Consider the following 144,179-nt stretch of genomic DNA (forward strand, 5'->3'; position numbering starts at 1 on the left):
AACTGAAGGTTGGGGGGGGGGGGGTGGGAGAGGGGAAAGTGAGTGATGGGCATTGAGGAGGCACCTTTGGGATGAGCACTGGGTGTATGTGTGGAAGCCAATTTGACAATAAATTATATATATATATATATATATATATATATATGTATAAAGAAATTTCTGCTTTTTAAGTCACCCAGTCTGTAATATTTTGCTGTGGCTGCTGAGTATATTAAGACACTGCATGATCCAGTAATTGTTTTCTACATGTTTACCCAATTGAGTTGAAAAGTTGTGACCATACAAAAACCTGCACATTGATATTTTATAGCACCTTTATTCAGAACTGCTAAAAATGGAAAACTCAATAGATGAATGGATAAATTGTGGTACACCCAAAGAAATATTATTTAGCAATAAAAAGAATGAACTATCAAGCCTCCCACACACACACAAAAAGACATGTAAGAAAACTTAAAACTTTTATTGCTGAATAAAAGCAAATCTGCAAAGACTATATATTTTATGATTCTAAGTATATGATATTCTAGAAAATACAAAACTATGGAGATCAATGGTTGCCAAGGGTTCAGTGGAAGAAAAGAAGGGATCAATGGGAGGAACACAAGAGATTTTTAGGGCAATCAAACTACTCTGTATGATATTACAATAGTGGATACCTTAAACAATAGTGGATACATTAAACATGGGTCAAAATGCATAGAACTGTAACTACAAAGAGTTGACCTTAATGTAAACTATGTACTTCAGTTAATAATAATGTATCAATATTGATTCATTAATTGTAACATCTATGTACCACATAGATGCAAGATGTTAATAGCAGAAATTGTACAGGTGGGGAAAGAATATAGGAACACTTTGTACTGTCTGCTTAATTTTCCTGTATTTTTAAAACTTTCATAAGCAATAACATCTATTACTTTAAAAATCATATGACTTGGAACGGAAGAAGTAAAAGTTTTTATTTGGAAAACAAGATGATTATATATAGAAAATCCTAAGAGTTCTAAAGTAAAACTACTAGAAATAATGAGTTTAACAAAGTTGCAAAATATACAGTCAACACGCAAATATCATATATATTCTACATGTAGCAGTAAACAATTACAAATAATATTTAACAAATACTATGGCACCAGTAAACGTGAAACATGTAAGGATAAATTTAACAAAGTGTGTATAACACTTGTATACTGGAAATTAGAAAATACTGGTCAGAAAAATTTTTAAAGACCTAAGAAAATGGAAATCTGGTAAAGCTCACACCTATGGGTCTAAATAAAGTATTTCTAACAGTTGCAGTTTGAGCTTCCAAGCCTTCTCCTAGGAAATAAGAAGGATTGGGCATTATGCTTTCCTCTGATAAATGTCAGGATTACATGAAATGTACTAGAATTTAAATTTTAATTCATTAATTTAACAATGCAGATCTACAAATAGGAAAAAAAAACAGAAAAGAATGTATGAAAAGGCATTTTAAAAGACTGCTGTTAAATCCTTTTTGTTCTCCCAGTTTTATTGAGATACACTTGACATACAAAAGGACTAATGTTCAATCTTTCCTACAAGGCATAAAATTTTAAAAATAATCTATTGTCAATGTGGAAGGGAACCACTAAAAAAAAAAAAAAAAAAACAAGAAACAAAAAACTGAACAAACTTAAAAAAAGTGGGGAAAAAATACCTAGGAATAAAGTTAACCAAGGAGGTGAAGGACTTGTACTCTGAAAACTATGAAACGTTGATGAAAGAAATTAAAGACAACACAAATAGAAAGGTATTCCATGCTCATGGATTAGAAGAATGAATACTGTTAAAATGTCCATATACCCAAAGCAATCTACAGATATAATGCAATCCCTGTCAAAAAACCAACAGCATTTTTCACAGAACTAGAACAAATAATACTAAAACTGTGTGGACACACAATCTCAAATAGCCAGAGCAACCTTGAGAAACAACAAAGCTGAGGGCATCATAATTCCAGATTTCAAGTTATACTACAAAGCTGCAGTAATGAAAAGTAGACACATAGATCAATAGAACAAAATAGCCCAGAAAAAAACCCCACACTTATATGGTAAATTAATCTATGACAAAAGAGGTAAGAAAACACAGTGGGGAAAAGACAGTCTGTTTAACAAATAGTGTTGGGAAAACTGGTCAGCTATATGCAAAAGAATGAAACTGGAACTCTATATTACATGATGCACAAAAATAAACTCAAAATAAATTAAAGACCTAAATGTGAGACCTAAAACCATATAACTCCCAGAAGAAAACATAGGCAGTAATTTCTTTGACATCAGCCATCACACAATTTTTCTAGGTATGTCTCTTCAGGCAACAGGAAGTAAAGCAAAATTAGACTACTGAGACACAAAAGAAACAGCTTTTGCACAGCAAAGGAAACCATTAACAAAATGATAAGGCAACCTAATGAATGGGAGAATATATTTGCAAATTATATGTCTGATAAGGAGTTAATATCCAAAGTATATAAAGAAACCATACAACCTAACACCAAAAAACAAAAACAAACAAAAACAAGAATAACCTGATTAAAAATGGGCAGAGCACCTGAATACACATTTTTCCAAAAAAGACATACAGATGGCCAATAAGCACATGAAAAGATACTCAACATCACAAATCAACAGGAAAATGCAAATCAAAACCACATGAGATATCATTTTACACCTGTTAGAATGGCTAGAATCAAAAAGACAAGAAATAACAAGTGTTGCATAGATGTGGAAAAAAAGAAATCCTTGTACACTGCTAGTGAATAATATAAGTCGGTCCAGCCACTGTAGAAAACATTATGGAGGTTCCTCAAAAGATTAAAAATTACAAATAGAATGATCCAGTAATTCCACTACTGAATTTTTACCCAAAGAAACTTAAAACACTAATTGAAAAAGATATATGCAACCCTATGTTTATTGCACCATTATTACAATAGCCAAGATTTGGAAGCAACCCAAGTGTCCATCCATAGATGAATGGATAAAGATGATGTGGTACATATATACAATGAAATATTATTCAGCCATATAAAAGGATAAGATGTTGTCATTTGCAACAACATGAATGGACCTAAAGGGTACAATGCTAAGTGAAATAAGTCAGACATACAAACACGAATACCATATGATTTCATTCACAGATGAAAATTTAAGAAACGAAACAACAACAAAAACAGACTCTTAGACACAGAGAACAAATTAGTGATTGCCAGAAGGGAGGTGGGTGGATGGGTGAGATAGATCAAGGGGATTAAGAGTACACTGATTGTGATGAGCGAGAGTAATGTACAGAATTGCTGATTCATTATATTGTACACTTGAAACAAATGTAACACTGTGTATTAATTATGTATCAATTTTTTAAAAAGTAGGAAAAAAGTGAAAGAAAATTACTAAAGAAAGTAAACTGCTCCATTAGGAAATATTCACCTGATGCAAAATAAAGTAGTGAAAAAGAGACAGAGGAACGAAAACCACATTAGACACATAGGAAACAAAGTAAAATGGCAGACATAAATCCAACTGTACCAATACATTGAATGCAAATGAATGAAACATTCTAATCAAAAGGCTGAGATCTTTAGACAAGACTAAAAAAAATAAGATCCAACTATGTGCTGTTTATAGGAGACACACAACAATGGTATATCATGTAAGCAACAACCAGTGGAAAGCTGAATTGCTGTACTAATACAAGACAAAATAAACTAAAAATTTTTCAAAAGAGGGACATTTGGAATGATAAAAGTGTCAACCCAAACGGAAAATGTTTATAAACATTAATGCACCAAATAACAGAAATGAAAGGAGAAACAAACAACTCAATAACAATTGAAGTCTTTAAGACCCCACTTTCAATTAGACATCTAAGACAGTCTGAAGCATGATATGACTAAAACAGAACCTTCATTTTTCCCCCACTTAAAATTTGCTCTTCCTTCAGTCTCTATCTCTGTAAGCAGCAACTGCCATCCAATTGCTCGAGCCACAAACTGTTAACTCACTGTCCCTTGCACCCCACATCCAATGAATCAATGAATTCTATAGCTTGTCCTTTCAAATTGTATCCAGAATCCAGCCACTTTTTCCATTTCCACCCTGGTTGAAACACCATCATCACTCACCAGGAATACTGAATTACACTCCTAACTGGATTCCACCTTTTGTTCTCTGGTGCCCTGCTGTGTACCCTCATACAGCAGCCAAGTGAACGTCCTACAATTAATTAAATCAGATTGTTCCTCAACCCTGAACTTACTCTGTAAATCTGAAATGAAATCTAAATTCTACTACCTTTTTTTTTCAGCTTTTTCCCTACTTACTGCACTCTCTTTGCACTGAACCCCTTGTTTATAATGTAATTCTTAAAAATAACGTGTGTATGTATAAAAAGTGAGAAAGAATAGGACCTACTATAAAATGTGAATAATAATTATATATGGGTAAATTATAGCCAAATATAGTTTTTTATTGCAAAGAAGTATTTCTAATTTATGTTTTGATGAGTAACTTATGTAGTAAAATATATAAAAAGCTGCGTATAAAACCTCTTAGACCCAATGTGGTGATAGTATTTAACTATATACAAAATCTGGAAATAAACCATGCATGTCACTAATTTAAAAAAAATAGAACAAGAAAAATTTTAAAAATCAAAAATCGAAAAAAATTTTACATGTAGAAATGGTAGTATTTACCAATATATATGATCCAGGCACTTTCGTGCATTATTTCAATTAATTCTCATAATAACACTTTGTGATGAGAACTGTTATCCTCATGTTACTGATGTGTAAAATGAGGCTCAGAAAGGTTAAATAAGTTGCTGGAAGTGGCAGAGTGGTGAAGCCCATTGCCTTGAATGGTCGTGTTCTAAATACTATGGTAAATTCGGCTTCATCATAGGCATATACAATAGTGCAAAACTAAAATGACATAGACATCCAGTAACAGTGAAAAAAAAGGACATCATGTAAAAATGCTTACTGAAACTAGAATTATGTAGAATATATGGGTATGTTACATGAAAAAGCCAACTATCACATTCTACTCAGGAGTACAAAAAATTTAATATTTCATATGGAAATAGGTCAAAATAAGCCAATACATTAATGTTGGTCCAGTTTGGGCAATAGAACTTGGGCGGTTTTGTTTTCTTTTGCTATTTGTATTTTCCAGATTTTCGTGAATGCGTCAGAACTGCTTTTAAAACAACAACAACAAAAAGAAAACCCTAAATTAAATGGAACAAAAAGTTTTGTTTGTAAAAGAAAAACTCAGCCTCCAGTGTCTTCCCAGCTATAGATTTCAAGTCTGGATCTAAACTAGGTAAAACTTATTTAAAAGGTGATCTACAGTCTTATAATTGACATCTGGGGACTTTCCATGGACCAGTTTTCTTCAAAGGATCTTATGATACTCTATTTTCTTTGTAGCCTACGTTAAAATGGGCCTATTAAGAGCTTATCGGGATTGATGCCCGTGTAGCTTAGATGGTCCAAACCTAATTATCTCTTTCCACAGAAAGAACGTAATTCAAAAGCATTTCCAAACTACCTCTGGAGTGTGTATCTTGCACGAAAGTAGTAATACTTAAAAGGAAGGAAAGGTGGTTAAAAAAAAAAAAAAGTCAAAACCGCAGGCTTGTTCTCAAAACCTTGTCTCGGGGCCAGTAAACTTTTTTGGTAGTAGGGCGCCAAGCGTTGTGGGTTTTACGCTCTCTGTTGGCAAAACAAAGTCGACCTCTGCTTTTTTGAATTCGGTCTTCACGGGGGTCAACAAGGTGTCTCAGGGACGCGGGAACCCGCGACGCCAGGTCCCCGGGGCCCCCAGGCCGCGGCTTCTAGGTAGGACCTACTCAGTACCAGTCGGACCGGCCGGGCGACTCCGGGAAACCGCCTTGTCGGTAAAATCGGCAAGAGCGGCGCGCCTGACAGGGACCAAAGAGCGCAGGCTCAAGGCCGGAAGGAGGAGACACAGTAGCTGGGCGGGTCGGCCAGGCGCGGCGCGAAGGTACCGACTAGAAATAATCAGCTCTTATCCTGCATCCGCCGCTACAGGGCGGGCTCTGCCTGGTAAGGCGGGCCGCGGCCGCCTCAGGCACGCCCACCCCTTGCCCCTGACGCACGCACCCATGCACGCACGCACCCATGCACGCACGCACGCGCTACCCTGGGCGCGCGGGCGGAGCGCCCACAGACAGGGAAGCGCGTGCTCGCGGAGGCGCCGTCGCGTCAGGGACTTCCGGCGGGCGGGTTCTGCGGCTCTGCTGTCCCTTCCGCGCCTGCTAGGTGTAGGAATGCCTGCGGCTCTAAGATGCAGAGGTTCTCGAATTCTGGGAGGAAAAGCAGCAAGAGTGAAAAGTTGGGTTTAAGTTTCTCTTACTAAACGTTTGCGGAATTATTAAACTAATAACTGATGTTTGCTTTAATTTTAACTCTGCCTTCCCTAAATCCTATTCTTCCAAAACTGCAACACAACTTTGGGGGAATCCTTGACAAATCCCTCCTAGTGCGGTCTGAACTGGTAGTAACCGTGCAAGCGAATTGGTGAGAAAATCTTAATGGAAATTTGCCAGTATCATTTTGTGAAGAGTTCCTTCTTTTTCTATGCTTTAAAAAATAAAACAAAAAAAACGTGAAGGGTTTGTCCAAGTCTAAACTTGAGCCAGTCATAATGTGGCTTCAAACCTGAATAATTTAGCGTCTGTTCTGCCCATTTTTACCCACAACTCATATAGCATGGCTAGCACAGGTAACGCATATTAAATTGTCAAATTACTATGTTTTACATTAGAAACTAATGTAACATTGCATGTCAACTATAATTCAATTAAGAAATTTTTTAGAATCATAAAGCAGAGGGGACCAGGGAGATAATAATATGATTGAGGAAATTGGAATTGACCTGTGAGCTCTCTGCTACTCAGCAACAAGGAAGAGACTACAGCCTCTGGACCCAGAGAAAATAAGGTGTATCTGGATGGTAATACAGTGTTCTTTCCATTACCTTTATTTTTTTATTTTTTAAAGGGACCTCCCCCTTATTTTTTTCGCCATTACCTTTAACTCAAAACACATTTGAATATCAAAGAGCTGTGTTGGTGGGTACTCAATAAATAGATGCTAAACAAATGACATTTCTGTGGGAAGCAGCAGAGTAAGAGGGAAAGAGCACAGACTTGCATGTTAGATTTCATTTCATACCCTGGCTTGGCACTTAGGAACTGAGTCATCATAAGCAAGTTCCCTTACCTCCAAGTGCCAGTGTGCTAGGCTTCTTTTGCCTTAAAGTATATTCTACTTTATATCCACGATGAGATCTTACAGGTTTGCACTTATTTCCAAGAAGAAATCTAATAGGTTTACACATACATACACTATGTTCATCTCTTTTAACTTAAAATTTTATTTTTAATTTTTTTTTGTTATTTTAATACATTTGAGCCAATCTGGCTACAAGGACACGTGGCCTTGCCTTCACGTGGAGTGGGACAGAGAATAAACCATAAATATAAGGCTGAATTCATACTATTTGAAAAGGTATACAGGGATTTGAATCTAGAGTCAGGAAGCAATTAGAGCTCTGAAATCCCATAGATAGATAAATATATGGTTTAAGATAGAAACCATCCTTAACATATTTCTGGAACCTTTTTCCTCTGAAAAAAAGTCTTCCAAGTTATTAAACCTGAATCTCATTGTTAAGAACAAGAAAAATCCTTCACAAAGAAAACGATGTAATTAAGGACCACATAAAGAAATGCTACAATGGAGTTGGGGAGGAAAGGGAATCCACAAAAATCAGTAATTACCCAAGGATTAGTGTTCCATATTAAAAGAGTCCACAAAGGTAAAACGCTGAACATTTTAAACAGGTTAAGGAGTCAACCAACGAAAGACTCATTTTGTACGAATGTTTGTAAATCTTCCCCTCCGAAAACCAAGATATATAACAAGCCAGGTGTATGAGCTCCAATTTCTATGGTTAAACCAAACTCAGTAAGAATGAAAGTGATGGTCACCTGATTTCAGGTATCATGGTATAAAGATATTTTTGAGAGAACGTAAAAACCTACATGGTGTTAAAAGCTCTCCAAGAGCCAGTACATATTTTCTCATAAAACATTTCATTTAATCCCATTACTGTAGAATTCATTATTACAGAAAAACAAAATCTCATTAAGTGATTTGAACCAAAAATGTTACTGAACCAGCAAACCTAAAGGCTCCTGAATCGTTACTCTTGAACAGTAAAAGCTGAAAGAAATTCAAACGTTTCAAATAAATCTAACAATTAATAATTCCATATTAAAAGACATTTACATTCTAAAACAGCCCTAACTTCCCAGTATTCTCAAAATGTCTTTCACCAACTCTCCTTCAATGCCACTTGAGATTGGGTTATCTAACCAGTAACGAGGTATTATGCCTCCAACGCAGCCCCGCAGCCAAATCATATTGTTTGCCCTAGTTGGAGAATTAACTCAACTTGTGGGCCCCACCGTGAAACCAGTTCTCGGAACCGCATACAAAATACCGATATCCCACTCACTCTGGTCCCTTCTCTAGCAAGTTCCCAGAGCCAAACGTTCGGTGCTAATACTAACTACCGGGCAAGCCCCAGTCACTGGTCACTAAACCCTTGGCAGGTGCCGCCTATACTGCCACACGCCCAACCCCCGTCCCGGAACTTGCGTCATGGCGCTCGTGCGCTCTGTCCCCGGATGCACTTTTATATCCGGATTCTTAGAGCGGACTCAGAGCTCCACGGTTCCCTACGCGGTTAGCACATGCGCGACGCCTCTGCTCCCTCTTCCACCACTTCCACTAGCTTCCACCGTCCGGGAAGCCGCCGCCACCGCCGCCGAGGAGTCAGGAAGTTCAAGATGGCCGCCGCCGAGACTCTGTCGCTGCGGGAACAGCCCGAGTGAGTAGTCTCTGTGAGCTGTGCGGAAGGCCGGAACCCAGGAGACTGCCGAGTGGGAAACGGCGGAGACCTGCACGGGCTGGCGGGAAAGTTCAGGCCTAACGGCGAGAGCCAAACTTTGCCTTTCCCCGCGCGATACGTTGTTGGGCGGGAGGCTTGGGGGGCGGGCGGGCGGCCGGCCTTCGAGCTTCGCTTTCCCGGAGGCCACGGCTGTTGGGTCGGAGGCGGCCGCGGCCTGCCGCGCGTCGTTGCCCTGGGAGGCGTACGCGCGAGCGGCCTCTACAGGTCCCGTGCGCGAGGTGGCTGCCGCGACCGTGCGGTCGCGCCTTCGTATTCCTCCCGCAGGGACCGAGCGGAGCTCCTTGGCTGCAGCACTGAGCGGCATCGGTGTTGGCACCCGAGGAGCAGTGGCGGCAGGGAGGCAAGCGATAATACTTTTCTTCTGCATGCAGTAACCTGCCGTTGTCCTGCTGCTGGTGTCAGTTTTAGGACCTGAAAGTAGGGAGGAGGGGATGCTAGGACCACCTCTTTGAATATCCCAGACCTATATAATAGCGGGGTGCTTCGTTTCCTCACCCCGGTGCTCTTAATCCAGCATCACTCGATATATTTTTCCCCCTCTGCCTAGTGGCAGCTTATTTGCCAACTTGCAAACTTGAGGCAAAGTAAGACCAAGTCCTTGGTTTTGAGGCCTGACGTTTTTGGCCTGAGTTTATGGGGCTTCTTGGGTGTATGAGTGGAAGAAATAGTAGCTCCTTCCAAACCCAAGTGCTTTATGTCTGTAATTAAGGTAATGTAAGAATCGATGCGGCCGAGTGAAAATATAACTTGTATGTGCTGCAAAGTCTGATCTTTGCTTAAAAGCAGCATTTTGTTCCCCTCTTCGTGTTTGGAAAACTCAAACAAGAACCTAAAAGAAAATGGATTTTAAAAGAGTGTTCATATAGCGACCGTTTTGTGCATCAGCATTAGCTTGCCTTTTTTTTTTTTTTTTTTTTTTTTTTTTTTTTTTAACCCATCTTAGGAGAAAGGTAGATCTAGTCTCCCAGCAACTAGAGACTGAGAGGAGAAATTTTTACTACCAGGCAGCCCAACACGTCATTGCTGTGCATCCAGTTTTGGACTCCTCAGTCATTTGCTTTACTCAGAATTACACTGAGTTTTTCATTAAGGGCTTTTGAAAGCTTTATTATCTTTACAATTTTGACTTAGAGCAATTGGGTTGTAAGTTTTACCTAGACTTTGCCTCTTTGTTTCTCATTGAGTTCACAGGGTGGCACAGTTACAGTATTTATGTCATAGTAAAAATGTTATACAGCTGTTTTTTCTAGCAATCTCTTTAACGTTCTTTAGTATTATGTCCATTTGTTTGATTTGAGGGACCATTCAGATTCATTTTGACGAGTGCTTGAGCCATATTTTCTATGCATATTCAAATACTCGTCTTAATATTTATTTAGGCCCCTGCAATATGAATGCCACTGAAATAAACCTTGATTCCACATCCCCTTCGCACAGAACTCTTGGTATAACTGGAGTATTTGTTCTGTAAGTGTCCCACTTATTTTAAAATGTTTGACAAAGAAAATAAATTTAGTATGAAAGCAAGCACTGTGTGTGCTGCTCATAGTGAATGCTGGGATGTAATATCTACACAGTTCTTTAGAGGACACTGAGTAGTTTACAGTTGTATGGACTCTATTCAAAGTGGAACGTTTGAGAAGAAATAAATATGAAAAACAGCTTTTAAGTTCCCTGGAGGCTTTTTAATGACTTTTACGTTTGTCCATCTCTTTAGCTCTGCCTCTTTGGTGGTTTTAAACATTTAAGTTTTTATCTGCATTCACTTATTTGCACTTACCAAGTACTAGGTGCTATTCAAAGCACTGAACGGCTATCTTATCGTTATAATGACCCTTTGGAAGTGGACACAGTTTCCTATATTTTATAGATGATGAAACTAAAGCACAGAGAAATTAAGTGTACTTAGCCAGGGTCACACTAAGTGATAGACCCAAGATTTAAACCCAGGAAGTCTGATTCTAGAGACCTGCCCCTAACTGTTGTACTATCTGGTCACCCACTATACATTGTGGTTCCTTTTTAAAATATCCTTTAGGGTTTGAAATCATTTTTATTTACTTCCATTGTCCCCAAAAGGTCCATTTTTTTTATGTGACAGTTCTAATTCTTTGAAGCTTAATTTTTCACACCCGATTTGGAAAAGGAGGGGCGGAGGAGTTCATTTTAAGACTACTTGGTCTTTTGAATCATTCTTATTTTTTATGTCTATGTGAATACTGTGTTAAAGTAGTTTAACTTATCAGAGAAGCAGGCTTAAATTACTTTCTTTGTAAAGAAGTAATGGCATTCACTTTACTCTCCATTCTCTGTTTCCAAAACATTAATTGAATGCCTCCCAAATAAGATGTCATTAGGAGCATTCTTATGAAAAAATTTGAAAGAAGAAATTAAAATAACACTGGTGGTTTGTAATTAGTCTTTATTTTAAACTTTATTTTAAAGTTGTTTCATTGCTGTTTTCTTTGTGTCAGATGTCTAGAGACCCTTGTTTGAAGGATGAAACTTGTACATTGCATTTAACAAAATAAATGAATAAATACTGTTAAACACCCTATAGTCTTCACTTCAAATTCAGCTTTGTTTCCAAATAATGTAATTAGAAGGATGTTTCTCAGTTCTCAATGAGTATGGCAAATAATTGTAGATCGTGTTGGTTTAAACATACACCTGCTAAATGTGTAGTGTTAAGTTGCAAAATGTAAATTTACATTTGTGGGAGTTATATGCCTGTATTTATTATAAATATAAACTATGCAAAAAGACTATGAGATTTATCAAGGTACCTTTCCCTAAAGTTTTAGAAAAAAGTTGTTGATAATGAACCTAAATTAGCTGCCTTAGCACAAGCTTGTTATATGCAATATGCCTTTGCTTCATTGAGTTCAGGTTTTCCTAATGTACCTAATCAGACTTCAATTGGTATATTCTATGGAATTTGCATTGAGAGAGCCAACTGAGGAGGGCGTAAATGTCTGCTAACCCTAATGTAGGAGAACTCTAGAATTAAGGTTGAATTGACTTAGTAGGCCCTAAGGTGCTTGTAGCATTTTTATCAGTAAGGTAGTCATTATTTCTTGAGGTTAACAGTCACTAAGATACATTAGAAACAAGGATCACTCATGGGAGTAACTCTTAAGTGACATTGGGCATCACAGTGTAGCTTCTGATTCTCAGAAGCTTTAGGAGCTAGGTTTTCTTTTGAGGGAAATTACTTCCTTTGTGGGTAAACTCTTAAGAATTTTGATTTGAAACTCCTTGGAGACTTGTAACTTGTAGAAGAAAGCATTAGAAAAGTGTTCAAAGGGTATATTTTTCCTGGGTAGGGAGCTGATTAAATTTTAAATTATTTTGAGTTATTGCATTCGCCAGATAGGTGTGTGCACTGTGTGAGGCACTGGAGATCTGACTGAGCAAAACCAAATTGTTTCCTGTTAAGAGGTAAGAGTATAGTATAGCAATTATAAACCCAACTGTAATCTCATGAATACAGTTTTTATGTGTTATTCTATACAAATTATTTCATTGACACAACAAATTACTTACTGAATACCTGCTTACTGTAGGTTAGACAATTTACTAGGTCTTAGTGCAGTGAACTACACAGATTAAAAATCTGCTCTCATAAGACTTGTGTTACGATAGGCAAAGACAAAAACTTGGTTGCAGTTACTTTAGAGAAAAAAATAGGAAGGGAATATGTGTGTGGTATAGTGAGGGTTGTGATTTAAATGAATTGGTGAGGAAAACTTGACTGAGAAAGTACTTTGAGCAAAGGCCTGAGTTAGGCAAAGGAACCAGCAATGTGTGCATCTGGGGAAAGCATTCCAGGTGGAGAAACAGCAAGTACAAGTACCAGGGCCCTGAGGTAGGGGTGTACCTGTTGTTCAAGGTGAGCAGTGTGGCTGAATGACTGAAGCATGGTGAGTGTGGGACAAAAGTAGGATCAAAGTGTTGGGAAGGTTGGGCAGATAGTGTAGGGCTTTGTAAACAATTTTGGTTTTTACTCTGAATAAAATATGAAGCAATAATCAAGTTTCACACAGAGTAGGGATAGGATCTGACATTTTAAAATCCATCTTCAGTCAATTGGAAGAGCTCTTGACTCTCTTGGAATGTAATACTAGCCTTCTCACTAGCTTGATGTATGTGTGACTGAAGGCAAGACCATTGAACTTCCTTGAAACTTAAAATCTCTGTCGTGGAGACTGAGACAGTATTTCTTCAGTGCTTTGTGTGGTAGCCTTTTACATACAAACTCAGCATTCTTAGCATCAGCTCTGACAGCTCTACAGTGTCCTAGTGAGTAAGTAGATTTATCCAGTCTCTAAAGAATAATAATCTCTTACTTTGGGGGCCCTAGGTTTGTTCTAGGCACTATTATGAGCCTTGATAACATCTGTTAATCCATGCAATCCTCAGCTTACTTTGAGGTAGGGAATATTTTCTCCGTTTTGTAGATGAGGTGCCTGCAGACCAGAGAGAACTTAAAATTTGCCTAATGCACAACTAGTAAGCATTCGGACCAGGATTTGAACTCAGTCTGGCTTTGGAGACTGGCTTCCTAAGACACATTAGAGGATCTTTAGATAGTTTTGAGTTTTAGCTTGTTGACTAGAATTTTGTACTTTGGGCACTGAGATTTTATATACCTAAAAATCATTCGCAACCTTTAAACAGGTTCTCCATACCTGTCTCCATACCATGAATTAGCCTAATTCAGTTTTCCTCATATTTGCCCCCTAGAAGCCAAGTTTCCGGAAAAAAGACCTATGCTCCCACTTCCTAGGTTGTGCGATGGGAGATTTCAGGGGAAGGGATGTGGTTACCTGTATGAGGGTATAGTCTGTATAACAAACAAAGTTGAAATTCTTTGTATCTTCTACTTAAGTTCGTGATTTCCCCCTACCCATAATAGAACCATGTTGTTTTTAACATAAAGATGTTACACTTTCTTTTTCCAAGTCTTTGAGAAAATTTGATCCAGAGAACGCTGCTATATTTATTCTTTTTTCTCATACCCCATTAGAGAGAAGTCAGACCAAACTAAAACCTCTCAACTGGAAGGTACAGCTTTTTCTGCAGCTCTCTTCAGCACTTTCTCCTTTCTCACATTCCACAGTACCAAAATGAAGATTGGCAATCTGACAAAAATTTAAAGTTCTTGCCATGCGGTAGTTATATGTTCTTCATGTTCTCCACATCCCTTCATTGTTGTCAACTAGTAACTTTCCAAGCCTACTCTGGTGTGTGCCCTCCCTCCTCTAGCCTTTTCAAGTTTACTGAAGACTGAGACCTAGCTGGAGGACCAGACTTGCCTCCCAACTCCTCTGTAATAGCAGTGTCCTTACAGACCACCTATCCAGTAACCTAATCTTGCAGTTCCTGGGCCTCTGACCCCAATTAGCCTCTAACTATCTCAGCCACTCATTCCCAGAATCTTGTGCAGTATCTCTTTATCTCCTGGAATTGGTCCATGGAGATCTTAACCACTAGACCAGTTACTTCATGAGTTTTGATGCCCTGGCAACACTGATCTGCTTCTGGTTTGCTATTTATAACTGTGCCTTTTGTCACCTTTTTTTCTATCAAAAATACTCTTTTCCCTTGTTGTTAATTTATTATTATTTAGGACTATGTTACTCAACTTTTATTTTATAATCCATGTACCTTCTCAGTAAACATTCCTTCTCCTTTCAAAGTCCTTGCTTAACACAGCTTGGGTTTTTCTTTGATCTCCTTGACCATTTTCAAAGTGGTTTTAGGTGATCCCTCGGTGTTCCCATAATGCCCTTATTTATGTTTTTATCATTGCCTTCTTGCAGTGTTTCATGTGACTTTCTTTTCCATTGGACTGTTATTTCCTTGAGAGTGGGAGATATGGTCTTGTACATCTTTGTTTTCCTGCTACCTTTTCTAATGCCTACATTGTGTAGTGATTTTTAAAAAAATTGAATTCCTTCGTTTTTTGGCATGATAATTTTTCTGAAAGTACAGCAGGACATAATTTGAAGGATTTGGACAAAATAATCCGTATCTTCCTACAAAAATAGTGTTTTGTTCTGAATCCAGATGACTTAGTGTTTTGATGTTTGTCTCATATTCTGGGGCGTGATGTTTTACTATGGAGTGATTTTAAAGGGGAAAGGTAATTAATGCCATTGTAGCCTGTGTTTAACCTGGGATTAACAATAGCAGGGATTTAGCAAAATAATTTAGCATCATAAACTAAGCATAGCCCAGGCATTTAAACACAAAAGCTACCCCCTTGATGTATTTAAATGTTTTTTTGCATGGTACCTATCAATATGAGCATATTTTGGGAAACTAATCTTTCATTTGAAATTTAAAGAGATTAAATAGCCCAGTGAACTGATATTGGTTGAACCATAGGCTATTGCTGATATTGGACTGTTGTTCACCTGCAGAAGACCCTTTGATGTCTTTCAGTCTAATACCACATGGTTGCTCATTGGGTACCACAGACTGAAAGTATAGTTCTCAATTTAAAGTGGAGAAAGAAATTAGTCTCCCAATGTATGTCAGTGTTTTATGGAAAAAAAAATTGGGAGGGGGATGCCTTTGGTGTTAAATCTGTGTGAAAAATTCTGGTTTAAAAACAAGTTACTGAGTGTTTAAATCAATATTAACGTTTTACTGTACCTGTTTTGGATTTTCTTTTTCTATTCAGTGTAATTATTTATCTTCCGTCATTGTGTATTTCTTCTATGTATTTTAGTGCAACCATTAGAAATAAAGCTAAACCACTATTTAAGTCAGTTTTGCCATGTATTTTGAAATGTCTGAAGCTGTTCTGAAAATATTTCAGTGACTAACTTCATGTATTACATTGAGATGTATTTAACATTATTTTGTTGTGATAAAATCTTGATAAGTGATAGGATTTTGAAATGTGTTTGATACATTTATAGGATAGAAGATGCTGATAATTCCGAGAAGAGTGTAAATGAAGAAAATGGGGAAGTATCAGAAGACCAATCTCAAAATAAGCACAGTCGTCACAAAAAAAAGAAGCATAAACACAGAAGTAAACATAAGAAACATAAACATTCCTCAGAAGAAGATAAGGATAAAAAACATAAACATAAGCATAAACATAAGAAACACAAAAGAAAAGAGGTCATTGATGCCTCTGACAAAGAAGGTATGTCTCCAGCAAAAAGAACTAAACTTGATGATTTAGCTTTGCTGGAAGACTTGGAAAAACAGAGAGCCTTGATTAAAGCTGAACTTGATAATGAGTTAATGGAAGGAAAGGTCCAATCTGGGATGGGGCTCATATTGCAAGGTTATGAGTCTGGCTCTGAAGAAGAGGGGGAGATTCATGAAAAGGCAAGAAATGGAAATAGGTCTAGTACCAGATCTTCAAGTACAAAGGGGAAACTCGAACTTATGGACAATAAAAATAGTACAAAAAAGCGAAGTAAAAGCAGATCCAAAGAACGGACTAGACATAGGTCTGATAAAAAGAAAAGTAAGGGAGGTGTTGAAATAGTTAAAGAAAAGACAACTAGGAGCAAATCAAAGGAGAGGAAAAAGTCCAAAAGTCCATCCAAAAGAAGTAAGTCTCAAGATCAAGCAAGGAAATCAAAATCCCCTACCCTTAGAAGGCGATCTCAAGAGAAAATTGGAAAGGCCAGATCTCCTACTGATGACAAGGTTAAAACCGAAGATAAAAGTAGGTCAAAAGATAGGAAAAAATCCCCAATTATAAATGAAAGTAGAAGTCGTGATCGAGGCAAAAAATCCAGATCCCCAGTTGATTTAAGAGGTAAATCCAAAGACAGAAGATCACGATCCAAAGAGAGAAAATCAAAACGATCTGAAACAGATAAAGAAAAGAAGCCAATTAAATCTCCCTCTAAAGATGCTTCTTCTGGGAAAGAAAACAGGTCACCCAGTAGAAGACCTGGTCGAAGTCCTAAAAGAAGAAGTTTGTCTCCAAAACAGCGTGATAAATCAAGGAGAAGTAGATCTCCACTAGTAAATGATAGGAGGTCTAAGCAGAGCAAATCACCTTCTCGAACTCTGTCTCCTGGTAGAAGAGCCAAGAGCCGATCCTTGGAAAGAAAACGAAGAGAACCAGAAAGGAGACGACTTTCTTCTCCAAGGTAACTTTTGTTTTCAAAATATTAATGCTTTCTGCCAATACATCAGATTTTAAAAAGGAGAAACTAGAATTTGTGAACAATAAAAAAAGTGGTGGTGTTAATATACTTTTAACATAGATCCTGCCCACTGACTATATTAACATTTGTACTTTTGTCAGCAAATATCTTGACTATGGGATTTAAAAATATCGAACTGTTGAATTGAATTATATATTAAAAATATTGAATTGAAATACTGAACTACTGAATTGAGTTATATATTAAAAATATTGAATTGAAATGTTGACAGGTTTTTTTCAAGTTCTTAATTTAGTACCTAATTTGCAGAATCACTCCTTTAAATCCAAATAATTTGGCTGATAAATCTATGTGTACCCATTTATGGGAATTTCTAGAGCAAGGATTATGACTTTATTGGACAGTATAGGCTTAAGATTTTAACTTTAAAAAAAGAGGTATCAATTTAAGGCTTGTGATGTATCCATTCTCTTGAGTTGGCATAATTTTGAGTTCTGACAATATAAATTGGAACTACCAAATTTTTTGGCCCCCAAAATTAAATTCAAAGTGGACATTTTTTTTGTTACTAATTCATATAATCTCAATGTTTAAATAATAGTACCTTTTAATTTCAAGAATAGTGTAAGAAATGATTTTATTTTCTTAATAATGAAAGTAATTCATTTTTGCGTAATACTCTTGGCCCATCATATTTTTTCTCATAAATACTCATGATTCTCTCTCCTTATAAAGTGGAGTAACTCTTATACTCCATTTGTAAATGAGAAAAAAGATTGCAAGATTATCTAACTTACCTAGGATCATAGACCTAATAGGTAATTTAGGCACATGAAAGATTTTGGAAGAGGGGGTGGGGGTTGTTTAGTCTAAACTACTTCAGAAACATTTTTAGTATCTTTATATTTAATAAGCAGGTGAAATTATCAGCAGAGTTTAGCTTAAAAGAATGTTGGCTTATACAATGTGAAGATATAAATTCCTAGCCATTTACTCTGTGTGAGTATACATACAAGCTGACCTTGAAGTGTAAATGGTTCTCTGAAAAATTTTAAGAATGCTGTTTTCAAAATGCTGTATATTAGGAAATACTCTTGATTTTTCTAAATGACATTGTAATTAAATGGCCCCCTTCTTTCTTTAGCTTTCTAAATTGAGATGGTTGTTAGTGTTGCTGATTATGTCTTCTAAAGTGTTTCCAAATGATTCTTGTCTCTTTCAATTTTCTTTCCATTTGAAAAGGAAATTCTGAGCAGTTTATTAAGGACTAGAGTTGAATATTGAAACAAAATTTTGTTTTAATTACAGAAAAGATACTAACTCAAAGAGAAATTCAGATAAGGCAGAAGCCTGTAAATTCTCTCCCTTTCCATCCCTTCTGCAGTACCAGTCACAAGAATGTCCTTCTAGCCCTTTTTTTTTAATGCACATCAAATTCTATGAATGTTCTTTCTTACAAAAATGGAGTCTTCCTATTCATGTGAACAGTGATTTTTTTCATGAAACATTTTTGTGACAATAAAGATCTTTTAAGTGTTTATATTACAGCACCATATTTCACAGTATAGATATATCATAATGCAGTTGACCCTGGAACAACACAGAGGTTAGGGGGGCCAGTCCCCCACATAGTCAGAAATGTGCATATAACACTTGACTCTCCCAAAATTTATTACTAGTAGCCTACTGCTAACTGGAAGCCTTATCAATAAAACTTAGTCAATCGGCATATTTTGTATGTTGTATGTATTGTATATTGTATTCTTTAAGTTAGAGGTAAAATCATAAGGATGAGTAAATATATTTACAGTACTGTAAAAAATCTACGTGTAAGTGGACCTGTGCAGTTCAAACCCATGTTCAAGGGTCATCTCTAATCATCCCCCTTTTTCAGATGAAAATTTTAGTTGGTGTCAGTTTTTCATGATTGTATGCTACTATGTCCGTTGTTTACATGTGAAGGTTCTTTGTAGAATAGATTCATAGAAATGGAATTGCAAAGTCTAAGGTAATGTACATTTACATTTTAGAAAGTTTCTGCCAAATGTCTTTCTGGGAAAGTTACACCAATATGTATTTCCATGACTAGATAGGCTGTCCTTTTGTCTAAATCCTTACTTATATTCCCTCTGTTTAAAGGTTAACATTGATTGTAAGATGCTATTATATGTAATATATTAAAAAGAAGACTCTATATTGGGAAAATGTCAAAATTTAGAAACAGTCTTCAAACTAAGGAAGTGGAATACTATTACTCACTTAGGCAAGTTTTATTTGAGTTGTGTATCTGGAATTCGAATCAGTGACTTTAATAATGTGAATAGCCATCATAATTCTTCAGATTGTGAGATGACAGGAAGTATACCATTTTTACTGTGTGCCTACCACAACAACACCAAAATGTCATTGTGATTTTCTGAATTTAAGTTTTGTTAAAAAACCTGTTAATATTTGTTTACTATCTTCATGTTTAGTGCACCCTTTCTTAAGATGTTCTTTATGTGCAAAACAAATTCATTAATTTGATGTGTTTTTCTATAACTTGGATTTGGTCCCCTTTAAGAACACGACCTCGAGATGATATCCTCAGTAGACGTGAAAGATCAAAAGATGCCAGCCCCATCAATAGGTGGTCCCCAACCCGAAGAAGAGCAAGTAGATCTCCCATTAGAAGGCGGTCTCGTTCCCCACTCAGACGGAGTAGGTCACCCAGGAGAAGAAGCAGGTCTCCTCGGAGAAGGTAAAATAATGTTACATATGTTGTCCTTTTGATTCATTAAACTGTATGCTTCTGAAGCCTCATATTAGCTCGGTTGGTAGGTTTTCTTAGAGACTGTTTTTCTCTGAAAAATTGTAGCTGTGATCCCATATAGTTTCCTTTTTCCCAACATGTGATATTTCACATACACTGATTTTTCTTTAATATAGCTTTTTTTCAAATTTAAGTAAATCAGTGTTCATTAAAAACTCATTCTTTTAAAAGGGAAAAAATTTTTTCCCCTACTTAAGATAAATACTACATGAGCTGTGCTTACTGCTTTTTTGTTTTGTTTTGTTTTTTTGAACAGGATAGATCATAAGGTAATAAAAAAGTAGCCGAGTTTCTGGTCATATAATTTCATTTCTCTGTTTTTCTATTAATTTGTATTTGGTCCCCTTAGAACGTGACTTCAAGATGATAACCTCAGTAGATGTGAAAGACAATCTCGGCAAACACTTGTTTAATTCACTGTAGTAGAAACCATTTTATGTGATGCACATGTAGTGAGTTGGTTAAACAAAATGTTGGTTTATAAAGCACAAATCATTTTTAAAATATATGCATTAAATATTCTAACTCAAACATAAATAGACTTCCATTTGCCAATTTTTAATGTTTTTAAAAGATAGCATACCAAAGGCTTATATTGCAACCAGTGGATAGATCTTTACATTATCTGAGTATTTTTGTATACTAGATTCCTTGAAGTGCTTTGTCCAAGGTTGTGTATGTTAAAATTTTTAGAAGTTATTACCATATTATCTATTGATTTCTTATTCTGGACAATTACTGTTTTTTAATCCCCCCCCCCACACACACACACACACACACACTTTTCTACCTAATTGTACCATATTTCCCCGTGCTTCCAGTTATAATCATTATGATCACGTGCATATTGCTCATTGCTGAGCAGACGGGAGAAGGGGCAAGAAAAGACCTTCCTTCTAATGCTTCTAGCCTTTGAGCTCCAAACTGACGAATAGGCCTGCTTAAACAGTTATTGTAGGAATTGTTTTCCCTTTTCTGTTGTCTTGGCAGTCTCTCTTATTTTGTGATTCTCTTTCCTGTATCCAGCATCTTCATATTTTATTTCCTTGCTTTGTTAATGCCTTTACAATAGTTTCCTGCGAAAAGTACATGAAAAGGACATTTTGGGGGACCTTTGTCTCTTTAAAAAAAGAAAAGGCTTTTGTCTTCACTGCTGATTTGTTAAGGAATAGAATTCCAAGTTGAAATCATTTTTTCCCTTAAGAATTTTGAAATTGTTATTCCACTGACTTCTAGTTTCCAGTAGTTTTCTGGTCATTAAATAGGCCCTTTATTTAAATTTACTTACTTAAGTTTACTTTTTGAGAGAACGTGCAAGGGCAAAGAAAGGTTCTACGCTGTATGGAACCTGACTGGGGGCTCTGACCAAACAGATCATGACTTGAGCTGAAGTCTGACGCTTAACCCACCACTGAGCCACCCAGGTGCTCCCTAAATAGGCTTTAAAGCAGGAAGATTATGGCTACCTATTCTGGGAAATTTTCTTTGTTTGCTTTTTTGCCCATTGTTTTCTTCATCCCTGCATTGGATCTTCTCTATTGTTCCACTCATTCCCCCTCTATGCACACTCATCTTTTATGTTTGTCCTTTTGTTCTGCTTTTAGTGTAAATTTTCTTGTTCTGCCTTCTTACCTTTCTATATTTTTTCCTGTGCTCATATATATTTATTTTTATTTCCAAGATTTGTTGGCTGTTTAATTTTTTTCTGCCATTTGTTTTATAGAAATAGCATCTCCTACATCAAAGATTATAATGAGTTTGCTTTGTGGAGTTCTTAATGATTTTCTTTTCTTACTTATACTTTCTTTCTTCCCAAAATCCTTTTGCTGCTCATTTACCTTTATCATTTGAGGACTTTATTCAAACAGCTGGATCCTATTCTCATTTAAAACTTAGCCACTGAGAAAGCTGAATGGAAGCTTTCTTCCATTCTGAGAATGTAGAATTTGTGGCTTCATTGTGATCTCTTTAGCATATCCTTGACTATAGTTCTTTTGGGTTAGCAGTTTTCCAGAATCCTCTCATCTGCTGGAGAATGTAGACATGGCTGCCAGTAGAGTTCTGATTCTTCATAATGTAGACTTCCCCTAATCCTTTCATTTTCAGTACTGTGCCTCCCCGCTACCTTGGGTCAGTTTTCATAACAACCAACACCTCTATAAATTTAAGTATTTTGCCAGAATGTGAAGGGGAATGGTTGGCATTTTCTGCTGAGTCAGGAAGGAGGCAGAATATACAGAAGCCAGCTATTCCTAAAGGCTTTCAACCAGTTTTTATTTAGCTTTTACCTAAAGGATATGGTGTCTCCAATGCTTGAGGCTTTCTGGAGTTTTGTGGCATGGATTTACTTGTTTCTTATATATCTTGTCTGTTCCTGTTAGACTTATGTTTAGATTTGATCTGTTACTACTCTTTTTGTCCAGTGTGCACATCAAGATTTTGTTGACATCTCTGTTGTCCTAATAGCTCTTCACATTCTTTAGTTGTTCCCTTCATGTCATTTTTAGTAAGATTTCTTAAGAAATATGACATAAGCCTGGTAGTCAGATGTGACATTAACAGGCAGTTTGCCAATTCTCTGTAGACTTAGCAGCCTTTTCTGTTTGGAATTCTACAGCATCTTTCTAACATAAACTTTACCTTTAATGCTTGAACCGGTTTTTGTTTAACATGAGGCAAGACCTTCAGGCACTTATAAAGCTGTCTGAGGGCCCTATTAATTAGACTTAGAATTTTTGTCATGTTTGTATTTTCTGTGCCTTATTAACGGTGATATTTTTTTAATCTCATTTATTGAAACATATTTACATAAAGTAAATAAATTCACCCTTGTTGGTGTAAAGTTATGTGAGTTTTGACAAACACATAGTCACATAATCACCATAATCAAGAATATTTTCATCGCCCCCAAAGTTCTTTTTGTGTCCTTTTGCAGTCCAATAAGAACAGTAACTGTGTTTTAGTTGTTTTCAATTAAGCTGATTACCCCAATCTTTCTGGTGTGTTATTTCACTTTAAATTTTTAATTAACCCCTTTTTAAAAGATTTTATTTTTAGAACAGTTTTAGGTTCACAGCAAAATTGAGCTTTTGAAAAGTACAGAAAGTTCCTGTATACTCCTGCCCAACACACCCACAGCTTTCCCACCTTTAATTGACCTTTAAAGTGCGCGCGCGCGCGTGTGTGTGTGTGTGTGTGTGTGTGTGTGTTTATTTATTTATTTATTTTCCCCCTAACCCAACCAAATAGGGACAGAGGTCGAAGGAGCAGGTCACGCTTGAGAAGGCGGTCTCGATCACGGGGTGGTCGTAGACGTAGGAGCAGAAGCAAAGTAAAAGAAGATAAATTTAAAGGAAGTCTTTCTGAAGGAATGAAAGTTGAACAAGAATCTTCATCTGATGATAAGTAAGAATGGAATTTCCCATAATTTCCTTTTTTCAATTTAGACAAGTACTATTTGACCTGGAAATCTTTACTTTTCCACCTGGATATAGCAAGCGAATCCATTCTTTAGGTCCTGGATTGAAAAGTTAATCTTTTGTGCATATTTTATAAGTTATGTGGCAGAGGTCATGGTTTTCTGAATTTAGAGGCTTCAGTTTTTGCTGGAATGAACATTGGGCTATCAATTTATCATGAGCCTTCCCTTCATTTTTATTAGAGACAACAGATATATTAGATAGTTCTACCAATCTTGATTACCAGTTTTGCAGTGGTGTGGGTGTGCGGGTGTATACTAATATTTAAACTTTTCACTTTGTGTAAAATGATACCTACTTTGCAGTTGAGGCTATTTGGTGGTAGATATGCCTGTTACTATGTGGAAAATGCAAAAACATTTCATTGTCTAACAGAATTTTTTTTTAATGCGAATTTAGTTGTGTAGATGGAACATCTCAAAAAATGAGACTAATCTAGAGCAATAGTTCTTAGCTGGGGGTAATCTGCTTCTCCGGGGACATTTTGGCAATATCTAAAGGTATTTTGATTGTCATCTTGTGGCTAGAGACCAGAGATACTGTTCAGTATCTGCCAGTGCATAGGACAATGCCCTCTTCCATAATGAAGAATTGTTAAAATGTCAGTAGTGCTGAGGTCAAGAAAGAGCTTAGGTGATATGAAAGTTAAATGAAGGTTAAGTGAACATCCTGATAACCTTGAGAATGCATTTTGCTTACTTGTCTGCAGTGAACATTCAGCAGATCATAGAAACACCTATACTAGGAGGGATTGCAAAGATTGTGGAGTTTTTTGGGAGGAAATTGGGAACAGTCAGGGCAGTGTCTGGGGGTAGAGCCACATTCCCCTTCAGACTGTATGTGGATATTTACATGTGCATTTTTGATAGGGAAAAGATCCATAGCTTTCCAAGGATCTGCAGCTTTCTGTGACCCAGAAAAGGTATTAGTTTGCTTATGTGTCTCACCCTCTTGTTCTATAAAGGTTAAAACAGGCTAGGTAAATGAAATGACTTTAGTAATACCAAGGTCATGGAAGAGCCAGGAGTGACTTTTTTGAACTTAGGGATCTTTCATTTGTTCCCTAGTTTGGTGCCATGAAACAAGTGAGGAGAAAAATGAGACACAGAAGGTTAAATTACTTGCTAGGTTTCCAAACCAGGCAACTAAGAGAGTTTAGAAACAGAATAGAGTAGGATGGGTTAAGACTTTGGTGCAATTAGCTAATCACTTATGTTTTCCAGCTCTTTTAATTTATATAGCAGTTACTATTTGTGAGTCTCTAAGGATTTTTGAAGTTAGTTATGTGTATATATGTGTACATTTTTTTTTTAAGCCTTGAAGACTTTGATGTAGAGGAAGAAGATGAAGAAGCCCTAATAGAACAGAGAAGAATACAGAGGCAGGCAATTGTTCAGGTGTGTGATATTAGTGAAATTTTGAGCACCCCTTCTGAAATAATTACTCTTTTAGTAAAAACAGTTTTTATTTATAAAGAAGTGATGGTAACAGCAATTGAGTAAATCTTTAAGAAGTGTATGTGTAAAATTATCTTTGTGAGATTTGAAAAGATAATTTCTTAATAAAATTGAAATGGTTGCCTTGTTTTGTTATAGAGAGGATTCTGACAAAAACGTTTTATAAGACATAAAATTTGAAATTTGCTTTTTTTAAAAAAAAATTTAAAGTTTACATACTTGTTTTGAGAGAGAGAGCATGGGGGGGGGGGGGCGGGGGACAGAGAGAGAATCACAACATAGGGCTCAAACTCAAAAACTGAGATCATGACCTGAGCCAAAATCAAGAGTCAGACGCTTAACCACCTGAGCCACCCAGGCGCCCTTCTTTTTTGTTTGTTTTTAAGAAAACCCTCATAAGTGAGTATAGAATAAATTGGAAGAATTTCTCTATGTGGGGGCGGAGAACTATTTTAAGGTCTAAAAAAAATGGTAAATTTCTAATGCAAATGTGATTGTTTACATGGAACATTTCAAAAATAAGTTTGAGTTGTTTAGAGCTAGGTGATTAAGACAGTGGGGTGGGGAAAGGGTGTTATACATAGGTCTTTATATGCTCATTTAATGATTTGGTTACCTGCCTTGGAAGATTGTCAGTTATGCCTCGGCCATCCTGACTTAAAACCATGGCTACTAGATGCTTTGTGGATGGCAGTCCCTGTAAAGTGTAAAGTTTTCCCCTAATGGAAGGTGAGCAATGAAGTTGAGAATGCATTCTGGAAGAAGTAAAAAATGTTGAGGTGCTATAAGGACATCAGACAAAAGCAAAGGAAAGTCATACCAGCTCACTTACACATACGTAGCAAATCATAAACCATGTACTGTTATGTCAGAGCAAAGGAAAGAACTTGAATCCTCAGAAGATGTAGGTTAAAACTGGAATTCCAGAGAACCTTTTCTGGGGCACTGATGAAATTGTTGTTATTAAACTGATATCCCTAAAGACTTGGTTGAATCTTTTTTTGTTCTTGCCCAGGTCCACAATCCCTTATCTCCAGCCCTTGGGGCCAGATGTGCTTCAGAACTCAGAACTATTTGAATTTTAGAAAGGTAATATGGTGCATCTATGTATATTATTTAGCCCCATCAGTGGGCTCTAGGAGCAGCACCCCGTTATCAAACACAGTAGTATTTCTGCAGTGAGGCATATTCTGTTCACACTGGGGGAGATAAAAATAAGACTACAAATAGCATCACATCTGTTCATGTCAGGTTTTGTCACCTAATGAATGTGCACCGAACATAGAAAATCTCTTTCAGAGTTGTGTGGATTTTGGAATTATATGTAAGGGATTGTGGATCTGATTCAGTGAAGGCATCAATACTCTTTAAAAATTTTTTAACATTATTTAACACTCTTTTCAGTGCAATACCTCTTTAGCAAATATGCATCAGATTTTATGAAAATAATATGTTGTATTGTTGTTACAGAAATATAAATATCTTGCTGAAGATAGCAATATGTCTGTGCCATCTGAACCCAGCAGCCCCCAGAGCAGTACCTGTACGCGGTCACCTTCTCCAGATGACATTCTAGAAAGGGTAGCTGCTGATGTTAAAGAGTATGAACGGGAAAATGTTGATACATTTGAGGCTTCAGTAAAAGCCAAGCATAATCTAATGACAGTTGAACAGAATAATGGTAAGTTAGATTTTTGTTTTGATCATGCTTTTTTCTCAATTTTTAGCTCTGTAAATAATGAAAGAGATTGTTTTGGAATGGGGAAAAGTGAAAGGAATTAGAAATGTTGCCCCTGTTAACCCCTGTTAAATCTTATGGTAATATAGTATTAAATGCGTCCCAGTGAATGTTCTTTATAAATATTTTTTATTAGTTCACATAACCTAAAACAGTATACGGAATCCCACATTGTTACCTTCTGTTTGGGGCGCCTGGCTGGCTTAGTCAGTAGAGCATGCAACCCTTGATCTCGAGGTCATGTGTTCAAGCCCCATGTTGGGCACAGAGCTTACTTAAGATAAATACATACATACATACATATATTTAAAAAATGTCATTAGCTTCTGTTTTGCTTGCTAGAGTATTCTAAAGCAGATCCCAGCCATGATTTCATTTTGTCTATAAATACTTCATTTTGTATCTCTGCTAGATAAGAACTTTTTTTTTTTTTTTAACGTTTATTTATTTTTGAGACAGAGACAGAGCATGAACAGGGGAGGGGCAGAGAGAGAGGGAGACACAGAATCCGAAACAGGCTCCAGGCTCTGAGCTGTCAGCACAGAGCCCGACGTGTGGGGCTCGATCTCACGGACCGTGAGATCATGACCCGAGCCGAAGTCGGACACTTAACCGACCAAGCCACCCAGGCGCCCCGATAAGAACTTTTTTTGAAAAAACATTACTTAAAAAATTGATCGCTTTTAAATATCTAATATCTAATTACAGTTGGCTGGTTTGAATCAGAATCCACATAAGATGCCTATATCTCTCTCAATGTCTCAGAGTCTTTAATATTCTCATCCTTTCCTCCTCCCCCTTTTCCATTTACTTGTGAAGATACTGGGGCCACGTGTCCTATAAACTTTTCTTTGCACTCTGATTTTACCACATTCTTGTGCCAATTTATCTTATTTCCTCTATCTTCAGTGTTTTCTTGAACACTTACATGTTGGAGACTTGAATAGATTTAAGTTAACTTTTTTGGCAAGAATACTTCATAAGTAGTGGTGTGCACTTGCATCACATCAGGTGGTGTGTAGTGTGTGCTTGTCCTGTTTTTATTGACCTTGAGATCGTGTGTTCAGATAGGAAGATCCATAGCTGTCCAATATGAAGTTTACCTTCAGCTGTTCACCTAGCAGTTTCAGTAGCCATTGGTGATCATTACTCAGATCCATTCTTTCATGATGGGCAGGGGTGGGGGGGTGTGGACACACTCCAAAGTGGTGATTCTTAAATTATAATTCCTTTTGAATTACTACCTGTAATTCCATAAAAGAAAAGGTTTCCATTCTTTGGTTACCGTGAAACATAGTTTGTACAGGAGAGTTGTGATAAATTCTTCATTATTTTCTTTTATTGACTAATTTTTAGCATAGATAGAGTTTGGTACATTAGCAACCTCCAGAGATAACCAGTGAAATTTTGGTAGTTTTTGTCATGTTTTCATGATTTCGTATCATATACTTAAATTCTCTTTCCAACTGAGGTGGGGAGGAGCCTTTTTAAGTTGGTTTCTAATGTCTTTTTGACCCACACCCTACAGGATTGATTGGTAATATATACTTATTAATATTATTCTTTCTAGGACAGGGGTTGGCAAACTGTAAAAGGTCAGATAGAGAATATTTTAGGTTTTCATAATTTAGACTTTTTTTCTCTGTTCCAGCTACTGGACTCTGCTGTTGTAGAGCAGAAGCAGCTGTGTTCCCCCCAAAAAAAACCTGTGTGGACACCAAAATTTAAATTTTCAATAATTTTCAAACGTCACAAAATATTCTCATGTTTTTCCCCAAAATCTTTGAAAACATAAAAATGGACCATATGAAAATAAGGGGCCAAATTTGCTTCACTGTAGTTTGCAAAATTAGTTTTACCACAGTGTGAGATTTCACAGGCTCACCTTATGGGTATCTTGTCCCAGAACAGAAACAGCTGTTGATCTAAGGAACGCTGGTGCCATTTAATAGGAAATTCCATTCAGAGGTCACAGGGCACGTAGGGGTGCCCGTTATTCATGGGACTTTTCAGTGGACAAAGCTAGGACATACATACCTTTTTGGAAGGGGGAGGTTCATACTAAAAAAGTGCCAATTCAAATTCGTACTTCTATAAGGTTTTTATTAAGTTCTTTGATTTTATATTTGTATTTTAGTGAAAAACTTGACTCCTAATAACATTATTTGGGTTATTTTGAAGCTTTTATTTACATAGTTATCAGTATGATCAATATTCTTTTTATCCTTGGGATACATTCCAAAGTGTAAAATCATTTGAAATACTTCTTTGTGTGGGTATACCACTCATTTAATAGATTTAGGTTTATTTTTTTTCTTTTGCTTGTGATTTTTTTGGAATTTTTTATTATTAAAATGGTCCTTCATATGTGTATCTGTATCCTATGTATACAAGTACACACAAAGATATATACACTCCTTGATGTGAAAAAAATCTTCATTCCTTTTTATAGCTGTGTACTATTCCAGTGTAATGAATGTGCAAAAGTTTATTCATTGTCTTCTAATGGTAGATGTTTGGGTTATCTCCAGTTGTTGAGTATTTATTGGACCATTAATTATAATGCGAGTGTGCATTGTCATTTTTTTAATGTGTACCACTCTGTCTTTGAGATGATTTTGTAGAAGTGGAGTTGCTGGGTCTAAAGAGTACGGTTGTGCTGTGTTTCCAAATTTTATGCTGTAAGGCTTACACGGTTTTGCCTCTCCCAAGTAATGTCTGAGTTCTTGTTTATCAGGGCTTGTTTTTGTGGGGGTTCTTGTTGGGTTTTTTGTTTTTTGTTTTTTGTTTTTTTGAGAGAGAGAGAGAGCATGTGCATGAGTGGGGGTGGGAGGGTAACATTCGCAAGACAGATAATTCCAAGCAGGCTCCACACCAGCAGCGCAGAGCAAGACACAGGACTCAAACACTTGAAACTGTGAGATCGTGACCTGAGCTGAAATCAAGAGTCGATTGCTCAACTGACTGAGCTACCCAGCCGCCCCTAGAATTTATTTATTTTTTTAAAAGTTTATTTTTGGGAGAGGGGAAAGTACAAGCAGGGGAGGGGCAGAGAGAGAGTGAGACCAAGGATCTGAAGCCAGCTGACAGATACCAATACAGAGCTAGAACTCACAAACCGCGAGGTCATAACCTGAACTGAAGTTGGAAGCTTAAGTGACTGTGCCACCCAGGCACTCCTAGAAATAGAATTTTTTGAAGAGGAACTTTGATTTTAATACATAATCATTATTTACCTATTAGCATATTAATTTAACTAACATTGGAGAAAGTACTGATAATTAGGTGTTTCAACTTTCTGAAATGAATCTTTTTAGTAAAGAATGGATGGCCTTATATATGTTAAGTGTTAAAGTAACTTTTGGACAGGTATTAATGAAAAACTCGTGCAAGAGGAAAGAAAGTTTGAATTGTTAGTGATTTTACATTGATGACTGATTTGTGTTTTAATTTGTATCCCTTCATTTTTCAAATATTACTGTTCATTTCCATTTAGGTTCATCTCAGAAGAAGCTGTTGGCACCTGATATGTTTACCGAATCTGATGATATGTTTGCTGCCTATTTTGATGTAAGTAATTTTACTTATGTAACTTTAAATGAAATATATAAGCATTGTATATGTATATAGAGAGAATAATAGATAAATATATGCTAACATTTGGACAGTCTGAGTGAAGGTTATCTGGAAACTCTCTGTACTAATGTTGCAACATTTCTCAAAGTCTGAAATTAGGTCAATATTTTAAAAACAAGTATAGCAGAACAGTTTGGGAGGTTCAGAAAAGTTAAACACCAAATGACTTAAATGTGTAGTTATTTTTCTCAAGCAACATTTTCTTGGATTTAAAAGTGTGTGTGTGTGTGTGTGTGTGTGTGTAGGGCATAGTTAGCTGAGATAAGATGATACCAATAATTTCCAAGCTGGTATTAGAGCAGAGTCCACTTTGGGCTTCGATATTATTGGTGATTGAAAAGTTAGGATTTGGGTCCTAATAAAGTAAGAGTTCTGAGTGTTATTCTAAGGCAGGGGATTAAGAAATTTTGGCTTTTTAGCCATGTTTCCAGTTTCTTTTCTTGAAAAAGTCTTAAAAACATACCCAAAAGTATGGGATTTTCTCATTATAAATTCAAGAGAATATGAGAAATAAGGAGGCTTTGGCAAGAAGAGGAAGTAGGGGGATAAACATAAAAAGGGGAAATTAAAAATGGAGTAGGATTAAGCAGTCTGTGTCTAGGACCCGGAAGACCTTGATCATGGGCCCATGTGTCTATGTCTGTATTTTAAACAGAAATACTAAATAATGCTAGGTTAAGGAATGATGAAATGATGATTGAGCCAGTGAAAGTATCAGTGCCCATCATTTGCTTGGGTGACAGGGGCCTTCTGGGTATCATGGACAGTGGTTTGTAATATTCTTAATTTCCCACACAAACTGTTAGTACAGCCAGTGACCTTTCATGCATATGGGGGAAGAGGAGCCAAGGGGTGGCAAGTGGACAAGGCAGTATAAGAAATGTGGAATTGGGGGCGCCTGGGTGGCGCAGTCGGTTAAGCGTCCGACTTCAGCCAGGTCACGATCTCGCGGTCCGTGAGTTCGAGCCCCGCGTCGGGCTCTGGGCTGATGGCTCAGAGCCTGGAGCCTGTTTCTGATTCTGTGTCTCCCTCTCTCTCTGCCCCTCCCCCGTTCATGCTCTGTCTCTCTCTGTCCCAAAAAATAAATAAACGTTGAAAAAAAAAATTTTTAAAAAAAGAAATGTGGAATTGGTAGAAGAGAGTGTTGGATACCTATTGTTAACTGAGTGCCCATCTGTAATTTTTGTCCCCCTTTGTCTGTTAATAGCTATCAAAAACCAGACCTGGTTTTGAGTCTTTTTCATTTATAATGCCCTAGTCATATTCCTAAGATTCCTTGAAGATACTTTAACTTTTTTCCTGAGCGTTATTGTGATACAAGAGACTTTGTTACTCATGTTTCCAGGTGATGGTAAGAGTTTACTTAATTTGGCATAAGATGTTTTTATTGAATTATAGCTTGTTTTGCCCATTTTTGTTTTAAAGGAAGTGTTTTAAATGTCTGCCTGATTAGTAGGTAAATGGCTCTCTTGTTGCCTCCTTCATTTCATTTCAGAGTGCTCGTCTTCGGGCTGCTGGTATTGGGAAAGATTTCAAAGAGAATCCCAACCTCAGGGATAACTGGACAGATGCAGAAGGCTATTACCGTAAGTTCACGGTTCTGATTAATTTTAGACTTCTAAAATATTTTATAGAATTCTGTTGCTTGATGCAGTCACACGTTGGAGAACTCTTGAAAGTCCCATTACAGTGCCAGCACTTACAAAGTATGGCACATCGGATAGCTGCATGAACCCATGTTGTAATCTAGTAAGCAGCCCACGAGCTTCATGAATAGAAGTGAGGTAAACACTTGATGTGCAACTTAAATCTATTCAAAGTTGTTTTCAGCCATGAGATAAGCCTCCAGGAGGAAGGGGGAACGTCACTTGCTCGTCTTGATCTGAAAACCAAGAAAAACGACATACAAGGAGCTTGGGATGCCAGTCATGCAGTATTTGTCCTGCAGGACTACAGTTGGAAACACTTCAGTGAGCACATTTCTTCCCTACTCAATGTTGAAATCCTCAGCAGTGGATAGGAAGTGGGCATGCAGCTTGAACCACATTATGAAAGAGTGACGAATGATGGAGGCTTGGCTTTGATTCTCCCTGGTGCCTAGGACACCAAACACACAGTAGAGATTTGACACATTTTTTTAAGTGACTGCACTGTGTTTCTTTTTATTATGTGTATCTCAGAGTTTTCTTAAGTATTTATTGTTTTCAAAATTCCCATTTCTTAATTTACTTTTCTAGGCGTGAACATAGGTGAAGTCCTAGATAAGCGTTACAATGTGTATGGCTACACTGGCCAGGGTGTATTCAGTAACGTTGTACGAGCCAGAGATAATGCAAGAGCAAACCAAGAAGTGGCTGTAAAAATCATCAGAAACAATGAGCTCATGTAAGTTCAGAAGACATATATAATGAAACCTAAAAACACAGGTATTCACACATGAAGATTTTTAAAAAGTGTAACAGTCTATAAAAGTATTGCAGTTCTAAAATGACAGAATGATGGTATTGAATCTGATGCCCTTTTTCTTTTGTACAGCAGAGGTAATTGCCATATCCATATGTTCTAATAAGTACAATCCATAACCACACACTGAGTTGATGTTAAAGTCAACTTGCCATTATTTTTATTTTTTAATTTACATCCAAGTTAGTTAGCATATAGTGCAGTAATGATTTCAGGAGTAAAATCTAGTGATTTCATCCCCTACATACAACACCCAGTGCTATCCCAACAGGTGTCTGTCCTCCTTAATGCCCATCACCCATTTAGCCCCTCCCCCCACCCACAACCCTTCCAGCAACCCTCAGTTTGTTCTCTACATTTAGATCTTCTAAGTTTTGTCCCCCTCCCTATTTTTACATTATTTTTTTTTAACATTTATTTATTTTTGAGACAGAGAGACAGAGCATGAACTGGGGAGGGTCAGAGAGAGGGAGACACAGAATCTGAAACAGGCTCCAGGCTCTGAGCTGTCAGCACAGAGCCCGACGCGGGGCTCGAACTCACGGACCACGAGATCATGACCTGAGCCGAATTCGGCCGCTTAACCGACTGAGCCACCCAGGCGCCCCCATTATTTTTGCTTCCCTTTCCTTATGTTTTATCTGTTGTGTATTTTAAATTCTACATATGAGTGAAGTCATATGATATTTGTCTTTCTCTGGCTAATTTTGCTTAGCATAATGCACTCTCGTTCCATCCATGTTGTTGCAGATGGCAAGATTTCATTCTTTTTGATTGTCGAGTAATAGTCCATTAAATTGTAACTAGAATTTTAGAGGAAAACCAAATATTTAATACTTGGTAAGACATCCATTATTAGACTCTTACACCAGAACTTGTACAGGGTGGTTCTGTTTTTGTTAAAATAACATTTACATCAAGATGTTTTTGAGATAAAATATGTGCAAGATTGAATTCCCTTCAAGCAATGTGGGTTTGTTTCTTAGTGTTTCTGTTAATTGTGGAAATTAAATGCATGAGAACAATATTTGGCTCAGTATAAATTATTGCATTAATGATATACAGACTTGTCAGTCCTCAATAGATTTATTAGTATTTAAAAAAAATTCCAAACTAGTTAAATATTGTTTGATTTTTTTTTTTTTAATCTGTATTGTGTTCAGTTTTAATTTTCTTTTACTTTTCAGGCAAAAAACTGGCTTAAAAGAACTAGAATTCTTGAAAAAACTTAATGATGCTGATCCTGATGACAAATTTCATTGTTTGCGACTCTTCAGACACTTTTATCACAAGCAGCATCTCTGTCTTGTATTTGAGCCTCTGAGGTAAGCTGTCAAATCTGTACATTACTAAACACTTAGATAAATGCGATGACAAATTTTCTGTGTGTTTTATTTTTCCAGTTAGCTCTGGGTTTGTCTTTTACTTTTGGTTAAGAACTAGTTTCTTGACAGTAGTTAATGTATAAACACTAATTGACTGCATACCATGTGCCAAACTCTAATCTCCTGTAGCCATCAGCGCAACAGAGGTTCTCCGAAAGTTCAATACTTTTACACCATGATAAAAAGAAATGGAAATAGTGGAGTAGGAAAATACAATTTTGATTGTCAAAAGTATGGCTTTAGTTTTGGGCTTTCAGATGTAAACCATTCTGAAATCAATAGGAATTTTACCATTGTATGTCTTCCCTTCTATTTTTGAAAATTGAGTTTTACTGGAAAGTTGTGTTATATACACACAGATTCATGTGCTCTCATTTCAATGTAGAATAATTTATTAAACATCTGAGGAGGTTCTTGAACAGGTACTTTCATTATAATCCAGATTGCAGATTTGATTTTACTTTATGGTTGGACATGATTTTGCCTTTTTTATTTCCATTTTGCATTGTAACCCCTAATTTTGTGTTGTTGCTTTTCTCTCCTAAAAGTATGAATTTACGAGAGGTGTTAAAAAAATATGGTAAAGATGTTGGTCTTCATATTAAAGCTGTGAGATCCTATAGTCAGCAGCTGTTCTTGGCATTAAAACTCCTTAAAAGATGCAATATCCTACATGCAGATATCAAGCCAGACAATATCCTGGTAAGTCCATCAGTCAGGTTGCCTTGTACATCCGTAAAGTTTCTTACCAATGATGTGATTACCACTGTATTATTCTAGAAACGATGTCTTAGAAGAACAACTCAGTATATTAATTACCCATTACAAAGGACTTAACCAGGGTTTACTTTTATGGAAGTTTGGTCCATGAAATTTCATAGTAAAGTGTAAAGAAAGGAAATAGGCTATTGTCCCCAATTTTTTCCTTTTGATTGATGGATTTAGAGTACGCATAAATCTCAGGAGTGCTTTAATGGAGTAATGGGTTTCTTCTGGTATCTAAAAAGAAAAAGAAATAAAAGATGCATATGTGTTGTTTGAAATTAGGAATGTTCACAACTCTTTGTTTTCTGTGGTCTGACAGGGTTAGAGACACTTAAGGAGAATTATCTCTTAAATCTACAGTTTGTCTGTAGGTGCCCAGGAGGGGGTCCAAACACAGTAACTCAGTTGTGATTACACTGAAAGGTGTCCCTTTCAGTCTTTATCTCCTAAGGACTTCTGGTATAAGATGCAGCTTTCACAGAGTACATGTTTTTGAAATTTAAAAGTAATATATCCTTATAGGGGAGTGATGAATGCACACATACCTCTTCCCTCCCTGGCCCCATTTCTTCACCCCTGTTCTGAGATGTTCAGAGTTGCGGGTATGTTCACAACTTGAGGAATTCCTAACTTGTCTGCTAGTAACATGTTCTACACTTTTAAAAGATTACGATCCCATTAAAGTTTAAGGATCCCTTGTCAGTAACTTACCTGTTAGTTCAGATTCTTCTTTTGCTTTTTTAATATCTTAAAATATTTTCTTCCAGACTAGCACATAAATAATGAGACATTCCATCTTAGCATGTTTTGTCTGACTTTACAATGTATTGCATATCCAGTATAATTTGGGTTAGAAGAGCTGAGTAATTACAGTGAAATCAATGAATTGTAGACTTGCCTAGTCAACTTCATAGTTAGTTTTTACCTCAATTTTCTTTAAATTGTGAAATATACCATTCATATCAAAGAATGTGTAAGATCTATAAAACCTAAAGGTAACTGTGCATTGAAAATCTGTTTAACCACCATAGAAGTTAAAGAATAAGACCTTTGCCAGTATTCAGGAGCTCTTATTTTTAAAACTTCATTTTCTTTGAGTTAATGCTACTCTCATAAGGTTTTCACATGGACTTCAGACACTGAATGTTGTCTCTCCTTCCCAAGAAAGGAGGAAATAGACCTCAGAGATCACAGGGAGCTGCTTGTGAATGAAAATCCAAAACTTCTAGCCCAGGATTTCAACCATCAGTGTGGTAGGAGTACCACATTCCTTGTGAGAGGATAGAAATTATGTAGCCAAACTGAAATGCACATAAGTGTGGCTCCCCTGCTATCATTTAAGGCATGTTAGCCAGCCCAAGAGTGGAACTCCTGTCAGTGGAACTGGTAGATTCTAATTTAAAAATTGTCCTGAGGTTTCTCTGGGTTTTAAACTGCTTCGTTAATTAAGTAGCTGAATGCAGTTTATACTTTTTAAAAAGCTTCACAAGTACTTTTCCATTTGAAGATCCCTATCTTCCTGAGACCCCAGATGAAGAGAATGGTTACGGATATGGCAGTTAAAAATAATCATTTCCATTATTAGCTTAATTCTGTGGATATCAACTGTAATGGGCCAATCTGTAACACTGACCAGACTTGGATATCCCAGTAGAAAGTGTTTATGTTAAAGTGTTATGTTTCTTTGGGGTGGGAACTATAGGCCAAGTTCAAGTCCCAACTCGGAATTTGTGTGTGTCTCTTTTGAAGGGGGGAAGGGACTCTGGAATATGAATTATCTTCACTTGTTAATCCTGAACATGCTTCTGACTCATGAGTGGCAGCAGCCATGGGAGCAGCTCCAGCCTTTCTCAGCAGATGTCACTGTTACTGTGTATGTTGAAGTATTTACAAAGGAAAAAAGAAACAAATGACTAATATAGAGTTCATATTTATCAAATATTGTGCCAAATATATTTAACATTTTCTTGACTAATACCTTTTTTATATTTAAGGGATTTAGTATTTTTTAGACTTGAAGTGATTGCTAAATTTGGGATGGTCTAGCAGCTTCCGGTGAAGAATGTTTTTGCTCTGATTTTGTCCAGATTTAATCTGAATCGTCCTCTGCTTTCATTGCTATTCATAATTTTCTGGCAACTGAAAGTTAACCTCAGTCCATTGAAAGTTAGAATCTGAATGTGATCCCTTCTTAATAAACATGTTCATGTTCCTTTAAATTAGTAACTTGACTTTATTCAGGTATTCTGGGGATTTTTAGAAGATGCTTTGCTTCAATGAGATTTTTCTATTACCCCTCCCTTTTCAAAGTAGCATAGGTTAAAATTGTACTTGGTATTATTCCATATTTCCTCACTGAAAAAAGTTCTTTTAACTAATTATAATCAAATACTTGATAGCTCTTAATTTTTTATAATTAGGAAATTGAGTTCTAAGATAATTAGAAAAGGAATTTTTAAATGGGTAACTTTGTTTTCAGTATTGGAAATAACTTCTCAAAACCCATTGTTTTTTATCTGATTATTTGTCTTAATTCTTTCTGGCATGAATTAAACTTCCATGATAAAATGTTTTGCAGGTTAATGAATCAAAAACTATTTTAAAGCTCTGCGATTTTGGGTCGGCTTCACATGTTGCGGATAATGACATAACACCTTATCTTGTCAGTAGATTTTATCGTGCTCCTGAAATCAGTAAGTCTCTTCAGCTGTTCTTTGACCTGGGCCATCATATGCAGTGGAAACAGCATATTTAATGTCTAAGTACTGTTTTCCATCGCACTTCAGCAGCTGCTCGAGGTCATTCATGAGGAAGGGAACCGTAGCAAGTTCATCCTCCTCAGGTGGAATGGTGGTAGTTGTGACAGGAGTCTTGATCATGTCTGGCAAGAGTAGCAAAACAGTTCTGGAAAATCCTCGGCTTTAGAAGACTGCTCTTGATTACTCAAGGTCTGATTATCAAATTTATGGATTATATGGGACCTTTGTTTTTTCTCTTCCTGTTGCCTTGGTTGAGGCTGGTTAGCACCTCCACCAAAGGTGAAATGAAAAAAGAAATACACACTTTCTTCCACACCCCCCTTCAGTCCCTTCTGCATTTTCTCATTTTTTAAGGTTTTTAAGTTTAAGAGTCTACTAAGAATTAGTGGGGGAAAAAACATAAAGCTAATGCCAAAGTGCAGTATTAAGATTGCAGTTATGGAGGCCGAGCTAAATTAATCCCTCATTAATGAAAATAAATTGTAGTTGATTGTTTTTATCATCATGTATTAACACTCCCATTTTGTTTTCAGTTATAGGGAAAAGCTATGACTATGGTATAGACATGTGGTCTGTGGGTTGTACCTTATATGAACTCTACACCGGAAAAATTTTGTTTCCTGGCAAAACCAATAACCATATGTTGAAGCTTGCCATGGATCTCAAAGGAAAGATGCCTAATAAGGTAGGACATTAGTGTGAGCTGCTTTTTGTTTTTTGAGGTCTTAGCAGTAGTTTATTGTAGACCAGTGGATTGCTGGCACTTAGTCCTCAGTAGTGTCTATAAAACAATTTCAGAAAGGCAGGTATATGGCTACTGTGATTCCTTAGTTCTTTTTCATTTCTGCTGTTTAAGTTAGTGGTTCTAATCAACCAAGAGCTGTCAAGATAAGAGAAGTCCATTTTCCTCTTCCCTCTAATGTGTCTCTTTGCTTTTCCTTATTCTTTTAAGCAGGAGGGTAGGGGCCTAGAGTTTGGAGTAGAATTGAAATTTAGGAAGAGAGATTGATGAGCATAAATTTGTTCAGCACCATACATGTGTATATATATGACTGTTTGATATCTTTGTTCTTCCCTTGTTTGTTTATTGTCCTTTAATGATGGGCAGAGAAGCAGCCTTGGGAGCACACCGTATATTGATAACAGCACCAAACATGCTTGAGAGGTGGAATGAAAAAAGATGCAGGTCAGGTTAGTTCAGATGTGAAGAAGGGCTCAGTTGTCAGAGAATGATGGGGGACTACTGGAAAAGGAACTTGATGGCCTTCAGTTTATTCAGATTGGAAGTTCTTTGGGAAAGGAAGTTACCAAGAAAACTCCCTTGAACTTGACATCTTTATAACCTAAAATTCACCCTTAATGCTTCAGCTACAACAATTATTTCAGAAATGAAGCAGAAACTTGAGGCATTTATAAACCTGAGGGCCATATGTTAGACTTTGATGATTTCAGCTTATTTGCTAAATTTCTGAGAGATTACAGATTTTTCCACGTATGGGTCAGAAGCCATTGTATTTTTCAGGTACTGTCCAAATTCTATTATGTTGGGCTTGGTTAGAAGAAGTTACACAAAAACCATGTTGGTATTTGTTTTAATGAGGTCTCACCTATATCCTCTTTGGACCATTGGAACATAATTTGTGAAATGTCATTGGGTTTCTTAAACTGCTAAGAAAAAAGGGTCCAAATGTGTGATACTTTTACTTTCTAAGCATAAATTATTTTGTCTTTGTTTGATCCTCAATTTTGAATAATGAAAGCACAATGTGATACTATAATTGGTTTAAGTCACTGCCTGGGAAAACTGAATTTCATGATATTAAGTAGTTTCAGGCACAGCATTTCTATTTGCTCTTTCAAAGGGGTTAAACTCTCCAGAGCAAGGACTCTAAGATTCCTAAACAAGGAGACAAACCTAGAGAGACTAAATTAATATTATTTGTGACTTGTTTCGTATTAAATTGTTAGTAGGCCAGACTGTTTCATAACAGTTCAAAACCCAAGTTTTGTTTTGCTTTATTGCCAGATGATTCGGAAAGGCGTATTCAAAGACCAACATTTTGATCAAAATCTCAACTTCATGTATATAGAAGTTGATAAAGTAACAGAGAGGGTAAGTCTCTTTTAGCTGTGCTACATTAAATGATTTTCTTACTGTGAACAAACAATGCTGGGTGGTACTAGGAGCAATGAATATTTAAAACACTAAAAATAATTCCTTTTGCTGTTGGCCAATTCCTGAATAAAACACAATCAGGTTATGAAAAAGATGAAGGGATTTAAAAATGTTTAATATAATGAGTCTATTTTTATTATAGGTCATATTTAAATGGCCCTCTTCCTCTGTTCTTTGGATTCTGGCCTCCCATCCAGCTTTTGTGCTGCTTGCCAGGGTGATCTTTTTGAAAACAAATCTGATCATGTTATTCTGCCTGCTTAAAAACCCTTCTTTGGGTTCCTCTCTGATGAACTCTGCCATCTCCAGCAGTTCCCACCCCCTTGAAGTATTCTGTAAACCCCACCATGCCACACTTGGCAGTTAGCCAAAGGGCCTGCTGTGTCACACCTCTGTGCCTTTGTTCACAGACTGTCCTGACCTTATCTGCCTCCTGTACTTCCTCATCCCCTAAAAATAATTTGTCCAACTTCAAGCCTCAAGGGAAATACACATTCTACATGAGCCCTTCTAAAACCTCCAGGTTAAAGTAAGGACTTCTTTATTTTTGCCCCATTATATCGGCTGTTCTTAACTTCATCAGAGCACTTAACCACAAACACTTTTTGGTATGGACTTGCTTCCGTGTCTGTTTGTTACCACTTCAGGATAGGGAAAGTACAGTTCAAACTCAAGTGTTTACTGTTAATTATTATTAAACTGTTTTAGGGTTTTCACAGACTTCTTTCTTTTGACATTTTCTCTCTTTTTACAAAATTAAATTACAGTGTTTTTTAAAAATTGTCATTGCTAACTTGGGGTTGATTTTTTTTTTCCCCATTGAAGTTTTTTGGTTGCTTCTTAAAAAGATGTAGACTAGAGGAAGCTGTGTCAAAGTTTTCAATGAGTAGGGGCGCCTGGGTGGCGCAGTCGGGGTTAAGCGTCCGACTTCAGCCAGGTCACGATCTCGCAGTCCGTGAGTTCGAGCCCCGCGTCAGGCTCTGGGCTGACGGCTCAGAGCCTGGAGCCTGTTTCCGATTCTGTGTCTCCCTCTCTCTCTGCCCCTCCCCCGTTCATGCTCTGTCTCTCTCTGTCCCAAAAATAAATAAACGTTGAAAAAAAAAAAATTTTTTCAATGAGTAGATGATAATCTATGTTAGAAGTCTTGATAGACGAAGCAGTCTGATTTAAGTTACATATGCTTAGTAACTCATTTAGACATACACATTTTAAAAATTATTTTTAGGAGAAGGTTACTGTCATGAGCACCATTAATCCAACCAAGGACCTGTTGGCTGACTTGATTGGGTGCCAGCGACTTCCTGAAGACCAACGTAAAAAAGTACACCAGCTAAAGGACTTGTTGGACCAGATCCTGATGTTGGACCCAGCTAAACGAATTAGCATCAATCAGGCCCTACAGCATGCCTTCATCCAGGAAAAAATTTAAACGAGATGAAGAAGCTCCAAGGGTTTGAGTAATTAAATACAAAGACTGAAGAAATTTCACAGCAGTTTATTAATGTATATAAACTTATAAATATTTCTCCAGCAAATTTGAGGAAGCATGATATATTTGAATTAACACCAAGGGTGATATTTCTTTTAGAAATGTTAGTTAATCTGTTTTGTGTCTTATGTGAAATTTCACTGTAGAACTGTTTTAATTGCCAAGACTGCACAGAATTACAGTGCAAATGTATATGGTTGCAGTTCACATAAAAGACAAAAGCATCTGTTATAAAAGGAGTAGTAATGTTGGGTGGTTGATTTATTTTTAGCAAACTTGGCTTCATATTGGTCTTCAGATAAAATGGCCAGCATAAATGCTGTTTATATTCACATTTTCCTAGGTGTGTGTGTGCAGGCCACAGCGGCATGCCCTTGGCGTAGTCAGTGCCGAAGGGGGTCTGTTCCTTCTTGAGCCTGCCTGCAGGGACGGCCTCCTCTTTTAAAGCAGGTTGTGTACAACATTCAGTACACTGAAGGTAAGCTAAACCATCAACATCACTGGCGTTTTAAGACGTTATTTTATTGGAACAGTTGACAAATGAGGGATATTAGCTTTGTGGCGGAATTCCCTGCATGTGTGCTAACTGATCTCGTTTTCTTTTTTGGCATCGCGACTGTGGCATAGTTACAATTTCTGTTCTGTTCATCACATTTAAAATTGGAAGAGTGCGCTTGATGGATAGAGCGCCTTCAGTGTACTGTTTCTTATTAACTTTAATTTTTTTAAATCAACTTGCTATAGACTTTATATACATTTTGTTAAATACAGTTCGTAGTGACATAGAAACAATGCGTAGTTTTCATTTACTAATTACAAATGTTGAGGCCTAATTCTGAGAGTCCTCATATTTAAAAGTTAGACAACATAATGAAATTTTTAACTATTTGTATGTCATTTTGAAAGTGTACTGCTTTATGGTAAAAGTGTTTTTTCATTTGTTCATTGTTTTCATTATTTGTGATCATGTTGTCTTTCAATACAGGCATAAACCTTCCACTCTTGAACAAAGCAGCTGCTTTTTAAAAGCGGTAATTGCTTCTTTACCTTTTATTTCTTTTGTAAATGAAGCTTTTCTTTAAGAATGTGACTTTAAAGTGTTGTCTATTGCATAAAACAGTTGACACTCACTTATTGTAAAGTGAAGATTGTTCTACTGCATGTGAAGTGGACCATGCAGATTTCTGTATGTTCTCAGTATGCATCACTAGATAATAAAGTCTTTTGTGAACAAGGCATTTGTAGCCATTTTTAAAAGTTTTTGTCTTCAGTGCTGGTAAGTCAGGTAAACCATAACTAGTTAAAAGCAACCTTTCATTTCTTCCTTTAAGTCTTTAAAAGAATTATTTGTTAAAGATGTAAAGCCTAGCCACAAGTTTATCATTTTATTAATAATCAGGATCCTAATTATTTCATCAAAAGAATCCTGCAAATATTGTCAGCTTTCAGTGTAGTGAGATAATTCCTGTAGGTTATGGGGTATAATTCAGGATTTAACTAATGTTTCTGCTATTTTCTCACTTTTCCTTCTGATGGTGCGGAAAGAGAAAAAAGGAAAACGGGGCACAGGCCATTCAACGCCTTCTCCAAGGGGTCTGATTTGCTGAGACACCAGCTTCACCTTCTTAACAAGGTTATTTCTGACAGCATGTGTAGATAAACATTTAGCCACAATTTAAGACAAAATCATGTAAATCAGCTTGGTTTTGCAACACAAAGGAATTCGTATTTTTAAACATGGTAGGGGAGCTTTTTCAGAAATGCATATGAATCTTTTCTGTTTGGGTGGTAAAATTAATGCTTGTCTTCCTGAGCAATGTGGAAAATAATCAGATTTTTGGGGTTTAAATAATATTTTTAAATTGTAAATGGGATTTTTTTATTCACCCAGGCACCTAATTACAACAAGATGCACGTTTTGGTGCATTCAAGAATGGAAAAATCAGAATAGCAGCATTCTTCTGGTGGGTTTTGCTCCATTTAAAGACATGAAATGAACTACAGCCAGGAAGGTGATAGATGATATAATAAGCCAACTTTGAATCTACACCCCGTCTCTTCATGGTTTAGACTTTACTAAAGTAAATACAAGCTGGTTTCCATCTTCAGGTAGAGGGAAGCCTTTTACAAAAGGCTTCACAGGTGCAGCTTTTCTACCTTAACAAAATGGGTAGTGATTTTCCCACCATGATTTACTTTATTTTGGTGATCATATGCTGCATATTCGAGTCTTTTGTAGTTATTTTCACTCAAAATAGTTAACATTTTGATGATGCTTCTGGTGATTTTTCATGGCTTCGTTTTATATAATTATTTAAGTAAGTTAACTTCCACTAGAGACAGTTCATCTTATGCCTTCAAACTATTACCTATTCTTTAAAAAACAAAGTTGCTTGTTACTTGTTCTTTGTGTTTTAGGTGCAGTTCAGTGGAAGATGATGACAGCCAGAAGACATGAGCTAAGGTTTCTGTCCTATAAAAGATTAAAACAAACAAACAAAAAAGAATCCTCCATTTAATTTTTGTCTAATTTTTTAGTTTTCAGCCTTATCATTTGGGTTTCGTTAATGTTTGGCACTTAGAGTAGTAGTGCTGTTGTGTTCATCTGTACATGCTTGTTTTATTGTGCTTCCTCCTCTCCCCTCTCTTCCCTCCCCTACAGTAAAAACAGTGGTCATTGAGTGGTTGGTAGGAAAGACTCCTCAATGGCGAGATTCCACATTAAACACGTGGCCGTCAGAATTGGTCCCTAGGGGTTATTAGGAAACTAGAAACCACCAAAACCTCTTACATCAAAAAAGCACTCTTTAGCTTTAGGTATCTAATCTCCTTGGCAAATGCAAAAGAATAGCAAGTCGTGGAATTTGAAGAACACTATTATTCAACTCCCTTAATCCTCTTTCCTTTTAATCCAGCTTTCCTTTTAGTCCCTTTGTTTTCACAAGTGCGCCAATCATGGTCTTAAAATAGACACAGTATTTAGAGTCACTGTCAGTTTTTCTTCTTAAGGGAGATGAGAGAAGTCAATCTTTCCAAATTTAGCATTCCTAGATTTGTCTATTTGAAAGGAACTCTGTAAACATTCTTTATATACATACACAGGATTTGATTAGAATTTGTAATTTTGCAGAGGCAGAAATTCAGAGCTTGGTAAGACCTGTGTGTTTGATTATGGTCATTTAGTTGAATTACCTTTAACCTACATTCATATTTCACAGTAGCTGTATAGTTTTCAAATAAGTTAATCTCTGGTAAAGCTTTTTGTTTTATTACACTTCACAGCAAAATATACCGTGAATGTGTTCAGACTTCAGGGTTCCTAAGTCTTAGGACACAACCCTCAAAAAGGTCCTACTTTCTGTAGTGAGAGGGTAGGTGAGATCCAGAAAGCACATACATTGGAGAGCCCATTCTAGGTGGACCTTATTCTCAAAGGTCTCAGAATTCAGGTTGGAATATCCAAGTTTTGAAGGAAGGGAGCATCTGGTCATAAACTTTGAAGACCTTCCCAGTATTCACTTTCACCCTTAAGTCCTTATTAATAGCATCCTGTTTATTCAAACCCAGTGTATAACTCATTCCACTCTACTACTTCAAAATAGTTTTGTATTTGTAAAATACTGTAACTTTTTTTTTCCCCATTATAATAACCACCTCTTTTCTCTAAAACAAATACTCAGGGCATTTCTACAATATGAAAAACATGTTTTATGGTATGTGGTAGAGCAGAGAAATGTAATGTTCTCACATTTGTTTCATATTTGCATCCATCCTGCTTTGCTTTACCTGTACTTGATCATCATTTGGTTACTGGAGCTGGCTAGGTAGAAATAAAATCTCTGAAATGACACAGGAATCACATATCTTCAAACTTAGGCCAGGCAGTTAAGGAATGCCCTTTTTAAATGGTGGAGATAGGAAGGAAGTAGACATTCAAATAAGTAATTTCCTTTCATGAGTTATGATGATATCATTAGAAATTGGGCTTCATAAAGTGTTTCTTTCCTTGTAGTATACTAGTTCAAGCATATATTATGCAACACAAGTTTTATCATTCTCCTAGATGGAATGTCTTCCTTTTGGAAGTGTTCACTACAGATTCATTTGTGTTTTTTTACATGTCAATAATGTACACTAAATTGACTTAAAATGTTTTCCAGTTATTTGATAGATATCATCATGGCATCTTTAATTGTTTTTTTCTCCTTCTGTATGTAGGGTAAGGGACTGTTCTGAAGAATCTTTCCATTTAGTGATCAAGATATGGAAGCTGGTCTCTGAAAATACTCAATGTGTATCCCAATTACTCATGGTATCATTTGAATTGTAACTTGCATTTTAAATAGAAACAATGTTTCCAATTATTGGGAAACCTTAATAAAATATGCCTCTTGTTACCAGATTGTCTCCTGATTTTTTCCTTTGCTCCAGTTTGGTATTTTGTGTTTAGTTTTAAATTAAAACACCATTTCCTACCTAAAGTTTCTTAGATGCTATTTTACTGGTGTTGATAGATCTGCCTCGAAAGGTATTCTGTGCTCAAATCTGATTGGCAACTGCCGGATTAAGTTAGAGTGGTATTTATAGGTTCTCAGAAGACATCTGATGTGCATCCCAGTGAGGGCAAAGGTATAGAGAGAAGTTTACCAAACCACTTGGCAGAATATGCCCTTTCACAGAACCTGCTGTTTGGAAACAGCCTAGTATCTTCCTTACAAACATCAAAATACTTCCTAGCGACTAAGTGCACAACACACACCAAACGAAGGGTGTTGGATTCCTATTCTTGGTACATATAGTTCTGATTTGGTTTTCCTAATAATAGAAACATAGTAAGGAGAGAACTTCCTCTTCTGTAATGATTTCATTCAATTGGTTCATTGCAGATGGGGAAGGCTGGCAAATACTGGACTCTATCTTTAGTCTGTCCATTTTCGTTTAAGGAAATGTCCTTAACAAAACAAACAACGTGTAAAATGCTTAAGAGTGGCAGTGAGGCTGAGTGGCTCTTTAACACACAAAGCAGGACTGAGAATGGAAGACAGCCAGAATGTGTGGCTGTGTGAATACACCTGACCTAGCTGATGCTCCCTTCTCTCATTAGCGGTCGATTCCTGGTTTTGGGAAGAAATGAGCCAAATGGCAGTGGTTCTGGATACCCTCCCCCCCCCCCCCCCAAAGGCCCCAGTTGTTTTCTGCTTGGGCTAGCAGACGATTAATGACCATATGCTATTCCTCTAAAGTGACATGAGAGTCTTGAGATCCTGTTTTTTATCAGAGTGTATTGGGCTTGGGAGGAGGTTGCTGCAAACTTTAAAGAGAAAGATGTGCTTTCTCTCATTGAGGAAATCGAAAGATCCAAAAGCTAAGACAAGGCTTCAATACTAGAGAGCTAAACATGGGGAATTTATGAGCAAGCCATTAAGCCAAATTCAACTAAAGTTTACTGGACAGAATTAACTTCCAATTTAAACATGTCTGTTACAAACTGCCAGATGTTTCTTCAAAATTAGTAGTAGAAGTTGGCTATTTTTCAGGGCCGTTGGAAGTCAAGTCTTTTGACTTTGTTGGTAACTACTGTGCCCCCACCCTCAGTGGTGAGTTTTCCTTGTAGGGGTAAAATAGGCAGTGTTTGGCTATCCTTTTACAAGATGAACTCAAGATGGCTACATCTTCCTATGTACATTATGCCTCTTCCAACCTCGTTTTAGGGACTCCATTTAAACACAAAATATTTTGGCAACTATTTTTACAAATGATCATGACGTGTTAAAATTAGTACCTTTGCCTCATAATTGAAATCTGCACTGCTGCAAATGTGTTTTTTACATAGTTACATTGAACACAATTAGGGACTGGGGCATCTGGGTGGCTCAGTTAAACAGCTGACTTCGGCTCAGTTCATGATCTCCCAGTTTGTGAGTTCTAGCCCAGCATTAGGCTCACTGCCGTCAGCACACCCTGTTTTGGAGCCTCTGTCCCCTCTCTGCCCCTCCCCTGTCGGTTCTCTCTCTCAAAATAAACTTAAAAAAATAAAGCAATTTGGGACTAATTGAAAACTGGTGTTTCAGTAGCTATTTTGTTTTTGTTTGTTTGTTTGTTTTCAGGTCTAATGACATCCTAAATAAAGTGGCCTGGTTATGTTTGCAGTAAGAAATTTGCCCTACCTCTAAGACATTAAAGCTGAGAATCTGTCTCCTCCCACCTCCCAAAGCAATCCTATTCATGGGAATCTATTTCATGGAACTGCTGACCATGATCTTTTACTACCTCTCCCTCTAAAATACCCCCCCCCCATTGCCCATGTCCCACTCCCACTCCTGATCTTGACAACCAGGGACAGTGCATCACTTCATACCGTGTCCCTGATGCCTGGCACATGCCTTGTAAGATGTAGGACATTAATAATCTTGAGTTGTTACTCCAGTGACAGTGAATTCAGTGCTGAGTCAGCTCATTCCATTCAGTGTGCTCTCCTGTGTCATTCCTATTTTCCCTGATCTATTTTGTAATTTGCCAGGCACTTTACTCAATCCTCACATGATTATATGAGATAAAAGATAACTCTATCCACCTTACCAATTAGGAAAGTGAAGAACCAAGGTTAAGGAACCTGACTGAGGTGTATAGCTGTTAAGTGGCAGAGCCTGGGTTCAGACTCAGTCTGGCCTTGGAGCCAGTGCCTGTAACTGCTGTGTCACCTAACAGTCCTCAAAGCTGGGTAAAGTCCTTTCCTTATGTACTGTGAAGGGTATCTACATGCCAACCAATGATTGTTCGGGATACAGTGGTGAACAGAACAGGCATGTCCCTTTCCTGAAGCTTTCACAGATAAAAATTACATCATTACAACCCTAAAGGTGAAGGGATAAAATGCAAGCAAGTAAAGAAGGTAGAAATGAGAATGGGTACAAGGGTTGGCAAATAAGGCTCAATACTCAGAGCTGTAAGAATGAGAGTAAGGATGGGGCACCTGGGCGGTTCAGTCCGTTGAGCATCTGACTTCAGCTCAGGTCATGATCTCACAGTTTGTGGGTTCGAGCCCTGCATCAGGTTCTGTGCTGACAGCTTGGAGCCTGGAGCCTGCTTCAGATTCTGTGCTCCCTCTCTGCCGCTCCCCTTCTCACACTCTCTCTCTCAAAAATAAAGATTAAAAAAATTTTTTTTTAAATGAGAGTAAGGGTGGTTGAGAGGGGAAACCACAAAGATCATTCGTTGCAAGCTGGAACAGAGTGAAAGCTGGAGTCCATTTTTGTATTCTATCAAAGGCATGTTCTAGTACTTTGGATAATGACACCAACTGTGTGGGATTTAGGCAAAATTCTGTTCTATGACAAGGGATCCTGGACAGTTAATTTTCTATTGCTGTGTTGATGCAGTTCCAGAAAATTCTTAGAAACTAATCTAAAAACTAAGCATGCTCTCTTTAACCTCTGCTTCTAAGCAAACTCCTTGAGCCTTATTCTTTGACTACAAATAGCACAAAGGAAACTGAGCTGCAGTTGCTGTCTTCAGCGTGTATTTGAATCGTCCTGAAAATTCACCTCGCCGTCTGGATCTCATGTTATTTCATCTTATGGGGGGGGGGGGGGCAGCGTGTGGGGGGATGCTACACAAAAATGTAATATCAATTGCCTTGGTGGGGGGCTGGGAGTGGGAACAGGCCTTTTATTTCTCATTTTCCTTTGGGTAACCTAAAAGTTTTAATCCTGTGTTACTTTTTTAATGTTTAAGAAAAACTCATTTGAATTCACCAACCATCAACTGAAAACCAAAGCACATGATCCCCACCAACCAACCCTGAGCATTTTGCATCAAGTTTTTCCTTCAGGTTTTTCAAACTGGGATCCAAGAACCACCTGCATTAAAATCACCTGGGAAGTTTACCAGGCAGGTTCCCTGGCCCCACTCTCAAAAGATTCTGTGTCTGTGCACCTGCGGTAGAACCCAGGACTCAGCTTTTTTGTTTCCCTGATTCTTAGGTGCAGTAAGCTGTGTCCATCACATAGTTCCCCCTGCCTCCAATCCCCACACACTTTTTTAAATAAGAAACTTCAGCTGTTTGAGTTTCAACTAACCAGGGTTAAGACTTCCAGCAACAAAGAACTTTGGGGAAAAGTTCCACTAACAGATTTTAGCTGCTCTTGTGGACAGCAACCTTTTCTCATTTTACCTTTGACATTTTAAAACTACTTAGTCTGAGTGGAAGAGGGTTGTTTCATATCTACAACTATAGTTAGTCTCCAAGGGAACTGATCTTGCTTTCATGTATATGACCAAGGACCTGGGAAAGGAACATTTTTTAAGATTCACAGGAGGACCCAGGGGCTCTCACATATTAACTTAACAAAATAGCAAGTATTTTAGCTTTTAATGGCCAAGCAAATACTCAAAAGATTGGTCAAAATGATAGACAAAGGAGATTTGTAGAGGCAGTAAAGGAAAGGAAAAAGGAACCAGAGTGGGAAGAACTAAAAAGAGGTAACTACACTCTTCAAACTATAATAGAACACAAAATATACCAACACTCTTCAAACTATAATAGAACACAAAATATACCAGCAATAAGTTGATTATAGCATTCATTGATGATGGAATTACACTAGGAAACCATCACAACAAAAGAGAATATTCTTTTGAAAAGAACAGTTTACTAAGTGAAACATTCCTTTGAAACATAACATGCAAAAGATTGCCAAAAATGTCAGTATGGAAGCCCTTGAATTTATATTTACACATCTCAGCAATGATTTTTACAAATTCCACTCCACATCACATCAAGTTACTCATGCATGTGTGTAATACTTGTATCTCGGAATGATGAACCACGTTTTAGCCAAGCTTCTTGGAAACAGATTTGCTCACATTGAGATGTATGAAAGAAAAGTTATTTTTGGTCAATAGGTGAACACTTACCCTTAGCTGTAAAGGAAGGTGATAAACAGTTTAGCTTCTGAATATAGAATGGTCTGTTCAGTGCTATGTTTTTTTGATAAAGTTTCTTTTTAGTCCTTGGTACCTTAATTTCTTCTCTCTGATTTTCGGGGAAAGACAGAGGTATAGATGAGACTGGTATTGGAGACTTCGGTGGCAGACATCTTGTTGAGACCATTTTAACCAATGATTGAGTTGTTTGGGAAGGAGTAGGCTTGGTTGCGAGTTCTTGGCATGGATTTAAAATGGAGCTTTTGAGATTCCTAAAGTCATCACAAGTTGCAACCAATTGTTTGGTGGTGGATGAACTTTTTAGAGATGTTGGTCTAGAATTCCATTTATATTTGCCAGCATTGCTCCAATTCCATTTTGAAGCATTTTGTTCAAGCTTGCAAGATCCAGAATTGCTTTTTCTTTTTTCACGACTTTTATCTACACAAGTCGTCTGAAGACTCAAAGGGTCTGAAAGTTTGGGCTGTCTCACTTTGGGTATAGCTTTGGAGGAAGAGGGTCGTTCAGTAGCTGCCAGAGTACAGAAGGTAGTTTGTAGTCTGGGCCTCTCTTTTTGGATAGTCATGTGTTGCAATCTTTCCATTTCTAGTAAACGAGTTATCAGACGTTCAACAGAGCTTTCTGGAGGTTCTACTGTCACTTTCCAATTTTCAGATTTTGAAAGGGCTAATTTGTGCAAGTCCAGGGTATTGAAAGGAGAAGGGAGAAAATCAGGATATGGAAATACTTCACTTGGTTCCTCTGTGAAAGATTCCTCAACGTTTACTATTGTTTCTGGCTTTAAGTTCAGGTCCATCTTTTTAAAGTAGCTGAGCAAACTATCATTTGCTTTTTCATTTTCTGATAAATCACTTTCATCTGTTAAGTTTTCTTCCACACTGCTGTTTCCATATTTCAAGTTCCAATTTAAAGCAGGTAAAGTTTCACCACTATTGTTTTCTATAGTCGAACATAAATTAATATAAGGCTCATTTCTGTCCTTCAAAAAGTCTCCATCAGCATAGGGCCAGCAGAGAACCGATGGTATCTGCAGTCCAGGGTAAGAACCAACTTGCTTCTCAACTGAAGCACTTGTTACAAGTGAGTGGTTCAGAGTAAAGAGCCTTATGGGATTATTGGTTACATTAAAGCCAGTTTCCACGGAAGATTTTCTGAAATCCCTTTAAAAAATGATTTAGTTAATGAATGGTTTGTTGACTGGAATTAAAATGCTATTAAAATAATCAAAAAGTAAAATTATCAAAGACTGGTTAATGTTTAGTTTCCAATGGCCTATGTGTATCTATCTGTAACTGACAGATGTTAACTTCCAAATATGCTCAAGTACATAAAACTATATACATTTTTAAACGTATAGATTAGAATATTAACTGGATATCCCTGTGTGCATTCACAGGAAACTAGATCGTTATACCCACAAATGGCTGTGTCTATGAATGGCCACTGGGTTGAAAGTGGCTAATTACATCTATTTACCTATGAATAGATTGTATCTGCACTGATGATGTCTGAGAAGGGGGCTATCCAACTCAAACTGAAATTGCATTGACATGTTTATGACCCAGGATTAGATAAAAGGAAGCTCAAAGAATGTAATTAGGTTACTCAATAAAGCCTTCTACATTAGCCATTGTGGTCTAAAAAAAATTATGCCCATATAAAAGGAAACAAAACAATGTTCATCAAAAATTATCCCATAGTTTAAAAAAAAAAAAAAGAAAGAAAGAAAGGAACCATACAGGTAAAAAAAAAAAATTATCCCATTGTAATTTTCACCTGGAAGTGCTCTTTTATTTTATGACTAATGCTTCTAGGTATTATATTAGAATGAAAACTGCATAAGAGCCAGGCCATGGAACACTGAGTTTAAAATAGTTCATTTTTTTAAAGCTTACTAGAAGTACTGACATTGAAAGAGTTGAAGCATTAATTGACATGTAAAGTCTCATTATCTTCTTGCTTCTTTTAATGCCAGTTTATATTAAAGACAGCAAAGTATTCTTGAAGGATTTTGAAAAATACTTCTATTTCTACAGAAAAGAGTAAAAATTTATTTCTTTAGCTAAATATTAGTTATACAAACTTGTCTTTATAAAACCACAGGAAAGTCTCCTGAAATCTACAATTGATGACAGACACAATCCACGTTGTTTAGTGAAAAGAGCATGGAATCTGGGAGTGGGGACCTAGGTTTGAATCCCTTTGCCACCAGTGATCAGAATGGTAAGGACAATACCGACCTTGAGGTGGTCTGAGAAGTCAATTACATGAACATACTTTGCAAAATGTTAAACCCTAAATAAAAAATATTACTTTTATTCTCTTCTTGATGGCATATTGAAGAGAAAAATCTCAGTAATAAACTATTTCATTGATCCTGGGCTTCCAACTCTGCAACATCTTAGGCTTTCCCAGTATAAATAGCAAATACCTATCAAACACATTGTTCTGCTTAGTCCCCAGGAGACAAGCACTTTTATTGTTTACCTTTTATGGGTAAGGAAGCCGAGGCAGAGTGGTTAAGGTCATACATGTGGTAAGTGGTAGAGCCAGAGTGGTGGGACCGGATGTTTGTAATCCTACCCACTGCCCTCTACTGACTCAGTTTATGTTTGCTCTGTGTCAGTGTGATACAATTCAATTCATTTCATCTGATCTCTTACCTTGAAATCCTTGTTCCCAGCTGAGTTCCTTCTAGTAAAAGTAGCCTTTCTATCCCCCTCAGCACCGACATTCCCTTAGGGCATTAGTCACTAGGGTCCCTTTAGCATTTCTTGGATTCACACCTTGAATTTCAGCTTAGGGGAGTTTCATCCTGAGTCTCACAGAGGTAAAGTCCTCTGGGAGACTGCTATCAAGTGAGCCACACCCACTGTCAAAACTGGGCACAAAACTGAGGAACAGAACTCAGGATCTCCATGAAACAGTACACTGTGTGTAAAAGTGACCCAGGGTTCAATAAATGTAATCTCCACATAGTAGTACCCTGTGTTTGTAAGAAGCATTCTAGCTGGTTCTGATGCATGCTTAAGTTTAAGAACCAAAAAATAAGTAAAGTCTGAGAAGTGATACACTGTAGTGCTAATGAGCATGAACCAAGCTCTTCTTACATCCTGTTTCTACCATTCCATTCATTGTATGACTTTGGGCAAGTTACATATCTTGTCGCCCTGACTCAGTGTTCTCATCTGTAAAGTAGGAATGCTGACACCAGTACCTTATACATAAGGGATGGAAATCATTCTTGCCCCATGGACTATTATTTTCCTATTACAGTTTATTTTCCCATTACAGTTTATTTTCCCTTCGATGAGAAGCCCAAACTCTATCCATATAAACTCTCATTTAAGGGCACAGAAATTCTTAATTGCCCATACACTGATGAACTCTGTAGTGTAAGCCAGCCACTTCCTAGTTTAGGGTTTCTATAATTCCCCCGTATTTATATGCAATACTTTTTCTTCAGGTTGTTTTTCTTCCTAGTATCTAAGATGAATAGTTAACTCATTGTATTTAAATATATTTCACTAATTTATGGGTTTATAAAAATAAATATTCTCACCTGTTCTCCATGGTACTTCCTTCGTTAAGAGGATAACTCCATAACTGAAACATCCCTTGCTTACTATTCTGATAACAGAAAAACCATGGACATTTTAGTAACTGAATGCATTAAAAAAAATACTTGAGGAGTATGATGAATAAAATCCCACCTGTGTTCTTTTGTGAGCATGCTCTGACAAATTAAGTTCTAGCATCAGTTGCTCTATTGAAATTTCCAAATGGTTCTATACAGCAGCAGACGACTTTTAAACGCAAGACATCTCTGTTCCCTGCTCTTGTTCTAAGACTGTATAATTCTTGTTCTAACCAAGAATCATTTGTTTTTACTGACTTCAGCAGGAACTGGTATAATCTGTTGCAAGTACCAGCTAAACAGTGTTAACTAATAAGCCTTGAATATCATTAAGATTTACTGATAGTTAAGTGTTTTATATCCTGATCAAAAAAAGTAAATGAAAGATTAATTTCCTCACTACTTCAACTACTTAGTTGAAATGAACCATTTCAATTGCTTCAATAAATCTCAAGGGCTGAAACTACTTCTCTTTTGGCAATGTTAATTTCCATTTATGGTATTATTATATTGAAAAAAACATAATAAAATATTAATTTAATGACCAGTTTGCAGCCCTATAGAACAGAAAAGGCTTTGACTTGTTTGAAGAACTCTACGGAAATGAAATTGATATTTTTAAAGAAAGAAATTTTTTAATGAGCATACATGTAATTTTAAAATAATGTTTTGTGAATTATTTAAAACCAAACATTTATCCTTACCTTGTTAATTGAACCTGAAAGAATGTGTATGGAAAAAATGACAATTAATAGTTACATAAAACTGGTTGCATTAAAAACAAACCCCCTTTAATATAAGTGGCTATTTGTATTACAAGTATGAATATAAATTTTTAATGTTTATAACTATAAATACACACATCTAGGATTTCTTACCACCTGTTGCACTATCCTTTCCAGGTGGGAGATTTTTATTTTCAGGAGCAGGTATTTCTGAATCCAAATTCCAGTGACACAAGTTCTAAAACAATATTTGTTTTAGGATAAAAACAATGTTAAGAACACTTTAATAAAAGCTCAAGTACATAATTTTTCATGTCTGTAGATAAAGTCTGACAAAAAGCACAAAGTTTCTTGACCCGTTGTCCCTCCTATAAGAACACTACCAGCATTTTTGAGAAGCAGGTAGTGTTCTCTTATCAAACTGTTAACAACTTGATGACACCCATTAGGAAATAGAAAGGCTTTTATAATGATTTATGGCTTCATTCCTATTTTGTTTTTTTTTTTGTTTGTTTTTGTTTGTTTGTTTTAATTTTTTTACATTTATTTATTGTTGAGACAGAGAGAGACAGAGCATGAACAGGGGAGGGGCAGAGAGAGAGGGAGACACAGAATCGGAAGCAGGCTCCAGGCTCCGAGCCATCAGCCCAGAGCCCGATGCGGGGTTCGAACTCACGGACCGTGAGATTGTGACCTGAGCTGAAGTCGGACACTCAACCGACTGAGCCACCCAGGCACCCCTCTATTTTGTTAAAAATAATGACACACAGGTTTTCAAAACTGATTTTAAAAATACAATAAGATATCCAGTTCTGTGTGTCCCTGGTACACCATGGCACATTGGCCAAATTTTCTGTATCCGAACATGGGATCTGATATCCTATAAAATCTTTCCATCGACCAAAAAAAATTCTCTAATCCTCACATCGTACTCAACACTGTCCAACCCACCAATCATTCTAGACTCCAGATATTGAAAAAACACTCAGGAAGTATTCAAAAGCAAGTCAAGAAATGAATAGGGGAAGATATTAATATGTACTGAATATTTTATGTTCCAGACATTGTGCTATGCCGGGGAGGGGGGGGGAATGTGGGGTGTGTGTAGGAGAGGATTGTAACAATTTATCTTGGAATAGGCAAAATGAGGAGGTGGAATTTATTTATTTTTTTTAGTAATTTTTTAAGAGCAAACTCAGTTATTTCCTATCTCAAAATAAGAAAACCCTTTGTAAATTAAACTCTAAGCAATACACAAATAAAACATTAGGTGTCATCACAAAACTAAAAGAGGAACAGGGAGAATAAGCTTAAATACAGTCTGAGGATTTAACTGGCCCACAAGAAAATTATCTCATGACAGGAAAGGTAGTTGAACATTGGGAAGGTAGCCTGCAGATTATCTTTCTCTGGAGGTTAATTCCCTGCTCCCTGAGATAACATGTAATTAGGTCTAGTCTCCTGAGAATCACCTGGGGACCTTTTTAAAACTAATACTTGAAAAAAAAATTACCACAAGTTCTGACTCAGTAGGATGAAGGTAAGGCTCAGTTATTTGTATTTTTAAAACCTCCCTGACAGATTATCAGGCTTCTTTCAGCTCTGTGATCCTGGTCCACTAATGCACAAGAGAACATGTGAGAGAAACATCCTTACAGTGACACCTTAAAGGGAAGCTGTTAACTGTGGCTGAGGTCATCCAATACTATTAATATAGGAGCACCTGCGTGGCTCAGTGGCTTAAGCATGGGACTCTTGATTTTGGCTCAGGTCATGATCTCAGGGCTGGTGAGTTAGAGCCCTGGGATGTGCTCTGGGCTGACAATGTGAAGCCTGCTTTGGATCCTCTGTCTCCCTCTTTCTCTGTCCCTCCCATGCTCATGCTTGCACTCTCTCTCTCTCTCTCAAAAATAAATAAATTTATTAAATAAGAGATTAATATAATCCAATTTGTCAACTGGTAAGGAAAGCTATTAACTCCGCACGACATCAGCGGGATTGCAAACTCCTTACAGGTTGGGAACGATTAGGCTCTTTGATATCCCACCTGCCTTACCAACACTTTTCACAGTTATGTGTGAGAAGATTTTACAAGGTGAGCACGGCCTGATGGATCAAGGTGGCATCTTTCACGAAGTCCAATTGCAACAGGAAGCGTTTTGAGGTTTGGAGGGAAGCTGGTGAATTTCTCCTTCATTAAGAGAAATAACAATTTTCCCTTTGCTATTAGTGCAAGTTCCCAAGAGGAACATCCCACACAAACCGCTCACAATGACAAAGCAGCAGGGGTCTCAGCAGGAAGACTCAGCAGGAGCTCTGTCTTAGCAAAGCAGCTGCCTAACGCTCAGGTCACTGCCACAGGCCCTACCTCCTTCGAGATGCTGGATGCACGCGGGGTGGTGCCATTGTTCTCTCCATTTCTTCTTCCCATTTTGCATCTCTGTTTCCTTAAAATCCTACACAGGTTGTGGGACAGGCACAATAGATGGGTAAGGTATAACAGTGATTTTTTTTTTTTTCAAAGCTTGTGCTTTGGCTCCTCATCTAAAGGAGGTTACAAAAATGTTTAGAATGGAGGACAAAGGAACTATGAGAACAGGGAAGAGGTAACAATAGGAAATCAACCAGAAATAAGGTGCAAGCCAGACAAAAAAAAAAAAAAAAAAAAAGCACAGACAAAGCAAATTCTAAAATCTAACTGACAGAAGATTAGGAAATTAAGGTCTTAAGTGAGAAAGGAAACATATCAGATAGAAAGATAAAATACAAATTAGAGGCGCAATTGCGTGGCTCAGTTGGTTAAGCATCTGACTCTTGATTTCAGCTCAGGTCGTGATCCCACAGTTAGTGGGATTGAGCCCAGTGTCAGGCTCAGTGCTGACAGCTCAGAGTCGGCTTGAGATTCTCTCTCGCCTCCTCTCTGCCCCTCTCTCACTTGCACTCTTTCTCTCACTCTCTCTCAAAATAAATAAATACACTTAAAAAATACAAATTAGAGGGGCACTTTGGTGGCTCAGTCCGTTGAGTGTCCAATTTTGACTCAGGTCATGATCTCAAAGTTTGTGAGTTTGTGAGCCCTGTTGGGCTCTGTGCTGACAGCTCAGAACCTAGAGCCTGTTTCAGATTCTGGGTCTCCCTCTCTCTGCCCCTCCCCCACTCCTGCTCTGTCACTCTCTTTCAAAAATAAATTAACATTAAAAAAATTAAAAAAAACAAATTAGAAAAAATACATCAATTATCTGGAACTCATAAAACAGGGCCAGGAACTCTTTGGCTTTTCATTAGGCAAAACAGGTGCTCCATTTGAAAGCCAGATGAACCTTATAGCCCCCCATGCATGTTTTGGGGACATTAGAAGGCCCAAAGGACCAAACACTATTTTCCATGCCCAACTATCATGGTTTCTAAGCCCACTACTGTATAAGGTAGAAGTATCTGAGAAGATAATAGACAAGACAATCACTGGGCTAATGTATGACTATGTGGAATCACAAATTAAAGCCACTGCAGTAATCAGTATATTTCTTAATCATTTACAATTTATTGTCTCCTAGAAGGAGAGGCAGATCCTGAAGAAATAGAAGAGTACAATTCAGGAATCGATCCACCCGCTCTATGCCAGGCCCTGGGATGGAACAATGAAGGAGGGAGGAGGAAGGAGTTTGCTGAATAGGTGGCACAGCCTGGGGACCCCCCCAAGTGTGTGCCACGGAGTAGGGCCTGGGGTGCCTGGAAAAGGCTACCGCACCTGGAGGAGGGGCCAAGAGACAAGGACGCCTTTGTGACAAAGCGTCGGCGAAAGGAGCCTCAGGACAGGAAAGCAGGGAGAGAGGTTCAGGTGGGAGGCACAAAGCCCGCTAGTGAGCTACCCCTCCTGACCCTTCCTTCCCGGGCCGGGGGTGGCTCGGTCCGGGGCACGGAGCAGGTGACAGCAGGTGGGGCTCGCGGGGGCGCCCCGGGCCGCGGCCTCTTACCCCATGGCGCCGCATGCCCACGTGTCGTCGTCGGCGCCATCCCCGAAGGCGCTGCTGCCCCGAGGCCCGGGTCCCTCCGCGTGCGGGGCGAACAGCTTGACGGGCGCCCCCTCGGACTCGGCCTTCCTGCAGCGGGAGGACAGAGGGGGCAGCGGACGGCGGCTGGCCGCGAGCGCGCCCCCCTCGGCGCTGGACGGCCTGCGGGGCGCAGGGGCCCAGGCCGGGCCCAGAGAGGCCAGCCTGGGCTGGGGCTGCGGCTCCGCGGGCCTCCCCAGCGGCCCGGTCGCCCGGCAACTACCATCGAGCGGGGGCGCTCGCGACGGCCCCGCGTTCCACCGGAGGTCGGAGGGCGGAGGTCACGGCCGCAGGGACTTCTCGGGCCTTCCTGGGCCCTGGCCCTGACCCTGACCGCGAGCTAAGAGATCTCCGCAGGTCCCTGGCACCTGTTCGAATGAAGCCAGGGGGTCGGGCTGGCTAAATGTACGTATGTGCACGGATATATGTACAGTTCTATCCATGCTTATAATATGTAAATTTAATTAAAATGGAAGAAGGAAGGTATCCCCGCTGAGAGCAAGCCCACCTCTGGTGGTTCCAGATCAGTCATTGGTCTTACAACAGAAGAACAGAAGCTGATTTTTTTTTTCTATCTAGGATAAATTTGGATGATAGGAGACCAGTTTGGCCCTCCAAATGTATATCTCTTACTTCAGTTCCATGAAATCAATGTGTGGGGTGGGAGAGGAAGGAGCGTGTATGCATATATATGATATGGATATATTATTATATGTGCAGTATTGTGTATATACATGTATAACAAGTAAATATGTAAGTGAATATTTACATATTTATGGCTGATATATGTGTATGAGTAAATGAATATTTAAAGATATATATGTGTAAGTAACATATAATAATATATAAAGATATATGTGTATAAGTAAAGAATGTTTAAAGAAATCAGCAATATTCTTTATAAGAAAGCATTGACATTTGAGAAAGACATTTTTGCAATCATTTGCTGATGATACTATTGCATTCTGTTGGGTTGAACATCCAACTATAGATTCGAACACCAAAATGTTTCATTAAGCATCTAAATGCACTGGTTCTTAACATTTGGGGGGAAGAGATGTCATGCTCCTTTGAGAGTCTTCCCAGAAAATGCACATATAAACCAGATGTCCAACAGAATTTCAAGGGTTTGTCAGCTCTTGGAACTCCCACCTCCACCCCCTGCCCAGAGGTGTCTGTCTCCTTCTTCTGCATGTCCATTTTCCTCTCAGAAAGGCCTTTCCTGGCGTGGCTTTCAAGAAGCCTTCCCACCCACTTTACTCTTTCATAAGACCCTATTTTTATTCTTTCACTGTATGCCTCACAGTCTTGTTAATCTTGTGTGCTTTTCTATTGCCTGTCTCTTCCCATTGGAGTATAAAGCTCTGTGAGGGTGGAGGCCTTGACTGTCTAGTTCACTGATCTACCCTATCACTTTAAAACTGTGCCTAGCACATAGTAGAAGGACAATAAATATAAGAGAATGAATTTCACATTGGCCTCCTTGGAAGTCTCCCTCTTAGGCTATGTCCTCCAGACTGTTTTCCATACTGCTGATATAAAACATAGACCTGCTCTAATGCCTTCCTAATCCCAAAGAATGAGGTCCAAATTCTGTAGCCAGGCTTTAAGTATCTGCTTATCACTCCTGGTGCCTGCATGTCCAACACCTCAGACGTTTTGCAGTTTTTAAACACTCTCTTTCTGCCAGGACATACATCATTTTTCTTTTTCTTTAATAGTTCCTCCTTTTTTTTCTCCTCCCCCTTTTACCTGCCTAGTTAAGTCCTACCCATATAAATCTAGTTCACAAATTATCTTCCTTAGCCCCTCAGGAAGAATAAATTGCTACCTCTTCCAAGATTCTTCATTTGGGTTATTCTGATTTGCTTACAATTCCCTACTCACTGTTACATTCTAATTCTTCATTTCATTCATATCTCAGTCACTATCTTTTCAATGCCTTAAAGACAAGGCCTGGACTTATTCTATCTGGCCTGGTCCCTGGCATATAGTAGGCATGCAATAAATATTTGAATCAATTTAATTACTCCACAAATAACATCTGCTAGAAATAACACTTGCTAGGATAGGGTTCCCATGTGGCAGGCATAAGGCTGAACATTTTATATAGATTATATAGATTAACCAATTTAATACTTTTAATAACACGATGGGAATAGTTATTCCTATTTTATAAATTGGTAACCTGAGCCTTAAATATATTGTTTTCCCAACTTACAATTATTTTAAAAATAGTGAATTGTGTAAATATTTAAGTCCAGATACTCCCAGATGATACTTTCTACAAATATATTTAGCTGGGAAATTTTTTTTTCTGCTGTCGGGATAGAAGACAAAAATGATGTGTGTATATGTGCACGTGGGCATGCACGTCACTTTTCTAGCTCACACATCTCCTGTCTTCCTTGGTTTATGTTTGTTTCTGTGTTTTCCTTTTGTTTCAGAACATGAATTGCTTCCCGATCCCTTAAGCTACCTCAGATTTGTCATCCTTAAATACATCCTCTAAGATTCTTTTTTTTTTTTCTTGACAGGACATATTCCTAAAAATCTTCTTATCAACTTGACTCTTCCCCCCTTTCTCTGGAGATTTTTATAATGCTTTGACATTAGCATAAAAATCATGCCCCCCAATCACTTGTTGAATTGATAGTTTTTAGTACTACAGGTTTATAACTATAGTGACAGCAAAGTCCCTGGACACTATCTATGTGGGAGCCCCAGTCTAGGTGGCGAGGAGACAAGAGAAAAAGTGTGAAATGATGTGCCAGTGTGAAATCTAAGGGAAACAGCTAAGAGAATCACACCCTCTCCAAACCCTTCAGTCTGGTTTGGCTCTAGTCCTGCCTTGAGAGCAAGGGGATTTGTTGGACAGGGGATTGTTTTCCATAGTAGCTCTGACGCAGCTCTAACATCACTCCTTAGCCCAACAGAGTGCACTTTCCTTATAGACCATCCCAAGGCCACTCCGGGAATTCAGATTTTAGTGGCAGCATCAGACTTGCCTTCCTTTAACACTTCTTTAGCTAATCCAGTGAAGGAAGGTAAGGGAGATGTTCTATGTCTCATGGCATTTAACAAGCTCCTACATTCATTGCAATGGAGGTGGTCTGAATTGGTGGAAAGAAGGAACGCCTTGGGCCAATCACTTGGCAGGTAAGCATGGCTTGCTGGTCAAGTCAGTTTCTCCTACTATGACAAAAGTGACAATTTTGACCAACAGAAAACTATTTTGGAAAGCCCTTTAACATACATTCCTTTTTGTCGTCCAGAGTTATGTAAAGAGATGTCAGTGACAACACTGCTTAGCTTCTAATGATTCTTCAGGGAAACCCTTCTATTTCCATTCACCTCTTTCAAGACCTTTCATATTTTTACATTACTCATGTATTTGCCTCCACTTCCCTTTATTCTTCCCTGCTGTATGGTCAATGTCACAGCTGGTTATTTACTGCAGTGGAATCTTGTTCAGTGTAATTATGTAAATATTTTCAGAAAGTCGAGGCCATATTTTCTAATTAGTAATATGCATTTTTGTTCCCAAGTACATAAGAGGCTATTCAGTGGGAAACATTTCAATTCAATTCTGGGCAATTTGTATTTAGTGTATGATTTAGATAACTAGTCCTTTGCTTCTCCTTTTCTCCTGCTTTCCCAGCTCCTGCTTTCTGTTTCAGCCATAGCCAATTATATTCACCCCAACTTAGGACTCCATTTCTGTGAGCATTTACCTTAAATGTCCTAACTTTCTTGGATTTGTCTAATTCCTTTTTAGGAAATAATGTATAAAAATATTTTTTTGGTTAGAAGTTGCATTTCTCTTTTAAAAATTAACCTTGAACACTTTGCTCCCTTATGTGGGAGACCACCATTTTGTTGCAAAAACATAAAAAATCTTGTTTAGGACCTATTTATTCTTAGAACAAATGTGATAGTGATCCATAGGGATATATTTCCAAAAGCTAAGCACGTACCTTCACAAATTCTACACCTGTATATGTTGCAGCCCATACTGTTGAATAAATTCTCAGTCATATATGTCTACCTATATTTAGATTTTCCTGCAAGACTAGATTTCTGCAGTTTGCATAGCTTTATGGCTTCCTGTCCTTCAGATGCCTATGCTCTTAGCCTTGTATCCCAAATGTACTTTGAATGTTTAAGTTTCCGGAGCAGGACTTACTTTCTGGTGCCAGGAAAGTTGTCACTTAGGTCCTCATTCTGGTAGCCGGAGCCCTCCCACCTCATTTGCTTTGAACGGAACAACACTCTCTTTAGAACGCTTTCTTTAAGAAACTTGGAGATGATCTTTTCCCTTTGAACATTACTGAATATTTTGCCTTCTGGAAGCCAGCTGATCTTGTCACATCCACCATGGCAGAGGGGAAGGGGAAGGTGTTCGGGAGACACAACAGCCCTCTTTGGAACAAAAAAAGGAATTGCCGTTTACCTAAAAGTCATGAAGAAGAGATCAGCCTAACTAGAAAAACAACGCAGCGTCCTGCAGGTGCTGTGCTGTGGGATCAATTTAGTTAATAATACAGTGCTACTACCTGAGAGGCACGGCTGGCCCTTCATAGCAACTCATTGTCACAATAAGAAAGAAAGAGAGCACTGGCTTAGGAACATTCTCTCTCATCTTTCTTTTGAGAAAATAATCATGTATTACAAATGTGGTTTTGGAAATGTAGATTTTTTGGCCATGGAAGAACAGAATTGGAAATAAGCCAAATTCAAAACAAGATACAAACTAGAAGGATGTTTCATCAGAGGACATTAGTTCTGTAGGGTGAGACCTGGCTGGCTGAGATCAAGATCACACAGCTAGTCAACAGCAGTGGGGCACCAGCCTCCGACTGCTGACCCTGGTCCTGAATGGTATTCTTTCCACCGCACCACACATAGAGTGAATGAGATGGATTCCTTGAAGCAGTCTTATCCATTGCAGAAGACATTTATCCATCAGAGAGTTTATTTAAAAATAAAATATAATCCCGTGGCCTACTTCTGATTTCAGCCAAGGTAAATAAGCCAAATAACTGGAAACATTCCATCAGTTGCTATTTAGAGCAATGATTAAGAACATATGGTGGGGATGAAAGGTATAGTACAGGGAATATAGTCAATGGTATTGTAACAGTAATATATATATATATATATATATATATATATATATATATGACATATAGTCAATGGTATTGTAACACTAATATATATATATATATATATCAACTTACATGCAATATATCACTTCCTTGGCCTGTAGAATAGCTTAAAACATGGTTCGTTCTTTTCTATTTATATAAATAATTTTTAGTGTAACATATCCAAGTTTGCTTGGAAGAAAGAAGTCTCCATCTATCAAAATATCCTACCCCCCTCACTTCCACAAGCTCCCTTCTGTCTCCAAAAACACCCATGAAATCATGAGAATCACATATTCAAGTGATTCTGATTCTCTAACATATTTTAAATATATTCAAAGTAAACCCTTTTGTTTTTTTTAAAGCCTTACTCTTTAAGTTTGCAAATTAAAAATTAATTTGAAAGTTCAGAAATAAAATTTTGTATCTTCTGCTCTGGGCACTAATGTATGACATGATATAACCATGATGCTACTGTGGTCCTGACCAAGGGCTTTGAAGTTTGGTAAGAAGCTGGCAAGCACTACCAGCTGGCTCGTAGCGTGCTTGGCTCACATGGATCTCCTCATTTCTGATCACTTTGCAGTGCGGTTACCAGCCAGTTCATGGGATACAGCAAAGTGGTGACCCTGGCTCAGGTGGCGAAGCATGCTGAGGTTAAGGAGTAGCTAGAACAACCCTGTTTGCATTTTGGCCTCAAATCTGGGAGGAGTTCTTGACACCTTCTACCTTGCTCAGGGCTATGCTATCAGCTATGGTGGGTCAAGATCATTTAGTATTTCTGCTCTGGGTCCACAGTGAGGACTGGCTTCTGCCAGTAAAGCTAGAACGGAGCATTTGGTTGACTCTGTTCGGATAAGAGAATAAGAAGCAGGTTGGCCTCCTACCTGTGTTAATCTGGACATTTCCTCAGTTGTGGACAATGGAGCTCTTCGCTCAGTTCAGCTTGAGGACTGTATGGAGGTAATCGCTTTCCCTCGGGGCCTAGTAGGTCTGCGGAGTCTCAATTATGTACACACAGGCCTCCATGAAGTGCCAGATGGAAAATCAACACTGGATGTGTGCACAGTGGCTTCCCCTCTTGCCTTTAGGAAAGTAGTCTGTTTGCCTCAGCTGTTGTCCACGTTCAGACAGGAAATGAGTTTCTGCCTGAAATCCCCATAAGAGTTGGCAAGATCTTTTTGACAGGATGATTTCCTCTGGTTTGAAGATAGGATGAGCATTCAGAGTTCCAGGCTAAGATCTGGGCCATTGTGACTCTCAGAATGCTAAGTGATCTGAGACCAGAAAATAGATTCTGTGATACCTTCTCCGAGATGGAGGAAAGCGGGGAGAAAGAACAACTGTGGGGCACTCTACCCTTCTGATTCCTTATTTGTTCTTCTCTGTAACTCAGTGGGTCATCATGGGGACAGCCAAGAACAACCACACTGTACTGAAACTTCCCCTCCTTGACAAACCCAAGACACAGAAAAACTATGCCCAACCTGAGGTTCTGTGCCACACCTTTGAGACCCTGTCTAACCTTCACAAACTGCTGCCAAATCATATGATGGAGACACTCTACTTCTACAAGAGGGAAGAGGACAAACAAAATTGTATGTGGGCAGAGGATGGGCGTGAACTCTGTTTAGTAAGCATATACTTCGTCTTGGTGTAAAACTGCCTCTACTTTTATTTATTTATTAAATATTTTTATTTATTTTGAGAGAGAAAGCAAGCAGGGGAGGAGCACAGAGAGAGAGGGAAAGAGGGAATCCCAAATTGGCTCTACACATCAGCACAGAGCCTGATGAGGGGCTCAAACTCACAAACTGTGAAATGATGACCTGAACCGAAATTGAGTTGGTCTCATAACTGACTGAGCCACCCAGCCACCCCCTGCCTCTGCTTTTACCATGACTAAGAACTGACTCTTTATATGGCAGGTGTGGTCAGTCCTTGGCATGCTGATTATGCTCTGGGGGTCCATGCTCTCTGAGCTCCCTTCTTCCCTTTCGTTTATTGGACTGGTCTTTTATGAACCAAGTGAGGTCTGTCACTTCAGGCAAAGTCTACCTCTGGGATGATGGAAAATGGATTAAGTGGGAAATAATCTCTAAATTTACAGGTTCAGATTTGATTTGAAGATGAGTAAGGGAATGTCCAAGTTGAAGGTCAGGCTTCGAAGCTTATTCCTTTGCTCTATTTCCTGGTGTGCCTTCCTCCTACTGTTCCACCCCACAGAGAAGCCGGATATTCCCTCTCCCTCCCGCCCCACCCTGCCACCAAGGATTATAAATGCTCCTCCCTTTCTGGAGTTTGGAGCAGCCCCCAGTCCTGGAATTCTCTCAGAGCTGTTTATAACTGGACTGATTTGCAGAATTGGGTGGGGCCTGCCTCCTGAAGTGTTTGTTCCTGCTTCAGTGAAAGACAAAGGTAGCTGGTATAGCCACTTGTGCCCATGAATTTAGAAAGGAAAATAGCAGCTGCCACAGTGCTTAAGACACAGTCCTGGGGAGGAAGGTTTAATGGCAAATTTGTCCATTTATATTCTGGTTAGTCCCAAGTCCCTGAATGCACAGTATTGTGAATTGATCCCAATTTCCAGATTACACTAAAGATTACATAAAAATAATCAAGGAAAATAAAAGCAACCTCCTAGAGTAGATAAATATAGACAGACAATTCACAAGATGAAATACAAATTATCAATAAGCATGAACGCTGTTCAAACACTCTGGTAGTCAAGGAAGTAAAAGATAAATCAAGGCAATATTTTTTTAAGCCATCAGACTGGTCAAGTTTCAAAAGATCAATACTGGTGAACATGTGGGGAAATTAATGCCCTCATAATCATTATTAGAATGCTATTGATTCAGGCTTTTTTGAAGATAATTTGAAAGTCTTTGCCGAAATTTAAAATGTATGTTACTGCCTTATTAAATGAGTTGAACTTGGCAAAGAATAAGTAGAAAATAATTTTCTTTTTTTGTCATGGTTTCCCCTGTGACCATTCTGTTGCTCTTCAGTCATCATGTTTGGGTAAAATTACAAGCAGATCTCATAGGTTTCCTGGTCATATTCTGTTTAATACATTCTCCAGACCAGTTTTCTCAATGACTGGTACCAAACCAAAAAGTAGGAAATGGGAGGAAGTTTGAAGCTTTTGTATATTGTTTTTAATGCTTAAGAAGCTACCTCTCTTGGTTAATTCACGGCTTTTCCCCACAGATACTTTGGGAGGTTGCTTAGTTGGATGCAGTGAGGGGCAGGGAAAGCAGGAAGAGTGGATTCCACAGAAGGAGCGGGCTCCGGGAGGAGATGAGCAGGGCAGCTCTAGAAGAGGCGCACATGCGTGCATGTGTGTGTGTGTGTGTGTGTGTATGTCCTGTTCATGTGCCAGCTGGAGACTTTTGTGTGTGCCTTAAAGACAATTCTGAGGTGTAAAAGCAACAAGTCATTTTAAAGCCTCCAGTTTTAAGTTACCTATTTTCTACTGCGTCTGGTACACACACACATTGGCTTGTGTACTGGTTTATATACATTATCTATGCTGATTTGTATTGTGATTACAAACTCATCCATCCATTCTTCAAACCATCCACCCATCTAACATGTACTGCATTCCACACATTAAAATAAGAAATTGGGGCATCTGGGTGGCTCAGTCAGTTAAGCATCTGACTCTTGATTTCAGCTCAGGTCATGATCTTACAGCTGTGGGATTGAGCCCTGCATTGGGCTCTGTGTTGGGCATGGAGCCTGTTTGAGATTCTCTCCCTCTCCCTCTGCCCCACCCGCCTCTCTCTCTCTCTCTCAAAAAAAATAAGAAATCAAAAACCATTCAAAGCAGCTCACAGTCCAATATATCTAATTTTCATCTATAAATTTATAATCAATATCATTTTATTTCCAATAATTTCTGGAGGCATAACTATACTTTCTGTACTTTCTTTCAAAACCAGGAAACTTGCTTATAATTTCAGATAAGGCTGGCAGTAAGACTTAAATATTCAAAGTGAGTTCTGAGTTTTTATCTTATTTTGGTGTGCAGTGCTAAATATAAATTTTATGCTGGAGAACATGAGAATTTGTTATATTTGTTAAATGTTATCCTTTCTAATTCATCCTTGATTACTTACTTTTGAGGCAGTTTAGAATACCAAAGTATGTGTACACAAGACAATAAAAAACAATTCATTTAAGGCAAAAATTATTTTTAGCTGGATGTCATCAAATACCTGAATTGGGTTTATTATTTCAGTCAAATACTACATTTTGCTTCCAGGAGTGCCTGGGTGGCTCAGTTGGTTGAGCTTCTGACTTCGGCTCAGGTCATGATCTCACAGTTCATGGGTTCAAGCCCTGCATCAGGCTTTGTGCTAACAGCTCTCAGAGTCTAGAGCCTGCTTTGGATTCTGTGTCTCCTTCTCTCTCTGCCCCTCCCCTGCTCACTCTCTGTCTCTCTTTAACATAAACAGTAAAAAAATATAAACAAATAAATTAGCTTCCAAATTCTGACAACCAAAGCAAACCATGCTATTCCTATCATTAGAGTGTAAGGGCTTCTGAGTGCGGCATACCTGCCCCCGCCCTCCATGGGATCCTGAGCTAAAACTGCTTCTAGGAGCAGTATGTGAATGCTGTCTGGGCCAGGCCTGAGACCACTGGGCAGGAGCCCCAGATTCCTGTTTTTTACTCACTTGGAATGATTTGCAGGTCTCTAAAGATTGATCTATTAATCGTTACATCATTTAGATTGCCAAGAGATGGCCTCTTGAGTCAATTCTTGGTTCTTTGGAGTCTGTGCCAATTACCCTGTCTGGGACGGACCATCAGTGGTTCAGTCCGAGAAACAACAGAGGCTGGCTGAGTTGGGAACTAATTTCTATGCAGGGTCACCCTGAATCACTGGGGTTCAGTTTCTCTTCTTGCATTAGGTTGATCACGGCACTCTTATTTTCTAATACACCCAGCTGCATTGCAGAGCCACTCACAGTGTAGCTGGCAAACTGGTTTTGGTTCTCAACTTGTTACCAGTTGGCAAAGAGAGAAGCTTACACTACAGTGTATGTATGGTGGTATGTCACCAAATCCACCATGCAGTTCTACTGACTTCCTTTCTTTCCCTGCCTCTCTCCCTTCTTCTCTCCCTCCTTGCCTCCTCCCTCCCTCCTTCCCTCTCTTCCTTTCTTTTGGTAGCAGGACTGTTTTGATGACGGAAGCAGAATACTGAATCTGAATATACTGAATTCTGGCACAAGCTCTTCGTCCCACCGCAGACGAGAGATTTGGTTAGGGGCCAAACAAGGGCAACGTAAAGTGGTGGATGTGATGTAAATACACGGTATGGTTAATCTCTCTGAAGATCGAAATAATGGAACAGTAAATTGCCATTAATTTGAGAATCACGCACAAATTACTTAAACAAACTTCAGTATTTGTGATGGTACCAGCACATTGGTTTGTTCATTCATTTATTTATTTGTTGTGCATCTATTAGATGTCTAGGACCAGACTAAGGTCTGAATGTCGCTCAAGTAATACTTTTGCAGTGAAGGAATGGCAGAGCTCAATAGCAATTATTAAATGGTATAAATATTCTTTCTCAAACTAATGCTATGTTACTCTTGCTATGCAAAGATGGAAAGGAACACTGAATCGTATGAATGTTTATCCTATTACTAGGTCGGAATTCTGAATTCTCTGGCTTAGAAAGGATCTTAGCAAGACATCAGTTTCCAAAAGAGATTAATCTGACTCCCAATCCAAGTAGCATGCCCCTGTGGAGAAGAAAATGCATCAACAATGCAAATCGTGGGTGGAAGAAATGTCAATTGTGGAATAAAAGCCTTGAGGAACCTCCGATGTCAACCATAGTTGTCAGGTAGGCATCTACTTTTAGTGTGATCACAAACTCTTCATGCCTTAGCCAAAAAATGTCTTAATGTGCTCTTTGAGATGTATGATGAGCATGAAAACAAGCATTGCTATGTATAAAAGCATATAAGCCCCATTTTCTCAGAGACAAAACTCATGGAGACAAAATTCTGAGAGAGAGAGAACTCACGGAGATAGGAGGTGTGTGGGTCTCCCATGGGCCATTGCATTTCACGTTAGTAGGCAGACATCTAGCCGGGCTGGGCTGGCATTCTTGGGTGAGGGACTCGACTACAGAGCTATGGGGCTTTTATGCTGCATGAGTCAGGAAGCACCAGCCCACCCCTAGCATGACTAGTGGCCTAGGATACAATAGTATAAATAGCGGAACCTTAGCGTTATCTGTATAGTGTGCAGGTTTTACACTGACAGAAATGGGAGCCGTTTCAGGGTCTTAAAAATAAGGGCAATACAATCTCATCTGAAACCTCCCTGGCCCCTAGGGGGACCAGGGGGGAAGCGGAGAGGGATGGTAGGTCTCAGACCGGTAGTAACAGTGGGGATGTAGAATTGGTTGGATTCTGGCACTTAAAGTTATAAGTTTTGGTTTCCTTGGAAAATTATCTTTGTTGGTACACTTCCTTCCCTGATAATGCCAGACAGAGGATGTTTCCAGATTTGTTTCTTCAGTATTGCTGCATGTATTGCTATACAATACCTAATAAGTGATTTCTACATGTAGCACTTAGTAGGTATTCAAAAAATGTTGTTGCCAGGCTGACAGGAGAATATATGATTTTCTATAAAGACAGAGTTCTCTCTGCTTTGAAGGTAACAGACAGGGAGAGATTTCCAGCTCATGAATTTTACCTGTACTGGAAGCTCCCACTTGGAAAGAATTTCCTTGTCTACATTTTTCCCCCCAATGTCCTCAGTGGCATAACTTGACAATTGGATTTAAAAATCCATTTTCAATGAAGGCAAAGATATGTTATAAAAGAATTAGAATTATGGTATTTTCTTCTTGAACAATACAAGGCACTAAACTTGTGTTCAGATTAAGGATAGAAGCTATTTTAAGTGATGATTCCTGATTACTCAAGTTAAGATTATTTGACCATACTTTGGAGGCCTCCTATAAAGAAAGAAAACAACGGTTTATACACCTCAATTTCAGGCCATAATGTCTTGATGTGAACTAATATATTTTACTTTACATCCTAGTTTGTTTGGTTTCTGAAAAATATAGCCAGATTGTTAGAACATAAGAAATGACATATTTATTCATATTTTCTTCTACAAACATTTATTTGCTTTTCTTAAAAACTAGGACTGGTAAAAGCAGGCATCTTTTCATTTTTCTTAATGTCAGGAAAAAATAATTCAGTATTTTGTTGGCTATTGGTTTTTGCAGGTTACTTTTATCAGTTGGAAGAGTTCACTACTGTTGTTGGTTTGCTTAGTTTTTGTCATAATGGATATTGAATTTTGTCAAATGCTTTCACTATATCCACCGACTTGATCATATTTATCTTTTCTATTAATATGGTCAATTATATTGTTTTAAAAATATTTTTATCATGGTAGAATGTATGTAAAATGTTCTATTTCCCCCATTTTTAAAGTGTACAGTTCAGTGGCTTTAAGCACCTCTACACTGCTGTGCAGCCATCACACCATCCATATTTCCAGAACATTTTCATCTTCCTAGACTGAAACTCTGCACCCATTAAACACTAACTTCTATTTCCTCGTCTCTCCAATTCCTGACAAACACTATTTTTACTTTTGTCTCTATGGATTTGCCTAATCTAGATACCTCAACTCAGTAAAACCATACAATATTTGTCCTTTTGTGTCTGGCTTATTTCACTGAGCATGATGTCCTCAAAGTTCATCATGTTGTGTGTCAGAAGTTCCTTGCTTCTGAAGGCCGAATAATATTCCATTGTATGTATATGCTACATTTTGTTTTATCCAAACAAAACACCCAGCATTTATTGAAAAGATCATCTTTTCCCTATTGAATGGTCTTGGCACCTTTGTCAAAAATCATTTCATCATTAAAAATAAAGTCATGCAAAAGTTTATTCTGAGTTTTCTATTCTATTCCATTGGTTTCTAATGGAATCATAAGATTATATATTGGAGCTCTAATATTTGGTGTGTTTATAAAATGTTAATACATGTTTATAATTGTTATACCTTCTTGCCTCATTGACCCTTTTACTATTACATTATGTCTTTATCTATTGTAAGAGTTTTCTAGTCTCCTTTTTTTTTTTTTTTTTAATGCATATAGCCATCCCTGTTCTCTTTTGCTTACTATTTGCATGGAGTATTTTTTTCATCCTTTCATTTCTAACCCAAGCATGTCCCTAGATCTAAAGTGAGACTCTTGTAGGCAGTATATAATTGAATTGAATCCTGACTGGTTTTATTATCTATTCTATCAGTCCATGTTTTTTGGAGCATTTAACCCATTTGCATTTGAAGTAATTACTAATAGGGAAGCACTTACTTTTGCCATGTTGTTTTCTGTATGTTTTATATATTTTCCCTCATTTTCTCCATAACTGCTTTCTTTTGTGTTTGGTTGATTTCTTGTACCAACACATTTTGATTCTCTTTTCATTTCTTTTTGTGTATCTTCTATGGATATTTTCTTTGTGGTTACCATGGGGATTATATATAACATCCTAAAGTTGTGACAATCTATCTTAAATTGTTACCAACTCAACTTCAATTGCATAAGAAAACTCCTTTAGAGCTCTGCCCTTGTTACTGATGTCACAAACTAAATCTTTACATATTGCATACCCATGAACATAGATTTATAATTACATCTTATGCATTTGTCTTTTAAATCCTATAGAAAATATGGGCTCCTGGGTGGCTCAGCCAGTTAAGCATCTGACTCTTGATTTTGGCTCAGGTCATGATTCCAGGGTTGTGAGATCTAGCCCCACATCAGGCTCTGCACTGAGCGTGGAGCATGCTTGAGATTCTCTCCCTCTCTCTCTCTCTCTCTCTGCCTCTCTCCCCTGCTCATGCTAAAATAGATAAAAACAAATGAATAAACAAGCAAATAAATCCTATGAAAATAAAAAGTGGAGTTGCAAACCCAAATATCAGAGTACTATTTTTATATTTGTGCATATATTTACCTTTACTGGAGAACTTTATATTTTTACGTGGCTTTGAATTACTATCTAGCTCCCTTTCATTTCAACTTGGATGCTGTTTAGTATTTCTTGTAGGGCAGATCTAGAAGTAATGAATGCCCACGTTTTGCATTGGAAGGTCTTAAATTTCTCCCTCATTTTTGACGGGCAGTTTTGCCAAATGTAGAGTTATTAGTTGACATTTTTTTTTTCTTTTCCTTTCAGTGCTTTAAATGTATCCTACTGCCTTCTGGACTGCAAGGTTTCCGCTGAGAAATCTGCTCATTATCTTATTGGTGATCACTTTCTAAGATGATTTGCTTTTCAGGGTGCCTGGGTGGCTCAGTAGGTTGAGCATCTGACTTCAGCTCAGGTCATGATCTCACGGTTTGTGAGTTCGAGCCCCGTGTTGGGCTCTGTGCTGACAGCTCAGAGCCTGGAGCCTGCTTCGGATTCTGTGTCTCCCTCTCTCTCTGTCCCTCCCCTGCTCATGCTCTGTCTCTGTCTCAAAAATAAATAAAAACATTAAAAATAAATTTATAATGAGTTGCTTTTCTCTTGCTGCTTTTAAGATTCACTCCTTGTCTTTGACCAGTGTCACTATAGTGTGGCTCAGTGTAGGTGTCTCTTTGTTTATCCTACTTCTAGTTCACTGAGCTTCTTGGATTTGTATATCCACATCTTTCCTCAAATTTAGTCATTCTTGTTTTCAAATGATCACTCTGCCCTCTCTCCTCCTCTTCCACCTGGGGATCCCATTGTGTGTATAGCAGTCAGCCTGATGGAGTCTGTCCCCTAAGTCTTTTAGGCTCTATTCACTTAACATTCTTGTTTTTGCTCCTCAAGCTTGATCACTTCAAATGACCTCTTTTTAAGTTTGCTGATTTTTCTTCTATTTGTTCATGTCTGCTGCTGAACTGCCCTAGTGAATGTTTCCAATTATTGTAATTTTCAGTCCCAGAATTTGTTCAGTTTAAAAAAAAAGTCCACCTCTTTGTCAATACACTTTTATCTTCACATGCTGTTTTCCTGATGTCCTTTTGTTCTTTGTCCATATTAGCCTTTAGCTCTTTTGAAGTATCTGACATTTGTTTTAAAATCCTTGTCTAATAACTAGGTGCCTTTTTGCTTGTTTCTGAAATTTTTGCTTCCATGTTTTTCTATTTCTTTGCATGCCTATGACCTTTTGTTGAAAAGTGGGCATTTGCAAAAACAGGCCCCTCGTACGCTGATGGGTAAGACCTTCTCTCATTAGTGGGACCATGAGTCTTCAGAGCAGCCTGGGCCTTCTCAGGTCTTTTCTGGGCATGCTTCCTGTCCAGGTCTGTATGTTTTAAAAATTTCCCTCAGCTTTTAAATGTCTTAATATCCTGAAGAATCTCCACCTTCTTCTTGGGGCCTTATGTATTCTATTGTATTCCACTATTTTGTAATCTTTCTCATCTGCAGTCAGCTTGTACTTTTCATGTGTTCCATTGACTGCCACTGCCTCTTGTGGTTTCTTGTCTCACATCCAAATTATGGCAGTGTTTCCCTTCTGAACTTTGACTCCAGCAAGACAGCAAACAGTTCCTCAGACAGTTCACAGGTCAGAATGTTGCAAACAAGTTCCACTCTGCTCCTTTCATCCCAAGGGAGGGAGCCAAGAATCAGGTGAATTCCTTCCAACCGCACCATGCAGGGAAGTGGTGGGGCAAGGGCAAGTAAAAATGCCACACAATTTCTTTCAAAATTCAAAGTGATTTTGTGTTGGACATTCACTTGTTTAGGTGTTCAGTTTCTGTATTTGATGTTTCTATGGGAAAATGAGGCCTAAATCTTCCTAACTTGCCATCTTGCTGATGTCACTGTTTATTCATCTTTTCCCAGTATTTTCTTCTGTGTTTTGCACTGCTTAATTTCTGTAGATCCACCTTCCAAGTTTATTGACTCCTTCGTCACCGAGTCTGCTAGCGAAGCCCTTCAGATCATCTTTCTTAAATTTCAGATTTTCAGTTCTAAAGTTTGTATTCGCATCTCCTTTGGTAGTTTGTTCCTGCGCTGAGAAGCCACATTGTTTTCATCATTTCAAGTGTGCTTTACCTTGTAGAACAGTCACAAAAACTAGTTTAAAAACTTTGTAGGACAATGGCATCTAGGTCATCTCAGGATTGACGTGTGCTTTTTCTTCACCTGTTTGCATTTTCATGGTCTTCTGCATGTCAAATCATTTTGCGTTGTGCCGTGGACACTAAATATTACACATTGCATGGATCCTAGGTCCTGTTGACATTGTCTGGAGAATGTTGTTTTTGTGGGTCCTGCTACAATCGTTTGGAGAATGTTGCTATTTTTGTTTTAGCAAGTAATCAACCTGCTTAGAGACTATACGCTCTATCTTGATCTTGTGTGGGTAATGATCAAAAACCCCAGTGCAGTCTTCAAAGCCTTCTGTGTGTTTTGTCCACTCATGAACCTGAGACTTGTGTGTGTTCATACAGTTAGGGGAACAGGTCTCTCTCTCTGCTCGGGGATTGTCCTCATGCTTACTCTCTACCCCCCAGGGAATCCTTTCTCTGATTAGAAAAAGGTTTTCCTTTATCTCAGATTTTATTTGGCCAGGTGTACTGTTGGCCACCACTGCAAGGTTTAATGGGGGCCTGCCTTTGGGTGGAAGTCCCATGCTCAGGAGGGCCCAGCAACTGTTTCATTTCCCATCAGAGAAACTCATCCCTGTGCAGTTGCTTCTTTGTATTTTGATGCCCTAACACAATCCATCTGCTTTCAATTTCAGCATCTGCAAGGAATTGTTTCACATCTTTTGCCCAGAGATTTTAGATGAAATTAGTGGGAGGGTAGGCAGTAGTAGGCTCATGGTAACACAGTGGAACTGTAACTCTCTGCAACACTTCCTGTGAGTTTGACTCTGGAAAAGCTCCTTACTCTACATCCCTACTTGTAAAATGGTAGAAGCAACAGTACCCACATCATTTTCAACTTGTGGCACTGCTTTTTGAGGATAAAATGTGGTTATGGGCCATCTAACACTTGTAACAAACAGTAAGTGCTCAAAACAATGGCTATTACTATTCATATATTTTCAGTAAGACTGAACATTTTGGATTATAATACTGGAATAAAAAAATGAAGACCTCAAAAGTTACAGGTTCAGTGGGCTGGCTACCTGGATACTGAGGCTTGAAGGAAAGACTGAAAAGGAAAGAGGTATTTAGAAGAGCAAAATATTCCATGATGGTTTTGTAGCCACTGGAATGACACCCTCATCCTTGTCAACTAATAGATACGGTGCCAATCAAAGCAGAAAGTTGCAAGGACAGGTAAGGTAGCTTGTAGGTATGCCTTTTATAACCTAACACGTTAAACAAGAATGAAGACTATGTAATAGTTAAGTATGTAATTACAGATCCAGAACGCTGCTTTTATTTCCAATGAAATACCCCAATTTTCCCTTTTTTATTATATTATGGGGGAAAAAATGGAAATAAGATTCTTACTTATTTTCTAATAGTACTACTGCTCCATTTGCTCCCTTGCTAGATGGTTGAAAAAGAACATGCAACCCGCCGAAGACCTCCAGTCAGTAGTCCAGAGGCTGTCAGTGTTTGGGCCAATTAAGTCAGTCACCTTCTGTGGACGGCAAAGTGCTATCGTGGTGTTCGAAGACCTGACTTCAGCTTGTAATGCTGTGAATGCTTTTCAAAGCAGGACCACAGGCACAATGTTTCAGTGTTCCTGGCAACAGCGTTTCATGTCAAAAGATGTAAGACTCGCTATGACCAAAAACCTCTGTAGATTCTTGTTTTACATGTCATTTATTTTTCACCAGGGCTTTAGTGAAGTAGGATAATCGTAAGTGATAATTCAGCACGGTTTATTCAGTTCAAGTATTAGAAATCACAAATAATAGCCCATCCCTTCCTTTGAAATGTTTAATGTTTCGGTGATAGGCATCACAGTTTGGCTTTTCGGGTTAAGAAGTTCATGACTGCATTTGTGCATTCATCTGACAGCCATCTTTCCTGGAGGGCTCTGCTTTCTTCGGCATTAACAGCACGTAGCTTTTCTTTCTCCCTATTCCTGATGACCTGTTTTGAAATTCTCATGGCCTGAAAACACAAAAGCAACAATAAGGTTAAGAGGCATTGTAACAGGGTACCCCATAGTTCTGATTTTTGTTTCTCCATTGTTCACTTAATCCTGTCACACGTTCAGATACAGGTGTAACATAGGACAGTGTTTCTCAAACTATAATGCACATACAAATTACTTTGATGGGTGTGGGAGAGGGCCTGGGATTCCACATTTGTAAAAAGCCCCAGATAGATACTAAAGCTTTTGGTTCCAGGACCACATTTTGGGCAGAAAGACTATAAGAGCGATCAGTCACCAGTTAGCTGCATATAAAAATGAAAGTGCAGGGTGCCTGGATGGCTCTTTGGTTAAGTGTGTAACTCTTGGTCATGATCTCATAGGTTGGTGGGTTTGAGACCCATGTCTGGCTCTGTGCTGTTGTCACAGAGCTTTCTTGGGATTCTCTCACTCTCCCTCTCTCTGTCCCTCCCCTGCTTGTGCTCCCTCTCTCAAAATAAATAAATAAACTTAAAATAAAAACAAAAACCAACCCCCCACCCCCACAAAAGTGCTGCATGATAAGAATCTCCTCAAGGTCAACCTATCTGGTTTCTCACCTGGATTCAAGAATAAAAGTGCTCAGCAAATAATGCCTATCATCCTCCTCAAAGTCATCCCCAGAAAGAAGTGCCCCTCTGCCTTCCTACATATCAGAGAAATGAAATGTCTATTTGAAAAGTTTTATAAAAATCAGTGCTTCTAACATTATTATGGTTATTTTTAATCTCAAATTTAGATATGCTCAAAGCTAACCAAGATAGGTCTTGTTTTTTAAATTCCTTATTCTCTTAAGGCAAATACATTATTTCCAAGGTTTCTACTATTAAAAAAGAAAAAAAAAGAACACAAACATTTGGGGGCAACTTTGAATATGCTTTCAGCCTGGTCCAAACTTCTTTCTGAAAAGTGCTATCAGGAAACACTTCAGTAACAAGTCCTTGAGCGCATGCCTCTGCAGCGGTTAACTTCTTTCCGAAAATAAGCATCTCGGCTGCCTGAAATGAAAAGTAGGATTGAGACATTAACTTAATAAAACAAAGGTCAGTTAACCTCAGAACAGCAGACATAGGGAGATTCCCTTGTGGTCTTTTGAGGTTGCCAGGATTTCTTGTTCAGGGAGAAACTGAAGACCTCAATAGGCAATGCTGTTGCAAAATGTGCTGAAGCCATCTTAGGCTCTCTAGAAGGTTTGCAGGTGTTTTTGCTTCTGGATGTATCTATGTTGGAGAGGCAAGAGCAGGGAGCCCAGGGCAGAAATGACTTGAAGCAGATGCTGACCTGATAACCCACACAGCTACAATTTTTTATTTAATATACCATAAACAACTATATAAGAAAAAAAGAATTAAAAAAAAAAAGGAAAATCATGGTCACAGTGAATGCCAACCAAACTTTAGACACCCTAACTCTCTAATTTCCTTTCCCTGGAGATTTTACCCAGTGGTCTAGCTCTGACAGGTTTCTTTACCTGCACAGAGACTAGTACTTAGCTCTACCTGACTAAAGGAAAGTGAGGACTAAGATTGTTTCTAACAAACTGAGATCCCTAAGCAGATACCCTTCTCTGTATTTCCAATTTTTCTTCTGGAAAAATAGTATTTTCATAGTCAAATGCCCTAAGCCTTAGAGTTGGTTCTGCCCGGCTTTTCAAAGTTAAAATCTGTAGAGTGACTCAGGGTCTGTGACAGAATAATGAGATTTAAAAAATACGTATTTACAACAAAAACCTAGCAGTCAGTGAAAACAGGCTCAACTCCAACGCCAGCCCTTTCATACCTCAAAGAGTGTGGGCCGAGCCATCCCCTAGCCCCTGCTCTCCATGCTCCAGTCTTGTGATCACCTTGCAGTCATGCACACTAAGCCTGCGCAACCAAGTTTCCAGAGACACAGTGACAGACCTGAGCAGCCACTGAACCACTCAGGGAACCTGAACACACAACTAAAACCACCCACGAAGAGGCTGCTGTGACTGGAAGTGGTTGTGGAAGAGTATCTCCTGTGACCCTCCAAGTAAAGGTGTCATCTTAGGGCTTCCAGAGGATGCCACTCATCTGTACAGAAACCAGGTGGCGTCCTGAGCTGGGCACAGCCCTGGTCTTTTAATGCTTTTAAAGCCCTGGTCTTTTAACACCACACAGCAGCAGAGAATGAGCTAGGCACCTAGCTGCAAGAATAGATCCTAGTTTGGGGAGTTATGGAGGGTTTCTGATTCTCCCTCATACCAGAAAGACCATTTCCCATAGCCCAGCTCCTCTATATTTGAAACTTTTAGAGTTCAAACATTATCAGCAAATGTTTCATTTTTCTCCTGTCTATATTATAAAAAGAGAGAGTACAGAGTTGCCTTTGGAACGGAAGTCACTATTACAATTTATTCTTAAGGTTTCCAAAAGTTACCTTGGCTGGGCCCATTATCTTCGGAAAAGTGTAAGAAGAACATCCTTCTGGACTCTGGCCTAGGTGACTAAAAGGAGTATGAAATGTTGCCTATTTGGAGAAAAAAGAAAATAAAATTATTTTTTGTATGTGATAAAAAAAAAAAAAACCCACTATTGTCTACATCCTCACAATACTTAATTGAGTAACTTGCTTTACAATTAGGATTTTGGTGGAATTATACACACAGAAAGTTCACTACTAGGTATGTAGCTGGTAAGTTTTAACACATGTATACAGTTCTGCAGTCACCACCATGTCAAGGTGTAGACTATCTCCATCATCCCAAAGGGTTCCTTTGTGCCCTCCATTCTTGTCACCCCCAAACAACCACTGATCTGTTTTCTGTCCCTCTGTTTGCCTTCTCTAGAATGTAATATAATGGAATTGCATGTTCTGTAGCCTTTGGTCCTTAGCCTAAGATTTCTGAGAGTCACCATGCTGTAGTATGTATTAGTAGCTTGTTCCTTCTCGTTACTGAAGAATTCCATTGTATGGATGTTGTAATTCGTGTATCCATTTACCAGCGGAAGCCATCGGTGTTATTTCCAGCATTTTGGCTATTAGGATTACGACTGTTAATGATAATTTTATGCAGGTCTCTGCATGAACGTGTTTTCAGTTCTCTTGGGTAAATACCTAGGGGTGGAATTGCCGGGTTGTAGGATAAATGGTGGTTTAAAACTTTGTAAGAAGCTGCCAAAAGATTTTCCACCATGGTGTACCATTTAACAGTCCCACTAGCAGCATGTGGAGTTCCAATTGCTCCACATCCTCGCTAAACCTTGTTATTATCAGTCGTTTTATCTTGAACCATCCTGGTAGGTGTGTAGTAGTGTCTTGTGGTTTTAATTTCCATTTACCTAATGACTAATGATGTTGAGCATCTTTTCATGTACTTATTAGCTCATTTTATATCTTTTTTTTTTTTTTAATTTTTTTTTTCAACGTTTATTTATTTTTGGGACAGAGAGAGACAGAGCTTGAACGGGGGAGGGGCAGAGAGAGAGGGAGACACAGAATCGGAAACAGGCTCCAGGCTCTGAGCCATCAGCCCAGAGCCTGACGCGGGGCTCGAACTCCCGGACCGCGAGATCGTGACCTGGCTGAAGTCGGACGCTTAACCGACTGCGCCACCCAGGCGCCCCTATATCTTTTTTGATGAAGTAATCATTCTAATACTTTGCCCATGATTTTTAAGTTAGATTGGTTGTCTTTTTATTATCAAATTGTAGTTCTTTATGTATTCTGGTTGCAACTAATTTTCTTAATAGTGTCTTTCTCCTATGTTTTTAAAGAGGCATTTATACTTTATTTTCTGCAGATTATGTATTCCTCTGTTGCCCATTTTTACATTAGGTTGTTGATCTATCATTTTATAAATGTATTTAAAAAATGTTAGGAAGATTAGCCTTTATTGTGTCAGCTGAAAAATTGTTTCCTCAGTCTGTCATCTGTCTTGATTTTACCTCAGAGAGGTTTTTAAATTGGCTTTAAATATCAGAATCTATGACTAATACTGGTTATTTAGACTACAGAGCCATCTTTAATTTTTTTAATTTATTTAAGAAATATTTTTGTGTATTTCTGGATGAATGAGAAGTCCTTATGAAAGGAAATTAATTTATAATTGACAATATGTACACAGAACATTTAGACTTCGTTTCCCCTAATCAGATATGGTGCTATTTCATAATGTATATTGTTAGAGGACATACATATATAATGTATGCAGCACATAAACCAAAATAAAAATATAAAATACTAATGTCACCTATCATCCCCCTCCTCCAAAAGAAAACATATTCAAGAAGATATACTGCAAAGTCACAGCCTAAGGATTACAAGCAGGAAATTGAAAGAAAAGGCTAATCATAGCTAAGGGGACACGAACAGGTATGTGTGGAGCCAACAATAAAGCACCATTTAACTTATTTACAATCATTATTATAAGTAAGCATTTAGCCCATTTTCATAAATAGAGCAGTAGATGTAACTAAGGGTCAGGTTCTGGCATCAGACTGCTTGGTGATGCTGGGAGCTTCTTAACCTCTTTGTGCCACAGTTTCCCTATCTGTAAAATGGAGACAAGAGTACCTGTCTCACAGAGCTGTTGTGAGTGTTATGTATGTACACTGTGCATCAACAGAACACCCAGTATGTGGTGTACTCAAATAGGATTTTTAGGATTTCTACCTTTTTATTACCTCATGGGGGAAATGCACTATTTGTTGACAAAGAAGCTAACAGACAATGTTAACTACTGCCCATAATAAAGAATCATTTGATTATATGAGTAAATGTTAACCCACGTTTAGTATGGTATTTGTTTATGAAGCCAATAATGATAAATCCTATAAAACGAATTCCTCTCCACAGGTTCTTTCTTCTGTGTCTTTCTCTGATTTGAAATTGAACCTTGGTTTGATTCAGTTGGGTGAACTCTTAGCAGTGGTCTCTATTTGTTTAAATATTTTACTTTGAGCCAAATCTTTTAGCATTTTTAATTACATACATGTGTTTTCTTTGATTTCAATTATAATTGGTATCGTTTAAGATGGAAGTCCTAGAAACCTATAAAAGGATGACGGATAGGACAGTCATTTTGAATTCTGAGAGAGAATCAGGAAAATATTCAAAGAGGATGATATATTTTCCCTCTGAGTACTGAAGGAGGAGACCCCCAAGTTCATGTCAGGAATTCCTGAACCCACCCCCTTCTGGACTGGCTGATTAATGAGTCCTCTAACACACAATGTGACCAAAGGCTACTGATTTCTGCCTTTGGGCAGAAATTTCCACCTGTAAAGGTTAGACATCCTAGCACCTAGAATCTCATTTACTATTTTCATGGAAAAATTATTAGTAACAATTAGGTCTGAGAATATGCCCAATCCGATCAAACTGAATCTGGTAAAAAATGAACCCAAGAGATTAGGACCTTAAAATATGGTCTTGTCTATCAGTAGGGAAAACACCTCCAAACAAAACTAGAAATCTCTTCAGTGATAAAAACCAAATGTTTCCCATGAGGTGTAGATCAGGAAATCCTACTACTGCAGAAGCAAAAATAAGAATCTGGTAACCGTACAAGGGATTATTAGTTCTACAGTACAAGTTCTAGGGTAAAAGTTCTAAGCTAAATGGTCATCACATCTTTGTTCAAAATGAAAGACCTGGAGTTCCAGCACCCAGGGACTGGTTATCTCTGAGAGGTAAGACAAGGAGTGTTTTTTAATTGAACCCTTTTCTTTGTGCTTTTCCAGATTTTTCAAAATTTTATTTTCTACTATGACATACACCACTACTGTAGTAAGAACAGAAAGTAAAATCAGTACAATTCAATGATAAACACCAGGCTGAACTGTTTTGGCAAGTAACTTCACTGAGCTTCAGTTTACTTACCTGCAAAAAAGGGAGTGAGGGCAGAGAGTGCTTGAAAGTTCCTTCTTATTCAAAAATTCTATTCTAAAATTCTAAACTCTAGAATTTATTTGGAAAAAAAAGTATTAAGTGATCCACTTGTGTAACATGCAAAAATGCCACTCCTATCTTAGATTAATTGGAAAATTAGAAGTTGAGTAACTGTTACGTAATCTGACTAAAGCACTGAAAGAGTGGGGACAAATGTTCACAACAATACTGGTGTTTAGGAAAACCTAAGTTAATAATGAAGGACAAATAAAACAAGTCGAATTACATTAGGGTAATTCGTTAGGAAAAATTTTAATTTAGTCCATTCTACCATAAACCATGTAATCTACTTACTACTAGCAACAATAAAGGAAAGTTCAGAGGACCTCATTTTTCCCTCAAGACTTTGTAAGTTTCTGGGGGCTAACTTACCCTGCTGGATGCATACACAGTATCAAATAGCCCAAGAATGGTGACGGAGATTCCCACAGCTGGACCATTTACCGCTGCAATCAGAGGCTTAGGAAAATCTATAAAACAGTCTACAAAATCCCTACAGAAATGGAAATACAAAAGCACATTTAAATGTTCCAAGGCAGCATTACTGAAGTATAGGAAAGACAGCATGAGCCTGAAATAAACTCTCTGGCCAGGCTGGACATCCATCTGAATGGCACTTGATAGAAGCTCATAAAATGAGTCCCATAAGCTTGACTTTGGTTCAACCATGTATTCTGGGCAGCCAGGTCAGGGCTGTATGTCAGCCACAGACTTAGAGATTAGGGTGGCTGGCTGAGCATATGCTGCAATTTTATAGCTCAGTGGGAATGAGAAACCCAGGAGGGATAAGTGAGTTAGGAAGAGAGAAGCCTTCCTGTCCTCTAGGCTGAGACTACTTCACATATCTCATTACCTGCAATCATAGAAACCATGCAATCCTCTGGCCAAAAAGAGAATTTGCTAGATCTCTCTGCTTCAATACGAGAGAATTTTTTTTTTTTTTTTTTTACAACTGTAGTTTATTACATTGACACAAAGAAGTATTTATCTTCTGCTCGACTAAATACCACTTTAATGAATAAGAATGTGCCCTTTGGGATCAACAAATGTCACTCTTACCTCAGTAAAATGGCACTACTTTTAGCTTTCTCCTCTATTCCCTCAGGGGGAATATCAGTGAAATTAGACAGATCATTCCCACTAGAGTAATAGTCACCATTTCCTGTAAATAAAATCAGCAGATTCACCATTCATTCCGTAATTACTGAGCATCTACTAGGTAAGGCTCTATTAGCAAGCAGTGGAAATGCACTGGTGAACCAGCTATGGCTCCTGTCCTAATTTACAGACTGTTGAATAAGCTGGACATTGATTTCAAAACACATAAGCAAATGTAGGTAACCTAATTCTGATACAGAGAAGTACTTGACGATGACATGAGAGTATGTAACAGAATTTGTTCTAATCCCGTTTCAGGAGGACATTCCTAAAGAAGGAATAGCTGAACTGAGATCTGAAGGAGGAGCAAGGTTAACTAGAAAAAGAAGGGTAAGGCAGAATTCATGCGGAGCAAACACCATGTACAAAGGCTCTGTGAAGGGGGTAACCCTGGTGTACATGACGAGCTGAAAGAAGCACCACTGTGCCAGAGCAGTAAAATCCAGAGGGGGAGTTGGTGTATGTAGGATGTGGGCAGGCAGGAAAGACCATGCAGGGCTTTGCTGAACCATTAAGAAGTTCTGCCTTTTATTCTAAGAGCCATTGAAGGTGTTTGTTTTAAAGTATAATTTACACACAAGAAATGCTTGTGTGTTTCAATGCTTTTTTTTTTATGCTAAATGCTTTAAGTTTTAAATGCTCGGTTAAATGATTTTCGATAACTGTAAATAATTGTGATTGCCATTTGAAACAGATATAGAACATTTCTACCATCCTAGAAAGTTCCATTAAGCTCCTTTCCAGCCATCTCACTCCACCCCACCCTGCCCCAATGCAATCACTTTCTGACTTCAATCACCACAGAATGCTTCTATTTTAGAACTTTCATAAATGGAATCACATAATGTGTACTATTTTGTGTCTGTGTTCTCTTTGCTGAACCGTCTTAAAGATTCACCTGTATTCTCATATCAGTTCTTCATTCCTTTACAATGCTGAGTAGTACTCCATTGTGTGACTAGTCAACAATTTGTTTATTCATCTGCTGAATGGATATTTGTTTTGGACTACTGTAAATTGGATTATAAACTGTTCTGTGGATATATGCTTTACTTATCTTGAGTAATTGTCTAGGAGTAGATTGGTGTGCCACTGAGTTGGTATGTTTTTAACTCCATAAAAGTTGCCAGTTTTCTGCAGAGTTCTCATATTAGATGTGTAAGAGTTCCAGTTGCTCCACATCATCACCAGTCTTTCATATTGTCTGTTCTTTGGATTTTAGGCATTCTAGCGCATGAAATATCTCACTGTGATTTTAATTTGCATTTGTTTGATGGCTAATGATATTGAGCACCTTTTCATGTGTTTACTGACAATCTGTATATGTTCTTTCATGAAGTATTCAAGTCTTTTATCTAGTTTTTATTCTTTTATTCTTTTATTTATTTAGCAAGAGCTCATGTGTGAGTGGGGGAGGGGCAGAGAAAGAGTGAGACAGAGAAATCTTAAGTAGATTCCCCGCTCAGTGCAGAGCCTGATAATGGGCTCGATCTCACAAACCGTGAGATCATGATCTGAGTGGAAATCAAGTGTTGGACGCTTAATGGACTTAGCCACCCCAGCACCTCTATCTAGTTTATAAATCTGGCTGTTGTTAATGTCTACGAGTTCTTTATATATTCTGAATATTAATCACAAATCACATTTATGTATACATAACTTTGTATATGCAAATATGCTCCCCCTCCAGCTTGTGGTACTTGTATATTCATTTTCTTACTACTGACTTTGATAAACAGATATTTTAAATTTTGATGAAGTCTAAGTTGTAAATAGTTTCTTTAATAGTTTCTTTTTGTGTTCTGAGAAATCTCTGCTTACCCCAAGGTTACAAAGATAGTTTTCTTCTAGAAGCTTTATGTTTGTGGGTTTTATGCTTAAATAACTTTTAAATTTTTGTATAGGGTGTAAGATGGGGTTGAAGTTCATTTCTCCACATATGGATCTAGTTACTCTTCCATATATGGATATCTAGTTGCTCTGGCAGCATTTTTCAGAAGATTTGTCTTTCTCCACTGATTTATCTGGGTGCCACTGAAGAAGTTTCAAATGGGGGAGGAATAAGATTTTTATTTGGAAAAAGAATTTTACTGGATGTGGTAAAATTGGACAAGGCATGGGAGAGAGGTGGACAAAAGGGTATCAGAGAGATTAGATGGGGTTGATTTCAGTTCAGACAAGAGTCCACGGTAGCTTGGACTAGGTCAGAGGAGACATAAAAAAAAAGTACAAGTCCAGAAATACTGATGAAGTAAAATTGGATTGGACTGGACATAGGAGGTAAGACAGGGACAAGATCAATAATGAATGTTAGGATTCTGGTCTACACAAAGGGTAGATGTGAAGCCACCTACTGTGATTTGGAACACTAAAAGAGCTCCAGAGAGTTGTGGGAGGTGACACCTCTGAAGAAGTGCCAGGTGGGTACACCAGTTGGGAACCCCGTGGAACGTCCTCAGTAAAGATACCAATGGGGGAATCACCAGCATGTAAATTTTTGTTGGAGAGTGGGCATGGATGCAGGGTCCAGAGAGAGCTAGAAGCAAGAAAAGACTGCCTATGGGTAAACCTTCAGGAACTCTCCCATTTGATGACCATACAGAGCATGAACTTACAAAGGAGACCAGAGCCAGCAACTTGGGGCAGGCTGTGCCACTGAAGCCTAGGGTAAGAAAGGAGGGAACCAACCAATGAAACAAACAAAAAACTTTCTGGAAATTTAAGGAACTATCATTATTATGTAATGATTGGATCAAAGAGGAAACAGAAACCCAATGTGAAGAATATATAAAAGATAACTATAGCAAAAGCACTATTTATCAAAACTTAACCTTTGAGTTTTCCCAGCTATAAAAGAAGAATAATTACAGGACCTAACATCACTGGGTTTGTTCCAAGAAAGCTTAGAAAAAGTTAAAATAAAAAAAAGCTTTAGAAAGAATCCAAGTGTTTAGAAGAGCACCTGGCGAAGAGAACAGAAAGTGTGTGTGTGTGTGTGTGTGTGTGTATATATATACCACCTATCATTATTATTAAATTAGCAATTTGGAATAGAGCCTGTAGATATGATTGCACGTTAGCCGAAAATCATACATCTAAAGACATTCACTGAAGCACTTTAATAGCCAAAGACTAAGTACAATCTACATGTTCATCAACAGAAAAATAATGAAGTAAGTTATGGAATCCAAAAAATGTAATAATCTGTGACCCTGAAAGGAAACACTGAGATGTGTAGGTTGCTAACAGAACAGTTTTTCAGGATGTGTTAAGGTAGGTAGGTGGATAGAGTATGTGTGTATACTGTGTTTCTGGTTGTTTTTAAAAACATGAAGAGAAACACAAACACACACACACACACGTATATACATACAGTTTCTAAAAGGCATGAGGAAAAATCAAATTTTTCTAGGGAGTAGGACTGGGGTTCCAAGAATTGAGATTTAGTTTTGTTATGTTGCCTTTTCATATTCTTTAGATTAAAAACAAAACAAAAACCATGTGCTTATGTTAAACTATTATAAAAAATATACATAAAACATCCTTCTCCTGTATCAAACCAATGTCACTTCTAGACTGTTTTTGTTCCCTCCATTCTCCAAAATCACCTAGGTAGATGCGTGAACTGCCAGGACGATCTTCAGCTCTTCCCTTCCTCTGACCCTCTAATCAGCTATGAGATTCCTCTCTCCTGACCTCTTTTCTTACAAAGAGCTGTGTGATATCTCTATATTATTTATTTTACAAACTTTAACAAAAAATAAAAGAAAGCAGAATCACTTCTGTTTCTGCTAATGCCAACAAACAGTAACAGCTACCATCTACCACATTCCTGCTGTGTGCAATGCCCTTACCTGCATGATCTCATGTCACCATCACGACCCTTCAATGGGGTCAGTAAAACACTGTCTTCTCCATTCCAGAAGCAAAGGTCACCCACAGGTAGGTGAGGAATGAAGCCAGGATTTAAATGTAAGTTGACCTGAGTCCTGAGCCTTAGCCCCCTACACACACGTGGTGTCCCTTCCAAATCCAACTTCTATTTTCTATGTTCTCATCAGTCCAGGTTCATGGGCATCCCTGATATTTTTCAGTGATTATCATAGAACTGATAAAATTTTCACTGTTTAAAAATTTTTACTGTTTTTTTAATTATATCTTAAATATTTTCTATATTGTTGGTCTTTACAATTATAATTGTTAGTGCTTATGCAATAAACAGTCCAGTGGATATTCTAGAATTTGCTTTATTATTCTATTATGGCAACATATTTAGAATGTTTTAACATTTTTGCAATTGCAAGAAATGCTGCAAAATACCTTTCTTGCCTCAAGCCTTTAACCTTTTCTTGGATAATTTCCTTAAAATAAACTTCTACAAAGTGGGATTCCCATGCTAAACAATTTATATATTGCCAAAATGCCCTTTCCCTTTGCTATTTACACTTTTTACAGCCATTTTCACTGCTGCCAGCAAGACATTAAAGTCATTTATTCTACCATAACCTTGTCAAAGTAGGGTATAACTAAAAATTTTGCTAATTAAGGAAGTACAAAATGGTATCTCATCATTTTGATCTGTATTTGTGATTATTAATGAGGCTGCATTTTTCCTTGGTATCTAATACCTGGTCTTTATCATATAAACTGTTTATTCATTCTATTCACCAATTTCTCTAGGAGATCTTAGTACTTCTCTTACCAGTCTGTATCTCCTTTTTACATGATAAAGATACCAATCTTGTGCCTATTGTGTTTTTTATATATTAAAGAATTAGAGTATCTCAGTACTGGAAAAGACCTTAGAGCTATTTACTCAGTTTCCTATCTGGTAGAAAATCCACCCCCCCCCCCAAATAGAAATTTAATTATTAAGAAATCCAAGAGAATGTCTTACCTGTTAGAACAGTTATGGCAGAGTCATCCTTGCTGGCAGCTTTAAGTGCAAGCATGATTTCATTATACATCTATGTGAAAGGGGGAGACGAGGAAAAGAAAAGAACTTTGAAAATAATAACTGCCACCTGGTGGATTGACTAAAGTCAGTCTGCAAGCCTGCTCTCTGCAAAGTGCCTTCTGTTTATGTTGGTTGTATTTACATAATCAAAAAGGCAGTTGGATACACTTGAAAGGATTCTCATTCTTTTTACAACTACTCCGTGTGTATAATGGTACCACGTGCTATGGTGGACACTGGGGGATTTGTCCACTTTTTCCCAAAGTAAGCAAGACACATTTCTTGAGCTTTCAGAATTAATGCTGGTGGGGGGGGGGGGGAGGGAGGGAGGGGTCCAGGAAGCTCTACAATGGGTGGAGGGTACAATGCAGCTGGAAGCTCAGAGGAAGCACTGATGATGCATCTGGCATGGGTGGGAGGGGAGGTGGCCATAGAGTTTCACGAAGCGGTTTTTCAGCTAGGACCTCAAAAAAGAGCCCAAGTGTCCCAGGCAGTCTGAAAAGCGTTAATGAGTGTTAAAGGCTGGGATTTCAGGACACTGTAATGGTAACCAAAGACAACAGGACAGTATTTCAAATCAACATCTCTGAAAACCTCAGATGTGTAGTTGTTATAGCTTTTAATGCACTGGTGCCATTTCTACCTCAGATGGGACATCACTGTGGGTGGGAGAGAATGATGAAGAGGGCTGATATTTATGCACACGCAGACACTGAAAAAAAAGATAGACTTTACATAATTTATGAGTAAAAGTGAAATCATATTCATTGAGGGAGGAAATGAAGAAGTAATGCCAATATTATTACAGTTATGATGACATAGCATGATGGGGTAACTGGCAAGAGCTGGGATTATGAGATGGATCTATTAGGATTTCAATTTAGGTTTTCCAGCTTATTTGAGCAAGTCACTACTTAACCTAATTATTTTATTGTTAGGTAATAATAGCAGTAGGCTCTGTATGGGAACTAAAGAAACCTCTGTGTGGAAAGTGCTGACACTGTGAAGAATACCTGCTATTCGCCATAATCATCACCAGAATTATACAGAATTGAGTGAAGGGCAAGGGAAATAAAGTTTTGAGAATCAAATGTTCTACTAATTGGATGGCACATACCCAACCTCATTGAATTTTTATTTAAGACTATTTTAAAGTTAGTGTGCTCTTTCTGCTATAAAGCATATGATAAACCCAATAAAGAAGGTTATAGATAGTCCTCTCAAATTTTAATTGCAGTTCAGCACGAAGCATCTAATTAATTCCCTATAATTTTTTCAAGTGGAAGGGGTGGAAATGGTTATTTTTATTATCATTCTAGTTCAATGAAAGATTCAAAGATCAAAGTTGCTCTTATAAAGCAGCTCATTTTAAGCAGAGCTGGGTTATGCTATATTTAAGAGGAATGCCTTATTTCCTTTCTCCCTCTACTTGTACAAAATAAAGCCCCATGCAACTAGAATAGTACTCCCTCTCAAGTCTAAGTGACAGGAACAAAGTCTGGGGATGGTCTATCCTGACCTTAGAGAGAATCTCTATGCACATTCACTTATATCAATATACACTTCATTTATGTTAATTTATTTGTGCTTCCATCGTTAGGAAAGTTGCAGTGCTTTTTGGACATGCAGAACCTACCCGAAGCCAACAAGTTCTAAATAATGAATGCCCAACTTGGTTGTGTGAAGTAGCAGCCACCATTACTCATCTTACTACACCAAATCAAACGAGAGATCACAAAAATAGGAATGATGCTGAAACACTATAGCTTTTGAGTGAAATAGGGGAAGAACAGAAAAGCAGAACAAACTCTCACGGCAGGTCGCGTTACCTGAATTGTAATTGCATTCCTTTTGGCTGGCCGGTTCATCATGATCTTTGTGATGCCGTCTTCAGAGGTTACCACCAGGGTTTCATATCCTGGTTGTTTCCTGTCTGCTTCAGGCTTCACTTGGCTGGAGGAGTCAGAAGAAGAACTCAAACCAGACACCAGATCCACATAGTTCTGCCTCGCAGTTTCCTGAAGAGAAGATGACAAATAACTTCGGCCCATGGTCAATGAGTAAGCATTTTGAGAAACTTATAATGCTAAGAAACAGCACCTTCCAATGAAGAAAGAATAGAGGTTCTGACTCAACAGAACACATCAAGATCTCACAGGTTCCATCTGCAATGGCTTAATAATGAGAAGTACCCAACTTTCTTCAGGAGTATAGCAAATAAAATAATTGCAAAGTAGCAAGTAAATTTACCTTGGGCAGACTGCCAAGGGCATTCCATGCATCCCATTTGGCCTTATTGATCAAGTCGAACACCCCTGGTTTGGGTGTATTACAAGGTCCTTCAGTGGCCTGTGAAAAGCAGAGAGGCAATTATCAAATGTCCATGCAAACTGGAGTGTTAAATATTTAAGATCCATAGAATGCACAACTAGCATGAATGTGCCTTCCACTCCCAAATACTTTCGGAAGGTATATAAATTCATCTGAATTTTCTCCTTGCCCTCCCTTTGACGCTATTACTAAAAATACACAACAGAAAAAATACTGGAGAGAGAAAATATGCCATGAGCTGTTAACCCCTAAAATAGGTTATAAATGCCTGCATGTGAAAATAATGCAAGGTAAGGGTTCTGGGAAAGTACTTTTTTTAAAAATTCCAGTAGTCCATTAGTTTTATACTGATGATCACACTTTTCAAACACACTCAAAACATTCAAGCAAATTATCTTCAAACGTGACTAGCCAAACCTACAGCATATTCTGAAACCCCGCTCAGAGGTACAAAAACATACCATTCATTCAGTGGTGGATTTTTGCTAACTAGAGTTGTGCCTAGGGTAGCAGGGATGGGGGGCTGTCAGAGCCACTCGCCCTTTGGAAGCTGAACTGAAGGGCATGCAAGTAAGAAGCATAAAAACAACTAAATTTTACTTGAGAACAGGTGGAGTGTTTTAAGATGAATAAAATATCCCAAGCAACTGCTTTCCACTTAATTAACCACATTTAAAAACTTTAAATTCCATAATTAGCCAAAAGAGGAAAGAAGAGGCTTTGAAAAACAAAGGCAGTAAAAGAGTCTGAGACTTTCCCAAGACAGAGAGACTAGAGTCACCCTGCAAGGGGTGGATACCTGAGAAGCTGGAGGCAACACACTTCACAAGCCTCCTTCCCCATACCCACCATGGAGTTAGGATAGCAACACTTCTCCCACAACACGTGTCTGACTACACACGTGGAGTACTGCTCACCAGGGAGGCTCACTCAAGACTCAGTGTTCAAAATTTTCATTTGGGGCTCCATCACATGGGTATGGTTGACTAAGTAACCAGAAGCCCCCACTCTAAATCACATTGTTAGACTCTCCAGGCAGGCAAAGATACTCTGTACCAGGCATGGTATCTCAAGGGCTGAGGGATTACCTCCCAGAAATCAAGGGCAAAGGCTACACCTCTTTCTGAGCTAAGTCAAATTCTTCACTATACACACCCATATGAAAGTAAAGGGAGGCTCATACCAATCACAGGAAGAGGAAAATAGATCACGCCCAGGAGCTCAGATGAGCTGACTTCTCAAGGTAGTCTTTAGACATCACAACTTAAAAACTGAAGTTTAAAATTTTTGTTATAAAAATTTTCAAACAGGGGCACCTAGGTGGCCCAGCCGGTTAGGCAGTGGACTCTTGGTTTCGGCTCAGGTCATGATCTTAGGGTCATGAGTTTGAGCCGTACATCAGGCTCTGCACTCAACAGTGTGGAGCCTGCTTCAAATCTTTGGTCTCCCTCTGTCTGCCCCCCACCCCCACCCTGCGCACATGCACGCACTCTCTAAATAAACATTAAAAAAAAAATAAAACATACACTAAAGTACAATATTCTAATGAATTCCCAATACTCAACCTAACTCAATAACTAGCATTTTTTGGTCATACTTGCTTTGTCCATCCTTTTTTCCCTTTTTTTTTTTTTTTTTTTTGCCCATTTTAGTGATTCCCAAACACATACTACTTCACTCCTACATACTTAGCGTGCATTCCTAAAACACATCAACATTTTATTATATAGCCATGATGCCCTTAGTAATAACTCCCAGGTATCACCCAATATTCTATCCATATTCAAATTTCCCCAGTAGTCTCAAAAAAACTCCCCCCCCTACCCCCCCCCCCCCCCCCCCCGCCGTGGATATTTTCTCAGCCAGATGAGGTCAACACCTTTGGTTGTCATCTTTTTTAAGTCTCTCTTACTCTCTTACTCCTGAGGAGTTACTTTTTGCCTTAACAGTACTGCAAAGACCAGTAATATACAAAAACTCTCATGTATACAGGTTTGAGAGGCAAGGCAGCAACCTCAAAAACATGAGAAACAGATTTTAGTAAAACACACAGCGTATCTGAGAGCCATCTGCTCAAAACGTCTCTAAATGATATGAGACCTCAGGCAGTTACCTGCTTATACAGCGCATAGAGTTTTAGCTTCACTTCATTTCCTGGATCCTTCAAGCGTTTCACCTGACTCAGTGCACTTTCAAAGTCCTTCTGACTGGCTCTCATTGCTGTTTTACTCATGTGCAGCTGAAGTGCTGGGACCTGCAGGGAACTACAAACAGGCACACTGATTTCTAATTGTTCCCAACTGTTACATACCAAAATGCTATATTTCTCCTTAAACATGTTCCCTATACCTGCCCTATACAAGTTGGCTGCAAATGGTTAGTGGTGTAGGGGCCAAGGGCAGGCAGCCCCGAGATGGGCCACTTTGGCATGAACAATATTTTGAGTAAAAAGCAAGCAAAAGCCAGCAGATGTAGGAAAATCTCTCTGCCTCCCCACCAACTGCCTGAGTTTACATTGGAAAGAAGAGCGGTTGGAGGAAGAAAGCCACTAACAGAGATTCCTCTTTATCTAACAAACTTTACCTAACAGGACCACCTTTGTTTTGCCAACATTCTCTCACCTTCCTGCTACTGGTCTTCTTCCCCTTTGTATCCTCAAACCCATACCCCTTCTCCTTAGCTCAGAATGGAAGCTTCAAGATACAAGTCATACAAGCCTCTTGCTGCCTATTTTTGGAAATTCATGTCATGTATTCCCCATATGTATGAAACTAAATTTGGTTTTCTGTGAATCTGTCGTATGTCCATTTGATTCTTCGTCCAGCTAGAAAGATCTTGAAGGGCAAAATAAATTTCTTCTTCCCCAACAGTGATTTCTAAAAATCAATACAGAGACTAACTGTAGTCATCTTCAAGTAAACGAAAAGGAAGCTACAATACAGCAATGCATTTGTAGCAATTCAAATTAAATACTGGTAAGAACAGCTAGAACCTGAACTGCCACAAAATTTTGCCACTGGCAAGAAGTAAATGAAAGGCATGCAAAATGAAAGTAATCAGGAGACTGAGTCAGAACAGGTCAAGTGAACAGAACCTGGTCTTTTGCACCCTGTGCACCAGAAACCCTGTCTGCCCTTACTGATTAACAAAGTATAAACTACTACAAGGTCAATTCTTCCTATTCAGCAAAATGTGTGTCTCAGATGAAAGGAGGGGAGAATGAGCTAAAATACAAGAAATGTTCAAAAAGACAAATGAGCTGTTGCTGGCATCCAAAGAGCCAGCCACTTCTTAGTGAAGTAAGGGACCCACCTAGGGGAAATCTAACTGATGTGGATGCTAGTCTGTGAAACTGGGCTGAACAGGTATAACTAAATACTCACCCCAGGAAGTTTAAGGAGCCAGCTAGAAGCAGAGCAGAAACAGCAAGCACAAACAGGTAAGTTTTTAGCAGGCAGAGGGGAAGAGAAAATTTCAGTGCACAGTATTAAGGCAACAAGCAAAAAAACAAACAAAAAGGGTGTTCACAATGATGACTCTGGCATATAAAGTTCAAGTTAATGGGATCAAAGATTAAAACATACAATTATTAATGGAGCCCAAACCTAGTATCACTTCTTCTGCAATAACACAACTTTCAAAGAGTATAATGAACACTATGTTCAAACCCTTAAATATTAGTAATTCAATAAGTCTTCAACAATTTTTATATTAAATAATTGAATTAGTTTCTTTCCAACATGGAGGAAAAAACTGCATCCTACGTGAATCTGGCACCCGTCAAGTTCCAAACAAAATGAAAGGAAAACAAAATGTCCATTAGAAGGCCTAAATAAATGTGCAAGTGTTCACAAAATATAGTACACATTTATTTTAAGCTAAAGTTAAAAAAAATTACAAAACACTACCATTTAATATACAGAATCAGGAAAATCGTTAACTCTATCACATTAAGGCAACCACCACATTACCGGCGTTTCTGGTTTCTTACGCATAGCGTCCTTTTTGTGTGTGCCATTTAAGATTTTTTTTTTTTTTTAAGTAAACTCTCCCCCCAAGATGGGGCTCAAATCCACAACCCGTGGTCAAGAGTCACGTGCTTTACTGCCTGCATAGCGGGCGCACCCCCCTCCTTTTTTAGTTTTTACATAGTTTGTGTACCCCGCCATTTAACATTATTCTCCAAGTGTTCTCCAAGAAGAGAATAGTTAATAAGGGTTTGCGTTTCTACAGCGTTCAGCAGAAAAGCCAAGCGTGCTTAGATGTTCGACCTCATTTTAGCAAACTACGTTTGTAACCCAGAAGCAGCCAGGGTGGCGGCGTACAGGTCGGAGATTTGAGTGCTACGCACTCCTGCAGGGAGTGTGGCCCGAGGCGCGCGCTGAGCGCGGCCGCGCGCGGGGAGAAGAGTCGCAGCTTAGGCCCCGCGGCTTCCACCCCGACTCTTTCGCGCCCAGCTGAGGAAGAGGGCGCGCGTTTCAGGATAGTTGCTGGCACTGTGTTCCTGAAAAACCATAAAAGCATAGCCCTGTTGCTCACGGGACAAGTTAAGAGAGAGGGCACCTCCCACAGGCGGCGACTCCCCCGGGACGGCGGCGTCGCAAGGGCGACCCTGGACCCCTGGCTCAGCACTTACCTCCTCAGCACACTAGGGTACCAGCGCCGGGCCACTCTACCCGCTGCGCCAGCCATGGCTACCCCGAGGGTATGGGCGTGAACGGAATGCCAGGACCAAACAGGGACGGGGGCGGGGCCCGCGCGGGGGGCTGGGGGAACGATGCGCGGGGGCGGGCCCGGGGCAGGGAAGAGGCGGGGACCCGATAGGTCAAGGCGGGCGAGACGGCGTGTGGGGCGGGGCCAACGCGCGGGGAGGCGGGGCGGGGCTGGAAGTGAGTAGGGGAGGTACAGCGCCCGAAGGTTCTGCGGAGGCTTGGGGAGATGCGGGGAGGCGGGCGGAGGCGGAGGAGGGAGAGGGGAGTTGGGGCGCTGGGGCAATGGCTGGCGGGAAGCCGACAAATGGAGCGGGAGACTCAGGCTGTCCGAGCTCCAGGAGGTGCGTTAGGAGGTGCGAAGGTGTAATGGGTACACTGGAACTCTGCCAAAGTTTGGGCTACCTACTAGAGGGCCCGAGGAGGGGTGGTCGCTTCCCTCTACCGCCCAGCTACCTAGGATGGGCCGTGCGTTAAGGAAGGAAAATAATGAGGGTGTGTTTAAAAAAAAAAACAACACGCCTTACTTACTGCAAAAGATGAAAGGTTTACAGACCTGGTAGAGCACCTGGGCATCAGAAGTTGCTGACTATTTTAAACCCATCTTTTCACATCAGTAACTCTGGATAGTTGTTAGTTTTGCCGAAGCGTTTAACAAAGTATTTTCTTTGGGAAAGAATTTTTTTTTTAATGTTTATTTATTTTGAGAGAGAGCACACAAGCAAGGAGGGGCAGAGAGAGAGAGAGAGAGAGAGAGAGAGAGAGAGAGAGAAAGAAAGAAAGAAAATGAGAATCCCAAGCAGGCTCTACACTGTCAGCAGAGAGCCCTATTCAGGGCTTGAACCCACTAATCATGAGATCATGACCTGAGCCGAAATCAAGAGGCGATTAACTGACTGTGCCACCCAGGTGCGGCTTTGGGAAAGAATTCTTAAGAATTGAAAGGACCTTTGGCAGTCAGCTCCTCCAGTCACAGGAGGACAACAAAACTCACTGTTTTAAATGGGGTTAAAAAGAAAACCACAGGTCCAGAATGGAGTCACTTATGTTAAGGGCCCGGAGTCAGCAAACTAAGACTTAATAAATTAACCTGATTGCAGTTTCATACACTGCCCCCTCCTACTTTGTAACTGTCAATAGGGAATTTCCTGATCAACAGTAGGAAATTTACTGATGACTTCTTCTGTTCCTATTAGGAGGTTGACCTTGCCTAAAATGATGCATTGTTTGCTAATCATTGCCTTCTTTCTGCTCCCTCTCTGCCTTTTCTACAGCTCAACAGCATGCCTGATTCATGAATCATTTCATAAAGCCAGTTAGCTCTTCAAATTTACTGTTTAAATTTTTATTTATAGTGCTCAAGGTGTAACATCCAAGTAGGCCTGGATTACCTATATATAGTGAGCCAGGGTAGTTGTAATTCTTTCTGTAATCACACAAGAAAAATGGTGTTTCCCCATTTTGCTGTTGTGGAAATTGAGGTCAAGAAAGAGTAATTAGGTGGCTTGCCCAAAGACCTGTGACTTGGAAGTGATTAGAATGTTTCAACTCAAAGCCCAGAGTTGAAGTCCCAAGTAATTTTATTATTCCACGCTGATGGTCCTTTAGTATTTGTGCCTCATCAGGCAGCTATGGGTAGTAGTTCAGCTGGGAGCAAGACTGAAGGCCAGGTAGAACAATTTGGACTTCTCCTAAAACTTCAGACAGTACAAAGTTATGGTTGGTAGGCTGAGCTGTTTCTCAAAGGCATTGGTCCTGTCATGGACTGAGTTAAGTGACCCTTTTAGGCAGTGAAAATACACTAGTTGGAAATTGCAAAAATACTGGGAGATTCTCTGGACTCCAGAAGATGAAACACTTCTCCGAAATATTAGTATTTTGAAAAAGTCCTTTAGTGGTGAACATATTTGGATTATGCCTCCTATATTTCAACAGAAAAGTGGGATGTGGGAAATTATCCTTGCCAAAGTATAATTTTAAAAATATAGAGGGAGCATTGGTGAGAGGCTTACTTAACTCATTAATTAGGGAACTAACAGGATGGTAAGAAAGAATTTGAAAGGCTGGCTTATATCATTACTATAAAAAAGAATGCTAGAGTAGACAATACAAAGTTGGTTAATGTCTTACAGAGCAATAAAACCATAAACTCTGGAGTGTATTTTTTTTTACTGTTATTCAAATAGTTTGCATCTCCACTGGTTGTATTTACTAAAGACCACTATATGCCAGTGAATGAGTGAGGGGAGATAATTGAGAAGATAGACATTCCTGACATCTTGGGTCCACCTTTGGTCTATCAAATCGTTACCAGAAGTTCAGGCCATGCCATTTAAACATGGTTATGATGGCCTTGTGGGTAAAAAGACCAGTTCTCAGCTAAAGGGAACCACTGTGAGTTGGTTAGAAGCTCCACCTGAGGGTGAGGACCATTGTATACACACTAAGCTGTTTGGATTTTGTGTTGAGAGCTTTGGAGAGCCACTGAAGATATCACTGGTATGTCTGGTTATCAGTTCTTAGTGCAATAATACACTCCCTCTATATCCTCAGGGTGTAATGAGTCTAGATAAGAGTAAGCAATGCACAAAGTTCTAATCTCTAGTATATGATCAGGTTCCCCTGGTGCTTCTGAAGGCCTTGGAAGGGGAATGTCCTATCTGATTGGATCCCATTTTAGAGTATTGATTGCAGGGGGGAAGGGTCTGCCTGGAAGGGAATTTGATGCTGTTCTGTGTACAGAGAATCCCAGACTCCCCTGGAGGTCACAGGTGCCTACTGTCTTCTGCTGTAATGATGCTTAGGAGCCAGGATGCCCACTTCACACTGTTGTGCTCAGTAGTAGGAAATTTTTATCTTAAAAATATTTACTTTTTTTTTTAATATTTACTTTTTTAGAATCGCAGAGTAACATCTACCAATTGTGTGTCTTCTGTCAGTCATAATGATTATTTTTATTTCTGATTTTCAAAACATCAGATACTGTTATGACATACAAGAAGTCTGTCCCATTCAGTCATGATGAGCTATTTGGGAACTATTGTCCAATTAACAGTGCATGCTAGGAGCCTGGAAGCATCTTGGAATCTGTCTCACTGACACCTCACTTTTATCAGTTGCTACATCTGACTCTAACTCTGACTACTAAATATTTCTTCACTTCTTTCCTTTTCCCCTCTACCACTGTCTTAACATAGACCCTCATGGTGTGTGACTACTGGTTTTTGGATTATCATTAGTTACGTTACCATAATAGCCACTTACCAGTTTTGCTGACTTCAGCCCCACATCTGCAGCCCATTGTCTATCTGCTTCCTAACTGGTTTCCCTAAATTGTAAACCTGACGCTACACTCATAATTCTCCCCAATCTCTCCCCATAATTGAAAATCTTCTGGTGGGTCCCCATTGTCTTCTGAAAAAATTCAAACTTCTTAGTCTAACCTAAAGGCCCTCAAGATTTGGCCCTTGCCTACCAGTTTAGTTTATCTCTCACCGACCCTATACTTGAATCTTCCATTGCAGATGAACTTGGGATGCTCTGTTTCTCTGAGTCTTCATATTCTCATCTTATCCAGAAAGTCTCCTCTGACCTCCCCCTGCCATCAGGTATATTTCTTCCTTCTGAGCTCCTATAATCCCCCCTGTCTTCTCTTTCTCATAGCACCTGTGTCACTGTATATGTCTGGTTAGTGATCTGTCTCCTCACTCACCCACAGGCACACACTGAGAATTCCACACTTACAGTAAACCCCAGGCCCCACCTCCTAACACACTGCTTGACACAAAATAGACTGTAAATGTGTATTGAATGATGGGCTATTGAAAATGTCTATCTAGGCCATATTTTTCCATGTTTGATAATAAGCTATGAGTAAATTGCTACGTTTTTATGAAGTTTTAGAAGGAATTAACATCAGTGTTTTTGTGCTTTGAACTATTTCTTTTTCAGCTAGTGGTAGTTTAAGGAGAGGGAAGTTAACTGTTGCCAGTTTCCTGTGTTAAAACAAACTAGGGGCACCTGGGTGGCTCAGTCATTTGAGCGTCCGACTCTTGACTCTTGATTTCAGCTCAGGTTATGATTACAGGGTTGCTGGATCAAGCCCCACATGGGTGCTCTGAGCTAAGCATGGAGCCTGCTTAAGATTCTCCGCCCCCCCTTGCTCCTCTCCCCTCCTCATTCTCTCTCTCTCTCTCTCTCTAAAATAAATAAAAATAAACAAAACTAGAAAAAGTGGGATTAAGGAAACTATGGTATTTAAATCTATAAATTTCTGGGATATGGTAATATATTATCTTCAATTAGTCATTAAAGATTATTAGTCCATGTTCTGTACTCCATATCAAAGCTATTTCTTGGCTTGAGTTCTATAACATTGCTTGAGACCAGTTAAACCTATGCTGCTATTATGTTTTCTTTACTAAATCTTTTTTTCTATGTAGGCTTTGTATCATCTTTCTAAACTGTCTTATACATGATTAAAATATAAATATATTAAAATATATTAAAAATAATATTCTGGAATCTTATATGTTTTTGCATGTTATTTCTATTTCTATTTTCATTTCTATTTCAATTATTATAATTTAGAGAAGAAAGACATTTCAGAAGTAAACATTTGACTCACTGTATCACCTGTGCCTGAGTTCCTTATACTTGAATGATTTATTCATTCATCCATCCATGGCTATTTTATCCACATTGTGTGTGGGTGGGTGGGTGTGGGTCTGGGTGTGTGTATTGCACAAACATAAACCCAACCTTTTGTTTGAGGATTACCTTTCAACCCTTTTTCTCTAGCAAAGAAATCTCCCTCAGGTATCCTGCTCTGAGAATGATTGGAACTGATACCTATTACTGCGTAAGAAGTGGCTGTTGTTTCCAGAATAATTCCAATTTTTCTTGTTCGCACCAAAGCTTAACTTACAACCTGTCCAAATGCATAAAAAAGAACAAGAACAATGGCCACGATAAAAAATGAGCCAGGAGAGTCACAAAAAGAATCATAAGCTATGTATTCAGTACAACATTAAATAATTTACATTGATTCCAGGGCTTAGAAAGAGGTCAGAGAATGACATCCACGGTTGGGGAAGCAGATGACATCCTTGTTGACTAGCAAAGGTGATATGGCCTCTCCTTTCTGTATAAAAAAGAAGTGAATTAAGATTTCTATCCATAAGTCACTGAATGAAAACTTTAAAAAGACACAGTCGGGGCGCCTGGGTGGCTCCGTCGGTTAAGCGTCCGACTTTGGCTCAGGTCATGATCTCACAGTTCGTGAGTTCGAGCCCCGTGTCGGGCTCTGTGCTGACAGCTCAGAGCCTGGAGCCTGCTTCACATTCTGTGTCTCCCTCTCTCTCTGCCCCTTCCCTGCCTATGCTCCGTCTCTCTCCATCTCAAAGATAAATAAACATTAAAAAATTTTAAAAAGACACAGTCAATCCTCATTATTCTCAAATTCTATATTTGAGAACTCACTCACTCTCTACAAAATTTATTTGAAACTCCAAATCAGTACTCCTGGGGCTTTCATAGTTATATGTCTATTTCATAGACACGTGTAGAGAGAGCATCAAAACATTTGAGTTTCAGTACATGCATGTTCCCAGCTGAGGGGTAGGTAAACCAGGCGATGATCTGCTGTCTTGTTCCAGCTCTCATACTGCAAACAAGTGTCCTTTTCATGGTCTATTTTGTATCATGTTTTCCACATTTGTGTGTGGGCATGTGGTTTTCTTTATTGGTGGTGGTGGTGGAAATTTGCTGTTTAAAATGCCTCCAAGTATAGTGATGAAGTGCTGTCTAGTGTACCTAAGTGTAAGAAAGCTGTGATGTGTCTTATAGAGAAAATGTGTCCTAAATAAGCTTCACTTAGACATGAGTTATAGTGCTATTCACATGAGTTAAATCTTTTTTAAAACTTTATTTATTTATTTATTTTGAGAGAGAGAGAGAGAGACAGAGCAAGCAGGGGAGGGGCAGAGAGAGAGAGAGAGAGAGAGAGAGAGAGAATCCTAAGCAGGCTTCATGCTGTCAGCACGGAGCCCAACTCAAGGCTCCATCCCACGAACCGTGAGATCATGACATGAGTTGAAACCAAGGGACACTTAATCGACTGAGCTATCCAGGCACTCTGGCATGAGTTCAATCTTAATGAAATTTCAATGTGTATTAAATAAGTTGTCTTTAAACAGAAATACACATAAAACAAGGTTATGTATTGATTCGTTGATGAAAATGTGACCAGAGGCTCACAGGATCCTAACTGTATTTTCCCTTGGAGCTAACAGGGTTCAGTATTCGCTAATTCAGTGTTTGCAGTGACTTTAGAAAATCTCACTTGAACAAATAATGAGAATTAATTGTGCATACAGCTGTGTTAGCTTGGGCTTCGTGAAACAGACTTCCAGAAAGGAGTTTATTTGGAAATCATCCCAGGAAACATTTGTGTGAGAGGAGTGAAGACAGGAAAGCAAAAGCTGCCAATAAAAGGTGAGTGAATTAAGCAAATTAATCAACTCAGACAACTCTGAGAGCCAGTGAAGAACATGTAATGGGTGATGTGGGTGGCTCAGTTGGTTAAGCGTCTGACCCTTGACATTATCTCAGGTCATGATCTCACAGTTCATGAATTTGAGCTCTGCAATGGGGCTTGGCACTGAGAGTGCAGAGCCTGCTTGAGATTCTTTCTCTCCCTCTCTCTGTCCCTCCTGTGTGCTCTCTCTCTCAGAATAAAAAATTAAACTAAAAAAAAAAAAAAGAACATGTACCATGGAGTTTCATTTAATTATGGTCCAAGAGTGTACTTTGTACTAATTCAATGCTGTTAAATTTGTTTTAAAGAAGTTTGTTTTGTGGCCCAGCATATGGTCTATCTTGGTGAATGTTCCACATGTCTTAGAAAAGGCATTGTTGTCAGGTAGATCTCTCTCTCTCTCTCTCTTATTATTTTTTTTTAACATTTATTCATTTTTGAGAGAGAGAGAACATGAGTCAGGGAGGGGAAGAGAGAGGGGGATAGAGGATTTGAAGCTACCTTGGTGCTGGCACCAGTGAGTCTGATGAGGGGCTGGAACTCATGAACTTTGAGATTGTGACCATAACTGAAGTCAGACATTCAACCAACTGAGCCACCCAGGCACCCCATCAGGTAGATATTCTTTAAATGACACTTACTGATTTACTGTCTACTTGTTCTGTAGATTAGAGAAGAATCTTGATGTAACAAAGTATATTTGTGAACTTGTCTCTTTCTCCACTTAGTCTTATCAGTTTCTACTTCATCCTCTGTTGTTAGATGCATACAAATTGGTGATTTTATGTTTCCTTGATGAACAGAACTTTTTATCATGTATTGTCTCTTTTTATCCCTGATAAATAATTTTCCTTGATCTGAAATCTAATTTATTTGATACTAATATAGACAATACAGCTTTATTTTGATTGGGGTTTATGTGATTTATTTTCATCCTTTTAATGTATGTATATCATCATAGTTAAAGTAGGAATCTTGGGGTGCCTGGGTGGCTCAGTCGGTTGAGCGTCCGACTTCAGCTCAGGTCATGATCTCACAGCTCATGAGTTCAATCCCTGCGTTGGGCTCTGTGCTGACAGCTCGGAGCCTGGAGCCTACTTTGGATTCTGTGTCTCCCTCTCTCTCTCTGCCCCTAGCTCACTCACATTCTGTTTCTGTCTCTCTCAAAAATAAATAAACATTAAAAAAATATTTTTTAAATAAAAAAAATAAAGGTTTCTTATAGGTAGAATATAGTCAGTTTTTAAATTTAAATCCAATCTGACAATCTTTGTTTTTTTTAATGGTGTATTTAAATCATTTACAGTTAATGTGATAACCAATATGGTTGAATTAGGCCTACCATTTTGTTATTTTTCTATTTGTCTCCTGGTTTTTTTTGTTCTTCTGTTACCTCTTCCTGCGTTCCTTTGCATATTTTTTGATGTTCCATTTTAAATTATCTGCTAGCTTTTGGCTGTATCTGCTTGTATTATTTTTCAGCAGTTGCTATAGGGATTATGCTATACATGACTAAGTTTTCAGTCTACTTAGAGATGATGTTTTGTAGCTTGAGATAAAATGCAGGGCTTGTAACCATATAGATCACTTTACTGCCCCCTTTATCTTATAGTTGTCATATGTATCACATTTACACCTTCCCAGACAATCTTGAATTTTTGCTTTCAAAACTTATACATATTTTAGAGAACTTAAAATAGAAAAATATCATTTAATCAGACATTTATCATTTCTATTGTTTTTGTTTTTTTCATTCCAGGTTTCCCTTTGGGAACATTTTCCTTCAGCCTTAATTCCTTTAGCAATTTCTCTTACAGTGGATATCATTGGCAATGAATTCTCTGTTTTTCTTCATCAAGAATAACCTTATGTTACTTTAATTCCTGGAGGGTATTATCCCTGATTATAGAATTTTTAGTTGACATTTCTTTTAGCACTTTAAAGATTTTGCTCCACGGCCTTTATAATTTCTGATGAGGAACTTTAGTATTCTCTAGTAACTGTAGTATTTGAATTGTTGTTCCCCTTTATGTAATGTATCATTTTGTTGTGGCTGCTTTCAAGACTTTTCTTTATCTTTGTTCTTCTTTATCTTTGTTCTTTAGCAGTTTGGTTTTGATGTGTATAAGCATGGTGTTCTTTGAGTTTATTTTGTTTGGGGCTAACCAGACTTTTTAAATTTATAAATATATGTCTTTATTTTTAGTCCTTATTTCTTCAAATATTTTGTCTGTCACAATATCTTCCTCCTCTTCTTTAGGGACTCCAATGAGATTGATATTGTCCCATGGGTCTCTGTGACTGTTTATGTTTTAATCCTTTTTCTGTCTATTCTTCAGATTGGATCATTTCTATTAATCTCTTTTCAAATTAACTGATTCTTCTCTCTGTCATCTACATGGTTATTGAGGCTACCTAGTAGATTTTTTTCTTTTAGGCATTCTGTTTTTTTTCTTTCTCAAATTTCTATTTGACTTGTTTTATGAGCTTCTCTTTGTCTGCTGACAACACTTATCCTTATTTTCATTCCAGATGTATTCACTTTTACCTGAAGGAAGATTATAATGAAGGCTTTAAGTTATTGGTTCCTGTTGGTTTTGTTTCACACTGCCTCATGGGTTTGTTCTTTTGCATTTGACCACTTGGATTTTCTGTCTCTGATGCTTTGGCCCTCCAACTTGTCTGATGGGCAACCCCACTCTCATTGCCCAGTCCTATGTTGGGCAGTCCTGCATTTGACAGTTCCAGTGTCAAAGGTATGTCTTGGTCCCTCAGCTAGGCTATTTTAGGTCTTTGAAGATTTGATTAGGACCATTAATTCCTTTTCTCTCCCCTCCTTCAACAGCGTATTCAATTTGCTGGACAATTTGAATTAAGTTGAGCTAAGTGGATTCATTGATAGAAAATTCACAGGTCCAGTCCAGCCAATGTAATACATCATTACAAGGTGACTGTTATCTTTGAATAATGCTCTTCATTCCAAGCTTCTGTGGAATTTCATGGACCAGAAATGTAGTGCATATTTCATACTTCTCAACATTTTCAGCCTGATTATAATTGCAGGCAACCCTCATAAATCAAATTCTCTATTTTACAGAGACTTCATAGGTACCCAGGCTAGATGGAATTCATGTCTTAGAGTGTTATTGTCAATCACAGGAAGTTGAGACAAAGCATTTATTAGCATGATTGATATAAAATGAATGATCTGCCATTCATCTGCCTTGCTCACCTGCTTCATAAAGATATTGGCAGCATTTAGCAAGGCTGGAAAATTGATTGATTGATTGATTGATTCATTCATTCATTCATTCATTCATTCTTTCATTCTTCAATCATTCCTCAGCAGATATTTATTGATAATTTATTATGTGTGAGGCAGTAGCAGACAACTCTGTTGGAGTGAGGTTGAGGCTTTCATGTAGAACCCTGGGTCCCTGTGGAGTGACAAATTTGTTGAGGAGAAGTTATGCAATGGTGGGAATCTATTTGGGAATGAAGGGACCATAAAAGCCCTTTGGACCAGTCTCTGACCACTGATATCCTGTGATTTCCATCTCTTTTAAATGAAAAACAAAAAACAAAACAAAAAAAACCACTTTCGTCCGAGAGGAGAGACCACGTCCTTGTTCTACAGGTCTTAGGAGAGTTGAAGAATTTTGTTCTTAAGAAGATGATCAAGGTCAGCATTAATCCACATGGCACATTTTTTTTTTTTTTTTTTTTTTTTTAAGTAGGCTTCATGCCTGGGTTAGAGCCCAATGCAGGGCTTAAACTCACAACCCCAAGATGAAGACCTGAGCTGAAATCAAGAGTAGGACACTTAACTGACTCAGACACCCATACACCCCACATGGTACATTTTTACTTGAATTAGAAAGTAACTCAGTTGTACATATGCAGCCCATGAACACATGGTTTAGGAAGCACCTAATTGGCAAATTGAGCTGGATGAACTTCAAGCCCCTATTTGTCCCTTTGCCTAGGCAATACAGATAATAAACATTCTTGGACAACTGTGCTTGTTCCAAGCTTTTTCTGATGACACCATTGCAAGACTGAATAAATGTTTGTTTACCCAAAGTGCTTGTTATATTTGGCTCAGCAAGTGGTAAGAAACAATTTTGAACCAGCCGAGTCAGGAGAGTTGGAGGTGGGAGCTGCCACTGTGGATGGGTGTGGTCAGGGGAGGCCTTCGGAATGTGGAAAGAATGTGGATACATGGAAACTGGGAAAAGATGCTCTATGGTCAGAAGATTTTTATCAACTTTCATTTGGGAGCCAAAGCCCATACTACATGGCAAATAGGCTTTTAGATCAGTAATATACACTGTTGTAGGATATACATTATGGTATGTACTGTTGATCTTCTTTAAGAACTCCATACAAGGTAGAGAGTTCTAAAGTTATGCATCTTTCAGGGAATTCTACTATATAACATATATAAAGGGAACAAGGATTCAGTAAAAGGGTATATTTTTTAAAGAGAAATAGAAGATAAGATACGAGATGATCCCTGGGCTGTTTCACCTTTTCTGTTGCTAATGCTGTGTGTTTAATGGCAATAAATTCCTTCTTAACTCTAATGTCGTAATGGCAGATAGACCAAAAGCCACAAATCTTTTTAATTGTACCTGGGGTTAATTTGCTTAATTGCGGCTTTCGAGGCAATGATTCTTAAACTTCATACTCACCTTTATTGATTTTCGGAAGCCAGGATCAACTTGTCTCTTGCTACTGTGCTTTTTTGAATTCATATTAAGTTCTAATTGCTGATCTCAAGCCCATTTAAAAACATATATTCTGGATATATTCTGATATCCTGGATAACTTTGTTCCTTTTCATTGAAAATTTCCACAGAAATATGTGAACTTTTTTTGATAACTTACAGATATTGAAAGTTGGAGTTCGGGGCGCCTGGGTGGCGCAGTCGGTTAAGCGTCCGACTTCAGCCAGGTCACGATCTCGCGGTCCGTGAGTTCGATCAAGCCCCGCGTCAGGCTCTGGGCAGATGGCTCGGAGCCTGGAGCCTGTTTCCGATTCTGTGTCTCCCTCTCTCTCTGCCCCTCCCCCGTTCATGCTCTGTCTCTCTCTGTCCCAAAAATAAATAAACGTTGAAAAAAAAAAATTAAAAAAAAAAAAAAAAAAAGAAAGTTGGAGTTCATTCCTTTATGTCTTCAAGATATGCTTATTAAAGAGTTATCATGTACCAGGCCTATCCTAGGATCCAGGGAGATGGTGGTAAACCAGCCAGAAAGGGTCTTGCTTTCATGGAGCTCATATTCTTTTTTTTTTTTATTTTTTTATTTTTTTTAATGTTTTTATTTACTTTTGAGAGAGAGAGAACAAATGGGGGAGGTGCAGAGAGAGAGAGGGAGACAGAATCTGAAGCAGGCTCCAGGCTCTGAGCTGTCAGCACAGAGCCTGACATGGGGCTGGAACCCATGAACACTGAGATCATGACCTGAGCTGAAGTTGGACGCTTAACCAACTGAGTCACCCAGGCACCCCAATAGAGCTCATATTCTAATGGAGGGAAGCAAAAGACAACAGGAAGACAAAACAATTTCAGGTATTAAACATTGTATAGGAAATAAAACAGGGTACTATTATTTTTTTAAGTAATCTCTACTTAAATCTCTACTTAAATCTCACCCAATGTGGGTGAGATAGAGAGTTACATGTTCTATTGACTGAGCCAGCCAGGTGCCTCAAACAGGGTACTGATTTTAAAAAGTGCTAGGAGGGAGGTTGCCAAAAAAGACTTCTCAGAGGAGGGCAGGTTTGAGTTGAAACCCTGACAAGAAGAAGCTGCACATGTGAATATCTGAGAGACGAATGTCCCAAGCAGAGGAAACAAGTGCCAAGGCCCTGGGGCAGGAAGAAACTTGGTAAATTCAAGGAATAGAAGAAAGACTAATGTGGCATGAATCCATCAAGTGGTTGGAGAATGGACAAAGTCAAGGAGGAAGAGTAGGAAATGACCAGATCACTTAGGACCTTGTAGCTTATGTTCAGAGTTTGGAATTTATCCTAAAATTAAAGAGAAGTCACGGGAAGATTTTAAGTAGGAAGAGGTCTCATAAAGACCAATCTGGCTACAGTGTTGGAAAATGGGTTGAAGAGGGAAAGAGCAGTTAGGGGGTCAGTGTAGTAGTTCAGATAAGAGATAAACAGGAACCAAGATGGAGCAGTGAAGATGAAGAGAAATAGTTTGATTTGGTATGTATTTTGGAGGGAGAAGTCTACAAGGGCTTAGGATGAATGGATGGATGTAGGATATGAAGGAAAGATAAGCATTATGGATAAATTCTAGGCATTTGGCTTGATATGGTGGTACTGTTTAGATAAAACTAAATCCTAGGACAGAAGCAGTCTAATGCAATGGAAATTAAGAGCCTGTTTTGTCATGGATAGTGTAGTAATTATATAAAAATATAATGTGATGCCACTGTCATAAAAAAATGCATATTAGACTTCTAAATGGAGGTGTTAAGTTGCAGTTAAGACAATTAAGTCAGCCACAGTTCTTGAGCACCCATTCGTGCATTGTACTAAGAGAGACCAAAGAGAACAACACAGTACCTCTGCCCTCAGCAGCTTCCTGTCTACTGTGAGATTCAGATAACTAGGTAAGTTGACTTGGGAAGTTAACATGGTATATTCATGGATTTAACTACTGGTAAGCAGCCCTGAAATCCTCATGTCTTATAGGAATGGACCAGAGAGGAAACATCTCCTTTCCAGGGCTGCTTTATAGCTATGGCTGACTTTGGGTCCCAGGACTGCAGGCCTGAGCTGCAGTAGGGAGTCCCTCATGTTGGCTTTGCCAAGGAGCCACCTGATTCAGATCTCATCCGTATCTTGGCAGTGTTTCTGGTTTTAAGGTTTCCACTGAGCTCAGATGGATTTCTATCTAAGGTCCAGGCAGTTATTTGTGTTATCCCTGTGGTGCAATCAAGGAGAAGCGGGAAAGAGAGAATGCCCTTGAAACTGACAAACAAGTTCTGAGAAGCTCAGAGAGCAGAGCAGAGTTGAGCAGATTTTCACAGGTTGAGATGGTCAGGCACCATCGTGGTGGAGGTAAATGCTCAACCAAACTCCAGCTGAAGGAGAGTAGGATGTATTGCGGTGATGGTATAGTCTTTGTCAAATTAGAAGAAAACATTACTACAAATATAATCCTAGGGCAAAACTGTTAGACTTAAAAAACCCTTGTTTGATTCAGCTCTTTGCAAAATATTAAAGTGACTTTTAAAATTATCCTTGTATCAGAGAAGTTGTAAGGAGAGAATTGGTGAGACCGGACATAATCAAGATGAAGGTCTTTGGGAAGGGCATTGGCCGTCTGTCACTTACACTGCAGAGTTCAAGGCCTATGGTTTTGGAAAGCCCAGAAACAACTGCAGTTGTTTGTTTTCGAATACCCTAGTCAACTTGCTCAAGGACGGATTACTTAAACTATCTGTTATTTTCTAACTAATCAATTTATTTGGAAAGTGTAAAGTATGATTCATCTTGTCCACTGCAGTTACCTTCTATCCTGTCTCTCCCCTCTCCTATAAATCTTGTCTTTGCCTTTGTCTGATGACCACAGACTATGGATGGTGTTTCCCTCGTATGAATGAATTGCATGCAGATAACTACGTCTCTAAATTTTTCCTTGGCACATGTCAGTTCCCTAGAGTTGCAGGAGACTGGAATCCAATGCATGTTTGTCTAGTGAGGGGTAGTGTGGTGGCAAGAATAGTCTCAATCTTTCATGTATTCTAGAAAGCACCAAAATAAGATTGAACATATTTTCTCTGAAAAAAAAAAAAAAAAAGGATAGCTTTTGACCTACTTTTTAAAAATGGTACAACTTCCTGTTTCTTCATTTATTATTATTAATAAATGAAAACAACCCGATTCACTTCGTGTGTTACAAAGATCACTTTGGATGGATTGGAGAGATAGAAAGAGTAGGGGCACCTGGGTGGCTCAGTTGGTTAAGTGGCCAACTTCGGCTCAGGTCATGATCTATCTCGTGGTTCATGGGTTCAAACCCTGTGTCCAGCTCTGTACTGACAGCTCAGAGCCTGGAGCCTGCCTTGGATTCCATGCCTCCCTCTCTGCCCCTTTCCTGCTTGTGCTCTCTCTCTTTTTCTCAAAAATAAATAAATAAAAAACTTAAAAAAAAAGAGTAGAGGTGGAGAGCCAGTGTGGCCACCATTTTGGTGTTCATGGAGATGGTGGAGCCTAGGTAGTAGAATAGTTGGCGGGGGGAGAGAAGTGGGCAGATTTGCAATGTATTTGGGAGTATAATGTTCCTGATGGGCTATTGGGGAAATTTAAGAAAGGGGAAGAATTAAGGATGGCTTTGAGAGTTTCTGGGCCGAGGTGGGGAGCATTCTGAGAGAACAGAAAACATATATGTTGCATTATAAATCAAAAGTTTAGTTTTGCATGTATTAAGTATGAAATGATTGCAAGAAATACAGATTGCTATATTACGTAGGCAGTTGGTAAAATGGGTTTGGAGTTCAAAAGTCAGACATGAATTAGAATTGTTTTCTGATTTTTGCTGATATTTAGGAAAGGCACCAATATTTACACATAATAACTCCCATTTTAATATTGTTTATGTATTTCTAAGAACATTACAAATATCATAAATTGTGTTATAAAACAATATTTCAGTAAGAAAAATATCAGAGCAGAAAATTTTTGACATGCAATAGCATTTTTTTTTTCTGGTAGCCATCTCTATGAAAGTTGTACTTGCAAATTGTATTCCCTAATGGTAAATCACATGCCATTAAAAACTCAAACACAAAAGTCTCATTTATCTTGTATCCAGATACATTTTTAATATTTAAAAAATATCTAATAGTTCTTACTCTTCTGTTGCTGAAAAATTCTATCCTAAAGCCACTAGGCAGATATAGCACGGTCAGTGTCTGTATAGAGGGGTGGTGGAGGCTTTCACAGTTATATTTTTTTTATGTTAGAAAATGTCCTTGCTTAGAAGAAATATTTGCCAGAGTATTGAGGGGTGGGATTATCATAATAACAACTGTTCTCAAATGGCTTTAACTTACAAAAGAAACTTACAAAAAAAACTTACAAAAAGCTTTTTTTGTACTATGGTCTCAACCTTTTTGCAAGTTTGATATTATTTCAAAATTTAAAAAATGGTTTTCAGCAATTAAACTTTCTAGGTGCACAAATTAAAACATTTTCTGATGCAAATAACAAATAGAACTTGAATTAACATAAACAAAAGGGAAATTTATTATAAGGTTTAAAAAATGCTTCATGGAGTCTAAGAACATGTAAGAGTCTCAGGTATGCACTGGAACCAGGAGCTGAATGTGATCAGGATACTGTTTTCCATGTCTTGTCTGCACTTCTCTCTGTATATCCTCTTTGTCCTCTCTGCATACCATTCTTTCCTGCTTCTCAGTAAAGCATGGCTACCAACTACTCCAAGGGTTCACTAACACAGTTTAAGTATTCAGAGAAAGATGAAGGCAGGGTCAAGTCCAAATAGCTAGGGAAGGGGCTTTGCTTAGCCCAGCTCAGGCTAAGAGTTTGCCTCCATCAGTCAGCTGTTGCCACAGGGTAGAGTCCTATTGTACTAACCTGAACACTCTTTTAATGACCACTGGGACAAAATGGTAGAGCACAGGGTCATTTTCCAGAAAAAAGGGAGAAGTTTCCAAAAATGAAGGGAACTCTATAGACTCTAAAATAAACTGTTAGATAACTAGGGATATCACTATATTGTCCACAAATATAATGTGGGCATAATATTTATGTGTCCATAAATATAATATAATGACATGTTTTCTTTTCCCTACTATTAATATAATTCTTATTTCTGTTTCATCTTTCTTTTTGTATTTGTTACAATTTTCAAATATTATAAAATGGTAATGGTTGTAGAGGACATCCTCTAGCATTTTATGTATGATGTTGGCTTTTGATTTAGGGGAGGAAATCTTTCTCATATTAATGAATTATCATTCTGGTTCTAGTTTCTGAAGAATTTTCAACAGGAATGGATGATGGATTTCATTGGATACATTCATGGTCTTAAAGAATTCTCTTTTTTGCTGATGCCTTGCATAAAACGAACATATTTCTTAATATTCAACCATTCTTGAATTCATAGGTCAAATAGGGATTGGCAAACTGTAGGTCCTGGGCCAATCCAGTGGGCCTGTTTTTGTACTGCCCTTTAGCTAATAGTGGTTTTACACATTTTTAAAAGGTTGTTTAAAAAAGAAAGAAAGATGGGGCCGCCTGTGGCTCAGTTGGTTGGGCTTCCAACTTTGGCCTAGGTCATGATCTTGCGATTTGTGAGTTCAAGCCTCACATCAGGCTCTGTGCTGACAGCTCAGAGTCTGGAGCCTGCTTCAGATTCTGTGTCTCTCTCTATCTCTGCTCCTCCCCTGCTCATGCTCTGTCTCTCAAAAATAAATAAATGTTTAAAAAATTTAAAAAAAAAGAAAGAAGAAAAATATACAACAGAAACTTACATCCTTCTTCACATTTCCCCCTCATTTTAGCTTTTTGTTTATTTTACTCTTACAACACGAATCACTAGGACATATTTGGATATATGTTGTTAATTCTACAAACACTCTGTTTTCTAATTCATTAACTTCAATTTTGGCCTTTTTTTTTTCTTGTGGTTTTCTAGAAGATCCTCTTTGTTTTGTTTTCTTTTGCGTTTCTTGCCTTTTTGAGTTATGATTTATTTACTTTCTTTTAAATTAATGAAAGTGTTTAAGTGTAAGAGTTCCCTTTTGAGTACAGTTTTGATCAGGTTCCATATGTTTTTAATGTAGTTTGTAAATAGTAATTTTAAATTCCCTTTTGTCCCAAGAGGAGAGTTCTTTTAATCTTCATGTGGTTGTTTTGGTGTGTGTGTGTGTAAACTCAGACTGTCTTATTTCCTTTGTTCTCTTTTTTTCTGGTCTCCCCCTGCTTTCCTCCTTCTCTTTTGAATGCACACTATATTTTGTGGGGTTTTTTTCATCTTGTGTGGTGATTTCAATAATAGACATTTATTTTTGTTTGTTAAATATATACTTAAACATGCATTTCTTGATTTATAAACTCAACAATAAAATCACCCTTTAAACTCATTCCTATGTATAGGAACACATCTATCATGCTTTTATTTGTCTAATCCTTTTGTTTTCAATTTCTAGTCTTATTATTCAGGAACTACAAACACTGGTTTCTCTTTCTGTCTGGATGTATGTTTTTTTAAAAAAGCATTTTTGAGGGGTGAAATATACCATAATTATAGAAAAGTACATAAAATATATGTACAACCTGTTAAATAATTATTACCAGTTTTTTTTGTTATTAAAAATTTTTTTAAGAACAGTTTTGTCTTTTGTGGTCACTTTAGTATCATCTCTATGATGACTATTTTAACTTAATGTTACGTTTAAATTAGTTTTAATGCTCAATGTAATTATATTTATATTAAGCCAGTGATTTTCAATCTATGTGGAGTAATAGAATGAGAACCTAAAAAGATCATAAAAGCTATGATACATCTTCCAAATACAATGCATGCATTCACATGTACACGGTTTGCATACTTTTCATGGGATTTAAGCATACCATTCAGCAGAGGTAGGAAATAGGGACTTTGGTATCTTTTGTTTATTTCATTCTTATTTTTTTAATTTATCTTGCAGTCTGTTGGAATACAACTTAAGCCATGTAAAGCTACATTCATGGTGAAATCCAAGGTCTTGGATCCTTGTGTATTAGCACAAAGTTAGTCCAGAAAAAAAAGCTTGATGATTTGGCTGGGACTTTTGTTCACTTTTTTTTTTCCTTTTTTGCTTGGATTAGGGAGAAAAATTTGAATGCTTTATTTCTTATTTGTGTGTGTGTGTGTGTGTGTGTGTGTGTGTGTGCGCGCGTGTGTGTGTATGTAAATAAATATATGACTTCCTTTGTGAGATCATTCTTGTTAGATGAATTCTAGTTACCAGTGTACTTTCAGTAAATAACTTTGCAGCATAGGCTAGGACAGATCATTGATACTCCTGCTGATTTTAATTGGCAAGAAAGGAGCCTATACATTTAGAGAGAGATGCTCAGGAGGCAGAAAGATAGTAAGAGAGAAAGGTACACAATGCAGTCAATGAAAAGTAAGCTATTATATATTTTTTCTCTTAAAAAGGTGTGTGCACAAATTATAGTAGGGAGATTAATTTAGGGAGAAAAAAATTTAATGTTCTGAAGAATGAGGCTGAATGAGGTAAATTTTTAACTGAAATATGATTGACTTTCATGTTATGATAGAACAGAACATGGGGAAAACACAAAGGTTGAATATGGAGAGATGATTTATAAATGTGACAAGAATGGGGATAAGTAGCTGTAAATTATAAGGAGAACAAAGACTGGTAATTCGTGTGAAATTGATCATTTTCATGCATCAGTTGCACAGGCTGACTTGGTAAAGTGGTCCAGCCCTCCTCCTTACCTTCAGCCTCCTGCTACCCCTCCCCTCTACCTTCCCTTCCCTGTTAGTGCATCCTTAAATTTGGTTACCAGAGTATTCCCCAACAGGTGGTAATGGCTTGTTTTTAAAGGTTTTTTTTCTTAAATTTTTAAAAATATTTTATTTATTCTTGAGAGAGAGAGAGAGAGACAGAGAGAGCATGAGCAAGGGAAGGGCAGAGAGAGAGAGGGACAGAGAATCCGAAGCAGACTCCAGGCTGTGAGCTGTCAACACAGGCCTGACATGGGGCTCGAACTCACAAACGGAGGATGGTGACCGGAGCCAGTCAGATGCTCAATCTACTGAGCCATCCAGGCGCCACCCCTCTTTTCTTTTTTATGTTTATTTATTTTGAGAGTGAGCCGAGAGCATGAATGCAAGTGGGGGAGGAGCAGAGAGAGAGAGAGGGAGAGAGAGAATCCCCAGCAGGCTCCATGCTGTCAGTGCAGAGCCCGATGCAGGGCTCAGTCTCATGAACTCTGAGATCATGACCTGAGCCAAGATCAAAAGTCTGGCACTTAACCAATTGAGCTACCCAGCTTCCCTAACAGGGTTTTTAAATGACGACATATGGTAGGAAACATCTAGTAAATCTAATAAAAGAGCTGATAATGTTGTGAGATTAAGATATTTTACATTGCTGTAGTTACATTATGTATGACTTAATAACATAGGCTATTGGTCAATATGTGGCAATTTAAAAAGTTAGCTAATCAGCGTGGACCCTCAAAATTATTGATTAGCTAAGTTATTGAAGGTCTGTGCTGGAATTTTAATACATATAAAAACTGTATTCAAGGTGAACCCTCATAAAAGATATATATGAAAGCAAACCATATGTGGGTGGGCTCTCATTGAAAGTTGCTAGCTTGCTAGTGCCACCCTTGTAGCAAGAATTCCACAAAGGGAATCTACTTCACAAAATATTCACGAGAAATGTATATCATACTGATCTTTTTTTTTTTTTTTTTTGGAGTGGTAGATGAGCTTTACCTTAACATTATAAAGCAGGCAAACAAAAATCCTCAGAACTTTTTAAATTTTAAGTTTTCGTTAAAGTTTTACATGCATAGGATTTCAGGCACCAACTAATATTATGAGATTTGTCAAGGCAAAGAACAGTCTTTAACATATCTCCCCCACCATGTGAACTCTCTTAGCTGATTTCAGGACTGCCTTCGGGACTCTTTCCATATTTCTAAGTAGTATACTTTATTTATTTTTTTTTTAATTTTTGAGTTTTAGGTATTTGCCTGGTGACTTCCCACTCTTGAAGATGAGGATTTATCTCACTTCCTCCCCCACTGCCTTCCCCTCCATCCAACTTTTCCTGTCCCTTTATCCTAATATAGTCATGTTATAATTCTAATTAGATTAATATTCAGAGTTTAATTATTCTAACTCTTTTTGCTATTAAGTAATTGTGATTACTTTTCTTTCCTGTACAGTTTCTGTTTTTTCCTGGAGATTATGAAGTCCTTTTTCTCTTGATAAGGTTTCCACGTACTTATTACTAACTCAACCCTAAAGTCTTCACCATTTGTCTAAATCTCCTCTCAATATACTTGTTTGCATGAGGTAGTTTACCCAAAAGCAGTCTCTCCTTTAATCTTTTACCTGTTTTAGTCTTGAATTGTTCCTTCTGTTGGTGCCACTTGACATCCAAATTCTCCCTTCACCCTTAAGGTAGGTATTCCCTGTGCCTCTCTCCAGTATTGGGAATCTTGTTTCCTGTGTTATATGTCATTCTCTTTCTTGATTTACTTACTTTGTTTTAGTAGGATGTATCTTCCAGTGGATTTCTAAACATTGTGTATAAATAGTAAGTTTTTCAGATGGTGTGCATCTCAGTTATTTCTGGTTACCAGTGTTACTATTAAGAAAGCAAGAGGGGCGCCTGGGTGGCGCAGTCGGTTAAGCGTCCGACTTCAGCCAGGTCACGATCTCGCGGTCTGTGAGTTCGAGCCCCGCGTCAGGCTCTGGGCTGATGGCTCAGAGCCTGGAGCCTGTTTCCGATTCTGTGCCTCTCTCTCTCTCTGCCCCTCCCCCGTTCATGCTCTGTCTCTCTCTGTCCCAAAAGTAAATAAAAAACGTTGAAAAAAAAATTAAAAAAAAAAAAAAAAAGAAAGTAAGAATACTCTGATAACTGACCTTTTCAAATGGAACCTGTTTGCTTTGTCTTGTTTTTCTCTCTGAAAGCTTGTAAGATCTTCCCTCTATGTCCAGTGTTCTGAAACTTAACAATGAATCATCACCATTATGCTGGGTAAATCTTCACTATTATGTTGGGCCTCAATAAAGGACACCCGTGGTGGACCAACTGAACACTTTCCCCAGTCCAGATTTTCCTTAGAAAACAGTTCTGGGCCCATCTAACATGAGGCCCTGAAGATCAATTTCATGCATAATAGAACATGCATAATAGAACATGCATAATGCAACCTATCCCAAAACTTTAGTCATGAAGGTCTGCTACCAGCTATGTATAACATATAAAGGGAAGTTTCTCTAAACTCAGGCACTCAAAGGAAAATGAGAACAGCAGCTTGTGTGTATAGTGGCACAATTGAATATTTGCAAAATTGAGTCCCATGAAGTAATTATGGTACTGCAGTGGTTCTCAAATTTTGCTATGCATTGGAATCACCTGGGGATATTTATTTATCTATCTATATATTTATTTATTATTTATTTAATATAATTTATTGTCAAATTGGCTTCCATACAAGACCCAGTGCTCATCCCAACAGGTGCCCTCCTCAATGCTCATCACCCACTTTCCCCTTTCCCCCACCCGACATCAACCCTCAGTTTGTTCTCTGTATTGAGGAGTCTCTTATGGTTTGCCTCCCTCCCTCTCTGTTTGTAACTTTTTCTTCCCCTTCCCCTCCCCCATGATCTTCTGTTAAGTTTCTCAAGATCCACATATGAGTGAAAACATATGGTATCTTTCTCTGACTAACTTATTTCACTTAGCATAATATCCTCCAGTTCTATCCACGTTGCTACAAATGGCCAGATTTAATTCTTTCTCATTACCAAGTAGTATTCCATTGTATATATAAACCACATCTTCTTTATCCAGTAATCAGTTGATGGACATTTAGGCTCTTTCTATAATTTGGCTATTGTCAAAAGTGCTGCTATAAACATTGGCGTACATGTGCCCCTATGTATAAGCACTCCTGTATCCCTTGGGTAAATTCCTAGCAGTGCTATTGCTGGGTCATAGGATAGCTCTATTTTTAATTTTTTGAGGAACCTCAATAATGTTTTCCAGAGAGGCTCCACCAGTTTTCATGCTCACCAACAGTGCAAGAGGGTTGTGTTTCTCCACATCCTTGCCAATGTCTATAGTCTCCTGATTTGTTCATTTTAGCCACTCTGACTGGCATGAGGTGGTATCTCAATGTGGCTTTGATTTGTATTTCCTTGATGATGAGTGACGTTGAGCAGCGTTTCATGTGTGTGTTGGCCATCTGGATGTCTTCTTTGGAAAAGTGTCTATTCATGCCTTCTGCCCATTTCTTCACTGGATTATTTGTTTTTTGGGTGTGGAGTTTGGTGAGTTCTTTATAGATTTTGGATACTAGCCCTTTATCCAATGTCATTTGCAAATATCTTTTCCATCCGTTGCCTTTTAGTTTTGTTGATTGTTTCCTTTGTAGTGCAGAAGCTTTTTATCTTTATGAGGTCCTAATAGTTCATTTTTGCTTTTAATTCCCTTGCCTTTGGAGATGTGTTGAGTAGGAAATTGCTGTTGCTGAGGTCAAAGAGGTTGTTTGTTGCCTGCTTTCTCCTCTAGGGTTTTGATGGTTTCCTGTCTCACATTCAGGTCTTTTATCCATTTTGAGTTTATTTTTGTATATGGTGCAATAAAGTGGTCTAATTTCATTCTTCTGCATGTTGCTGTCCAGTTCTCCCAGCACCATTTGTTAAAGAGACTGTTTTTTTCTTTGAAAAAATTTTTTTTAACGTTTATTTATTTTTGAGACAGAGAGAGACAGAGCATGAACGGGGGAGGGTCAGAGAGAGGGAGACACAGAATCTGAAACAGGCTCCAGGCTCTGAGCTGTAAGCACAGAGCCTGACGCGGGGCTTGAACTCACGGACCATGAGATCATGACCTGAGCTGAAGTCGGCCGCTTAACCGACTGAGCCACCCAGGCGCCCCGAGACTGTTTTTTTTTCCATTGGATACTCTTTCCTACTTGTCAAAGATTAGTTGGCCACACATTTTGGATCCAATTCTGGGTTCTCTATTCTATTTCATTGGTCTATGTGTCTGTTTTTGTGCCAATACCATACTGTCTTGATGATTACAGCTTTGTAGTAGAGGCTAAAGTCTAGGATTGTGATGCCTCCTGCTTTGGTCTTCTTCTTCAATGTTACTTTGGCTATTTGGGGTCTTTTGTGGTTCCATACAAATTTTAGGATTGTTTGCTCTAGCTTTGAGAAGAATGCTGGTGCAATTTTGATTGGGATTGCATTGAATGTATAGATTGCTTTGGATAGCATTGACATTTTAACAATATTTATTGTTCCAATCCCTGAGCATGGAATGTTTTTCCATTTCTTTGTGTCTTCGTCAATTTCCTTCATAAGCTTTCTCTAGTTTTCTTTTACATCTTTGGTTAGGTTTATTCCTAGGTGTTTTATGGTTCTTTGTGCAATTGTAAATGGGATCAGTTTCTTTATTTCTCTTTCTGTTGCTTCATTATTGGTGTATAAAAATGCAACCAATTTCTGTACATTGATTTTGTACCCTGCGACTTTGCTGAATTCATGTATCAGTTCTAGCAGACTTTTGGTGGAGTTTGTCGGGTTTTCCACATAGAGTATCATGTTGTCTGCAAAAAGTGCAAGTTTGACTTCTTCTTTGCTAATTTTGATGCCTTTGATTTCATTTTGTTGTCTGATTGCTGATGCTAGGACTTCCAACACTATGATAAACAATAGTGGTGAGAGTGGACATCCCTGTCATGTTCCTGATCTCAGGGAGAAAGCTCTCAGTTTTTCCCCATTGAGGATGATATTAGCAATGGGCTTTTCATAAATGGCTTTTATGATGTTTAATTACGTTCCTTCTATCCCAACTTTCTTAAGGGTTTTTATTAAGAAAGGATGCTGTATTTTGTCAAATGCTCTTTCTTCATAGATTGACAGGATCATATGGTTCTTATCCTTTCTTTTATTAATGTGATGTATTACATTGATTGATTTGCAAATATTGAACCAGTCCTGCAGCCCAGGAATGAATCCCACTTGATCATGGTGAATAATTCTTTTTATATGCTGTTGAATTTGATTTGCTACTATCTTGTTGAGAATTTTTGCATCCATATTCATCATCAACATTGGCCTGTAGTTCTCTTTTTTTATTGGATCTCTGTCTGGTTTGGGAATCAAAGTAATGCTGGCTTCATAGAATAAGTCTGGAAGTTTTCCTTCCTTTTCTATTTTTTGGAACAGCTTGAGAAGGACAGGTATTAACTCTGCTTTAAATGTCTGGTAGAATTCCCCAGGGAAGCCATCTGGTCCAGGACTGTTATTTGTTGGGAGATTTTTGATAACTGATTAATTTCTTCACTAGTTATGGGTCTGTTCAAATTTTCTATTTCTTCCCATTTGAGTTTTGGTAGTGTGTGGGTGTTTAGGAATTTGTCCATTTCTTCCAGGTTGTCCAGTTTGTTGGCATATAATTTTTCATAGTATTCCCTGATGATTGCTTGTATTTCTGAGGGATTGGTTGTAATAATTCCATTTTCATTCATGATTTTATCTATTTGGGTCATCTCCCTTTTCTTTTTGAGAAGCCTGGCTAGAGGTTTATCAATTTTGTTTATTTTTTCAAAAAACCAACTCTTAATTTCATTGATCTGTTCACTGTTTTTTGTTTTGATTCTATATTACTTATATCTGCTCTGATCTTTATTATTTCTCTTCTTCTGCTGGTTTTGGTGTCTTTGTTGTTCTGCTTCTGGTTCCTTTAGGTGTGCTTTTAGATTTTGTATTTGGGATTTTTCTTGTTTCTTGAGATAAGCCTGGATTTCAATGTATTTTACTCTTAGGACTGCCTTTGCTGCATCCCCAAGGGTTTGGATTGTTGTGTTTTTGTTTTCATTTGTTTCCTTTTTTCTTTTAAATTTCTTCTCTAATTATCTGGTTGACCCATTTGTTCTTTATTAGGATGTTCTTTAACTTCCAGGCTTTTGGAGGTTTTACAGACTTTTTCCTGTGGTTAATTTCAAGTTTCATAGCATTGTGATCTGAAAGTGTGCATGGTATGATTTCAATTCTTTTATATTTATTGAGGGCTGTTTTTTGACCCAGTATGTGATCTATCTTGGAGAATGTTCCATGGGCACTCAAGAAGAAAGTATATTCTGCTGCTTTAGGATGTAGAGTTCTAAATGTATCTGTCAAGTCCATCTGGTCCAATGTATCATTCAGGGCCATTGTTTCTTTACTGATTTTCTGTCTAGATGATCTGTCCATTGTTGTACGTGGAGTATTAAAGTCCCCTGCAATTACCACATTCTTACCAATAAGATTACTTATGTTTGTGATTAATTGTTTTATATATTTGGGTGCCTCCGAATTTGGTGCATTGACCTTTATAATTGTTAACTCTTCCTGATGGATAGACCCTGTAATTAGTATATAATGCCCTTCTTCATCTCTTGTTACAACCTTTAATTTAAAGTCTAGGTTGTCTGATATAAGTATGGTTGTTCTGGCTTTCTTTTGACTTACAGTAGCATGATAGATAGTTCTCTATCCCCTCACTTTCAATCTGAAGGTGTCCTCAGGTCTAAAATGGGTCTCTCGGGGCGCCTGGGTGGCGCAGTCGGTTAAGCGTCCGACTTCAGCCAGGTCACGATCTCGCAGTCCGTGAGTTCGAGCCCCGCGTCAGGCTCTGGGCTGATGGCTCAGAGCCTGGAGCCTGTCTCCGATTCTGTGTCTCCCTCTCTCTCTGCCCCTCCCCCGTTCATGCTCTGTCTCTCTCTGTCCCAAAAATAAATAAACATTGAAAAAAAATTTAAAAAAAAATAAAATAAAATAAAATGGGTCTCTCATAGACAGCAAATAGATGGATCTTTTTTTTTTTTTAATCTATTCTGATACCCTATGTCTTTTGATTGGAGCATTTAGTCCATTTACATTCAATGTTATTATTGAAAGATATAGGTTTAGAGTCATTGTGTTATCTGTAGGTTTCATGGTTGTAGTGATGTCTCTGGTACTTTGTGGTCCTTGCAACATTTCACTCACAGAGTCCCCCTTAGGATCTCTTGTAGGACTGGTTTAGTGGTGATTAATGCCTTCAGTTTTTGTTTGTTTGGGAAAACCTTTATCTCTCCTTCTATTCTGAATGACAGGCTTGCTGGATAAAGGATTCTTGGCTGCACATTTTTCCTGTTCATCACATTGAAGATTTCCTGCCATTCCTCTCTGGCCTGCCAAGTTTCAGTAGATAGGTCTGCTACTACCCTTATGTGTCTACCTTTATGTTAAGACTCATTTATCCCTAGCTGCTTTCAGAATTCTCTCTTTATCCTTGTATTTTGCCAGTTTCACTATGATATGTCATGCACATCAATTCAAGTTACACCTGAAGGGAATTCTCGGTGCTTTTTGGATTTCAGAATCTGTTTCCTTCCCCACATTGGGGAAGTTCTCAGCTATGATTTGTTCAAGTACACCTTCAGCCCCTTTCTCTCTCTCTTCTGGAATTCCTATGATATGGCTATTGTTCCATTTGATTGCATCACTTAATTCTCTAATTCTCCCCTGTGATCCTGGATTTTTTAATCTTTCTTTTTTCAGCTTCCTCTTTTTCCATAATTTTATCTTCTAATTCACCTATTCTCCCCTCTGCCTCTTCAATCCATGCTATAGCCGCCTCCATTTTCTTTTGCACCTCATTTATAGCATTTTTTAATTCATCAGGACTATTTTTTACTTCCTTGATATCTGCAGCAATAGATTCTCTGCTGTCTTTTATGCTTTTCTCCAGCCCAGCGATTAATCTTATGACTATTATTCTAAATTGTGGTTCAGTTATATTGCTTATATCTGTTTTGATCAATTCTTTAGCTCTCACTTCTTCCTGTAATTTCTTTTGAGAAGAATTCTTCTGTTTCATCATTTTGGCTAGTTTTCTGTCCCTTATGAGTTAAAAGCTTGTTATGTGCTCTGCACCTGTGAGCACTGCTATATTAAGGGGGGGGGGGTCATACACTGTCCAGTGCCTGGCCCTTCAGGAGGTGTTTTTTGGAGAGTGTTACTTGCTCTCTATTGTTGTGACTTTGGTTATTTTATTTCCCTACTTGTAGTGATGTTCTGCACCCTCTACCAGGTGTACTTTGATTTGTTCCTTGAAGTAGCCTTGGGAAGGAAAACAAACAAACAGGAAACAAAACCACGCAAACACACAAACAAAACAAACAAACACACAAATGAACAAACAAACAAAAAAACAATCCAAAGGCAAAAAACCAGAAACACCAGCTACAAGTAAAGAACAGGGTGCAGGCGGTGCTGATGGAAGAGCACATACAAAGACAGAAATGACAGGGACAGGGGTGGAAAAAGAAAAAAATAAACATCGACCAGGCAGAGAGACTAAACACCTTAATCCAGAGAGAGAGAGAGAGAAAGGAAAACAAAGAAGGAGGCAGGGAAAAAGAAATGAAGATAAAGCTACCCAGACAGAGAAACTATATGGCTTGATTATTCCAGAGAGAGAGAAAGGAAAGGAAAGAAGGAGATGTAGAACATGTATCAAGAGAATGGATTAAATATGTCTGCTTAAACAAACCAACAACCAGAGTAACCAGCATAGAGGAGGGAAGAGATAAGAAGGAGAAAAGTAAGAAAGAATATATTAAATAACAAGAATTGTCCTAGAATTAATCCAGGTAATGCAGCCGTGCTTGTCTGGAAGAGGGCACTGTCTGGTTCCTCAGTGTTTATCCTGCTCTAGTAGATACGCAGTTACCAGGCACAGAGGGGCGTGGTTTGGCGTAGGCTGGTCCCTCTTCCACTGTGGACCCCGTCTTGGTGTGTGTGTGGGGGGGGGGTGGGGGGATGGCGACCCCTGTCTCTTCTCCACGACCAGGTGTCCCAAGTCACTCTGTTCGAGCTATCCTCACTGTGTCGGGCACGCAGACAAGGCAGTCTGTCTCGCTCTGCTGACTCCTGTGCCCAGGCGTTTGGCTGGGATTCAAACTCCCACTCCGTGTGCCCCGGCACTTGGGAGGCATCTCTTTATGCGGCCTGATATGTGGTCCCGGCTGGTTTTGTTCTGTTCTGTTCTGAAGAAGCACTCCAGGGAGGGAGGGGACCGCTTTCTCCTACTGTGGACTCCGTCCCTGACCTACCACCGAACCCAGGAGTGGCTCCCCTCCTCCCCAGGTGCACGAACAGGGCAGCCAGCCCCAGTACAGAGAAAGCCCCTCAGTTAGAGATGGGATCCCTCTCTGTCCCAGTCCGAGGTTTTATTCTTGTCCAGATATAGTCCTATGCTTCCCCAGCTGCTCCTTCTCTTCCCTTTGTCTCTCCTCAGAAGGGGATCCCTCCCCTCTGTGCCTACACAGCCCATTTTATCTCCCTCAGTTCATAATCTCCCACCTATGGTCTATCAGGTTGTCCCAGTATCTCCCTGATAGACTCAGTCTCTTGTCCTCCCAGACTCTTGCGGTTCAAAGTCTGCTGGCTTCAACCCTTCTTTGTCTGAGAGACACGGGAAGTGCAAATCCCCCTGCTTCTCCACCATGGTGGCCCCTCCTCCCCTGGGTATCTTTAAAATGTACCAATGCCTAACCTTTTGGGATGAGCACTGGGTGTTGTATGGAAACCAAGTTAACAATAAATTTCTTATTTATAAAAAAATGGTTCTTCAAAAAAAAAAAAAAAGTACCAATGCCTAGCTCCCACCCCCCAACATCCTTATTTAATTGGTGTAGTGTGAAATCTGGGCATTGGGATCATTTAAAACTCTAATGTATAGCAAAGTTTGGAAGCCTATAAAGAGAATGGCTAACTGGGAATCCTGGAGTATGGTCCATATAGTTGTAGGGGCAAACATAGCTAACTCAAGGTAGAGTTGAGGGAGGGTAATTAAAGGTAAGTGCTTCAGAAGAATGCAAAAGATCATACTTGAAGTATAACAAGTGATGTAATGAAAGTGAGCTTCACTGCTAGACCAAACATCACTTTTAATTAGCTTTTTTGACATGAAATTTTGTGTTTCTGCAGATATCTATTAGATAATGATTCTGCAAATAATGGCTTTCTGTGATATTTTGTTGACACCTAGCAAAATACTTCTAAAGCCTCAGAAACTATCAGTGACTTCAGTAGTTCTCAGACACCTACCAACTGTATTATATGATGGACAAAACTGGTGCTCTCCCCGCCACCTTGCATAGTTCACAGTAGAGACAAGGGCCAGAGGATTTCTGGGAGCAGAGCTATTGTTGATTGCTGTGACACTGAGAAAACTTTTCAGTTAGGGAAGCATTATTGAAAAAGAATTCTTACCAAGTTTCATTGTACAAAGTGGTGTGATCAGCCAAGACTGGGTAGTTTTCTTTTTTTTTTTTAATTTTTATTTCCTTTACCTAAAATATTTATATTTTTTATTAAACTAATACATAGGCACAGTTTAGAAAGTCAATAGTAAATACTAAAAAAATTATAAGGAAAACTAGCTGTCCCCTGATAGATCTCTCATCATACCTAAGGCTAGTTTCCCAAAGGTCCTGCTTTTAGCAACTTTAGCTGTTAACTCATTTATTTCTAAATAATACTCTTATTTTTAAATTTCTTGATATCTGCATTTTAGTGGTTAGTGATTTATTTTGTTCTGGCAGAACCCTTTTCTCTCCTTTCCCTTCATTTTCTTTTCCCTTTTTTCCATCCTCCCAATGGAATTCTGTCACATTTTTAGTTAAGTAATATTCAGCCACAGTTGTAATTATGTAAAAATTATTCAAAGCTGAACGACCCTATGTACTATGATGATATTTCTGTGTCTTTTCAATATGTGAGCAATTAGGTAGGGAAAGAAAGGCCCTGACTTCCCACCACTGCAAACAAGGATGACTTTTGTGATTGATTCAAATGCAGGTATGAGTGAGAAAAAAATCTCTTGTGATGAAAAAGACTTTAAGTTCCTTAATCTCCTTTTAAGGCATACTCTTCCTGAAGTTTTGTTTTAACATTACTTTAGGGGAAAGCCATCTTTAAATTGTAATTAAAGTGGGATCTGAAAATTTTTCATTGGGGTCTAAAAATCTTCACCTGTGCCAATTTTTGACTCAGCTAAACAAGTTCTGATTTAGTTCAGGAATTGAAGTATCACCCCACCACGACCACCAGCAAAACAGAAGAACAGAGCCTATAGTGAGTAATATCATGTTGAGTCATTTAAACATTTATGTAATTTGTGCTCATCACTGTACTGGGCACTAAAGATAGAAATCTCAAGCTTAATTTCTGTTCCTGATGGTATTATTGCTGTAATTTCTTTCAGTCCTAAGTACCTAGTGTTCCTGTAGTACCCTATAGCATACTTATGTTGCCATAACACTAATTGCATCATTTTAAATTTTCTTAATTACCTGATTACACCTATTACCTCATAAGCAGCCAGAGGTCAGAGGCTGTGGGCCTATTCAGTTTGAATTCTCAGTGCCTACTACAGGGCTCACTCAGCACATGGGAAATGCTCAGTACGTTTTTGTTAAATAAATAACACAAAGACAGATCCCCTGAACAATGGGATTTTTGGTTTTGCTCTCACACAAGACACCAGTGTTTTTAGCCCTGGACATGAACACCAATTTCTGCTTATGGCCGTGGCCCTATGAAGAATAAAGTGATAAAAACACCTTTGCTCTTATTCCTGATAAAGCTACTTGTGGTCAGGACCACTAGTCAGTTTTATTTTAGGTTAATAATTGGTAGTAAGAGCTCTGTTGAAAAGAGATAAAACGAGAAACACAGACTACCTTTCTGAATGTGATGTCTCCAGCAGGAGGCCACCCTTGACAGGAAACTGCTCTCCTTCCTTCAAAAAGCACACACTTCCTTGGGGGTGAACACAAATGGAGTGTGAGGGCTGAGTGGGCCTCTGTACTTTTAGCCAGATTAGCTGCTTCTCAGTGATTAATAAGATATTGAATATTGATGACAACTACTTTCCCAGGTACTTTGGGGAAATATACTGATTTAAAGAAGGTACAAGTTATCAATTACTGTTACACTTTTAAAACGGGAGTAGAAGTATATCATTTAGTTTCCAAATATTTGAGGATTTTTTTTTCAAATATCTTTCCACTGTTGATTTTTAATTGTGGTCAGAGTGTACTTTGCATGACTTAAATCCTTTAAAATGTGTTGAGACCTGTTTTATGTGCCCAGGATATGGTATGTTTGGTACGTACACTTAAAAAAAATGTGTATTTTACCATTGTTGCATGAAGTTTTCTACAAATGAATTCAGTTAGGTCAATTTGGCTGATAGTATTGTTCAGCTCTTCCATAGCCTTACTGATTTTATGTTTATTTGTTCTATCACTTATGGAGAGAAGGATACTGAAATCTCTCACTATTGCTGGCAATTTTTCTACTTCTATTTGTAGTTCTGTCAGCTGTTGCTTCTGTACTTGGAAGCTCCAGTATTACATGCATAAATATTCAAGATTCTTATATTCTCTTAATCATTATCTTGACCCCTTTATCATTATAAAGTAATGCTCTTTATCTCCAATAATATTGTTCTGAAATCTACCTTCTCTGATGTAAATCTAGGCACTCCAGCTTTCTTTTGATTAGTATTAGCATGCTATATCTTCTTTCCATCCTTTTAACTTACTTGTATCTTTTTACTTACAGTGAGTTTCTTGAAGGCAGCATATAGTTGGGTATTATTTATCTTTAATCCAACCTCTGCCATTTAATGTGATTATTGAAATATGTGGGTATAAATCTACCACCTAGATATTTTTTGCCTCTTTTAAAAATCTGTTATTGTCCATTTGTTACCTTCTTACTCTTTTTTTCTTCATTTTTGGGTTATGACTGTATTTTATCTCATCTTTTGCTACATTTTATCCCTTTAATTGGATTATTGGCTTTTATTAGCTATAACTTTTTGTTGCATTATTTTAGTGGTTGCTTTAGAGTTGATCATATGCCTCTTTACCTTCTATCACTGTCTGCATTCAAATGACATTGTACCACTTCACATAAATCATCAGAACCTTGCAACCATAACCTTCCATTTCTCTTCACCCCTCTGACTTTTGTGCTATTGTCCTATCTTCTACTTCTACATGTGTTATAAATTCCACAATATGTAGTTATTGTTAATTTTCCCTTAAAAAGATATAAATAATAGGAAAAGAGTCGTTATATTTACTCATATAGTTACCATTTGTGGTGCATTTAGCTCCTTTGTTGAGCCCCAGGTGTCCATGTGGCATCATTTGCCTTCTGGCTGAAGGTCTTCCTTGAAAACATCTTGTAGTACAGGTCTGCTGGGGATGTATTCTTTCAGCTCCTGTATGTTTGAAAAGTCTTCATTTCACTTGAATTTTTAAATTTTAGAATACTTTTACATTTGCAGAAAAGTGATAAAAATAGTAGAGAGAGCTCCTTTATGCCACTTGACAGTTTCCCCTGATGTTCATATCTTACATCATCAGGGTACACTTGTCAAATTAATGGACTAACATTGATGCATTACTAATAACTAGACTCTAGATTTTATCCCGACTTCACTTGTTTTCCACTGACAGTTTTTTCCTATTCCAGGATCCCATCCAGGATACCATATAGCAGTTAGTCCTTATGTATCCTTAGTCTCCTCTGGTCTGAGACAATTTCTCAGTCTGTCTTTGTTTTTTTTATGACCTTAATAGTTTTGAGGAGTACTGGTTAGGTATTTCATAGAATGTCGCTCAGTTTGAGATTGTCTGATTTTTTTTTTTCTTCACAATTAGACTGGAGTTATGAGTTTCTGGGAAGAATACCACACAGAGGAAGTACCCTTCTTGACATGATATTGGGTGCATTCTACCATCATACATTCTCACTAGTGATGTTAACCCTCATCGCTTTGTTAAAGTAGTGTTTGTTGCCAGGTTTCTGGACTATGAAGTTACTGTTTTTTCCTTTTCATACTGTACCCTCTGAAGCAAGTCACTAAGTTCAGCCCTTACTCAAGAAAGTAGGAGGTTATGCTCCACATCCTGGAGAAAGAGCATCTACTTAGATTACTTAAAATTCTACTATAAAGATTTGTCTCTTCTCCTCACTTTAAAAATTTATGCTATTATTTATTTATATCAGTGTGTAGGCTGAAAGCAGCCTCCGAAAGATGTCCATGTCCTAACCCTTAAAGCCTATAACTATGTTACTTTATATGGCAAAAGCGATTTTGCAAATATGGCTTGGGGACCTTGAAATGAAAGATTATCCTCAGATTATCTGGGTAGGCCCAATGTGATCATAAGAGTCTCTTTAAGAGAGAGGCAGGAGGGTCAGAGTCAGAGCAAGAGACAAAGGAAGCTGAGACTGGAGTGACATAGGCAGCTTCTAGAAACTGAAAAAGCCAAAGATTTTCCCCTGTCGTCCAGAGGGAACACAGCCCTACCAACACCTTGATTTTAGGCCAGTAAAACTGATTTTAGACTCCCGACATCCAGAACTATATAATAATAACTTTTTGTCATTTTAACCACTAAATGTATGGTAATTGTTACAAAAGCAATAGTAAACTGATACAATTAGTATGGATTCATGCATACTTATTTTATACTTTGGGTCACTATTTTTGAAAAATATTTTTCCTGGGCAAAGAATTCTAGATTGACAATTGTTTTCTTTCACCACCTCAAAGGTATGATTTCACTGTCTTCTAGCCTACATTGTTTCAGGTGAGAAATCTGGCATTACCTCATCTTTGTTCTTCTGTATGTATTGTGTCTTTTTTCCCCCTCTAGCCACTTTTAATATATTGACCTTATCTCTAGTATTAGACAATCTGATTATGATGTCCTATGGTATAATTTTCTCATGCTTAAAGTTTATTGAGCTGCTTGGATGTATACATTTATAGTGTTCAACACATTTTTAAAATTTTCAGTATTTTTTTGAAAAACTTTTTCCCTGTCAGTCCCTCTTTTCCCCATTGCAGACTGAAATTTCATAAACATTAATCTCTTGAAGTTGTCCCGCAACCTACTGGTACTCTGTACATTTTTTTCAACCTCTTTCCTCTCTATGTGTTTTATTTTTGGTAGTTTATATAATTTTGTCTTCAATTTTACTTATCTTTTCTTCTGCAGTGTCTAAATTGTTGTTAGTTCCATCCAGTGAATTTTTCATCTTGGACACTGTATTGTTATCTCTAGAAGTTTGATTTGTGTCTTACCATGTTCAGTTTTTTCTCTAGTCCCATGACATATGGCATACAATAATAATTACTGTTTTAATATCTTTGTCTACAAGTTTATTGTATTATTTTTTTTCTGGGTCACTTTGGATGGATTGCTTTTTCTCTTCATAATGAGTTGTATTTTCTTGCCTCTTTGCATGCCTAGTAATTATTAGTGGGATGCTAGACCTTATGAATTTTATCTTGATGGGTGCTAGATATATCTTTATATTCCATAAATTTTCTTGAGCTTTATTCTGGAATGTGGTTAAGTTATCAAATAAACAGTTTGCTTCTTTTGGATCTTGTTTCCAGGCTTTGTTGGAGATGACCAGAATAGGGCTTAGTCTAGTGTTGATTTTCCCCACTGTTCTGAGTACTATACTTATTTCCTGTGAATCATAATGTTCTTCACTCTGACTAGTGACATCAGGCACTAATCCTGACCCAGTGTGATCACTGATGATGGTTTCTTCTAATCCTTTTGGGTAGTTGTCTCCTTGCCCTTGGGCAATCTTCTTATGATCAGTTACCTTGGCAGGACCATCTGCGAGTTTCTGCAATTGTCCCATTGTTCAGCTCTCTCTTCTAATATTCAGCCCTGTGAATGTTAGCTGCCTTGACCTCCCTGGACTCCCACCTCTGTCTCCTCAACTCAGAGAGATCAATGAGCTCTGACCGAGCTCCTCCTTTCTGTGCCATGGCCTGGAATATTTCTCAAGGGAGTAAGTTGGAGGTGACTGTAGGCATCACTTTATTTGTTTTCCTTCTCTCTGAGATGACTAGCTTGTGCTGTTATCCACTGTCTGAAAACCATTGTTTCATGTATGTTATCTGTTTTTTCCACTTGTTGCAGATGAGAGAGTAAATCTGGTCTCCTTTACGTCATCTTGTCTGAAAGTAGAAGACTTCTTATTCTTCCCACAAATCATTTTTTATTTGGATGGCTGAACTGTAATTTATTAAGAAGGCTTTGTTGCTTATTTGTAATTGCTAAATAATATTTTATTATATTGATGTGCTATCACCAATAAGCAACCTATTATTTGACACTTGGGCTGAGATTTAGCTTTTCTTTTTATAAACAGCTGCATATTTGTGACTTGCATCTTTATTTCACTACAATATATTTCTAGATATGGATGACTGGCTGCATGGTAAGGGCCAGATGGCTGGTTTGTACAAGCATACCCTGAATGCCCCTATTAATCATTATCTTGAGAGTGTATAGCTCCTGTCTTTCTTCTGTCACTTCCCACAAGCAAGATATGTGGAAATGTTGTTCAGCATTCCAAGTCAGAGGTTCCAGGGTGGCCAACTCAGGCCATCTCCTTGGTAATGCAGGATGTCCAGGCTCTGATCTCCTTGGAACATTGGCCACCCAAGGAAGGGCAAAGCTATGGAGAACTGTGAGGCTAGTTGCTACACTACAAAAGCTTGTTGCATGTAGATCCCAGCAGTGGGTACTTTGTCCAGTATGCTGCTCCTGGAATCTCTGTGCATCAGTTCCCCCAATAAGACATAGGCTGGCTCTATGATTGCCGGCTCTGGGTTGTTTCTTGGGTCTCACAAAGTCATCACCCACCCTTGGCTTAGAGTCTGCCTGGATGTGGCGACCTTATATTAGTCATTATGTATTGCCAAGTTGTGCTCCAGAGAGATGGAGCCAACTGACATGTTGCCTACATGTAACTTTTTGGATGTTGAATCTTCCTCAAAATCAGCTATTCTCTTGACTCATTTATGTCATCTTCTTTGGTATATATTGCCTAATTTTGATGAGAAGGTCTGTCATTTCAAGTTCCAGAATTTACCAGCACATCTGACACTCTGAAAAGATTAATATTTAGGCCATTCTGTGGGCCAATCTAGTCTTGATTAGTGTTGTCTTCTTCCAGCTTTAAAAACATTCCTCATACTATTTAACGTAATAACATTCTTCTCCTTCAATTAATTTGGTTTATATGCACTCATTTTCTCACACCAAAAATATTAATTTTTCTACTGAAACCCACAAAGCTTTGCATTAATCTTACATATAGTAATCATAGCACTCAGAAATCACCTTTAGCTCAGTTCTACCATGCGTAGGCCCAGAGAAAGATCTAGCAATAGACAAAACAGTATACTTGATTAATGAGGCATTGTTATTGGAATAAGATTTTAGAACTCTCCTCTTCCTTTAGGAAGAGTTATTTCTCTCAGTCTCCTCAGCCTGTATGGACCTGTTTCACCAGTACTAGGGATTCCTTTTCAGTAGAAATAAGCCAAGCTGGGACTCATGACTACACATACAGCATAATCTTTCATAAGAGGAAACCCCTTGTATTCAGTGTTATCTATACATAAGTCTAGCATAAAGGGTCACAATTAATGAGGCAGAAGGACTTTTTATTTATGTGCTTTTAGCTATGGAGACTCCAGATTTGATATAAAATTTTCATAACAGTGAAAATTGTTTTAAGAAGTTTCATTTTTTATTTTTCACTCATAAGTTTATCTCTAGAGGCATACACACAGTATAAATAATCAGGTAGGAAGTCCAAAAGCATCAGGAGTCGGATGTGGTAGAGTCAGAGCCCTATCACAGGCCTTTTGACTTTTGACATTATATTTCCATATGAACTGGTTAGCCTGTTCAGAACAATTAATGATAGCTCTAATGTCCAATGTTGTTATAAGTCATTCTTTCTAAAATGCTTATTTCCTTTGCCTTGAATAAGTTCTTTGCTCATTGCACATGTTGAAGAACATTAAATCATCATGGTGATAGAAGAAATCTAAGTGAGCACTTAATTCTTTTAAACATGAGAAATTTAGAGCCAGAAGAGGAGGAAAGGCCTTGCCCAGGGACACACAGCAGGAACTCATCAAGTAGACAGACCACTCAGCCAATGACTTATTTCCTCAATTAAATAAAAAAAAAAAAAAAAAAAAAAGGAACAAAACTTCTAGGCAGCTGAGGCTGTGGCTTTGGCTTTGGACAAGTGGAGAAATTGTGTTATTGACCTTGTTTTGGGGTTTAGGTGGCAGTACTATGCTGTTTCCTATAACAAAGATATCATGTGTAAACTTTGCAGGACTCAATACTAAACTAGTGACAAAAACAGCAGACTGCCTTTCTAGGCAGTACCAAGTACTACTGCTCATCACCAGTAATGTTACTTTCATCTAGCAAAGATTGTGGAGAATTCAATTTTCCTTGAAGAAATTTTTCAGGGTCAAAATCTGTCTCCTAATAAATTCCAGTCATCAGTCTGAGTTTGACCCATGTGGCAGGTAGTCCTCCCTGTATTTAATGATAGCTTCATTTGTCTAAAACTTGCTTTTCTAGCCATTTCCTCAATTAGCAGTTTTTGAATATCATCAGAATCTTGGCTGCTCTCAGGTTTTGCCTCTGTGGTCAGACAGAGCTCTTAAGCCCTTAGAGCTGTTAACCATATTGGTTAAATTTGTAACCAACCATATGGGTTAAATTGGTTTCTAAATTTGTAAGATGGCATTAAGATAATGTAATGTAAGGTAAGGCAATAGAAGATAATGGCATAAGTGCTTAAGAGAGTGCCTAGCACATGGTAAATGGTAGCTACTACTATAATCATTACAAGGGTTATTTTTACTTGTCTTTGTCACTCCAGATGTGACCCTACAGCTAGAAATAAAGACGAACTATTAGTTCCATTATCTTGTTCTGTGCAGGGTGCTTCTATTAATGCAGTCTACATGGGTGTGTACTAAGAAGACTCACATTTCATAATCTTTAAATATCAACTTAAATTCAACTAAAATTCCATTCAAAGCTCCCAACCTGCCTAGTGCAAAGTTTTAACACTATCTCCCTCTCTAGGGTGACAAGCTTCTGTGATAGTGAGAAGATGATAGTGGATCCCCTGATCCACAAGATAACACGATTTCTGCTGGCAGCTGTATTAATTGAGCCTACATGATGTCCAAGGTCCTTAGTTGTTATTGCAGGGGTGGGACCATCTCTCAGTGCCTCGGAGATCTGCCATCTTCCCAGAGATACCACCAGGGAATATAGTCTGGCTATCCTTGGATCCAAAGTCTCCTGTTTCCACTTAACCTAGGGGAAGATATCTTTTGCATGTTTCCAGCCACCCTCAAACTTTGTCTTCAATTCTTCCTCTTACTCATCAACACTTGAAATGGCCATTGCAAATTTCTTGGACTTTTACAGAGGACTTTAAGCCACAAACTTAAATATGAGGTAAGAGAGACAAAGCCAATCTCTCTGTTTGATATGGGAGAGTGGAAACAAAAACATATGGAGAAAACCAACAGCTCAGGACCATAGTGCAATGTTGGCAGTCAAACCATATATCTAAGCTCGTTCTCATCATGTACTCTTACTAAGAAGGGCTTCTATATATTTTTTAATGCTTATTTTTTTATTGAGGTGAAATTTGCAAAATATAAAACTAGTCATTTTAAAGTATACAGTTCAGTGGCATTTGGTGTGTTCACAATGTTGTGCAACCATCACCACTATCTAGTTCTAAAACATCTGATTACCTTGAAAGAAAACCCCATTAGGCAACTACCAATTTGCTTTTGATCTCTATGGATTTACATATTCTGAGTATTTCATGTAACTGTGAACATAGTGGCTTCCTTCACTTAGCATATGTTTTCAAGGTTTATCCACATTGTAGCAGATATCAATATTTGCTTCCTTTTATGGCTGAATAATATTCCATTTATGTATATACCACAATTTGTTTATCCATTCATTTGATGATAGGCATTTGAGGTGTTTCTACCTTTTGGTTATTGTGAATAGTGCTTCTTTGTACATTCATGTGTAAGTATTTGTTTGAGAATTAGTCTCTTTTTAACTCAACTAGGGACATTATATTTGCCTTGATTATTTCCTACACTGTAGATGTGGCTCAACTATTTTGCTCAGAGGTTCTCAATCCTGTATGCACATCATATGGGGATCTTTTTAAAAAATACATGCTGATTATCAACAATACCCAAACTATGGAAAAAACCCAAATGTCCATATATATATATGTACACACACACACACACACACACACACGGACGCACATGCCTGTGTGCAATGGAATGCTACTCAACTATCAAAAAGAATGAAATCTTGCCATTTGCAACAACATGGATAGAGCTAGAGTGTATTTTGCTAAGTGAAATAAGTCAGTAAGAGAAAGACAAATATCATATGATTTCACTCATCTGTGGAATTTATGAAACAAACAGATGAACATATGGGAAGAAGGAGAAAAAGAGAGAGGGAAACAAACCATAAGAGACTCTTAACGATAGAGAACAATCTGAGGGTTGACAGAGGGAGGTGAGTGGGGGATGGGCTAAATGAGTGATGGGTATTAAGGAGGGGCACTTGTTATGATGAGCACTGGGTGTTGTATGTAAGTGATGAATCACTAAATTCTACCCCTGAAACCAATATTACACTATGTTAACTAGCTAGAATTTAAATAAAAAATTTTAAAAACGAAAATATAAAAACAAATAAATAAAATGGGATAAATAAAAATACATGCTGAGATCCCTCCCCAGAGCAATTAAATTGTTTAAAGCTCCCCAAGTGACATACTGTTCAGCCAGAGTGGAAAAGCACTGGCTTCCTGCCCAGGTTCTCAGATTTTACCATGCATCAGATGCACTCAGACATCTTGTTAAAACACAGATTCCTGAGTTTCTGTCTCAGTTTGTTGGCGGTGAGGCATGCACATTTGTGCTTCCAGTAAGTTACCAGGTGATGCTGATGCATTGGGGCCACACTTTGAAAATCACGGACCTCTCACCCACAAGAATGGGGCATCAGAATCACCTGGGAAGGCCTATCAAATCATACCCATCTCCTTATGTTGTGCCCTGGTTGGAGGAGATAGCGTCTGTAGTTTAGAAAACTTCCCAGCTCATTTTACTCACACTCCTCTTCTCCCACTTGCAACTGAGAAATATTGTTTTAGCTTCCGTGTCTTTCTGGGTACAGCTTCTGCCACTCAACCTGTTTCCTATCTCTACAAGCCTTCATCCTTATACTCACATCATTTCTCACATCTAAAATGTCTTTCTCCATATGCTGCCAAAGCCCCAGCCATCTTTCACTAACTAAACCCTCATATTTTCTCTGTTGTGGTCTCTAATCTTTTGATCTATCCTCTCTCTGAATTCTCATTGTATCTACAAAGATGTAAGGAACTAGGGTATAGAACATAGTGCTTAATGATGTACTGTTTTTAATTATTCACAGATTGTTTTATCTAAGTTATGAGTAGCCAAGTTTGTGTTTCTTTCATATTTTTCTTGGAGACTTTTGTTGTGCTATATTTTGATTAGGAGCTCAGTAAAAACAATCATAAAATGTTAGAGTATTTATCTAGGAGAGCATTTGCCCCAGTCAGCCTATTGTACAGACAAAGATTGCTGAGTCAAGGATCTTGAACTTTACCCAAGGGAAATTCCACAGCAGAAGGCCTAGCAGGCAGTGATTTTGTGATGGTAGGCTATGGTACTTGGTCTGCTTTTCTTCCTTTCTTTCTTTTTTAAATTTTATTATTATTTTTTAATTTACATCCATATTGGTTAGCATATAGTACAACAATGATTTCAGGAATAGATTCCTTAATGCCCCTTACCCACTTAGCCCATCCCCCCTCCTACAAGTCCTCCAGTAACCCTCTGTTTGTTCTCCATATTTAAGAGTCTCTTATGTTTTATCCCCCTCCCTGTTCCTATATTATTTTTGTTTCCCTTCCCTTATGTTCATTTGTTTTGTCTCTTAAAAGTCCTCATCTGAGTGAAGTCATATGATATTTGGCTTTCTCTGACTGACTAATTTCGCTTAGCATAATACCCTCCAGTTCCATCCACATAGTTGCAAATGGCAAGATTTCATTCTTTTTGATTGCTGAGTAATACTCCACTGAATATATATACCACATCTTCTTTATCCATTCATCCATCGATGGACATTTGGGCTCTTTCCATACTTTGGCTATTGTTGATAGTGCTGTTATAAACATTGGGGTGCATATGTCCCTTTGAAACAGCACACCTATATCCCTTGGATAAATACCTAGTAGTGCAATTGTTGGCTCATAGGATAGTTCTATTCTTAATTTTTTGATGAACCTCCATACTGTTTTCCAGATTGGCTGCACCAGCTTGCATTCCCACCAGCAATGCAAAAGAAATCCTCTTTCTCCACATCCTCGCCAACATTTGTTGTTGCCTGAGTTGTTAATGTTAGCCATTCTGACAGGTGTGAGGTGGTATCTCAGTTTATTTTTGATTTGTATTTCCCTGATGATGAGTGATGTTGAGCATTTTTTCATGTTGGCCATCTGGATGTCTTACTTGGAGAAGTGTCTATTCATGTCTTTTGCCCATTTCTTCAATGGATTATTTGGTTTTTGGGTGTTGAGTTTGATAAGTTCTTTATAGATTTTGGATACTAACCCTTTATCTGATATGTCATTTGCAAATATCTTCTCCCATTCTGTCGGTTGCCTTTTAGTTTTGCTGGGTCTGCTTTTCTATGCACAAACGGTTCTCATTACTAATTAGAAAATGAAACAGCTTAGAATTATTATTTTCCATGCAAACCATACAATGTCTCCTCAAGTAAAATTAGGAGAAAAAATTTGTTTTATCTAGAAGGAAATTATACAGAATAGAGTGAGGTATCAGGTGTCATGATACCCAAAGCCTTGAACTTGTTCTGATTTGTGTTTTAGTCCACTTGCTGGGCCTTTCATTCTCATTTCTAGTTTTACATGCTGCATAATTAATGATGCTCACAAGGGATGCCATGAAATAAGCTAGATCAGAGGTTGGCAAACTATGGTGCCTGGGTCAAATCTGGCTTCCACCATTTTTGTAAAGGCAGTTTTATTGGAGCACAGTAACATCCATTTGTTTGTGTGGTGGCTTTCACTCTGCAATGGCAGAATTGAGTAGTTGCAGTGAGACTGTGTATTAGTCTAGTAGACCAAGCAGGGCTGCCATAACAAAGACCACAGACTGGGTGGATTAACAGTAGCAATGTATTTTCTCACAGTTTTGGAGGCTGGAAGTCCAAGATCAAGATGTCAGCAGGGCTGATTTCCACTGAGACCTCTTTCCTTGGCTTGCCGATAGTGGTCTTCTTCTGCTTGTGTCTTCATGTGGCTTCCCCTTGGTCTATGTGTGCCTGTGTCCTAATCTCTTCTTATAAGGACACCACTCAGATTGGATTAAGGTCCATCTGAATGACCTTATTTTAACTGAATCGCCTCTTTTAAGACCCTATCACTAAATACAGTCACACTCTCAGAGGTTTAGGACTTCTACATGTGAATTTGGTAGTGGTAGGGGTGGGGGAGAGGTGGAATTCAACTCATAATAAACCAAATGACCACAAAGCCTAAAATATAGACTATCTTGTTCTTTATAGAAAAAATCTTGTTGACCTCTGTTATATACTGTAGTTTCTCCTATAAGATAGAACAAAATACAACTCCAAAATGGAACCACCAAAGTTTTACTCCTCTCTCTATGAGCAGCTTTCACCCTGGCTGGAGCTCTCATTTCAGGAGGGTCACACTTCCAAGCAGGACTTTTCGTGGGTCCATTCCCTTCAGAAACCACAGCCACGACCATTCCATAAGTAACTAAAACTTCCACTTTCTGGAAGAATCACTATTTTCTCACACCTATACCCTCTTTTTTTCAACTTCCATCACCAGTGTAAGCACCTGGCCCTCTTTTGAGGCTGTTTGGATCAAGGAAGCAAACTTTTTATCACTTTGTGATGGTTGCTGAGTATGTTAAGGGAAGCAGGGAAACCAAACCACCTCTTCCTATGGAGGCAGAGGCAGGCTGGCCCATTCACTGGCCAACTGGCTTGCTTTGTAGCAGCTGCTACTCAAATGGGGCCCAGAAAAACTACCCATGGTTCCATGTTGTGTAGACCTTTGGGAGTGCTTGAGAAAATTCAAAATGCAAATGGGAAATTAAAAAATGACAAGGATCCACTTGATTGTTATCATTTGGAGAAGTAATTCAACTCATGGTCAACATATGTCCATGAGACTCAGTCATGGCATTTTATTTATTTATTTATTATTATTTTTTAATTTTATTTTTTTAAAGTTTATTTATTTTTGAAGGAGAGAGAGAGAGAGCAAGAGACAGAGCATGAGTGAGGAGGGGCAGAGAAAGAGGGAGACACAGAATCTGAAGCAGATGCCAAGCTCTGAGCTGTCAGCACAGAGCCAGACGTGGGGCTTGAATCCACAAACCACACGATCATGACCTGAGACAAAGTCGGACACTTAACTGACTAAGCCACCCTGGGGCCTCCTCAGCCATGGCATTTTAAGGAGAACTTTAAGAATCCAGGCAAAAGCCCTTATGATTTGGAGATCGAGATATATCTACTAAAGTAGGTCTCTAACTGGTATTTCTAAAAATGAGCTCAGCAAGTAACCTCATCTGGAATGGGGATGTCCTCAGAGCATATGTCCTTGGCATAATTGGAGATTTACAGGAGTAGTAGATATACTATCTGTCCAAACCTTCTCTGTTTACTGTAGAGGAAACTAAAGGCAACAAATGAAGAAGGAACCAGTTGAAGGTCATGTTAGGTCATGTCCTAACTCTGAGGTGGTACCCTCCCCTCTGCACTTGTCCAGTGTTCTAGTAAATGTTTTCCATCTTGTTGTCCCCTGGAGCTCTAAGGGCAAATGCAGTTCCTCAGGGAAAAGTACCCACTTCGGGAATTTGGGAGTATTAGTTGAATGGCAGTGCTGTGGTGGATTTTGATAAAAGACGGAGAGGTTTGTGTCTATTGCAGACATAAAGATTCCCCTCCTGAATGCAGGTGGCAGTCTGGGGCACTGCAGTCACAGTGTGGTGGAGCAGGCCCAAGGGAAGTCTTTTGTTTTGATGGGTCAAAAAGTCTGAACTTGCTCGAAGGAAGTTTGCTCAAGGAGATTATGGCCACTGCAGAGATCCCAGAAAGCTGGGACCCCAGCTCACTGAACTGAGAAATGGGCACAAACAAATGACTTTCACCTGCAGATGGCTTTCACCCATGAAAAGTGATGAGGCCAAGATGGACATTCATGTGGTCATTCATTGAACCATTGAGCTCTTACTGTATGCAAAATCCTGGGGATATAATGCTGAGCACAGCCAGACCTGGTCTCAGCCCTTTGTAGCTTTCAGGAAAGGGAAGGAGGCAGATATTATGAAATACACAAATAAACGTAAAATTATGGCAGTGATAAAGGCATTGGAGGAAGGGTGGGTACAGGGAGAAATGGGCCGGCTGAAGCAGCAACTCTAGTCTAAGGCGAGTGGTATAAACTGTAGTTACTGCTTGGCCTGAGCCTTCCCTAAGGGCGTGTATCCCCAGGAAACACTGTGATGAGGCACTAGAGGGGCACTGGTTCTTACCATTGCCAAGTGTTTGTATGAATTATGGACTGCTAGACTTAGCCTCCTCCACCCTGGACTTATCTCTATAGCATCCCTACTGGGGGTTATCCAGTCACCTGAAGGTCTAGGGAACAGAATGCTGTGTTGCTGTTCTTTTAGTAAGACTTCTTGGGACACAGGTCAGGAAATTGGGGACAATATACTTGGCCGTACAAAGGCAGTCTGGGGCACCAGGGACAATGAGCTATGAAAAAGCCACCTTCAGAAAACCAACAGCTCTACAACTGGGATGTCACTACTATTCAAGAATGCCAAGGAAATGCCACATGAGTGAGACAAAGTGCATGTGGGATTGATTACCCTGTTCCCCACCCCAACCCCAGCCCACGTATTAAATTGATAATGCTGGATTCAAATCAGTTCTACACCGTGGGGGTACTTGTTTCTGATATAAATAGACACTATGGTGGTTTGGCATTTTTGATGCCAACAGGAAAAGCACCACAATCACCTACACCAATACAAAGGTCTGATTCCTCTCACTTTCTTCCTCTTCTAAGTGAATGGATAGAAGCCTCTCTGCTGCCACCTACTGACAACAGTGAGTACAACTACATATTTGTACAGTGTCCTCTGGGAACAAAAAGTTTTCAACCACAGTTACCTCTCCAAAATGAAGCCTGCATTCCCTCCTAATGTTATATTTTGACTAAAATTAAAAATATTTTTTTTAAGTTCAAAAAGTCTTATACATGTTTAAAAAAATCTGCACCATAAGGGATTAATCCTCACTTTCAAGAACCTAAAATTTTTGTCAGCAATTCAGGGAATAGACAAAGATGCATTTAATAGCAGTCTCTAAATACTCTGCTAGGGGCACCTGGGTGGCTCAGTTAGTTGAGAACCCAACTTCTGCTCAGGTCATGATCTCACAGCTTGTGGGTTCTAGCCCAACATGGGACTTTACATTGACAGTGTGGAGCCTGCTTCAGATTCTCTGTCTCCCTCTCTGTCTGACCTACTCTCTCTTTCTCTTGAAAATAAACTTTAATTTTTTTAAAAAAATACACTTCTATATGTATCTAAAAATAAGTGCCTCTGGTTCTTCAACACTTAAATTCCTTTATGTCCTGAGTATAGTCACCTGAAGTCTATGGGATGTCAAAATGTGGTCCCCAGTTGGTGATCTATGGCTTCTCCTTTAAGTGGTTTCTGAAAGGATTAAAAAGATAGTTGTAATTCTGTAAATAAAAGGAACAGGATATGAGATCTGGTCCCCTGGGGGACAGGCTGTGTTTTATTACTGTTTGTGTCCCTTGTTCCAACACCATCTGGGTAACAGTAGGGCTCAATAAATGTCGTAAATGTGGAAGGGGCCAAGGGGATGATATATTCATTGGCCCCTTAGAAATGGCCTGGGATGGGCTGGAACTTTTTGGTAGGGTCCCTTCCTGCCACTGTCATATGAAATTCAGCATGGCTGGAAGCCTTCGATTCTCAGAGGTGCGTTGAGATGGGCACTGAGGCTAGAAAAAGTCACAGAATGCCTGAGAGAGGGGCTTGCTATTGCCACCTGACTGCTTCCCACCTTTCCTTCTGCTCCACAAAATGGCAGGTTCCAGAAACCATGTGGGAGTTAGGGCAGTAGGCACTGACTGTCAGTTCTGGGGGCCAAGTGTCCAGACAACACTGCTGAAGAGAAGCCAAGTGTATTAGTCAGGGTTCTCTAGAGAAATAGAACCAACAGGGTGTGTGTGTGTGTGTGTGTGTGTGTGTGTGTGTGTGTGTGTGTCTAAGAGAGAGAGAGAGAGAGAGATTTTGAGGAATTGGCTCATGTGATTATAGGGGCTTGGTTAAATCTAATATCTATAGGGAGAACCAGAAGTAGGTGGCCAAGGGAAGAGTTGCAGTCCAAATCCAAAGGTGTTCTGTGGGAAGAATTCCTTTGGGAGAGATTAATCTTTGTTCTATTAAGGCCCTCAACTGATTGGATGAGGCCCACCCGCATTATGGAGAATAATCTGTTTTACCTCAGAATCTACGATTTACATGTTAATCTCATTTGAAAAACCCCTTCACAGAAACATCCAGAATAATGTTTGACCAAACATCTGGGCACCATGGCCCAGACAAGTTTACCTAAAATTAGCCATCATAGTAAGGCACCTGGGAAACATTTAATAGTTGTGTTTAGTGGCCACCGGTTGGATGCCAGTTAGACAGTTGTGTGCCTCCTGTTAGAGAGCAGCAAGCTGCCAACCAAAAGCATTTACAGTTCCTGAATCCAGGGCACCTAAAAAGGTTTTTGCCTCACCTCTGCTTTCTACTCTTCACGACACACCTCCTATTTTAAAAGACACTTTCAGAGTACAATTTTCAGGATGAGTTTGGCATTTTTTGAAAATGGGTGACTGAGGAGATCTGTGTGTCTATGAAGAGGCAATAAATTATCCTCTGGGTCCAGGATTGGACATAGCAAGGGGCAAGAGTTTCCAGATTTCCTGTTTAGAAACATACTCCCAGGGCTGCTCTGGTGTCAGGGCATACGGTGGTTGTGGGAGTGACTGGGGTTCATTTCACAGCTTGGCTTTCTACCAAGTTATGTTTTCATCAATTTGTTGTTTATTGTAGCCGTTTGCAAACTCCCTTCAGTTACTGGGTGTTCAGCAATGTGATATATCGTGATGTGTGAAAATAAATATACCTCTTTAATTGAAACAAGCTAGAATATATTATGGAGGAATTTTTATTTTTTGGTAATTTCATGTTTTAGTGTGAAAATGGAAGACCTTTGGAGAGTTGAAAATATAAACTTTGGGGATCACAAGGAAATGACATCAGGAATATATCACAAATCATCTCTAATCTTTCTTCCATTTAGGTCTGGCTTTAGGCCAAATTGAGATAGTAAATGAGGAAATTTACTATAGTTCTCTTACTCTACTTAAATAATAACACATTATCTCACTATGTTGTATTCCTTTGTTGCTCATCTCTAGTAGATGGTGAGTCCTTAAAGATAGGGGTTAAGTGCCATATTCCAAACACCTGCACATTGCAAGTGGTCAGTAAGTGTTTGATGAAGTAATGAAGGAATATTGTTGCCATTCTGGCTTTTGTTTATTTATACTTGGATAGATTTGTGGTTTTAAGACCCTG

The 144,179-nt window shown here is 38.4% G+C and overlaps 4 protein-coding genes across 15 annotated transcripts; 2 read left to right on the forward strand and 2 right to left on the reverse strand.

Annotated features, from left to right (window-relative positions):
* The first annotated feature begins 8,777 nt into the window (after positions 1-8,777).
* On the forward strand, positions 8,778-45,750 carry PRPF4B (pre-mRNA processing factor 4B). Of its 12 annotated transcripts, none has more exons than XR_006966093.1 (17): positions 8,778-8,960; positions 15,974-17,173; positions 19,755-19,931; positions 23,253-23,408; positions 24,798-24,879; positions 26,410-26,620; positions 30,174-30,247; positions 31,809-31,899; positions 32,551-32,698; positions 33,964-34,101; positions 34,710-34,863; positions 37,505-37,619; positions 38,219-38,370; positions 39,712-39,798; positions 41,087-43,314; positions 43,769-43,814; positions 45,569-45,750. XR_006966093.1 is itself a non-coding variant. In XM_047101484.1 (15 exons), exons 1-15 carry the CDS (start codon positions 8,824-8,826, stop codon positions 41,288-41,290), a joined length of 3,126 nt encoding a protein of 1,041 aa, XP_046957440.1. In that variant the 5' UTR covers positions 8,778-8,823; the 3' UTR covers positions 41,291-45,750. The 12 variants fall into 12 exon arrangements, 1 of the variants encoding a protein (XP_046957440.1); XR_006966091.1 differs by having other exon boundaries at positions 41,087-42,983; positions 43,242-43,314; positions 43,769-45,750; XR_006966094.1 differs by having other exon boundaries at positions 41,087-42,983.
* A 4,487-nt stretch (positions 45,751-50,237) lies between these two features.
* FAM217A (family with sequence similarity 217 member A) lies at positions 50,238-57,089 on the reverse strand. Its single transcript, XM_047101924.1, has 6 exons — positions 57,027-57,089; positions 54,812-54,896; positions 54,638-54,651; positions 54,010-54,084; positions 53,859-53,926; positions 50,238-51,456 (listed from the first exon to the last, which is right to left on the reverse strand). The coding sequence occupies exons 1-6, from the start codon at positions 57,087-57,089 to the stop codon at positions 50,238-50,240; spliced, it is 1,524 nt and encodes a 507-aa protein (XP_046957880.1).
* An 8,170-nt stretch (positions 57,090-65,259) lies between these two features.
* LOC124528762 (uncharacterized protein C6orf201 homolog) lies at positions 65,260-76,780 on the forward strand. Its single transcript, XM_047102564.1, has 3 exons — positions 65,260-65,452; positions 69,525-69,723; positions 76,418-76,780. Exons 1-3 carry the CDS (start codon positions 65,260-65,262, stop codon positions 76,725-76,727), a joined length of 702 nt encoding a protein of 233 aa, XP_046958520.1. The 3' UTR covers positions 76,728-76,780.
* On the reverse strand, positions 76,735-96,084 carry ECI2 (enoyl-CoA delta isomerase 2). The gene is made up of 10 exons (XM_047102563.1): positions 96,004-96,084; positions 93,481-93,631; positions 91,287-91,385; positions 90,866-91,054; positions 88,977-89,046; positions 83,981-84,083; positions 83,294-83,414; positions 79,409-79,498; positions 77,863-78,006; positions 76,735-76,986 (listed from the first exon to the last, which is right to left on the reverse strand). The coding sequence occupies exons 1-10, from the start codon at positions 96,057-96,059 to the stop codon at positions 76,831-76,833; spliced, it is 1,179 nt and encodes a 392-aa protein (XP_046958519.1). The 5' UTR covers positions 96,060-96,084; the 3' UTR covers positions 76,735-76,830.
* Positions 96,085-144,179: the final 48,095 nt, after the last annotated feature.

This window comes from Lynx rufus, unplaced genomic scaffold (assembly GCF_022079265.1).
Source record: "Lynx rufus isolate CCGP_SWC_20201006 ecotype Redwood Valley unplaced genomic scaffold, mLynRuf1.p SCAF_6, whole genome shotgun sequence".
NCBI lineage: Eukaryota > Metazoa > Chordata > Mammalia > Carnivora > Felidae > Lynx > Lynx rufus.

Bases quoted from the DNA above. Each gene is read 5' to 3' on its own strand.
- ECI2 (XM_047102563.1), bottom strand. From the start codon at position 96,059: ATGGCTGGCGCAGCGGGTAGAGTGGCCCGGCGCTGGTACCCTAGTGTG. The intron at 89,047-90,865 runs GTAACGCGACCT...CCTTTCACATAG, and splicing joins GGAATGCAATTACAATTCAG to ATGTATAATGAAATCATGCT. The intron at 83,415-83,980 runs GTAAGAGTGACA...CCATTTCTGTAG, and splicing joins AGTAGTGCCATTTTACTGAG to GGATTTTGTAGACTGTTTTA.
- FAM217A (XM_047101924.1), bottom strand. From the start codon at position 57,089: ATGGGAAGAAGAAATGGAGAGAACAATGGCACCACCCCGCGTGCATCC. The intron at 54,897-57,026 runs GTAGGGCCTGTG...ATATTGTTTTAG, and splicing joins CATCCAGCATCTCGAAGGAG to AACTTGTGTCACTGGAATTT. The intron at 51,457-53,858 runs GTGAGAATATTT...CATTTTTTAAAG, and splicing joins GGAAGTACCATGGAGAACAG to GGATTTCAGAAAATCTTCCG.
- PRPF4B (XM_047101484.1), top strand. From the start codon at position 8,824: ATGCGCGACGCCTCTGCTCCCTCTTCCACCACTTCCACTAGCTTCCAC. The intron at 17,174-19,754 runs GTAACTTTTGTT...GTCCCCTTTAAG, and splicing joins AGACGACTTTCTTCTCCAAG to AACACGACCTCGAGATGATA. The intron at 37,620-38,218 runs GTAAGTCTCTTC...TTTTGTTTTCAG, and splicing joins TTATCGTGCTCCTGAAATCA to TTATAGGGAAAAGCTATGAC.
- LOC124528762 (XM_047102564.1), top strand. From the start codon at position 65,260: ATGGGGACAGCCAAGAACAACCACACTGTACTGAAACTTCCCCTCCTT. The intron at 65,453-69,524 runs GTATGTGGGCAG...TCCTATTACTAG, and splicing joins GGAAGAGGACAAACAAAATT to GTCGGAATTCTGAATTCTCT. The intron at 69,724-76,417 runs GTAGGCATCTAC...CTCCCTTGCTAG, and splicing joins ATGTCAACCATAGTTGTCAG to ATGGTTGAAAAAGAACATGC.